At 44.7% G+C, this 144,179-nt stretch overlaps 1 protein-coding gene and 1 long non-coding RNA gene across 3 annotated transcripts in view; both read right to left on the reverse strand.

Moving 5' to 3' along the window:
* Nucleotides 1-2,456, reverse strand: part of LOC115471667 — a 12,479-nt gene extending 10,023 nt beyond the window's left edge. The window contains exon 1 of the long non-coding RNA XR_003942391.1: nucleotides 1,680-2,456. This is a non-coding gene — a long non-coding RNA (uncharacterized LOC115471667). The remainder of the gene's footprint in view (nucleotides 1-1,679) is intronic.
* An 8,518-nt stretch (nucleotides 2,457-10,974) lies between these two features.
* On the reverse strand, nucleotides 10,975-96,318 carry RNPC3 (RNA binding region (RNP1, RRM) containing 3). 2 transcript variants are annotated; one of them, XM_030205435.1, is made up of 15 exons: nucleotides 95,993-96,318; nucleotides 80,747-80,794; nucleotides 66,002-66,120; nucleotides 63,691-63,774; nucleotides 58,095-58,206; nucleotides 57,667-57,735; nucleotides 39,609-39,763; nucleotides 37,837-37,959; nucleotides 35,916-36,040; nucleotides 35,518-35,679; nucleotides 33,366-33,473; nucleotides 33,216-33,264; nucleotides 31,934-32,066; nucleotides 30,755-30,824; nucleotides 10,975-12,709 (listed from the first exon to the last, which is right to left on the reverse strand). In XM_030205435.1, the coding sequence occupies exons 1-14, from the start codon at nucleotides 96,140-96,142 to the stop codon at nucleotides 30,765-30,767; spliced, it is 1,497 nt and encodes a 498-aa protein (XP_030061295.1). In that variant the 5' UTR covers nucleotides 96,143-96,318; the 3' UTR covers nucleotides 10,975-12,709; nucleotides 30,755-30,764. The 2 variants fall into 2 exon arrangements, with proteins under 2 accessions (XP_030061295.1, XP_030061294.1); XM_030205434.1 differs by lacking the exons at nucleotides 10,975-12,709; nucleotides 30,755-30,824 and having other exon boundaries at nucleotides 31,978-32,066; nucleotides 33,216-33,273; nucleotides 33,379-33,473; nucleotides 95,993-96,317.
* Between the last annotated feature and the right edge of the window lie 47,861 nt (nucleotides 96,319-144,179).

Below are 144,179 nucleotides of genomic sequence, written 5' to 3' on the forward strand. Positions count from 1 at the left end.
CCAGCCGGCGCCACGCTCGACGGTACCGGTGGCGCAAGCACCGCCGGTACCGGAGGGGTAGGGCGCAACAGCTCTCCCAGAATCTTTGGGAGAACGGCCCGGAGGCTCTCGTTCAGAGCGGCTGCAGAGAAAGGCATGGAGGTCGATGCAGGCGTCGACGTCAGAACCTGTTCCGGGCGTGGAGGCTGTTCCGGGCTGTCCAGAGAGGAGCGCATCAACACCTCCTGAACAGAGGGTGAGCGGTCCTCTCGGTGCCGATGCCTGGTGGGTGCCGACTCCCTCGGCGACCCAGAGCTCTCGGTGCCGACCCTGGAAGGAGACCGATGACGATGCTTCTTCGATTTCTTGGAACGAAGCATGTCACCGGAGCTTCCCAGCACCGACGAGGAGGACGTAGAATCCAGTCGTCGCTTCCTCGGGGCCGAGGCCGAAGGAGGTCGGTCTCGGGGGGGCTGTACCGCAGGAGCCCTCAGGGTAGGGGGAGACCCACCCGAAGGCTCACCGCCACCAGCAGGGGAATGGACAGCCCTCACCTGCACTCCAGACGAAGCACCACCGTCCGACGACATCAGCAGACGAGGTCCCGGTACCACCGACGTCGATGCAGCTATCCGATGTCTCGGCGCCGATGCAGAGGGCCAATGCCTCGATGCACTCGATGCACTGGCGGCCGAGGATGAAGCTCTGGACGCTGAAGACGTCGATGCACTCGATACCCCCGGTGCCGATGCCGACGAAGAGCCCGAGAACAAAACGTTCCACTGGGCCAATCTCGCTACCTGAGTCCGCTTTTGCAAAAGGGAAGACAGACTACAGGCCTGCGGGCGGTGCCCAGCCCCCAAGCACTGACACGACGCGTGCCTGTCAGTGAGCGAGATGACCCGGGCGCACTGGGTGCACTTCTTGAAGCTGCTGGTAGACTTCGATGTCATGGGCGGAAAAATCACGCCGGCGAGATCAAAAGTCGAAATGGCGGAAAAGGCACCGAAAAAACAAGGGGAAGAAAAATTTCGACCCGAGGCCTAAAAGTGGCCTACCCCGACGAGGAAAGAAAACTTACCGGGGCGAAAGAATGGATTATTAATTTTTCTCTTTCGAAACACACGACGAATGCGCGAGGTCGACTTTGCGGGGCCCGACACGGCGAAAACACGACCGTACCGAGCGCGGACAAAAGAAGACTGACGAACACGAGCCGGTTCGGGCGGGAAGACGGCTGCGCATGAGCGTGCGAGGACTAGCAAAGGCCTTTGCTAGTGAAGTTTCCGATTGGAGGGGCTGCTGTGGACGTCACCCATCAGTGAGAACAAGCAGCCTGCTTGTCCTCGGAGAAATTAATATATCAAGTGTAGTGTGAAGTTTAGTTTTATTAATGCAGTTTCTAGATCACTGATTTAGTTTTATTTATATTTCTGATGTACCTGTAAGAGATTATGATGGGTAGTTTTATTTTATCATTGCAGTGCTTCCATTTTTAGGTTATTGATTTTTACTTGTATAAATGAAATATTTTCATAATAGCTGTGCTGATTATTTTTAATTGACTACTTTATGCACTGATATTTGTACACTGCTCTGATACCAGTGATAAGTAGGGGTCTACAAAAAAAATTGTATTATATACAGTGGCTTAGTAGCAGTGGTGTGCATTACAATGCAGAAGATGTGGTCCAACTCACAGGACTCATCTAACCCAGGTCAGTCAAGATTGGGGATGTTGTGGTGGTAGCATTTACAACCTTTGGGGGACTTTTTTTCCTGCCGGTGGTCAAACATAAGGTCCACCATTTTAGGGTTCCAGAAGGCATCCTGGTGCATGATCTGTAGCAAAAGACTATTGCTGCAATGATTGGGATAGGTGCATTAGACGGGGTTACAAAATGGGACAACATTCCTCTATAATTACAAATGAAGATTCATGATGTCAAATCCAAGGTGCAGTTCCAAAATGAGCTGTAAGTTCAAATGAAGAACAAAGTGCAAGCTTGTTCTACATCCCCCCCCCCACCCAAACAAACAAAAAAAAAAATCAAGACAACTATAAGCAATAAATCTGAAAACTTGAGATCATATCTAACATGACATGGCTCAATTACTTGGAAACTTTTAACCTGGGGTAAGGTTAAAGCATCCATACCTCTATGTTCTGGTGTCTCAGTATATCTATTTCCATTACTACAATGGTATAAATGAACCATTAAAAAAAAAAAAAAAAAAAAAGAACTACTGCCCTGTAAAGAGCAATTAAAATAGGAGACAATGGGAAACACAGAAAGCAAAATGAAAAAAAAATTGGCCTATTAGGTAAAGATGGTGTTTTCTACAGGCAATATTGCTTTTATTTAAAGCACTCTTAGATACTATCCCCCTCATTCTATAAAAGGTCTACTGCCATCAACGGGGGTAAAGCGAATGATACATACCTGTAGCAGGTGTTCTCCGAGGACAGCAGGCTGATTGTTCTCACGACTGGGTTGACTTCCACGGCAGCCCCCACCAACCGGAACAAAACTTTGCGGGCGGTCCCGCATGCAGGGCACGCCCACCGCGCGTGCGCGACCGTTCCCGCTCAGTTGAATGACAAGCAAAAAATGAGTAAAAACGCAACTCCAAAGGGGAGGAGGGAGGGTAGGTGAGAACAATCAGCCTGCTGTTATCGGAGAACACCTGCTACAGGTATGTATCATTCGCTTTCTCCGAGGACAAGCAGGCTGCTTGTTCTCACGACTGGGGTATCCCTAGCTCTCAGGCTCACTCAAAACAAGAACCCAGGTCAATTGAACCTCGCAACGGCGAGGGTATAACAGAAATTGACCTACGAAGAACAACTAACTGAGAGTGCAGCCTGACCAGAATAAATTCGGGTCCTGGAGGGTGGAGTTGGATTTAAACCCCAAACAGATTCTGCAGCACCGACTGCCCGAACCGACTGTCGCATCGGGTATCCTGCTGGAGGCAGTAATGTGATGTGAATGTGTGGACAGATGACCACGTCGCAGCCTTGCAAATCTCTTCAATAGTGGCTGACTTCAAGTGGGCCACCGACGCTGCCATGGCTCTGACACTATGAGCCCTGACATGACCCTCAAGAGTCAGCCCAGCCTGGGCGTAAGTGAAGGAAATGTAATCTGCTAGCCAATTGGAGATGGTGCGTTTCCCGACAGCGACCCCTTTCCTATTGGGGTCGAAAGAAACAAACAATTGGGCGGACTGTCTGTGGGGCTGTGTCCGCTCCAAATAGAAGGCCAACGCTCGCTTGCAGTCCAATGTGTGCAACTGACGTTCAGCAGGGCGGGTATGCGGTCTGGGAAAGAATGTTGGCAAGACAATTGACTGGTTAAGATGGAACTCCGACACCACCTTTGGCAGGAATTTAGTGAGTGCGGAGCACTACTCTGTTATGATGAAATTTAGTTTACGGAGCATGAGCTACCAGGGCTTGAAGCTCACTGACCCTACGAGCTGAAGTAACTGCCACCAAGAAAATGACCTTCCAGGTCAAGTACTTCAGATGGCATGAATTCAGTGGCTCAAAAGGAGGTTTCATCAGCTGGGTGAGGACGACGTTGAGATCCCATGACACTGCAGGAGGCTTGACAGGGGGCTTTGACAAAAGCAAGCCTCTCATGAAGCGAACGACTAAAGGCTCTCCAGAGATGGCTTTACCCACTACACGAAGATGGTAAGCACTAATCGCACTAAGGTGATTCCTTACTGAGTTGGTCTTGAGGCCAGACTCTGATAAGTGCAGAAGGTATTCAAGCAGGTTCTGTGCAGGACAAGAACGAGGTTCTAGGGCCTTGCTCTCACACCAAACGACAAACCTCCTCCACTTGAAAAAGTAACTCTTTTTAGTGGAATCCTTCCTAGAGGCAAGCAAGACACGGGAGACACCCTCAGACAGACCCAACAAAGCGAAGTCTACGCCCTCAACATCCAGGCCGTGAGAGCCAGAGACTGAAGGTTGGGGTGCAGAAGCGCTCTGTCGTTCTGCGAAATGAGAGTCGGAAAACACTCCAATCTCCACGGTTCTTCGGAGGACAACTCCAGAAGATGAGGGAACCAGATCTGGCGGGGCCAAAAAGGCGCTATCAGAATCATGGTGCCGTGGTCTTGCTTGAGCTTCAGCAAGGTGTTCCTCACCAAAGGTATGGGAGGATAAGCATACAGGAGGCCGGTCCCCCAATGGAGGAGAAAGGCATCCGACGCTAGTCTGCCGTGTGCCTGTAGTCTGGAACAGAACAGAGGCAGCTTGTGGTTGGTCTGCGAGGCGAAAAGGTCCACCGAGGAAGTGCCCCACTCTCGGAAGATCTTGCGTACCACTCTGGAATGGAGCGACCACTCGTGCGGTTGCATGACTGCTCAGTCTGTCGGCCAGACTGTTGTTTACACCTGCCAGGTATGTGGCTTGGAGAAGCATGCCGAACTGGCAGGCCCAACGCCACATCCCGACGGCTTCCTGACACAGGGGGCGAGATCCGGTGCCCCCCTGCTCGTTGATGTAATACATTGCAACCTGATTGTCTGTCCGAATTCGGATAATTTGACAGGACAGCCAATCTCTGAAAGCCTTCAGTGCGTTCCAGACCGCTCGGAGCTCCAGGAGGTTGATTTGAAGATCTTTTTCCTGGAGGGACCACAGTCCCTGGGTGTGAAGCCCATCGACATGAGCTCCCCACCCCAGGCGAGATGCATCCGTCGTCAGCACTTTCGTGGGCTGTGGAATTTGGAATGGGCGTCCCAGGGTCAAATTGGTCCGAATGGTCCACCAGTGCAGTGAAGTGCGGCAACTGATGGAGAGGCGGATGACATCTTCTAGATTCCCGGTGGCCTGGCACCACTGGGAAGCTAGGGTCCATTGAGCAGATCTCATGTGAAGACGAGCCATGGGAGTCACATGAACTGTGGAGGCCATATGACCTAGGAGTCTCAACATCTGCCGAGCTGTGACCTGCTGAGACGCTCTGGTCTGGGAAGCGAGGGACAGGAGGTTGTGGGCCCTCGCTTCGGGAAGAAAGGCCTGAGCCGTCTGAGAATTCAGCAGAGCTCCTATGAATTCCAGAGATTGGACTGGCTGGAGATGGGACTTTGGGTAATTTATCACAAACCCCAGCAGCTTCAGGAGGTGAATAGTGCACTGCATGGACCGGAGAGCTCCTGCCTCCGAGGTGTTCTTGACCAGCCAATCGTCGAGATATGGGAACACGTGCACTCCCAGCTTGCGTAGATACGCCGCGACCACCACGAGGCACTTCGTGAACACCCGTGGGGCAGAGGCGAGCCCAAAGGGCAGCACACAATACTGAAAGTGCCGTGTCCCCAGGCGGAATCTGAGATACTGTCTGTGAGCTGGCAGTATCGGGATGTGAGTGTATGCGTCCTTTAAATCCAGGGAACATAGCCAATCGTTTTTCTGAATCATTGGTAGAAGGGTGCCCAAGGAAAGCATCCTGAACTTCTCTTTGACCAGATATTTGTTCAGGCCTCTCAGGTCTAGGATGGGGCGCATCCCCCCTGTTTTCTTTTCCACAAGGAAGTACCTGGAATAGAATCCCTGCCCTTCCTGCCCGGGTGGCACAGGCTCGACCGCATTGGCGCTGAGAAGGGCGGAGAGTTCCTCTGCAAGTACCTGCTTGTGCTGGGAGCTGAAGGATTGGGCTCCCGGAGGACAATTTGGTGGAGGGGAGGCCAAATTCAGGGTGTATCCGCACCGCACTATTTGGAGAACCCACTGGTCGGAGGTTATTAGAGGCCACCTTTGGTGAAAAAGTTTTAACCTCCCCCCGACTGGCAGATCGTACGGCACGGACACTTTGATGGCGGCTATGTTCCCATGGATCCAGTCAAAAACCCATCCCCGGTTTTTGCTGTGGAGGCGCCGGGGGCTGCTTAGGCGCACGCTGTTGACGGGAACGAGCGCGCTGGGACTGTCCCTGTGCCTGAGGAGGCCTTCGGGCCGGCTGGGTGTACCTACGCTTGTTGTACGCGTAGGGTGCAGCCTGCCTGGCCCAGGAAAAACGTCCACCTGCTGAGGTGGATGCTGAAGGCGCCCGGTGGGAGAGCTTGTCGAGGGCGGTTTCCCGCTGATGTAGTTGGTCTACCAACTGCTCGACCTTCTCACCAAAAATATTATCCCCCCGGCAAGGGACATCGTCCAGCCGCTGCTGGGTGCGGTTGTCCAGGTCAGAGGCACACAGCCATGAGAGCCTGCGCATCACTATACCTTGGGCCGCAGCACGAGATGCCACATCACAGGTGTCATATATACCCCTGGACAGGAACTTTCTGCACGCCTTCAGCTGCCTGACCACCTCCTGAAAAGTCCTGGACTGCTCCGGGGGGAGCTTGTCGACCAGGTCCACCAGTTGCTTCACATTATTCCGCATGTGTATGCTTGTGTAGAGCTGGTAGGACTGGATGCGGGTCACGAGCATTGAAGATTGGTAGGTCTTCCTCCCAAACGAGTCCAGAGTGCGAGACTCCCGCCCTGGGGGCGCTGAGGCGGTATCCCTCGAACTCCGTGCCCTCTTGAGAGCAGAGTCCACGACCGCCGAGTCATGAGGCAATTGAGGCCGCATTAACTCTGGGTCTGAGTGGATCCTGTATTGGGACTCCGCTTTCTTGGGGATGGTGGGATTAGATAAAGGTCTCAACCAGTTCCGAAGCAGTGTCTCTTTGAGGACATTGTGCAACGGTACCGTGGAGGACTCTCTAGGTGGTGATGGATAGTCGAGGACCTCGAGCATTTCGGCCCTCGGCTCATTCACAGAGACCACGGGGAAGGGAATGCAAATAGACATGTCCCTGACAAAGGAGGCAAAAGAGAGGCTCTCAGGTGGCGAGAGCTTCCTCTCTGGTGAAGGAGTGGGGTCGGAGGGAAGGCCCACAGACTCTTCTGAGGAGAAATATCTGGGGTCCTCCTCCTCCCCCCCCGAGGCCTCTTCCTCGGTGTCGGACATGAGCTCCTGTAGCTCAGACCTCAACCGGGCCCGGCTCGACTTCGAGGCACCGAGTCCTCGGTGGCATCGTCGAGCGGTGGACTCCCGTGCCGGCGGGGATGAAGCTCCCTCCATCGACGTCGACGGGGACTCCACCTGCGTGGCGGTCGAGACCGGCACCGCAAGCGGCGTCGGTGTCGAAGGCCTCGGCACCGGGCTAGAGCACGCCGGCGCCTCCATCAACAGCGCCGAGGGCGCAAGCACCCCCGGTGCCGGCACAGTCTGGCGCATCAGCCCTTCCAGGATCCCCGGAAGGATGGCTCGGAGGCACTCGTCCAGGTCCGCTGTCGGGAAAGGCGAGGGGGCCGGTAGAGGTGTCGGTGCCGGAAGCTGTTCGAGTCCAGGAGACAGCACCGAAGTGCTGGTGCCCTGACGTAACAATACCTCTACCACCGAGGGGGAACGCTCCTCCCGGCGCTGCCGCTTCCTCGGCGTCGAATCATCTCTGGAGCCGGTAGCCACATGCGCCGTGGGCGACCGATGATGGTGCTTTTTTGTCTTTTTTCGGTGCCCGTCATCGACGCTCGGCAGTACCGAAGAGGAGGAGGTAGATCCCCCTCGGCCTCGAGGGATCGGGTCCGACAGGGTTCGGTCCCGAGGGCCCTGGGTAGAAGGAGTGACCGGGGCCGATTGCCCACGCGGCCGCTCACCCCTGCCATCTCCGGAAGACCGGCGGGCCAACGGGACCTGTGCTCCTGGGGTCGGTGCCGATTTTGTGGACATCGGTACCGGTACCGAAGATCCGGCCGTCGACACCGATGCCGTCGAAGTCGACGTCGAGGGGCCGGCGCAAGTTCCAAAAAGACGGTCCCACAGAACTTGCCTCGCCACCTGTGTCCGTTTCCGTAAACCGAGACACAAGGTGCACGTCTTGGTATTGTGCTCCGGCCCGAGGCACTGGAGGTACCAAGCGTGAGTGACGGTCTGCGAGATATGCCGGCCGCACCAACCACACTTCTTAAATCCACTCAGGACCTTCGAGGACATCGACGGAAAAATCGCGTCGGCGAAGTCAAAGTCGTCGATGGTGGCGGTAAAAATCACACCTCGAAAAATAAATCGACCGCGCGGCCACAAGGCCGCAACGAGATGCCCCCGCTAAAAGTACGAGGGGGAAACAAAGTTTTCTCTTTTTTTTTGAAACAAAATAAAACAGAGAAAACAACGAAGAAAACAACGAAGAAGAAAAAACTTGCGGCAAAAGCGCGATCCGGTTTCCGGGGCTGACAGAGAGAGACGAACAGGGCTCTCTCCAGCGCGGAAAAGAAAAAACTGAGCGGGAACGGTCGCGCACGGGCGGGAAGACGGCCGCGCATGCGCGGTGGGCGTGCCCTGCGTGCGGGACCGCCCGCAAAGTTTTGTTCCGGTTGGTGGGGGCTGCCGTGGACGTCAACCCAGTCGTGAGAACAAGCAGCCTGCTTGTCCTCGGAGAACACTTACACATATAGTACGTAACAAATGGATAAATGGCAGTAAAGCGAAGATACTTACCTGTAGCAAGTATTCTCCGAGGACAGCACGACATATTCTCACAAATGGGTAATGTGGTGCCACACTGCCTGGTCCGGAGCTTATACCAAGCTTTACAGAGCTTTGTGGAGCCTGAGACACGCTCCAACGCTCATGCGCGAGTGCCTTTCCGCCTGCCGTGAGGGCTCAGTTACTGCAGTTAAATACAGCAGCATAAAAACAATAGGAGACAACTCCTAGGGGAAGTGGAAGAGTTTTCAAGAATATAAGGCCTGCTGTCCTTGGAGAATATCTGCTACAGTACCGTCGCTTTCTCTGAGGATAAACAGGCCAATAATTCTCACAAATAGGATATTCCTAGCATCGAGGCTCACCGAAAACAACAGACATTGGTCAACTGGGCCTCACAGCAGTGAACACAACTCAGATCAACTTGAAACTATACAAACTGAGGGAGAGTGCAGCTAGGAACAGAATAAAACGGGCTAGGAGTATGGAGTTGGATTCTAGACCTCAAACAGATTCTGCAACACTGTCTGCCCGAACCGACTGTCGCGTTGGGTATCCTGCTCAAGGCAGTAATAATATGTGAATGTGTGGACCGAAGACCAAATCGCAGCCTTGCAAATTTCTTCAATGGAGGCTGACCGCAAGTGGGATACCGACGCAGCCATGGCTCTGACATTGTGAGCCTTGACATGACCGTCCAGAGTCAGCACAGCCTGGGCATAAGTGAAAGAAATGCAATCTGCCAACCAATTAGAGATTATGTGTTTCCCAATGGCGACCCCCATCCTGTTGGGATCAAAAGAAACAACAAGTTGGGCGGACTGTCTGTGGGCCTTGTCCGCTCTATGTAGTAGGCCAATCCACGCTTCCAGACCAGGGTGTGCAAAGTGCTATCATCAGGAGGGGCATGAGGTCGGGAAAAGAATGCTGGCAAAACAATTGACTGGTTCAGATGGAATGCCAACACAACCTTTGGTAGGAACATAGGGTGCATACAGAGGACTACTCTGTCATGATGAAACTTAGTATAAAGGTGCATCCACTACTAAAGCCTGAAGCTCACTGACCCTACAAGCTGAACAGCCACCAAGAAAATGACCTTCCAGGTCACATACTTCAGATGACAGGAATTCAGTGGCTCAAAACGAGCTTTCATCAGCTGGATGAGAACGACATTGAGGTCCCATTACAGAGGCAGAAGTTTGACAGGGGACTTTGACAAAAGCAAACCTCTCATGAACAGAACTACTAGAGGCTGTCCAGAGATGGGCTTACCCTCTACAAGATGAGCACTAATTGCACAGAGATGAACCCTTACGGAGTTGGTCTTGAGACCAGACTCAGAGCGGTGTAGAAGGTATTCAAGCAGGGTCTGTGTAGGGCAGGAAACAGGATCTAGGGCCTTGCCCTCACCAGATGGCAAACCTCCTCCATTTGAAAGAATAACACTGCTTAGTGGAATCTTTCCTGGAACAGGTGATCACCCTCTGAGAGACCTAAAGAAGTAAATTCTAGGCTCTCACCAGCCTGTCTGCGAGGGCCAGAGACTGAAGACTGGGAAGCAGAAGAGATACCTCATTCTGTGTAATGAGGGTCATAAAACAGTCCCAATATCCACAGTTCTTCGAAGGATAATGCCAGAAGAAGAGGGAACCAGATCTACTGTGGCCAGTAAGGTGCGATCAGGATCATGGTCCCGTGATCTTGCTTGAGTTTCAACAAAGTCTTCCCCACAAGAGGAATGGGAGGATGAGCACACAGAAGACCTGTCCTCCAATACATGAGGAAGATATCTGATGCTAGTCTTTCATGAGCCTGAAGTCTGGACCAGAACTGAGGGAATTTGTGATTCAGTTGAGTGGCAAAGGGATCTACAGAGAGGGTGCCCCACACTCAGAAGACCTTGCGGGCAACGCCCATGTTGAGGGACCACTCGTGAAGTTGCATAACCCTGCTCAGCCTGTCAGACTATTGTTTTTGCCCAACAGATAAGTGGCCTGAAGGAACATGCCGTGTTGGCGAGTCCAGCGCCACATCAAGACATCCTGCTGACACAGAAGGCGTGATCTGGTGACCCCCTTGCTTGTTGTTGCAATAATCTGGTTGTCTGTTTGAATGAGCACAATTTGGTTGGACAGCTAATCTCCGAAAGCCTTTAGAGCGCTCCAGATTGCCCAAAGCTCCAGAAGATTGATCTGAAGACCTGTTTCTTGAAGGAACCAGGCTCCCTGACTGTAAAGCCCATCTACATGAGCTCCCCAACCTAGGAGATACACATCCGTCGTCAGAACCTTTTGAGAGTGAGGAATTTGGAATGGCAGTCAAAGAGTTAAATTGGATCGAATGGTCCACCAGAGTAGAGCGTGAACAAGCTCTGAAGACACTCAGATGACATCTGCTAGATCTCCCGTAGCCTGACACCACTGGGAGGCTAGGGTCCATTGGGTGGATCTCATGTGAAGGCGGGTCATGAGTGTCACAAACTGTGGAAGCCACACTGTGACCTGCTTCAAGGCTCGAACCTGAGAAGCCAGAGCAACTAGAGTGTCCACTCTCGGTCCTGGGAGAAAAGCTCAAACCTGCTGTGTATCGAGCAGGGCTCCAATGAATTCCAATTCTTAAGCAGGATGAAGATGGGACTTGGGGTAGTTTATAAAGAACGAAAGGCTCTCTCTCTGGAGACTTTCTCCTTTCAAGTGGAGGGGAGGGTTTGGAGGGGATGCCATAGGATTCATCCAACAGCTCAGGAAGCAAGGCCCGGATATGCTCACTAAGGGCCGGCACCGGGAAAGACTGGGGTGCCCGCTCTGAGACAGGCAGCACTTAAAGTCACTGGGTACTTTAGTGGAAATGGACGGAAAAACTTCTGTAGCCAACTCAAAATATGTGATGGTGCCTGAAAAAAGGGACAAGGCACCAGAAAAAGGTCATGAGAAAGACTCAATCTGAGACTAGGCCTAAATGCGGTGCAAGTCACGGAAAATAAAGGAAACTTAAAAACTGGCAAAAAGAACTAAAAATATACGGGAAGAGAAGGGGGAAAAGTCTAAAAAAGGCACAGCAAAAAATCACAAAAAAAGAAGCCAAAAAGGCACCAAAAAAGATGCTCTTTCAGACCAGGAGCAAAGAGAAACCACAGACACAGTCTTCTCCTCACTGCGGTAGAAAAACAACTGCGGTAACTGCACCTTGCAGTGGGCGGGAAGGCATTTGCATGCACGGTGGAGCACATCTCGCGCTCCACAGAGCTCTGTAAAGCTTGTTATAAGCTCCAGAAAGGGCAATGCAGCGGTGCCGCCGTGTTCTCCACTTGTGATAATTAATGGCCCCGTCTGTCCTTGGAGAATCACCATTCTATTATAATTATGCACTAAAAACATGTAATTGTTAGAGGAGTATTCACTGGGGAAGGACATAAATGTAAGTTACATGCAGAAATGACACATTTAGGTGCTAACATATACGTGAGCCATAGAGCTATCGAACATATGTGCACTTACATTTTAGAACATTCTTGCAGCTTTACACTAGTATTCTATACAGACACTTACCTGCATAAGTACTTTTTATAGAATAGGCTCATTACATGCGATAATATAATGCCTAATTGAAGGTACCCATCATACAATTGCCTTGTATTTCCTCTCTCAGCATTATCTTCCATAACAGACCTCACTGGTAGTTCCTATTTGCCTTAATCTTATTAGCATGCTAGAAAGAACACAGTACTTTGCTTTATCCATGCAAATCTTCCACTAGAAGCAAGGCACTTGAAGCTAGTTTGCTTTATGTCACTTTCTTCAAGCAGCTCTGTAGAACACTACTGTTCAGAGGAGATTCAAAAAGATCTACCTCACTTGTGGAATATTTTGTTTACTATCCCTCTGTCTGGGGATCATTCATTTAGTTATGGGACTTGATTCAATTTATCCATCACAGTTTTCTCCTTTCCTGCCAGGTACGTGGGTCTGAGAACTACCCAATGTGAAAGGGTTCCATTTCACTATGAAATGACTACTTTTAAGTAGGAACAAATGACTTCCTTTCCCTTTATATGATGTAAACTTTGAAAATCATTACTCCAAACCAAACCTACTTGAAAACTGGGGAAAATGTAAATTGTATTTTGAAATGTTATCACCCTTACCAAAAAGCATTTTGTTAAAAGGATACAGTTAGAAAGGATACATTTTTCATGCCATATAGAAGTGCAGTACTATACAGGAAACTTTCTAAAGAAGAACAAAATGTTGTTTTATTTTGCCAGATTTCATTATAGATAGTAAACTTTGAAAACTAAAGTCTACTTCATATTAAATGATTGGCTAAATTACCGAGGAATTTTACCTTTCACCTGATAAGACTTTTTTCAGTGTGTCACACAAAATGGTGATAACAATGCTTGAATTTCCCATTTATTCTTCCAAGATAGATACAACAAATACCAGTTGTAACTGAGTAAATGTAAGGTGCAGGATTTTTTTTTTCATACGAGTTCATTTAGTCCTGGAAATCTCTCATCTTTTATTCAAGCTGTACTTATAATGGAGGAACATGGGGTAACGTATCTAAATGAAGTACTATTTGGCAACAATGGATTTTGAATTACACCGATTTCCTTTTTAAACCCATGAGTTAAATTAAAAGTGCAACAGGTACTACCCTGAACCACATGGCTTGAAGAGCCTCATTTACTAATGTGCATTAACAAGTTAACATGTTGCGCAAACAGAAATGAATAATAGAGCCCGTGCTGTTTAGCACATTAGTAAACAAGGCTATACATTTCTGAGACAATGGAGGGCAAAGTGATTTGCCTAAGATCACAAGGAGTGCCACTGAGAGGAAGGCAATGTGAATCCTGGATTCCCTGGTTCTCAATTCACAAATCTAATGATAAAACTTCTCCCTCCCTCCCTCCCTCCAATCATGTACTGGGTCTTAGTTAAAGCAGCGAATTGAATTCTCAGCCATCAAATTTTTAACATGAAAAAATAAGGTTAGTCTTACTTTTTTTTTTTCCATCTTCATGATTGTGTTTTATTCCTTAAAAATATTCGATTTGCTCATTAAAAAAATAATTTACTGCAACATCCTAAATCTAAATAAAGCCAAGTTACTTACTATTCTTCGAGGACAGCAGGATACTAAAGTCTCACCCAAGGGTGATGTCATACGACAAAGCCCATACCGAAAAAAATAAAAAAATGTAAGTAAAACCCTCTAAGCTCACAGAGCATTCTGGCAATGTGAGTTGTACATGAACAGGTCCTCCAGCGCTGGCATCGTTCCCCAAAGCCACCTCAGTTCTGTATGCAGCTATTAATAAAAGAAGTCAACTGCTAAGGAAGCTTTGTGAGAAACAATATCTCATTCTCAGAAAACACACTTTACAGGTAAACAACTTTGTTTTCTCCAAGGACAAGCAAAATATATACTCAGTGCCCACAAATTCCTACCTACAGGTTGTCTTTGTTTTTCCGTTTTCCCTTTTTGCATCATAGTGCTAATTATCAACATTTTTTTTTTTTTGGCAACAGACCATTTTGCCCTTTTATTAAACAGAAACAGTGTGGAAATAAGGGCCTTGGGGGGTGAGGTGTAGTATTCTAAATCTTAAACAAATTCTGCAGGACCAAACCTACTGTTACACTAATTCCCACCAAATAATGTGATGTGAAATGCATGCAAAGTCCATATCACAGACTTGCAGATATTTTCCATAGCAGCCGACCTCAGGAGGACCACTGATGTCAAGACTCATGATGTTAGAGCCATAGCAACATGTCCTTTCATGGTCAAGCCCACATAGGCATAAATAAGAAAGTAGCAATCCGGTACCTAAATTAGAACAGTGGTTCTTAACTCAGTCCTTGGGACACATCCAGCCAGACAGGCTTTCAGGACATCCACAACTAATAAGTATGAAACATGTATGCCTTCAATGGAGGTAGTGCTTACAGATCTATCTCATGCACATTCATTGTAGATATAATGAAAACCTGACTGGTTCAGTGTATCCCCAGGACAGGGTAGTTTCTTTATTCTCTAATTCCTGACTGGCTGTGTGCATCCCCAGGACTGGGTTGAATTAGTCCCCTTATTCTCTAACTCCTCTTACTCTATCTTATCTGTCTATATGTTCCACCTTCATGCTATCTACTAAAATGTTGTACTGTGTTGGCATTGTAAGTAGCATACAATGCCACAATATGTACTGTTATTTGAATACTTTTTGATATCGTCTATTGCCTATGTCTTGACTGATAGTGTTGTATGCCACCTAGATCATAATAAATAAGATATAATAAGGATTGCATGCATTATGACAGTCCCAGGTCAAGGTGTGCAAGGCATGCTCACTATTGCAGAAATATGGCTGGGCAAAAAGATAAAAAATAAATAAAAATTAAAAAAATAAAAAATTGCTGAAAGGGAAATGGGACTTGATATACCGCCTTTCTGAGGTTTTTACAACTACATTCAAAGCAGGTTACATATATTCAGGTACTTATTTTGTACCAGGGGCAATGGAGGGTTAAGTGACTTGCCCAGAGTCACAAGCAGCTGCAGTGGGAATCAAACTCAGTTCCCCAGGATCAAAGTCCACTGCACTAACCACTAGGCTACTCCTGATAAAAGGCAGAAATTTGACACCACCTTAAGACAAGATAGAACCATTTTTTGTTAAAAACAAAGCAAAACAACCAATTGCATGTAGGGTAGACTGACAAAAGGAGCTTTCATCAGCTGATCTGAACCATGCTGAGGTACCAACATGCTAAGACTGGGGGAGGTGTGGGGGGGAGGGGGCTTTACTACCACGAAGTCCAAGTAACACAAACTAGAAGCTGAGGAGGGATGGTCTACTTTCTACACTGTAGTGATATGTGCTTACTGCACTTAGATGAACCTTAAAGGAATTTTCAAACCAGACACTGATAGATGAAGAAGGTATTAAAGCTGTTTTAGTATAAGAACGGAAAAAAGGAACCAAATTATCTCACACCAGTTAGAAAACCTCTTCCACTTAAAACTATAAGATCTCCTATTGGTAAAACAGAGGAGAAAGCTGTTGCAAGTTCTAAAATCCCAAATACCTCATGACGCAGATGATTATTGTGATTTTGAAGGGGGGGATGGGCTAGGGCTTGATCTACTGAAGTTAAGAGTAGTGACTATTTATTAGACCCCAAAGGGGTATATTAGATAACAAGGCACTTATGTCCCAGCTTGAATTTAAAAAAATTGAGAAATATATTGAAAAAAGAAAATATTAAAAATAATTCTGATTTGTTCACCAATATATGGGCACAAGCAAAAAGATCAGTAAGAATTATTTTTAATATGCACAGCTGAGCTCTAGATTTTTAATGTTTTATTTTGGGTTCTCTAGTAGCATAAACTTTTATGGATTAACACTAAAATTTGTGCTATGCTGTATTTCCAATCACCCCTGAGGAAGCCTATAAAAAAGGTGAAATTGGCCCAGCCAGATTTTTGATGACAAGTTATGATTTTTTGCATAGCCTTTTAATTGTATGCACTGAAAATTAAAAAAAAAATTGTAAGTATTCATGTTTTAAGGACCAATGAGAGAAAGGAACCCATGTTTCAAGCAGATATATCTGCAATATATAAAGGTTGCTGAGGTCCTTTTTCCCCAATTTTTTAAAATAAGTGTCTTAAAAGTTATTAAATAGTATGAGCACACAGGATAGTAAGAGTTCTTTGGCAAGTGTTAATGAAAATGTAAGTTTATTCAAAAACATGTCCATCCCAGCCTATATAGGAATGCCGTCATCACACCTAAATGTTTTGTGAATATCATTGTGCTGAAGGGCAGAACACTGTAATGGAGGTGTTGTTTGCTCTATTACAAACTTGAGATGCATCCCTCAAAACAAGCTACAAGAAATAAATCTACTTTTTAGAATCTACCAGGTACTTCTGCCCCAGGCTGGCCATTGTTGACAGGATGTGGGTCTGGTTGGATCTTGGTTTGACTCAGCATGACCTATGTTATACAAACTCTATCAAGACTCAGGGACTATAGCCAATCTCCTTTTTTTTTTTTTTTTTAAAGAAAATGCATTTGAATACCCAGGGAAACCATCTTGAAACATTTTGTTTTCAATGAATTTGTTCATTATCCAGGTCTAAGATGGAAAGGAGTCCCCCTGCTTTCTCTGGGATATTTGGAGTTAAATCATTATTCTCTTTTCCTATTGAAACCTGTTTTACTACACTAATCTCCAAAGGGAAGGAGAGTCCCAAATACTGATAGTTTGATCATGTTAGTCTTTGTGGGCAACCTGGCAGGGTTTCAAAAAAGCACAGCCTGTATCCTTTCTATCCCGAGCTTTTACTAGATCTATGATTATGAACTTAGCATTTTGATAAACTAATTTCCCAAAGAGGTCAATGGTCCAAAGTCTTGTCTCCTTGTCAAGGGGCACTGAAGATTGAATCTATTAAAAAAAGAAAAAAATCATAAAGTGCTCCATCTTCTTGAATTTGGGAGTCTTTTGGACTCTGTATATTTGTCAGCCCTCTTATTCACTGGCTGAGTAAAGAAAAGGAGGATGCCCCTCATTGTAAACCGTTCTGTCTTGCAGTAGCAATAAGATACGGTATATAAATTGACGTAAATAAATAAATAAATAAATACAATTCTCATCTGGGCATCCTTAAGGATATTGTTAACAGGCACTGTCAGGCTTTCTTTTATGGGGTTAAAAAAACTGGATATGTTGAACTTTTTTTCTGAGCGCATCCTTTGCTAGCTTAAATAGAATTGTTTCAGCCATTTTCCTGGGGAAAAAATAAATAAGTGAAGGAGAGGCCCACTGGTAAACACTTTCTCTTTTTCAGAGGAGAAGAGAAGACTAAGGGAAGTCCAGTAAATGCTTCCTGATCAGAGAAGCCTTCTTTATCTTTAAGTGGAATCCTAAGACCACTTAGACATATTTTCAAAGCACTTAGCCTTCCAAAGTTCCATAGAAACCTATGGAACTTTGGAAGGCTAAGTGCTTTGAAAATAGGCCTCACTATGTATCACAAAAAATGTCCAGTAATATAGGTCTGAATATTTTAATGAGTATGAGTGCATGGTGGGTGTGTGTGTGTGTGTGCAGAGGAAGTGGGGCTTTGTGTTGAAGGTACAGGGATTGGAGGCGAGGTTTTTGTAATATTCCTTTTAATAATTTCTATATTTTATGTATTTTAACACTAACTACTATGATATTTCATTTAGGGAAAGACAAGATTATCAAGCATTTATAAATAAATATGCATAGCTACACTTAACCAACAAACAAGGTCACTCTGAGGACTCCATTTGTATGCCGAGATCTAGACTTTGATGCAGACCGGTACCTCAGTGAAGCTTCCTCCCTTGATGTGCTAGAAATGGACAGAGGCTGGTAATGATGCAGAAGACACTTGATGTCTCAGTAATGATTTAAATATCTTCAAGGATTTTAGGATTTGCTGAACCTTCACAAACACACTCAGCGGCAAAGCAGTAAATCATACAAGAAGGTAATTCAGCATTTCCTTGTTCCTCCTGTTAAACAATGCATCAAAGCCTTTTACATCAGTGATGAATGGATTTACAGGTAACTTCCAGGGCCTCTTAGGGCCCTTTGACCATTTTAGACTTTCGTATTCCCTTTCCCTCCACCCCCCCAAGATACTGAGGATGAGTCCTCTCTGCAAGGATGCTTGTAGAGGAACAGCAAATACTGAGTTCCTGGTATAATGTCCCAAAGAGAAACTACAAAGCACCAGTATCTTTTGCATTCTACGGCAGGACTTCAACAACCATCAGTCCTGACTGTCTCCACCGATACTCGACCTTCAGTGAGATCGATGCCTCCCAAACATAAGAACAAGATTTTCCATAATGAGTCAGATAAAGGGTCCATCTAGCCTAGTATTCTGTTTCCAATGTGGCCAGTAGCTGGCAGAGTACCAAAAGTCACAAGATTCCATGCTCTTAAACTCAGGGACAAGCAGTGGCTTTCCCCAGGTGAACATTAATAATGGTTTATAAACCTTTACTCCAGGAATTTGTCTAATCCTTTTTTAAACCCAGCTACATTAACAATGAGTTCCAGAGGTTAACTATGTTAAGTGCAAAAGTATTTATCCTATTATTTAAAAAATGTACTAGGTAACTTTACATATGTCCCCTAGTTCTGACACTTTTTGCTAAACATCGATTTGTGTATACCTGTTCCATGCTACTCAGGATTTTATAGATTCTATCAATCTCCCCTCAGCAGTCTCTTCCCTAAGCTGAAGAGCCCTTACTTCTTTAGCCTTTCCTCATGAGAGTCATTCCATCCCCTTAATCATTTTGGTCACCCTTGTTTGCATCTTTTCCAATTCCACTACATCTTGTCTGATATGTGGTGACCAGAATTAAACAAGATGCGGTCTCACCACGAAACAATACAGATGCGTTATAAGCTTTATTTTATTCATTATTCCTTTCCTAATTCCTACCATTTTGTTTGCATTTCTGGCCACTGCCGTAAATTGAGCAGATTTCAATGTATTGTCCACGATGACATCTAAATCGTTTTTCTCAGTGGTGACTCAATGTGGAAACCTAGTATCATGCAGTAATAATTTGGGTTATTCATCCCAACATGCATGTCTTTGCACTTGTCCATATTCAAGTTCATTTGAAATTTGGATGTGTTCCAGTCCCCCAAGGAAATACTGCAATTTCACATAGTCTGCATGTCATTAAACAACTTTGAATAGTTTCATGTCATCTGAAACAACTCCAGAATTCTTCAGGTTGGATACTGATAAGGCACTTGGTCTAGGCTTAATCAAACCAAAGAGCTTCTCCTCCTGCTTGAGGGCCAGAAAGAGCCAAACACATCTTCTGACAGGTGAAGTAATTAGGGATGTTGTGTTTGGGCCCAATAGAATACTAATATCAAAAATCCTTCTCTCTCTGGTACACAAAATCCAATGCAAGGCATAAGTTGTGGATACCAGGCACGGCTATTATCCTGTTACACGACCCACACTTTCTTGAAACAACTGAACATCAAGCAAAATATAACTGCAGCAAAATCAGACAACTCAATCTTTAACAAGCGTCCAATGGCACATTTCTCTTTCCTTCATTTACACATGCAGGCATGTCTATGTGAGGAGCTTGGTGTGAACTACCATAGTAAAGAATGTCTCAGCAGATGCTAGGTAGGTAGGTGGGAGATGACATAGGTCTGAACAATGAATCATGGTGCATATATCTGTGCATACATGTGTTTGTCTGTCAGTGATATTGTTGACCCAATGGCACATTTCTCTTTCCTTCAGACATGTCTACGTGAGGAACTTGGTGTGAACTACCATAGTATAGCATGTCTCAGCAGATGCTAGGTGGGTAAGTGAGAGATGAGACATAGGTCTGAACAGTGAATCATGGTGCATGTATCTGTGCATACATGTGTTTGTGTGTACCAGTGATATGGTGTGAGCAGATATCAGTTTCTCTGTAGGGAAGTATGCATACGATGTGGGGAGAGGATGTGTGCTTCTGTAGTTTTGGCCATGCACCATTCCCTATTCTTTGCACTCCCCTGCCCCTGTGACTTGCCTCCTCCGCTGCCAACATCTGTCTTCTACTCTCCCCTTCATTTCTTGCCACCTACTTGCATTCTAATCCTCTTTCGTACACTTGTCCCCCCACCCACCTTACATTCTCACCCTCCATCTTGACCTCAGCTTCCTTCCCTGCCAACCCTACCCTCCTGTCTTTTCCCTGCTCCCCTGTACCTTAAATGTCTCTGCTACTTCAGTCATGACCCTGGCAAAGCAATGGACTCCTCTATTTCAGCAGCATATCCAAATGATCTTCTTTGCATTGAGGTAGGGGATGGTATCCTTGCCATCTGCAGCTTCTCCACAGCACTCCCTTGCCAGCTCTTCTCTTGTTGGGGTGGCTGGGCCTGGCCTTCCTGTGACCGGCTCTTCATGAGTTCTTCTTGGTAGTGCTTGATCACTTAATACACATCTGTCTGTGCATGTGCAAAACAGCTGCGTAAAAGATGACAGACAAATAGAACCTCCGCAATAGGCACTATTGCTAAACAAAATGCACCTAAAAATATACTGTCCCATGCCAATTGATGCTGGAGCAGATCACAGATATAGCAAAACCAAGCAAAACACTAAAAATGATGAAAAAGAAAATCACTTTTAGTGATTTTCTAAGAGGAAAAAGAGGTAAAATCCAAATAGTTCCAATGTGGAAAAATACATTTTAGACCCAAGTAATACTCATTTGAGTCCAAGAAAAAGAGAAATTAAGGTGGTGCCCTGTAATAAGGCCAGTGTGGGAAGACCAACACATGCACAGTTCACCGTGGCAGAACATTACAACATCTTCCAGAAATTCTTTGCTGGCTGGTCTCCACTGGATGACATCACTACAAAGCAGGAATGTACAAGAGAAACTGTCTAACGAGAGATTCTTGTAGTGTTTAGAAAAGCTATGGGTTTTATGCCACACAGGCCATTTAGTTACCCTCAATTCCTATTGCATGTTTTTACCTTGGGCAGAACTAATCAACATGCATTGTAAACTGGATTCCTTACTGAAGGAGCCAATTACAAACACAATGGAGCAATATTGACCACCAGGCTTTGAATGGCATGAAAAGGCAATTGAAAATATATGTAAGCTCCACAGCAAATTCAGGGAGTTTCAAAATACATTTAACCTACCAATAACCCAAGCATACATAGACAACCCAATTAACCTCTACACGATCCCTGAACAGAGGGTGAGGTTTCTACAATTGCTAATTATTTTGGATCCCTTTAGAAGCATACTAAGCTTCCCAACAAACCAAATCTCAGGGCAAATCTGATGGATAGCATTTCAACACATTTAATACAGATTAGTTTTTCTTTGTTTCTGGTAATACTGCTAAGAGTGAAAGGAAAATGTGTCTATAACTAATTAAGAGGCAATGCAAGTCATTTGAGTTCACACTGCCAGCGATTCCTGTCACGGATTTCTAGATCAATTTTATTAGGTAATGAGCAGCAGATATAGTACATGGTTAAATGTTTCAAATTTGAATACTGATTAGAGTTAAATATTAAACCTAAGCCAAGACATTTTCTCCCTCTCTTGTGGCTGATTAGATTGTGAGTCTCATATTTCAAAGTATGTGTTTTACAGTTGTTGACTGTAGCTCTTACTGGACATCACAAATACATAAGAAGTTTTGCTGATATATATCAGCTATGTTCGCTATCTAGGTACCTGCATTACCAGTACTCTCAAAAGCCTGCAATAAACTATAGTACACATTTATAAAACACTAAAAATTTAAAACTAAAAGTTAAAACCCCCTTTCTTTCAATCTCTTCTTTCGTCTCTATTCTACTACTACTACTTGACATTTCTAAAGCACTACTAGGGTTACGCAGCACTGTACAATTTAACATAGAAGGACAAACCCTGCTCAAAGGAGCTTACAATCTAAAGGACAAATGTACAGTCAGTCAAATAGGGGCAGTCTAGATTTCCTGAAAGGTATAAAGGTTAGGTGCCGAAAGCAACATTGAAGAGGTGGGCTTTGAGCAAGGATTTGAAGATGGGTAGGGAGGGGACTTGGCGTAAGGGCTCAGGAAGTTTATTCCAAGCATAGGGTGAGGCGAGGCAGAATGAGCAGAGCCTGGAGTTGGCGGTGGTGGAGAAGGGTACTGAGAGGAGGGATTTGTCCTGTGAGCGGAGGTTACGGGCGGGAACGTAAGGGGAAATGAGGGTAGAGAGGTAATGAGGGGCTGCAGACTGAGTGCATTTGTAGGTAAGAAGGAGAAGCTTGAACTGTATGCGGTATCTGATTGGAAGCCAGTGAAGTGACCTGAGAAGAGGGGTGATATGAGTATATCGGTTCAGGCGAAATATAAGACGTGCAGCAGAGTTCTGAACAGATTGAAGGGGGGATAGATGGCTAAGTGGGAGGCCAGTAAGGAGTAGGTTGCAGTAGTCAAGGCGAGAGGTAATGACAGCGTGGACGAGAGTACGGGTGGTGTGCTCAGAGAGGAAAGGGCGAATTTTGCTGATGTTAAAGAGAAAGAAGCGACATGTCTTGGCTATCTTTTGGATATGCGCAGAGAAGGAGAGGGAGGAGTCGAAGATGACTCCGAGGTTGCGGGCAGATGAAACGGGGAGGATGAGGGTGCCATCAACTGAGATAGAGAGTGGAGGAAGAGGAGAAGTGGGTTTTGGTGGAAAGAATATAAGCTCGGTCTTGGACATGTTCAGTTTCAGGTGGCGGTTGGACATCCATGCAGCAATGTCAGATAAGCAGGCCGATACCTTGGCCTGGGTCTCCGCGGTGATGTCTGGTGTGGAGAGATATAGCTGGGTGTCATCAGCATTACCCTGTTTCCACCCTAGTTTGACTTATGTTTGTTGGTAGGGTGCATAATAGCTCCTTACTTGCTCCCTGCTTTCTCCTGATGTGACATGCTCTTTTCCATCATTTTCAGTTCCTCTTTCCTTCAGGTTATACCTCACTCCTCCTCAGCCAGCTCCCCTCCCCTGCAGGCTAGGCTTAACTATCCCTTCACTGGTCACTATCCCTCAGCAGATTGAGCTCATACCTCAATATGTAATTTTCTCTTCCCTTCAGGTACAAATCTCTTTCCTATTCTCCTTTCCCATTTATCTGCTGTCATCTACTATGTTACTATGTTATCTATTCCAGGAACCATTTCTGCCTTTCCATCTCCTGGAACACTCAGTTTATAGGACAGCAGCAGTCAATACCAAGAAAGGTCCTGTGAGGCGTTGTACCACCTGAATGCCCAGGCCTGCCCAAGTCTCCTACACCGAGCTGGAAACATCCACTTTGGAAGGCAATCTCCTGCATAAATCTAAAATTTGGGCAGAATATGGGAGACTAACAAGCTAGCCACTTAGTTTCTTCTGTCCCTGCCCCAACCTTGCAAGCCCTGACCCCACGGGCTCTGTCCTCATCTGCCGAAGCCTTGAACATTTATTGTGTGCAACTGTTGTTCATAAATCACAACTGCACTAAGCTTTAGTAAAAGGGCCCTTAAATAATCAGTCACAAGTCAGAAAATCCATTTCAACCCTGACTGAAAGCAAAATAAAAAGCTTATTAGTCTAGGTTCTAAAAATAAATAGTGGCACACTTAGGGGCCCTTTTACTAAACAGCAGTAGGGCTATCACATGGTGTGAGTGCAGCAAAACAGTACTTCCATCGGGCGCACCCAGGCGCCCAGCAGTTTTATTTCTGCTGAGCAGCTTTCCCGTGAGAGAGGGGGGCAGGAGTAGGCTTGCCGGCACGTGGAATTCCCAGTTACCACCGGGTTGGGGTGTAAGCCCTTAACATCTAGTAAATAGGAGGTGGTAAGGACTCGGGCAGTAAATGGCTTTGTGCCAATTATTACATTAGTGCATGGACATTAATGACCATCATATTAGAGAATGTCATGGGGATAAAGTTTGTCCCCATCCCTGTGGGCCCTGTTCCGAACCCCCACAGGCTCTGTCCTCATCTGCAGAAGCCTCAAACATTTATGACTTTATATTTCAACCTTTTTATTAAAGTATAAAAAGGAACAATATTCTGTGCAACCATTTATGAATGTCAAATACAAAACAACGAACAATGTATAGTCACCCTCTACCATTTCCACACCAACAATAGCTGACTTCTACTACCCCAACGAACCTTATTCCACTCTGTTAAAATGCCAAGGGGTACAAAATACAACCTGCTCTGTATGCCCTAGCGGGGGAGAAATATGCCCTATGATGCAATGTTACGATTTTTTAATCTATGGATGAATAATAAGTCATCAACAATCTCAGGATTCAGTCTAGTTCTCCTATCCTCCATAGTCCTTCCAGCACACAAAGGACCCTGTTTTCTTAGCCACGCTGTAGGCATGCAAACTTTTGAACATGTGATAACGCTAGAGGCACCCATAGGAATATAATGGGTGTGGTAAAATTAGGTCTTAGCTGTTAATTTTCTTTCCTTTAGTAGCAGCAGATGAATTCAGGAACTGGTGGGTTATATCCGCCTACCAGCAGGTGGAGATAGAGAACACTGAAAACAGTGACATTGGATGCCCAGCTCCTAATCTCTTGAGTATAGATCGTATCTCAAAGCAAAGGAAAGAGAAAACAAATAACACTCTCCTCACAACAATACAGCAACAGTAAATATAAATCTGAAACTGGAAAAAACAACACGACTCAAGAACATAAAGGAGTCAAACTGCAAAACTGGAATATATCATCTTCTGTCAAAATTCATCTTCTCAATTTACCGAATTGTCTACAACTGTCAGTCATCAAAGCGAGGTTTCTGGACATAGAGAGGGATCCTGGATTCATCTGCTGCTACTAAAAGAAAGAAAATTAACAGGTAAGACATAATTTTTCCTTCCTTAGCATCAGCAGCAAATGAATCCAGGAACTGGTTGGATGTACCAAAGCAATCCCTAAAAAGGGTGGGAAACCGCCGCTCTCCGAAAAAGCACAGCCGTGCCAAAACAAGCATCCTTCCTCGCCTCCACGTCAAACCTATGATGCTTAACAAATGAATGGCAAGAAGCCCAAGTAGCCGCCCGACAAATGTCATCCAAGGAAAGCGCTGCAGATTCCGCCTAAGAAGCCGCCTGTGCCGGAGTCAAATGGGCTCGCAAACCTTCTGGAGGAAAAGCCCAGTTCAACAGGTATGCAGAAGAAATAGCTTCTTTAAGCCAACAAGAAATTGTCGCCTTGGAAGCTGCAAAACCACTTCTGGGACCAGAATAAAGAACAAACAGGTGATCCGAACACCTGAAGTCATTAGTCACCTGCAGATACTGAAGCAGTGCCCACCGAACATCTAAGAGATGCAATTGATCAAAATTATCTGGAAATTCAGTCCTACGAAAGGAGGGAAGAAAAAGAGGCTGATTTAAATGGAAGGCCGACACCACTTTAGGCAAAAAAGATGAGACCGTCCTCAAAGTAACACCAGACTCCCAGAACTGCAGGAAGGGTTCCCGACAAGACAGGGCCTGCAATTTCTAAACCCTACGCGCTGAGGAAATGGCCACCAAAAAGACCATCTTCAAGGTGAGATCCTTATGAGAAGCGGAATGCAAAGGCTCAAAAGGAAGCCCCTGCAACACACTAAGGACCAAATTCAACTTCCTAGATGGACACAGACGCCGAAGAGGAGGGCGGAGGTGAAGAGAACCTCTCAAAAACCGGACGACATCCGAATGAACTGCAAACAAAACACCAGCTAAACGGCCACGGAAACAGGCCAAGGCTGTGACTTGCACCTGCAGGGAGTTATAAGACAGGACCTTTTGGAGACCATCCTGCAAGAAGGCCAAAATCTGGGAAACAGATGCCTTAAAAGGGGACCAAGCCCAGTCGGAACACCACGACTCAAACATGTGCCACACTCAAGCTTAAGCCGTAGTCGTGGACCGTTTCCGAGCACGAAGCAAAGTGGCAATCACAGAATCCTCATAACCTTTCTTTCTCAATTTCGCCCTCTCAAGAGCCAAGCTGTAAGACCAAAGCAGGAGACGTCCTCCATCTGAACTGGGCCCTAATGAAGAAGCCAAGGAAAAACCAGCACCCGCAGCGGAGACTCGACGAGCAGCTGAGCCCTGTTGTGGGCTCACGCCAATCTCCTGTCATTCCGAAAGGAAGACTGCTGTTGGAACTTGGGACGCTGAAAGGCAGAATTACGACCAGGTCGATAACGGCGAACCTCACGAAAGCGAGGTCCAGCTGAACCAGACCTAGGGGCAGGCCTAGGCCTGTCCTCCAGAAGATGCTGAGACTTAGAATCTCCCAAATTCTTAACAATCTTCTCCAGATCTTCACCGAAAACCAACTTTCCATGGAAGGGAAACTTCGTAAGACGCTGTTTAGAAGCCATATCAGCCGCCCAATGTTGCAACCAAAGCAAATGCCATGCAGAAACCGCCAAAGCCATCCACTTAGCTGAAGCCCTGACCAGATCATAGAGAGCACCTGCTACATAGGCGAGAGCCGACTCCATCGCAGAACTAGTCACAGCCCCCGAAGCTGACTCTTGATCTTGCTCTAAACTTTGCTGAAACCAGGTAAGGCAAGCTCTGGCCGCATAAGAAGTACAAATAGAAGCCTGCAAGGACAAAGCGGCCACCTCGAAGGAACGCTTAAGAGAAGTTTCAAGATGCCTGTTTTGCATGTCTTTAAGGGCGACCCCCCCCCTTCAACCGGGAGGGTGGTCTTCTTAGTGACCGCCGTCACCAAAGCATCCATCTTAGGCAAAGAAAACACCTCCAAGGTAGCCGAAGCCACCGGATAGAGCCGCGTCATGGCCCTCGCCACTTTCAAGAAACTCTCAGGGTCAGCCCACTGAGCTGAAATAAGTTTCTGAATAGACTTATGCATGGGGAAAGCTCTAGAAGTTTCCTTGTGCTCGCCATCTTCGGATTAACAGACACCGCGGAAAGGTCCTCAGGATCCGCAATATTAAACGCAGCTAACGTCTGGGAGATGAGGGAAGACAACGCCTCCCGAAGACAGATCTGAACAGCAATCAGATCATCCTTCTCTCCCAGTAGAGGCTCTCCCTCCTCCAATTCTTCTAGCTGAGAGGGTCTAACAGACTCTCCGGACCCCAGGAACACTGAAGGAGGGGAAGAAATAGTCCCAATAGACCCCCACCCCAGGCAAAAAAAGAGGCATGTCTGCGCTTTGCAGCTAAATCTTCTGTGCCCAAGTTAAGCGCACAATCCCCCAAAGAAGGAAGGGTCTCCCTGGGTTCCGCTTAGGCAAGAGGAAAGGAAGAAGGCTCCGCAGGCATCCCTTTCTTCAATAAAAAGGCCTTGTGCAGCAAAAGAATAAAATCAGGAGAGAAATCCGTCTCCATCCCAGAAGGACGAACTGCACTATAAGAAGGACCAGCAGCCGCCCCAGCACTGTTACTCCCCGTGCCCACTAAACCGGAAAGGCGGGGAGAAGCAGGAGAAGAAAAAAAAAGAGAGGGTTCCAATGATGCGTCTGCCGCCGCTACAGGCCCGTGAACCGCATGGTCCAAAGCACGAGAAGATTCTCCTAGCACCTCTAGCGATTCCGCTGCTACCTCTGAGCAGCGCACCACACAAACCCCTGCTGCGGAGCGACGAGCGCTGCAGCGGGAACATCTTTTCACTGCCTCTACAGCCATTGCGACCAACGTCGCGTTCTCCAGCCCTGCTGCCCCGACCCCAGAAACAAGCGCGCAAAATACTCACCGGCGTTGGAAGGCAGGCAGACAAGCAGCGTGCACTCTCCCAGGGAGCCCAAAAGGCACTCCAGTCCTCCCCACAGACAGGAAACGAAGAGTAAACAAAACTGAGCTGGCTAAAAAAAAATAAATCTTGTGTTTCACACTTTGTTGGCAGCTGCAAAAGTTGTGAGGAGAGAACAATTTTTTTTTTCAGAACAGTAAAGAGAGGGAGGAAACAGAGAGTAAAGGGGAATCGGGGTAGGACAGGGACCTGCAACACAAGTATGTCCTCAAGACCGGCACCATCAGCCAGACACCCCCACACTCAACTGGCCAAAAGGCCCAGGAGAACCCCCAGAATCCAGGAGCTGGGAAGAATCCGCCCACCACCTGCTGGAGATAGAGATATACTGAGGAGATTAGGAGCTGGGTGTCCAATGTCACTGTTTTCAGTATCTTCACCTGCTGGTAGGCGGATACAACCCACCAGTTCCTGGATTCATCTGCTGCTGCATGCATCTAGCTTCGCCTACCTTTGCACACAATTATGGAATAAACCACCGAATACTATAAAAACTACACACGACTTGACAACCTTCCGGAAGTTACTGATGACATACCTGTTCAAAGAGACTTACAAAAAGAATCCTCCTTAATGACTTGTTTCCTAATCTATACCAGAACCAACCAATATTGATCCCTTCTGATTTGATTATTTTATCATATTATCATTATTGAACATTACATTTTTTCCTACTCTCACTTGTATGTTATATATTATCATTTTATTTACCCTACCTACCTGTTATTCTTGTACATTAATTGTAACAATATGCTGAACCTCTTACTCTGTTAAAGGTGATGCCATTGCTATATAATGTAAGCCACATTGAGGCTGCAAATAGGTGGGAAAATGTGGGATACAAATGCAGCAAATAAATAAACTATTGTTAGCACGCGCTTTTTAGCATGCTAAAATGTTTGTGCACCTAAAGCGTGGCTTAGTAAATAGGGCCCAAGATGTCTTCTCAGAAGATGTGCTGATAGCAGGAATGCACAGGATTTCCTGTGCCAATTTTGCCAGTTGTGGCCAGCACTTCTGCTTGTTTTTCCAAAACATGAAAACGTCATCTGCCTCACTTGAACATAAATAACTGTCCAATTAACAGCCTTCAAAAATAGAGAATGACACAGGGACAAAGTTTATCCCTGCCAGCTCTGTCTCCACCCCGTCCCTGTGGGTCCCCATGTCATTCTCTACTCCATATTAAAAACAGTTTTTTCTCCCATTGTGGTAAAAAATAGCCTGGCATGCGGAAATTCCAAGCGCCCACACTATTGCAGGCTACTTTTTACCATAGCTTGGGAGAAGGGCCCCTTAATTTTTTTCCTGTAACCATAAAATGAAAACATACCTTAATAAAATGGACCCAATATTAATACGCTAAATTTAATTGACAATTTTAAATGCTTCACAGTCCAGAGTCAGGTTTACCTGGTGTGAACTTGGGTGAAGGTTGTTTCTGCCCTATGGAATCCAGTAGACAAATCCAGGGAGATAATTTCAAACACAAATAAGCACAACGCAGAACACCCACCAAGGTGGAGAACAAGATCCGCTACGAAAAGGATAATGTGGAGGCAGAGAAGTAGCGTGATCAACAGAACTCTTCCAAAAACCAAGGAGACGTAATGACGTAGTGTCTTTATTCAGTATTAAAAATGGACTTGACACAGCAAAGAATCTGCATCAAGAGTATGTATGTTGAGTTGGAAGAAAGTGAAAATATGTAAATAAAAACTGAACAGGATCAAGTTTTTAAAAAGACTATACCAGTAAATAAATATAAGTACCGTTGCCAAAAAAGCAGAAACTCAGGAGGATGGAGTTGTCCAAAGACTCGATGCTGTGTAGTTTTTATTTACATATTTTCACTGTTTTCCAACACAACATACAGACTCCTGATGCAAGCACTTTGCTGAAACACGGTGCCGTGTCGAGTCCATTTTTAATATTAAATAAAGACACTACTTCATTACGTCTCCTTGGTTTTTGGAAGAGTCCTGTTGATCACGCTACTTCTCTGCCTCCATAAATAAGCAGTAGACTGAGAACCGTATGCCAGTAATTTATAACTAGTACCACTGAGATTAATTTATCTTATAATACAGATTGTGTATATACATTTTTTTTAAAACTTAGCCCAAATGATTTATTGGTTTTCTTCTACATAAAAGAAAATCTTAGATTTGTGTGTCATTTACACGATAGGTAGCCAGAAAATAAGTGTTTCATTTCATTTCCTATGTCATTTACTGGAATTTTTAGTTTTAAGTCGTTTTTTCTGGCCATTTTGTCAGTTTCTGATAATTTAGTGCACACTCTGAAAACAGTACACACTATTTGGAAAGAGTGCACACTATTTTCCTAAGTTTCTGCATACATGGTAGTTCCACTATCAACAAATAGTGTGAATTATTTCTGAAATAGTACCAGTTTCAAAACGTGTGCACTATTGGCAAATGAAAAAAACATGTCATGTTTTTCTCCCTCTCATTTTCATTTTGATAATATGCAACAACATAGAATATGTCATTGCAACAGCCCATCCCTAATATATATATTCATGTGTGTTATCTGCATGAATGTATAAGGCAGCAATTTCAGAACAGTGCTGCTTATACATATATATGCAGCAGCAAGCAGATATTTAAAGGAGGCATGGTCAAGACAGTCCTTCAACATATACATTTATTCTACATTTTAAAATGGCAATACATGCATATCTCTAAAAACCTTTCAGTCATGCCTAGTTCTTGCTAAATGACTCATTTAGATCTGGGGTTTGAAGGTAAGTTTAAACTGAAGTAGTGATCACCTGACACTCAAAATCATCTCCAACTGCAAAATAATGTACTTTTGTGTAACGCTTATAATGTTTCTAACAGATATTTTACTTCAGGCTAAATTCAGAGAGACCTACCTGAATTCTTCTATTTTTTTCTATGACCTTCCTTGGAATCTTCTTTTGGTCTGGCAGATCGAGCAAACTGCTAGTATTTTGTTAAGAAATATTTACAAATATGAATGTTTAACTTTTTATTGTCCCGTTTCTGTGTCTGTATTGTGTATATGTGTTATACATATGTGTATGTGTTGGGCTGTGTAGACTGTTTAGGGCAGTGCTGCAGTTCTGAGGGAGGTAGTTTTAGGGGAAGGGTAGCGGACATTTGGAAGAATAGGAATTCCACTTCTTAAACTGCCTTGCCCCATTCTCTTATACACTACACCGATTGTTGCAGTTGTCCAGGTCTTGCCTCATCTGAGTAACTAGAACTAATCTCTCAGACATTGTGCTGTGGCTTTCTTCAAGGTGTGCTGTGGCTTTCTTCAAGGTATGCTGTGACATCTACAATTTATATAGTAGGTTCTCAAACCTGCTGGGGTTTGAGGTGGGTGTTTCCTCAGGAAGACGAGAAATTCCTGAGGAAAGTCAATTGGTCACAATTTTAAATTCTGGAAGGAAATGAGGTAGGAAATTCTGACTCAAGGGGAGACAGAATTTCTGTAGATCATATTCTAAAAATCTGGAAGGGGGAAAAAGGTTGCCCTTGGCATCAAATTCAAACTTGTGACCCATGGACTCTCCCATCAAAATCTCCTACCTTTCTGAAGAAAATACCCACCTCAAACTCAAACCAACCAGGTCTGAGTACACACTATATAAAGACAAACTGCAGACCTCACAGTATACCCTGAAGAAAGACACAGCATGATGGTTGAAACTCAAGACCTGGACAACTGCAATAATCATGATGCAAGCCCCAGAAGCCTAAGAGAACATTACAACCTATGTTTACAGAAGCTGCAGCTCTTTTTTCTATAGAAATGCACTGGACTATCTCTATCTTTTTTTTTTTTTTTTTTTTGGGGGGGGGGGGAGGAGGAGGTTATTTCTCTGGAAACCCTTATCTGATTGATCTCATTTTTAAGCTCATTGTGTCTTTCTACTCATTCATCCCACATGCAAGTTCATCCCATTCTATTACATTTTCTGAGTTATTTTGTCCCCAAACAGTCTATGGAGAAAGAGAGAGATTCTTGACCGCTTTCGTATAATTCTTTCCAACTTCTGTTGTGCTGGAAACAATAAAAAGGATACAACTACCATGGGCTTGTCAAACAGAAAATACCCATTTGTTTCCTTCAAAGCTTTAGCTGCTGCTTTTTCATTAGGGAGCCCAATAAAAGCTTGTCCTTTCATTCGACCTTCTTTCATCAAGCGAATATCAAACCTGTAAGGAAGAAATTGGCGATAGAAAACAAAAAACGTTTCTTATTTTATTAGTAAAAGTCATGGATTTGATATACTGCCTTTCTGCAGTACAACCAAAGCGGTTACATATATTATATGCAGGTACTTTCTCTGTCCCCAGTGGGCTGACAATCTAAGTCTACATGGCAATATGAGAATCAAACAATAAAATCACAAACATGAATGAGAATCATACCTTCAAAATTCTAAGGAAAGTTATCAATGTGGGATACAGTTAAGTCAGGTTAGTTTATCAAAAGTTAGGTTATTTTACCACAGGGCCTCATTGTCTAAAAAGGAATCCTGTGCTAAAATAATCCAACTTGTGGTAAAATAACTCAACTGAACGGTAGTCCACTTGGATAACTTCCCCTCTAAATGCTAACATTTTAAAATATAGAAAGGATGTGCCATTTCTATACAATATATTATAGATATGTAAGCAAAAAGATTATTTCAATTCCCATGTTATTTGCAGGCTTTTTCATCTGTTGTGTTTTTAGATTTTTTTTTTTTTTGGGGGGGGGGAGGGTGGCACAACTGGAGAATACTAAAGCAACAGGAAACGAGCCCAGAGGTGGAACAGAAATGCCGAGCCCTGAGCTGTTTCCTGCTAGGCTTATCAGGAGATAAGAAGTAAAATCACCAGAAACCTATATCTAGGCGTGGGCTGGCTATATTAGATTCTCAAGAGGGAGAATACTTCCTCTTGGAAGAGGACTGCCTTCCAACATGAAGATCATAGTAGCTATCAACAGTTGAAAAAAAAATATCCTGACATTTAATGGCAATGTCATTTTGGGGTTTTTTTCCCCCTGTCCTTTTGGGTTAGTCAAATTTAGCTGAGAATTTATCGCTTTCTTTTTCTTTTTTTATTTAGGTGACTGAGAAAATAGAAAAGCCCAGAAGTGGAGCAGAAACACTCCCTGTATTGAGCAACAACCAGGCTCCCAAGAACCAGAATTCCACTGGAATGAAATCAAGTTTAAAAAAAAAAATAGAAGTGAAAGGAAAGAATTGGGGGAAAACCAGCTTATGGGCAACTTATCGATACTATTTCATTAGAAATGCTTCAATTATTACTGTAAACAAAATTCACTTTGTCTTAATTTTGACTCCTACTACTCACATTATCTTTTCTGTTTCAGATGAAAAGTCGACATATCTTCCAAAATAAACTTAAGATCCTGTAATGAAAAAATGCATGTCAGGGAAAAAAAGCATGAAATTAGAAGGCGAAATTAACAGTTAAAAATGAAATGCCTATATACTATTTTACATTTCTTGCTTACCTTTTCCTGAACTTGTTTTCCTAAGTTCTTCACATAAATTCTACAGTTTGGATCTCCAGGATGATAATGTTTAAAAGCAGAAAATTTTTCCATTTCTTTAAATGACAAAAAAAAACAAACAAACAAAAAAAAAACATACATTCATTAGCAACTTAGTTGTCTTTGTATAAAACATTTTAAATGTATTTATATTCTTCTAACTGCAAATGAATTTGATTCTCAAAAAAAAAGTAATTTGTATAAAATGTTATAAATGATGTATTTATATTCTTCTAAATGCAAATGAATTTGATTCTTTAAAAATATATACATATATTCTGCCACTTTCCCTAAAATGCAACCTGCAATTTAAAAAAGTATTTTATTTATACTGATAATGGTAATAGGCTACAACCATAAAAAACAAAAACAAAAAGCTCGACTCTATATATAAAAAAAAGCACCTTCACCTATTTGTTAACTTTACCACATTCCCTTTTACTCTCATCACTAGTGACCCCAATATATATAGTATGGGCCTGATATTCAAAATGATTTAACCAAGCAGAAAAGACTCCTGTCTAGTTAAATCGTGTTAAGAAGGTCAAGAAGGGATATTCAGCAGCACTTAGCCAGGCAGTGCTGCTGAATACCCTTCTCCAACTACCATAACACTCTCCAGTCAGTTCTCAAAGTTATGCAGGCACCAGCAATATTCAGTACTGGTGCCTGCATAGCTAACAGAGCAAGTATCACCGATTAAACAGCAGTCCTAACTTTGCCCAGTTAGCTACGCAGGTACAACACTGAAATCAACTGTACCTGCATAACTACTGAACCAGATAGTCAATGCCGGTGCCCAGACATAGCCCAGCACCTGGATCTAACTTAGCTGGTGTCAGTGTTTAAGAACACCCACCACAACTGGCTCAATACTGACTCGTTTTTTTTTTTCACTATACACCTGAATTGCCATACCCCAAAACTTCTGAAAGATCTTCACTATAAATCAAGATCTTAAATGATTGCTCATCTAAACTGAATTATCTAAAAGATATCTTGCGTAATATTCATGGAGGGGCATTTTCAATAGGATGCCTAAATCCGATTTTGGACATTTTGCTGAAAACGTCCAAAAAATCTAGTAGACAACAGCCATTTTCAAACCAGAAAAAACATCTTTTTGTTTTGAAAATGGCCATTTGCTAGATGTTTTTGTGCTCAGTATGTCTATCTTTTTGGACTATTTTCAAAAGAAAAAAAAATACCCAAAGGAAAAATGCACAAAAACAAGCCACTGGAATTTATTTAGATTTTGCTCACATACATCCCAGCAAGGCGGTGGGGCACCCTAGGAGGGCACTGTAGTGGACTTCACATAAGTCCCTGGTGCACATCTCACTATTACCCCCTTATACCTTGTGAGCCCTCCAAAATCCACCAAAAACCTACTGTACACCACTACAATAGATGTTACATGTGCAGGTGTCACCTATATATGGGTACAGTAGATTTTTGGTGGGTTTTGGAGGGCTCACACGTTCCACCCCACCACAAGTGCAACAAGTAGAGTGGGATATACGCCCAAGTCCCCTTCTCTACAGTCCACTACATCAACCACTATGCTATTCCAGGGACCTGCTTGTTGCTGTAACAGGACTAGCCATAACATCTGAAGCTGTCATAGAAGCTATGTACTGTTTCAATAACATCTCTGGTGGGGTGGGGTGGGGTGGGGGGGGGGGGGGGGTCATGTCTTAATCCCTCCAGTCGTCATTTAGGGCACCTTTTAGGGACTAAGTCATGATTGAAATGGGTCTACACCAAAACATCTAACCTTAATGTCCCGGATGTTTTTGCTTTGTTCCTTTATGGCAGAAAATTGTCTAAGTTTTGGGAATGCCCAAATCCCACCCCCAACATGCCTCCTTGTGATTTGGGCACACTGCATACGAACTGCATAGAAAAGCATCTTAAAAATGAGTTTTGAAAATAGCAATTTGGACGTTTTGGCAAAAAGAACGTTCATCTGCTGCTTTTTGGAAGTTTTTGTTTTGAAAATGAGCCCCTTAATACATCACCCATACTTAGTTTTTCAAAGCTTAAACAGAAGTGTTGTTACAATTATATTTAAATTATATTCTAGTCTCATAATGACACCTTCTTTAGAAATGCGGCCTTTCTCCAGTTCTTTTCTGGAGATGAATTCTGAAGGGATTTCGTCGTCATCATCTTCACTCTCTTCTTTTTCAGTAGAAACAAGACTTGGGTAGATTTTTCCAAACCCTTCATTGTTTATTTCCTCATTAGCAGCACACAAGCCTAAAAATGTAGTAGTAAAATTTTTAAAACACATCTCAATGTGCAAGTTTATTTTTAAAATAGAAAGGCTTATGATACTGTTTTCATGGTGATCTAGCATGATGAAATAGCAACACCTACAAGAATCATAGCTAAGCACAGGCTTGTGAAGGAATCACACCTCTAGGCATGAAGAATGCAAGAAACCCTAATACACTGCAGCTTCTAAAAAAACATACCTTAAACATACATCTTACCATTGTTTTGCTCTTTCTCCAGTGCTGTTGGCATGTCTGTAGGAATATGAAACTCAATTTTCTTTGAACCTAGCTGCTGTGATTGCTCAAACACATCTGATGGCAACAGTGCAGGGTGAGCATTGCTGTTTAAAAATAAGATATTGATCACTATAAACTCTGAGAAATGATACAATTAAACATTTAAATCCCAGCCAACTAAACTTCTTCACAGAAAGAGTGCCGGATGCATCAAATTGCTTCCTGAAGGAAGTGGAGGAGCTAAGAGTGAGGCTGGAATACAGAACAGAGTGGAATAGAATGGATCCTTAAAGTACAAGAGGATGGAACCCAGGAAGGTAGCACTTCAACTTAAAAACTGTTGTACTTATCTTAAGAAACGATGGGGAACATAACCTGCTTTATGCGATAGGTACAACCCTCTCCCCCACCCCTAAAATAAAACAGATACAGGAAAAGTAACCTGCACTGAACGTACTGCCCTGGCAAATCTACTTGGCAACCTGGTGGACCATACTGGTCTTTACCTGACATTATCCACTATGTTAACGTATATTACTATATAAGGAGGCATACAAATCAAGAAAAGGGTACCTTAGCAACCACACCTTGATTTACTGTGACACTGTTGTACAAAAAGCTACAATTTGGTTCTGCATACCTGAAGAACTTTTAGCATTGTCTTATATCTTTTGACATATGGCATCTCAATATTCAGAATGCAATATCCACTAGTCTTGTTTATAGATTACGTATTCTAATGTACAAAGATGAACTTCATCTAAATAATGTTAACTGTGTTCTTTTCATCACCGGTTAGTTTTGGTTAAAAAATGTCTACCTTATAATACACTACCTTAGTTTCAGACAGATAGAAGTATGAATTTAGTATCCTTTTAACAGATCATCTAATACAAAACTGTAAACTTCTCAGTTCATTTCTCACCATACAAAGTCTGTCAAAAGTAGGCTTTGCAAAGCAATAGTAAATAAATAAGTGTGTATGCCAAGAAAACATCCTCGTGTTTGGAAGTGCCATTTCTTTACACTACTCTCTGCACTTCTTCTGACATCTTCTAGTGTCTATTGTTCTTCCACTTTGGTGGCTGACCTCACAGTATACTCAACAATAGAAAGACATTTGGATTCATCTAAGGACTGGATATATAGTAGAAACAAAATTCCTCTGTAATAATTTGCTCATCCAACAAAGCGAACCCTAATGGTTACTGCAATGAGCTGAGAACTCAAGAAACTGGGTTCAATTCCCACTGTGGCTCCTTGTGACCCTGAGCAAGTCCATTTAACCCTCCATTGCCCTAGGTACAAAACAGACTGTGAGCCCACTAGGGACAGAGAAAGTGTCTGAATGCAATACGTAAACCATTTTGATTGTACTACAGAAAGATGGTATATAAAAATCTAATAGTTCAGTAATTTGAATTTATTATTATCTTACTAAATCTATTCTTTTCTACTTCTTTGTCTGATGACTCAGTACCCCTGTGAGGGATTGATGAATGACTTCCACTTTGTTATAAAAATAGCTAAATGGCATCCAGTGTTGGGAGGATAACAAGAATTTAACCTCTGTCAAAATGTAGTATGAGGAAGAGCCAAAAAAATCATATACACCAAATGAATTTGATAATTTGGTGATTTCTCTTAATTTCTATTCCCATTTCAGTCAGGATTGGGATTAGGCCAATAGAGGCACTAAGTTTTGCATTAACTAGCAACCTGATTATGAATTTGTTATAAGACAGAAACATTGCTCACTATGCTGAAGTATCAACAAATAAATTCTTTTACTGTACAGTGATGACTGTTCCTCTGACTGTAATCTTTACTCAGAAAGAAAGAATAAATCATGTTTTAAGACATGACACATACATAAAGGAATAAACCACAGAGATATTACCTATGAGCAGCTGATGGTATAATTAATAAATCCTGTATTTTCTGTCGTTTTCTCACTCGGGGTTGCTTTGTAGCTTGTGCTCTTTTTGGTTGAACAGTTGCTAATTTCATAAGTCTAGTCATTCTATATTACAAAAACACAACCAGACACACACATTTACCGGTTAAACAATCATGATTTGCAACAACAGGGGCTGATATTCAGTGCTGTTGTTTTAAAGTTTCCCTAGTTATCTAACTAAAAAATAAATCCAATTTGTCTGATAGGACATACCTTTGGTAAAACCATGCTGCATACAATATGAGCTGTAGATTGTTCACCATCCTTTCCTTCAGTAGGGTCCCAATTAAGTCCCCTGGTACCTAGGCAATAATAACTGGCCTTTGTTTTCCAAATTCCTCTCTATTATCTTTTACGAAAAGGGGCCACGTCTGTCCTCCAATTCCACAGGACCACTCCCTTCTCTAAAGATCTAATGAACAGTTTATTATTCTGAGACCCCTTTTTCTGAGCTTCCTTAGTATTCTAGGATGCGCCCAATTTAACCACATGACTTTGTCCATTTTCAGCTTTCTTAGCTCCACATACACGCTATTCCATAAATTCATCTGCTCTACTCCTAAATGTTCTCTTGCCAGTCATAGGCCATCCTGTTCCAAACCTTTTTTCACTAAATACTGAATAGAAGTCTCTGATTAGCATTTCTTTTTCCAGGTCTCTCTATATATTGTTTCTTATTTGGTATCAATCTTACAGTACCATGCCTGGTCTCCCTTGTTTCACTGATATATCTGAAGCAGCAGCATCTCGCTCCCTTTTATTAATTTTGTCATCTTCTTCCACAGGTACTTTTAGATGTTCTGGTTTCTTTCCTCAGGTCTCTCATATTTACTTTTATTTTTTAATCCTTTGAAGTTCCTGAATGCTAATCCTTTTGTCTTTTCATTCACCTCCTTGAAAAATGTATTATGAATGTGCAATTTATAAGTGAAAAACTCTATTGGTGCATACACAAGCCTGGCTCCTAGATCCAAAGAAATTCTGTCTAGCCCTGCACTAGGGAACATCTCCAAAGAGAGGTAACACTTCTGTTTACAGTAGTGTGGTCTACAAAGATCCAAATATGTATAATCCCAGAGGAAAGGAGGGAAAGTGGAAAGATGATAAAGACATTAAAATACCTCCAAGAGATGTAATGGCTAGTTAAAGTGTTTCTTTAGTTTTATCTTCTTTTTCCTAATTTTGTCTCTCTTTCACTTTATAAACTTATAAGTTGTATTCCTTAATGTTTTTTTGCTTCTTATATTTACTCAGTTTTGAAATTGGAGAGGAATATTACTCTTTCTTAGTTTGTACAGAAGTTTTGTGTCTCTTTGAAAACTGAGTTTTACCTTCTTAAAAGTTAATAAAATTAAAAAACAAAACTTCTCTACAAAATAAATACACAGGAAGAAGGCCTCTTTCAATGGAAATGAAAGAAGACTCTAAAATGAGAGGTCGTTGGAGGACATTGAAAGTGGGTAGACTAAGAAATAACCTAAAGAATTTCCTTACCGACAGGGTGGTGGGATAAATAGTACAGCTTCTCACTGGAGAAGGCAAGGAGAGAAACAGAATTCAAGAATGCAATAGACAAGCACACAGGATTTCTGAGGGACTGAAAGACATCACAGAACTAAACAGGTGGTGTGGATGAACAGACTAGATGGACCATATAATCTTTACCTAAGCTTATACTCTGTTTCTGTTATTGCTTATAGAATTCATAGTACCTCTCTTTTTCTTCATCATCCCCACTCTCATATTCTGATTCTTCTCTACTAGACACTTCCATATCATAGTCATCATCTTCCGGCAAAGGAGGATCTTCTGGAGGAAAAGGGGGTATAGGAGGTGGCAACGCAGGCACTGGCAAATACTCTTCATACTAATACAGGGTAATGGGATAGAAAAAAAAAAAAAGACACACAAGCTATTATGTCACAAATCTTCCACTAAATGAACCAAATTTAGTCTAGCACCTTAGCGATCATAAATTCTTAAGCAAAAGGCATACCATCAGAAAATAAGTTTCACACTGTATTTTTCTAGAAAACAGCAGGTTTTTTTTCTGCAACAGGAGTTCTCTGTAGAGCAGTGTTTTCCAAGTCTGGTCTTGGAGTACCCCTTGCCAGTCAGTTTTTCGGGATATCCACAATGAATATGAATGAACATGATTAGCATACACTGCCTCCATTATATGCAAATCTTTCATGCATATTCACTGTGGATACCCTGAAAATCTGACTGGCAAGGGGTACTCAAGGACTGGACTTGGGAAACACTGCTGTAGAGAATAGAATTAATCAATCATACAAGTAGGTGATATCTGACAGTGCTTGGTTCAACCAGTTGTCTCAGAACTCAGTAGTAGTATGAAATTTTGAGCCTGCACAGTCTTTCCAGCATGCAGCTTGGTCTCCTTTGTTAGTTTAAAGTTCACGATTAACTCTTGGAGAGTTGGCTGGGTCATATGCCTGATTAATCCTGCTTTCTATGAAGAATACTATTATAGGTACACAACTTTGTTTTCTTTCTCAAAAAACAAATACAAATAAAAAATTGAGTTAGGCACATACACAAATAAACAAATCCTAAACTCAGGATTGCTCCAGACTCCTAGATAAATATCCCACTGCTGAAGAGCAATGTAGTTCCCTCCTGATGCAAGAGCTGAACAGGTCACAAAGGTGGGTTGTTCAGCATTACTTGACCAAATACATTGTATTAGATGGAAGACTGGTCCAAGCAATAGTGTGGAAATAAAGGTATGAAGCGAGGACCAAGAAGCTGCTTTGTTACAACAGTGGCTCTAATTTGATTAGGCTTAACAGTATTGGTTAAGGGAATATCAGTCTGATCTTAACAAAAAGGAACACACAGAAACTAGCATTGAAACACCAAGGCCATTGGGGGTCTAAGACAACAAAAAGCTGCATAGATTCTCTGATGAACGCTGTCCTTTTTAAGAGACTAAGCAAGAGTTTGTTCACAATCCACAGTATAGAGGGTCTTCTCCCATTGGTGCAAATGAGACTTAGGATTGAAGGCAGGCAGTACTATTTCCTCATTAATTTGAAACCACATAACCAACATGAGCACAACCTTAAGTTAATCCTACAAACTCATCCTATTATAAATGAAATTGTGTATAAGGCTTATGTGACTAAGGCACAAAATGTCACTAACACTTCTAGCCAAAGTAACTACTGCTAGAAAATACTTCCATTTTAGGTTCATCAATGAGGATTCCACTGGCTCAAATAGCTATTCAATGAGAGCATAATAGGGTAAACTATTTAACGGACACCAAGTGAGGTCCTGGCAAGAAGATGGAAAACCTCGTCATCTGGGAGCATATGAACATTTTCCAGAAGGTTTTGTTTGTGACACCAAAATATAATGAGCTGGAGGTTGCAGTCCCAAGAACAAACTACACAACTTCAATTCCATTGAAGCCAGGGATTTGAGGATGGATTGCAAAAGGATATGCCAGACTTGTTTTAAGGCTGTAAAGATTTGAGCCTGCATGGAAGCAGAATTGAGAATCTTGAGAAGAAACAACAGTTCTGTTGAATCTAGGATGGCACTATGAGAATTCTCTCTGTCCTCTGTTGGAATTTGTGCATTGTTTTAGGTATCATGGGGACAGGTGGATAAGCACAGAAGGGTCAAGTCCAGCCTATGGCTTGAGCATACTGTACAAAACAAGTTGAAGACAGGTTCACTGAACTGTAAAGATAGCTTTGTATTCTCATTGTTGACACACAAGTTACCGTATTTTTCGGACTATAAGACGCACTTTTTCCTCCAAAATTTGGGAGGAAAATGGGGGGTGCGTCTTATAGTCCCGAAGGTAGCGAGTTTTGGATCGCCGTCCCCTACTTACGCGATGCCATGTTCCCTGGTGGTCTAGTGACGTCGGGGCAGGAAAGAGCCCCCTCTTTCCTGCCCATCGCGCTGCTCTCCGTGCTCCTGACTGCTTCCTGACGGTCTCGGCGATATTCAAAATGGCCGCCGAGATTCTCGGCGGCCATTTTGAATCTCGCCGAGACCGTCAGAAAGCAGTCAGGAGCACGGAGAGCAGCGCGATGGGCAGGAAAGAGGGGGCTCTTTCCTGCCCCGACGTCACTAGACCACCAGGGAACATGGCATCGCGTAAGTAGGGGACGGCGATCCAAAACTCGGACAAGACGCACCGGAGCACCTAGGTTTTAGAGGAGGGAAAAAGGAAAAAAAATTTTTTCCTATTTCCCTCCTCTAAAACCTAGGTGCATCTTATGGTCCGGTGCGTCTTATAGTCCGAAAAATACGGTAACTTGAATGCCCCAGCTATGAAATACATGTTAGTGTGAGGATCCAATAATCAATATTGAGGCTTAAAGTCATCAGCTAAGTTTGACTGCTAGATGGTTTTGGCTTCTCAGGACATAGGTAGTTGGATGGCTATATGATTATTACATAAACATTAGGGCTGTACATTTAACATGTTAATATAACTTGAATTAAAAAATTTAATGTGATTAACTGCTGCTTTTCTCGCATCTCTCTCTCCCCCATTTTCTCCCCCTCCCACAGTATGGCATCTGATTTATACTCAAAGATAAGAAGTTGTCCAAGGTGGAACTCAGACTATTATATAAGACAGGCGAGGGGGTACCCTGCGGCATCCCACATTGTATCTTCCAGGAATCAGAAATGTCCCTATTCATCTTCACCATATATGTTCTGTGGGTAACAAATACCTCCAACTAACGTCAAACACTACCTGCTATCCCAAAGTCCCTTAGTAATTGTAACAGTATTTGATGTTTCACAAGGTCAAATGTAGATGATAGATCAAAACTGAAGTAAAAGAACACTGGAGTGCTTGTAGCTACATGGGATCTAATTTCTGCTAATATGGTTCCTAACAGAGACTCTGTACTGAAGCCTCTATAAAGGCCAGACTGGGTAGCTTGCAGAATTACATGACATTTCAAATAATCTGAGAGTTGCCCAGCTACTGGTCCCTCTGTCAACTTAGCGAAGAGAGGAATGTTAGCTATTGATGCGACGGTTAGACAGTTCTATCCTTGAAACTGATGAATTTTTAGGTATTAGGGTCAACAATATAGTACCTAAAGAAAAATATTCCTTGGAATAAAATTCACCACTAAAGCAAAAAGCTAGATTAAAACTGCACCATCTGGTCCCTTTAAAAGGTAAGTTGAACAGACATCTAAACCACAATGGGTCTGTACATTTGTGAGAGAAATTTAAGCCATTGTTTTCTTTGAGTAATATATCCTTTAGAGGGTTTACAAGTGAATAGCCAGTCTCCTGTGATTTGTTGGTATATTTTTGAAGTGATATTAAAAAAGTCTGATGTATATTTTAGCCCTTGAGTAATTGCGCTCTCCTATTATTTTTATGCAAAATTAGGAGCTCACTAGATGGACTTTAACTGAAGCTAGATACATTGTTCTATAAGCTCACACCAGAAATTATAAGAATACTTGCTTGTAGTAGATCTGTTTTGAGTTAACGTTTTTACATTATTTCTATTTTTATGACATGACAGTGTTTGATCATCTGTTTGGAAGATATGCATTTTCCTCTATGTTTGTGTTTATTACAATACTTTGAACAATGCCCTTCAAAGGGTATCAGACCAGTTTACAACAAATTAGCAACTCAAAAGAACAAAGAATGAGGAAAAAGGAAAAGAAAAATCTCAGGCCACAGAAGAAGCATCTTCACACACAGTCAATCCCTATAAGTAAGTGGAATATAATAGGCCTTAAGGTGCGATTTAAACTTAGGTAATAAAGACTCAATGTGAAGATACTTAGGCACCAAGTTCCATAACAAAAAGGGCAAAAATGTAAAAAGCAGAATTTTGAGTTGATTTGTGCTGAGACCTTGAAGGAGTGGAGAGGGGAATGATCAAAAGATTATCAGCTTGTGAACACAGGGAAAACTTGGGAGAACAGGGAATCAATGTATTAATGCAGAGGGTAACCCAGTTTTAAATATTTTCAATGTAATAAGAAGTACGGTAAAATTATGTATCATACCTGATAATTTTCTTTCCATTAATCATAGCTGATCAATCCATAGACTGGTGGGTTGTGTCCATCTACCAGCAGGTGGAGATAGAGAGCAATCCTTTTGCCTCCCTATATGTGGTCATGTGCTGCCGGAAACTCCTCAGTATGTCGATATCCAAGCTCCATCCGCAGGACTCAGCACTTAGAGAATTACACCCACAAAGGGACACTCTGCCCAGCTCACCACCGCCGAAACGGGGGAGGGGAATTAACCCAGCTCATCCCCACACAAGTGGGGGAGGGGAATCCGTCCAGCTCATCCCCGCGGAGCGGGGGAGGGACACCACACCCGCCGATGCGGGGGGATCTGGCTTATCCTGCAACCGCAACCGCGGGAGGAGCTGACTGACCCTAACACCGCCGAAGCGGGAGGGGTACAAAGCTGCCCTACAGCCGCACGAAGCGGGAGGGAGCGCCGGCAGAATTTAAGTCTCAATCCAGCCCCGTAAAACGGAGGGGAGAGGAATGCAGCAGCTCACTGTAACACAAATTCGTCTCAACTCTTGAAGAATCCATTGAAAAACTTGAACACGAAGTCCTCCTGAACAGGAACTGAAGACTAAACTTGAACCTGAAATGCAACCAGAATATAAACAATACAGATATCTGGGAGGGGCTATGGATTGATCAGCTATGATTAATGGAAAGAAAATTATCAGGTATGATACATAATTTTACCTTCCATATCATCATGCTGATCAATCCATAGACTGGTGGGATGTACCGAAGCAGTACTCACCCAGGGCGGGACATAGAAATCCCTGACCGCAACACTGAAGCTCCAAACCGGGCCTCCGCCCGAGCAGCCACAGTCAAGCGGTAATGCCTGGAGAAGGTATGGGCCGATGCCCAAGTTGCCGCCTTGCAAATCTCTTCCAAGGAGACGGACCCGGCCTCTGCCATCGAGGCCGCCTGAGCTCTAGTGGAGTGAGCCTTCAGCTGGATAGGCGGCACCTTCCCCGCGGCCACATAAGCCACTGCAATGGCTTCCTTGACCCATCTTGCCACTGTAGGCTTAGCAGCCTGCAGACCCTTACGAGGACCTGCAAACAGGACAAACAGATGATCCGACTTCCGGAAATCATTGGTCACTTCCAAGTATCTGATGATGACTCGTCTCACATCCAGATATTTGAGAGCAGAGTATTCCTCTGGGTAGTCCTCCCTACGAAAGGAAGGGAGACAGAGCTGCTGATTCACATGGAAGCGAGAAACAATCTTGGGCAGGAAGGAAGGCACTGTGCGAATAGACACTCCTGCCTCAGTGAACTGCAGAAAGGGCTCTCGACATGAGAGTGCCTGGAGCTCGGAAACTCTTCTGGCTGAAGTGATAGCCACCAAAAAGACTGCTTTCAACGTCAGGTCTTTCAGAGATGCCCTTGACAAGGATTCAAAAGGCGGCTTCTGCAAGGCTCTTAGCACCAGGTTGAGATTCCACGCAGGCACCACTGAGTGCAGAGGAGGGCGCAGGTGATTAACTCCCTTGAGAAAGCGCACCACATCTGGCTGCGAAGCCAGGGAAGCACCCTTGAGGCGGCCCCTGAAGCAAGCCAGAGCCGCTACCTGGACTTTAAGGGAACTGAGCGACAGGCCTTTCTCCAGACCTTCTTGCAGGAACGCCAACACTGAAGAAATTGGAGCAGTGAAGGGAGAAAGTGAGCCTGCTTCACACCATGCTGCAAAGGTACGCCAAACCCTGGCGTAAGCAGTAGAAGTAGAGCGCTTCCTCGCTCTTAGCATAGTGGCGATGACCTTGTCTGAGAAGCCCTTCTTTCTCAGACGCTGCCGCTCAATAGCCAGGCCGTAAGACCAAAGGGGGAGGGATCCTCCATCACCACGGGACCCTGATGCAACAGGCCCTGCTCCACTGGCAGCCGCAGAGGATCGTCTACTGAGAGCCTGATCAAGTCCGCATACCAGGGACGTCTGGGCCAGTCCGGACCCAACAGGATTATCCGGTCCGGATGCTTTGCCACCCGGTCTAGCACCCTGCCCAACATGGGCCAGGGCGGGAACACATAGAGAAGCTCCTGTGTCGGCCACTGTTGGAGAAGAGCATCTACTCCCAGGGATCGAGGGTCCCGTCCTCTGCTGAAAAAGCGCGGCACTTGGCAATTGGCCGATGATGCCATCAGATCTAGGGTCGGCTGGCCCCAGCGCTTCGTGATGTCCAAGAACGCCTGAGCAGATAGCTGCCACTCTCCGGGATCCAAGGTATGGCGACTGAGAAAGTCCGCCTTGACATTCATGACTCCGGCAATGTGGGCCGCTGACAGCTGTTCCAGGTTCGCTTCCGCCCACTGGCATAGATTCATGGCTTCCTTGGCTAGAGGGGCGCTCTTGGTACCTCCCTGGCGGTTGACATAGGCCACAGCCGTGGCATTGTCCGACAGGACCCGTACTGGCTTCAACGCCAGTACCGGGAGGAACTCCAAAAGCGCCAACCGAATGGCTCTGAGTTCCAGGAGGTTGATAAGACCACTTTGCCTCTGCAGGAGACCAGAGCCCCTGCGCTGTCCTTCCCAAGCAGTGGGCTCCCCAGCCCGTCAAAGAGGCGTCCGTCGTGACGACAATCCACTCCGGGGTCACAAGAGGCATCCCTGCAGACAACTTGTCTGTCTGCAGCCACCAGCTCAGCGCCTTGCGCACTGCTGGGTCCAAGGGAAGGCGCACAGCATAATCCTCCGACACCGGAGTCCAGCGCTGCAGCAGAGAGTGTTGTAGTGGTCTCATATGAGCCCTGGCCCAGGGCACTACTTCCATCGTGGCCGTCATAGAGCCCAACAGCTGCACATAGTCCCAAGCCCGGAGCGGAGAGGCTACTAGGAACTGGTCCACCTGAGCCTGAAGTTTGACAATCCGATTGTCCGGCAGGAACACTCTGCCTACTTGGGTGTCGAATCGAACTCCCAGATACTCCAGGGACTGAGTCGGGCGCAGCTGGCTTTTCTCCCAGTTGATGATCCACCCCAGGGAGCTCAAAAGAGCAATCACCCGGTCCACAGCTTTGCCGCACTCTGCATAAGAGGGGGCTCGGATCAACCAGTCGTCCAGATAAGGATGGACTTGTACTCCTTCCTTTCTCAGGAAGGCCGCGATGACCACCATTACTTTGGAGAAGGTCCGCGGAGCAGTAGCCAACCCGAACGGGAGAGCTCTGAACTGGAAGTGTCGGCCCAGGACTGCAAAACGCAGAAAGCGTTGATGAGGAGGCCAGATGGGAATATGCAAGTACGCTTCCTTGATGTCCAAGGATGCCAGGAACTCCCCTGCCTTGACTGCCGCTATAACAGAGCAGAGAGTCTCCATGCGAAAGTGCCGAACTTTCAAGGCCCGATTGACCCCTTTGAGGTCGAGCATAGGCCGTACAGAACCTCCTTTCTTTGGTACCACAAAGTAAATGGAGTAACGTCCCTTGCCAAGCTGATTTTCTGGCACCGGAACGACCGCACCCAGGCGGATCAGATTGTCCAAGGTCTGCTGCACTGCCACAGCTTTGACCGGAGACTTGCAGGGAGAGAGTACAAACCCGTCTCTTAAGGGTCGGCAGAACTCTAGCTTGTAGCCGTCTCTGATGACTTCTAGCACCCAAGCGTCTGAAGTTACTCTGGTCCACTCGCCCAGAAACGAAGACAGGCGTCCTCCAATCTGCACTGGGCCATGGACCAAGACAACGTCATTGGGTACGAGACCCTGGGGGAGGACCGAAGGGCGTACTACCGGGACGGCGATCTCTGCGAAAGGAATGCTGCTTGGGGGAGAAGTTCCTTTTGAAGGAAGAGGGGACAGAGGAGCCCGACTTGCCCGGGCGGTACCGACGGGCTTCCTGAAACCGTCCTCTGGAGATACCGGGGCGAGCACTGGCCCGAACCCTGACCTCTGGTAACCTCTTGCCCTTAGACGTGCCGAGATCGGTCACAATTTTGTCCAACTCGACCCCAAAGAGCAGCTTGCCTTTAAAAGGCAACTTAGGCAGGCGGGACTTAGAGGCGTGGTCCGCAGACCAATGTTTCAGCCAAAGCCAGCACCGCGCAGAGACTGTCTGAGTCATACCTTTAGCCGAGGCTCTCAAGACATCATACAGTAAGTCTGCCAAATAAGCCAAGCCCGATTCCAGGGCCGGCCAGTCAGACCTCAAGGAAGGATCCGAGGGGGAAGCCCGCTGCACCATCGTCAGGCACGCTCTGGCCACATAGGAGCCGCAAACTGAGGCCTGCAAACTTAAGGCAGCCGCCTCGAAGGACGACCTTAAAGCCGCTTCCAATCTTCTGTCTTGGGCGTCCTTTAGGGCCGTGCCACCTTCCACCAGCAACGCCGTTTTCTTAGTCACCGCAGTGATTAAAGAATCCACGGTAGGCCAAATAAAGGCCTCACGTTCACTTTCAGGCAAAGGATAGAGGCGGGACATAGCCCTAGCCACTTTGAGGCTCGCTTCCGGGACATCCCATTGAGCCGAAATTAAGGTGTGCATGGCATCATGCACGTGGAAGGTTCTAGGCGGGCGCTTCGTCCCCAGCATAATGGCAGAGCCAACAGGGGCTGAGGGAGAGACGTCCTCTGGCGAGGAAATCTTCAAAATGCTCATGGCCTGCAGTAACAGGTTGGGCAAATCCTCTGAGCGAAAGATCCGCGCTGCAGAGGGATCATCCGCTCCATCCGAGCGGGAATCCGTCTCCTCCAAGGAATCCCCAAAGGACCGTTGGGAGAACTCAGATACGCTGCCCTCATCTACATCAGAGGAAACAGCGTCCTCTAAGGCCTGGGAATCCACCCGAGGGCGTTTACTTCCGGGGGCCTCAACCCCGTTATCGGACAAGGGAGAAGGGGCAGCGTTTTGCATAAGGAAGGCCTGATGCAGCAGCAAAATAAACTCGGGGGAGAAACCCCCCAGACTGTGTATTTCAGCAGCCTGGGCCACAGCCCTAGACGCACCCTCAACCGGCGCTCGCAAGAGCGGGGGAGCAACATGCTGCGCATCCAAGATGGCGTCCGGCGCGACACTCCGCGAAGGAGCCGCGCGGGAAGAACGGCGCTTAACTTTAGCCGCTTTTTTGCCGTCGCCCAAATCAAGGGCGGCCATGGCATGAACGTCTCCCAGCTCAAGGGCGGCCCAAGAAGAAGCCGTCCGAGCAGAGTGGCCGGCCAAGATGGCGGAGGGGAGCAGCGGGGGATGGGCGTTTATGGCGGGAAAAACCGCCGCGCCGGAGGAAGACCCGGGACACTGACCGGCCTCCAAACTGACACCAAACAAGGACGAATCAGACTTTAAAACCCCCGCATCCCCGCTAGAAGCGCACACGCGGTCCGGGGAGCGATTCTTTGCGCCCTCGCCCTCCGACGCCATAGGCCACGTGGAGATCAATCGGGGAACCCCCTGCCCGCTATAAAAAGGTAAAAATTACCTGCTTCTCGCTCCGAGCTGTAACGACCTGGTGTCCCAGTGAGTAGCTGCAATAAACGTTTAAATAAACGTCAAAATAAACGCCTTTAAGGACGTCCAAAATTTTTTTTTTTTTTTTTAACGGAGCCAGCGGGAGGGGGGAGAAAAGGAGGGACCTGGCACCACCAGGTTTGCACTTGCTCAAGAAGAGCCCTCAACCCCAGGCACTCAACAAAACCTAAAAATTAGGCTTGGAGGCCTAGCCAGAGCTGCTGCTGTGTGTGACCACCACCTGCTGAGATAGAGAACATACTGGGGAGTTTCCGGCAGCACATGACCACATATAGGGAGGCAAAAGGATTGCTCTCTATCTCCACCTGCTGGTAGATGGACACAACCCACCAGTCTATGGATTGATCAGCATGATGATATGGAATTTCTGTTTAAGAAAAGACACTGGCAGGCAATGTGATTCTTTAAGATAATGTGATATACGGTCAGATGGTTTAAGATTATAAATAAAGAAAAGAAATTGATGTATTCTGTACAAACTAATAAGGTAGTTTTAGTTTATTTATTTTTTAACAAAATAATTGATGAACTCAATGTCCATTAGGAGTAAATCTCTTAGTTTTTGTTTAACAGGTTTACCCAAAGATTTTTTGATTGTTCATGTTTCATCCAAAGATATAGCACAATTTTATTTTTATGGAGACTGAATAGTTATTTATATACTAGTAAAAAGGGCCCGTTTCTGACACAAATGAAACGGGTGCTAGCAAGGTTTTCCTCAGAGTGTGTATGAGAATGTGAGAGAGAGAGTGAATGTGCGAGTGTGTGTGTGTGTGTGACAGAGAGAGAGAGACTGTGTGCAAGTGTGTCTGTGAGAGAGAGAGAGTGTGTGAGCATGAGAGTGTGTGCCAGGGCCCCCCCCCCTCCCAGTTCCAGGGTCCCCCTCCCTCCCTCCGAGTTCCAGGGTCCCCTCCCTCCCCTGCATTTTGCTCTCTCCCCTGCATTCATCCATATGCAGGCAACGTCCTCTGTGCCCTGCCCCCTCCATCCCATCCATGTGCAGCATCTCTCCCCTGCCCCCTCCACCTCCCTCCGAGTTCCAGGCCCCCTCCCTCTGTCCCTCCCTCCCAGTTCCAGGGTCCCATGGAACAGGGAGGGAGGGGGGACGGAGAACATTGGAGGAGTGACGTCAGCAGGTGGTTACAATCCCAGTGACACACATGGTAAAATTATGTATAATCATACCTGATAATTTTCTTTCCATTAATCATAGCTGATCAATCCATAGACTGGTGGGTTGTGTCCATCTACCAGCAGGTGGAGATAGAGAGCAAACTTTTGCCTCCCTATATGTGGTCATGTGCTGCCGGAAACTCCTCAGTATGTCGATATCAAAGCTCCATCCGCAGGACTCAGCACTTAGAGAATTACACCCACGAAGGGACACTCTGCCCAGCTCACCACCGCCGAAACGGGGGAGGGGAATTAACCCAGCTCATCCCCGCACAAGTGGGGGAGGGGAATCCGTCCAGCTCATCCCCGCGGAGCGGGGGAGGGACACCACACCCGCCGATGCGGGGGGATCTGGCTTATCCTGCAACCGCAACCGCGGGAGGAGCTGACTGACCCTAACACCGCCGAAGCGGGAGGGGTACAAAGCTGCCCTACAGCCGCACGAAGCGGGAGGGAGTGCCGGCAGAATTTATGTCTCAATCCAGCCCCGTAAAACGGAGGGGAGAGGAATGCAGCAGCTCACTGTAACACAAACTCGTCTCAACTCTTGAAGAATCCAAGTGAAAGAAGAACTTGAACACGAAGTCCTCCTGAAGTAACTGAAGGCTAAACTTGAACCTAAAATTCAACCAGAATATAAACAGTACAGATATCTGGGAGGGGCTATGGATTGATCAGCTATGATTAATGGAAAGAAAATTATCAGGTATGATTATACATAATTTTACCTTCCATATCATCAAGCTGATCAATCCATAGACTGGTGGGATGTACCGAAGCAGTACTCACCCAGGGCGGGACATAGAAATCCCTGACCTCAACACTGAAGCTCCAAACCGGGCCTCCGCCCGTGCAGCCACAGTCTGAGATAGAGAACATACTGGGGAGTTTCCGGCAGCACATGACCACATATAGGGAGGCAAAAGTTTGCTCTCTATCTCCACCTGCTGGTAGATGGACACAACCCACCAGTCTATGGATTGATCAGCTTGATGATATGGAATGGAACGTTGGAGGAGCAAATTATTATATTAGATTCTAATATATTATTATTGAAGCAGACTAATTTGGCATTACTTTGTTTTCTATTTTATAGATTATATATGCATTTTTTTTTAATTCTACCCGAGTTAGGCATCAGCCAAAAAGCGGCCATGTCAACTTTTGTCATCAAAGTTAATTAGCACGGTCATATTCTTTTGTTTGACTGTTTATAATCAATTATAATTTATCCTTTGGTTCCTTCTTTGGTTTATTCTTTTTTCCCTCTGCTACACTGGAGAGAGAGATGGAGGGGCATTTTCAATATGATGTCTAAATCCAACTTTGTAAAGAAAACAGCAGGCAGGGCCAGGAGGGGCTAGAGATGCCAGACCACATGGGGGAGGGGAAAGAAAGAGGGAGAGATGCCTGAGGGAGAGAAGGATGGAGGAAGAAGAGAAGAAGGGAGAGATGTTGGACTCAGAGGGCGAGCGGGAGAGAATAAAGAGAGCAATAATGGCTCTGAGGTAGCGGGGGAAGGAAGGAGATTTGAACCTGGGGGGCAGAAGAAGATATTAGGCCTTTAATAAGTGGTGTAGCCACAGAGGGGCCTTGAGGACCTTCCCGCCTCCCCCCCAACAGAATTAGGCCCTCTTCAAAGTTGCAGTAACTGTTCAATGGCTGGAGGGGTAGCCTAAGCCCCACCAGTTGAAGAAATCCACTGCCTGAGTTACCCCCTTCTTCCTTGTGCATGAACTAAGCATGCTTGAGTGCCAACATCGGTGGCTGGAGGTACGCCGCCAACTTCCTTGTTCTTAAGTCAGTACAAGCAGGAAGGCGGTGGCTTTGGCAACCGATTTTTTCAAATGACAGAGCTTCAGCATGCCCAGCAGCAAAGGTATGATAGCAAAGTGAGAGTGAAGGGAGAGGAAATGAATGGCACCCTAGTCCACCTCTGGGACCCCCATATGGATTGCTGGATATGCCATCTTTATTCAGTTAAAAAAAAAAAAAAGGAAAGCACACATCAGTAAAGAAACAAAACAAAGTATTTCTAATTAAATGCTGTTGCTGAAAAGTACAACAGAACTAACACATTAAAAGTTACACCTAAAAGATGGTTCTTGATTTTTTTCTTAAGGATTGAAAGGATTGCTCAAGCTCACAAATCTAGGGACAAATTATTCCAGAGGCAAGGGGACAGGAAGAAAGACAGAGGATCTCGTGGATTCCCAATGAGCATGCAATGGAGAAGGAAGAACCAATCTATGATCATTGAGAGATCACAACAGTTGCAAAGGGGAATAAGGAATTGTAAAACAAGATAAGTAATCTGGAATACCATCAAATAAGGCCTTGAACATTAGAGATAGAATCTTGAACAGAATGTGGGCCTGAACGGAAAGTCAATGCAATTTCAAGAAAAGTGGAGTGATGAGTCCTGGAGCCTTGCTCTGCACAAAAAAAAGCAAGCAGCTGTGTTCTGCAAGGATTGCAGCCGCTTTAGACTAGATTTAATATACGATTGTATACTGTTTACCAGCTAGATTACTGTACTGAGACTCTACATCCAAATGATGATGAACAGAAGAAAGTTGATGCAGGCTACAAAACCCTAAACGGAGGACTGATGAGATCTGATGGGCAAATGTTAAATGAGAGTCTAAAATGACCCCAAGATATGGGAATGAGTCTACTGGCATGACCGAAGCACCTGAAAAAATTAAGAGAATTGGAAGGTACCGGAGCGTGACAGGTAATACAACAAGATGTGGATTTGACCATGTTCAAAATTAAATGGTTATCTTTCAGCCAAGTTGCTACCTCACTGAGGCAGACTTGTAGAGGGAAGAGATCAATGGACAGAGGACTAGTAACTGAAAGGAAGATATTGAATAAAAGAGGAGACAGGATAGAACCCTGAGGGACACCACATGATAAAGGAAACCGAGGAGAGGTATTACCTGACACAGACACCAAAAAGAATGACCTCAAAAGAGGAGAACCACTCAGACTTGACCTGATATTCCCAAAGCTGATAACCTTCTTATAAGGAGAGAATGATTCACCAAGTCAAAAGCAGAAAACAGATCCAATAGAACCCATAACCAAGTGAGAACGTAGTTCACCGAGAAGAGATGCAATGATGGTTTCCAGGCTATGGCTAATACGAAAACAAGACTGACTAGGGAGTAAAACAAAAACTGACTAGGAATAAGTAAGGAGTTAGTCAAAGAGAACTTTTTTGGTTAGCTGGACCGGATGGTATTCATCCCAGAGTACTGATAGAATTGAAAAATGAACTGACGGAACTATTGTTATTAATATGTAAATTATACTTAAAATCGAGCGTGGTACCGGAAGATTGGAGGGTAGCCCATGTAATGCCAATATTTAAAAAAGGTTCCAGAGGGGAACCGGGAAATTATAGACCTGTGAGCCTGACATCAGTGCCTGGCAAAATGGTAGAGACTATTATAAAGAACAAAATTACAGATCATACTCAAAAGCATAGATTAATGAGACAAAGCCAGCATGGAGTTAGTGAAGGGAAATCTTGCCTCACCAATCTATTACATTTCTTTGAAGGGATGAACAAACATGCGGATAAAGGCAAGCCAGTTGATATTGTGTACCTGGATTTTCAAAATGTGTTTGACAAAGTACCTCATGAAAGACTCCAGAGGAAATTGGAGAGTCATGGGATAGGAGGTAGTGTCCTACTGTGGATTAAAAACTGGTTAAAGGATAGAAAACAGAGCATAAGGTTAAATAGTCAGTATTCTCAATGCAGAAGAGAAGATAGTGGGGTTCCTCAGGGGTCTGTGCTGTGACCGCTGCTTTTTAACATATTTATAAATGATTTACAGATGGGAGTAACTAGTGAGGTAATTAAATTTGCTGATGACACAAAGTTATTCAAAGTTGTTAAATTGCGAGAGGATTGTGAAAAATTACAAGAGGACCTTACGAAACAGGGAGACTGGGCGTCTAAATGGCAGATGATGTTTAATGTGGGAAAGAGGAACCCGAATTATAGCTACATAATGCAAGGTTCCATGTTAGGAGTCACCGACCAAGAAAGGGATCTCGGCATTGTTGTTGTTGATATGTTGAAATTCTCTATTCAGTGTGCTGTGGCAGCTAAGAAAGCAAATAGAACATTAAGTATTATTCGGAAAGGAATGGAAAACAAAAGTGAGGATGTTATGATGCCTTTGTATCGGTCCATGGTGTAACCGCACCTCGAATATTGTGTTCAATTCTGGTCACCGCATCTCATAAAAGATATAGTGGAATTAGAAAAGGTACAGAGAAGGGTGACTAAAATGATAAAGGAGATGGGACAAATTCCCTATGAGGAAAGGCTGAAGCATCTAGGGCTCTTCAGCTTGGAGAGGAGACGGCTGAGGGGAGATATGATAGAGGTCTATAAAATAATGACTGGAGCGGAACGGGTAGACGTGAATCGTTTGTTTACTCTTTTCAAAAATACTATGACAAGGGGGCATGTGATGAATCTACAAAGTAGTAAATTTAATATGAATCTAAGCAAGTTTTTCTTCACTCAACGTGTAATTAAACTCTGGAATTTGTTGCCAGAGAATGTGGAAAAGGCGGTTAGCTTGGAGGTTTAAAAAGGGTATGGATGGCTTCCTAAAGGAAAAGTCCAGAGACCTTTATTAAATTGACTTGGGGAAATCTACTGCTTATTTCTGGGATAAACATCATAAAATGTATTGAGTTTTTCTGGGATCTTGCCAGGTATCTGTGACCTGGATTGGCCACTGTTGGAAACAGGATACTGGGCTTGATGGACGTTTGGTCTGTCCCAGTGTGGCAATACTTATGTACTTAAATGTTAAGAGTCAAAACTGGGGGGCAGCTAGATGGTACAAACTGCATCTAGAGCAGGCTTCTTCAACAATGAACTGCAGCAACTTCCTAATCATATAGGAATGGATTCAGTAAATAGCACACAAAATTGGGCCCTGAAAAAAAATCGGCACGAAGTGCTATTCTATAAAGGGCATACGCCCTTTATAGAATATTACTTAGGCGCAGATATTATGCCTTATGGCACCAGAGTTATGCCTGCTAAACCCAAGTTAGGTGCGCTGGGGCCGTATTCTATAATTACACGCATACTTTTCAGAAAGCCTCTGATGCACCCTAGCCATGCCCCCTTTTGAGATACGTGTGTTGAAGTGCCATGCCTTACAGTACAGCCAGATGTGAGTGCAAATGTTATTGAGTGCCAATTATCAATAATTGGTTCTTAGTCAATTATTGTTAAGCTTATTAATCAATTAAGTTGCATCCATATCTTGGGTACATGTCTAAATTTAGGTGTGCAAATCAAGACGCCATATATAGAATCTGGGAATAATGTTATGGACACAACATCTGAGTAGCATCTGAGCCACACTGAACTTGCAATGTACAGATCAATAACTGTTTTAAGATGATTTACATATGTAACATGCCTTTATGACTGAAATAGCATTACAGAATTATTGTGCAGGAAAGAGAAAGGGGATGGGATCTGATATACCGCTTTTCTGTGGTTACAATCAAAGCAGTTTACATATTTATATACAGGTACTTATTTTGTTCCTGGGCCAATGGGAGGGTTAAGGGTCTTGCTCAGAGTCAGAAGGAGCTGCAGTGGGAATAGAACTCAGTTCCCCTGGTTCTAACGCTGCACTAACCATCAGGCTACTGCTACAAAAAGTTGCAGTAGGACTTGAACCAGAAGCCTTTGAATCTCTGCAGGAGGCTGCTCTAATCACTAAGAAATTACATCTTGCCCATCTTCTCTTTCCTCGAATCTCTCCAGACCACTCCCGACAAGTGAATATATGTTTGCCTACTGGCAGATGGCAGACTGAGGACTACTGGATGTGTGACATCAACCATGAAGGGTCCTGTGAACCCTGAATCAGCCAGTATTTCTATTGACCAATCAAGATGGTAGAAATCGAGTCAGGAGAGAAAGCAAATAACCAAGAAGATCTGGGAACGGAGTTTCTGAATCTGTGTTTCCAGGAGGAAGACTTTGCCCTTGCAAGTATCGATGCAGACTCCCAAATACTCTAACTCTTGAAATGGAATCAACAAGCCTTTGGCCAAGTTCACCATCCACTGCATGTGCTGCAATGGCTCAACCACCTGGGTGGTGGAACTCCTGCTTTCCTTTAATGATTTTGCCCAAACCAATTAATCGCTCAGGTGAGGATGAACGAGCACACACTCTTGGTGGCCTACTACAACCACCATGACCTTGACAAAGGGACTGGGAGCCATAGCCAATCTGAATTGGTAATGCTGATCCAGAATTGCAAAGTGTAGTCCAATAGTCTGGGTGGATAGGAAAGTGAAGATATGCTACTGAAAGATCCAAAGGAGTGAGGAACTTCAGAATCTCCATGAAAGTTGGTTACTTGCAAGGCCCTGTTGACCTTTTTGAGATACAAGATGGGATGAAAGGTAAACTCCTTTTTGGGCACTATACAATAGACAATCTGCCAGAACCTTTTTCTTCTCAAGGTAATGGTACAATCACCTCTAATTCCAGCAACCTGTCCAAAACAGTTTATGTGACTGTGAGAATAGGAGCCAACTTTTCAAAATTATTGGGGGTGCTAAGCCCAATGGAAATAACCCTTCCCTGGACCCATAAAAGGAAGTTTCTCAATACTGGGGGTGCTCAAGCACCCACAGCACCCAGAGTCGGCTCCTATGACTGTGAGCGCCTTTTGTAGTGACTGACAGGGAGACTCTAGGAAGGCATTTGCGAATGGAGGACAAAATTCAAGGGCATAGTTCTCAGTCTCTATCTGCTGGTAGGAAACCATATACTCACTTGTTTAGGACTGGTCTGGAGACAGAGAGAAGAAAACAGATTTTAAAAATGGAAATTAAATGCATGCTAACGATACTGAAATTCCATATTGCACATAACCTATTCCAGAATTTTGCACACCACAGTAGTGTGTGTTTCTTTACCTGTTATCTGCAGGTAACCTCTGGAAACAGCAGAACAACTACATTTAACTGTAAATTTAATATACATTTTCAAAACTATCTTACTGTGGGAGGTCGAGCAGTCATGGGTCCAAAGGGTGTGGGTAGATTCATTTTATTCATAAGATGTAGAACCTAAAAGATGTTGATAAAAATAACTTAAAGAATGTTTTTGAATTTTGTATTTATTATACAATTCACATGGGTTTTTAGAATACAATTATGAGCCATAATACAACAGTAGATGGCACTGTCACATCACAGCAAAGTACACATTGCTGTAATTAAATATACCCCTTTCAATACATTAAAGCTGATATTCAGTATCAGTAAAAATTTAAGATTAGAAAACTGATCTTTTGTTAGCATAGCTCAGACCTAAACTGGAGAAAATGATATCCTTTATAAGTTACACTGATATTTATAATACTGTACTAGCACATAAAACATTTGTAAATTTCTATTTACGGAAAACAAAAATAATCTGAAGTTACCTGAACATAGAACTTTGGCACACTTGCCAATGTATTAGCTATATTTGTCAGAACTGTACTTGAAGGTGGAGGATACAGATATTTCAATAAAGAATTCATAGAAAATGTCAATCTGAAAAAAAGAATACGATAAATATAAACATACAGATACACTAAAATAGGCAAAAAGCCTTAATATTAGTTTTAGTACCTGCTTTGAATAATTATATAGATTGTGAGGGGAATTTTATAACAATTCTCTTAATTTCTGCTGCCAATATGAGAATGTTATAATAATTTTGAAAGAAAAATTTTCCCTTTTGAAAATTAACCTACATGACCTTATTTACATCTACTATTTAGTACAAACTTCAGAAAGTTTACATGCACATTTGAGAAAATCCAAAAGTATGAATGTAAGAGAAAACCCACTTCACCCCCAGAAACGCCTCTGCTCTCTATAAGAAGTATGGGTCAAATGGCATTACATTCATCTCTCTACTTGCACAAAATCCAAGCAATTTGATGACGTCATTTCCATGGTCAAAACAGTTTATGTGAAAAAGTGGCTTTCAATATCAATCCCTTACAGACCTAAGGTACATTAACATCAGTTATTACTGCACATTAATTAGCTTGCATTACCAAGAGTGCATGGGCAAGTTAGAAGCAACTAGAAAAGCCAGGTTTGTACAAGCCATAATCCTCTGGATCATCCTGCCAACGAGAGATCAAGGAACAAAGATAAACATTTTAGTGGCCAAGGTTGGGCGAGAGTATCTATCCCCATTGTTCCTAGTCCTTTTCGCCAGCTGTGAGGAACTAAGGCCAGTGCCAGGAAGACTTCTATACAACAAGATGGATCAGGAAAGGCTGTATTGATGGCAACTCCAATAGTTGGGTCGTAAGGACAGCGCTGTGACCCAAAAATAGCAGAGAGACATATCAGGATCAAATATACATATTTTATACCACATTCATTGACTCAGCAGTAAGGTATCACGTAGTAACTGTGCGGTAATCGTCTACATGTGTAGAATGATGATTACCGCCCGGTTTCTGCCACGAACTAGAAAACAAAAATTATTTTCCGGCACGCGTAAAAAACGAAATTACCACCCAGGCCACGAAGTAGCTCATTGACGCATGCTGGGTGCGTGTAGGTGCCTAAGTGGCTTAGTAAAAGAGCCCCTCAAAGAGTACCTGCTCAAATCATTTGCTTTGGAAACTCTCTTGAGGGTCTGTACATTCCTGATAAAATAATTTCCTTAATTCTCAGGCTTTCCTTCCAGTTGTATATCAGAAATTACAAGAAAACAGACTGTGCAATTAATGAAGGGAAGGGAGTGAGAATGATCCCCCACTTCTGAGGTTTTTAGACCCAGCTTCGTATTCTCTCTACCCTACTCCCCAGGGTTCCATCCAGAGATCTGCTATGCAGATTCATTACTGTGGAATTCTTTACCTGAAGAATTCAATAGTATTTCGTGTTACTCTATTCACAAGGTGTTGAAAACTTGGTTGTTTAAAAAAGCTGTTTAAAAAAAAAGCTTTGGATTGAGCACTTGTTGATATTATGACGACGTATATTATGCTCAACAATGTGTCAGTTTATTTTTTTTTAGATGTTTTATTGTATTAGCTGATTATATATATACTTTTATTGCAAACTGCCTTAAAACTGGTTCCATTAAGCAATATATTAAATTAATAAATCAAATCATAGACTCCTGTGACCCTTCAGGAGAGGTATTCTTCACCAATCTCAGCATCCTGATGGCAGGACCTTGCCCACTAAGGAGAGACATACCCAAAGAAGAGAAGGAAGCTGGGAAGACTGCTGTAAAGAACAAACAACCTGGTGAAGAGTGAACATAAAATCCACAGGTGTAACACACAATGCAGGACTTTTGTTACTGTTGACTTAGCAGGTCCTGATTCTCAACACAGTTTGAAAGGCGGGGTGGGGGGGGAGAGGAAGCTTGGCAGCATGTGGCAGCTCAGCAAGCCTGCAAACACAAAATAGAGGACTTTCTCTCTGATGCATTTAATCCAGTGGTATCATTCTGCCTTGCTGATTCATAGGTGAAACTGTGCTTTTTCCTGGGAAGTCTCTCTGTACTTGCTGTGACAAGATCTCCCGTGGAAAAGAACAGCTCAGGAAGCAAGGACCGGATGTGCTCATAGATGTCAGACAACAGGAAAAGCCGAGGTTGCAGATCCGCTGGGGTCGATACGGGAGCAGGATCTCGGCTGCTCGCAGAAAGGTTAATTAGCACCTCCTGTATGGAACGAGAGATGTCTTCTCAGCACAGACGCTTCTCGGGTGCCGAATGCCTTGATGTCCAGGAGCTCCAACATGTGTCAAGGGTGACCAAAGACGATAATTCTTGGCTTTCACCTGAAGCACATCACCGAGACTCCTCGGTGCAGACATCAAATCGTCACATCGCCTCGGGGTCGGATCCAGCAACGGATGGTCCCGGGGGGCCTGCACATGAGGCCTCGAGACAGGTGGAGACCCACTCGACACCTCACTGCTCCCAGTGTCTAAGAGTCTCGAAGCAGCCATGCTTACAGACGCTCCCAATGACGATGTGATGCTCCACGTTGATGCTGATGAAGACATCGAGGAACCGGACTTGGCTCCAAAACTCTTCTCTTGTTGAGCCTCTCAGGAAACCTGGGCACTCTTCTTCATGTGAAGATAGACAACACAGTTACAAGGGCTATGGTCGGGCCTAAGACACTGCAGACACCACGAATGGGTATCCTTTCCAGACTGTTCAATTGCACCGAGTACAAAGCTTGAAGCCACTGTGAGTCTTCGTGGACATGGACAGGAAAACCTCGTTGGACAACTTAAACGACTCGATGGTGCCTAAAAAGGGGCAAGGCACAGAAAAAGGCGTACTAAAAAGAATGTTGTACTATGAATATAGGCAATTCCACTATAGCAAAAAATGAGGGCAGTTGTTGATTTGCATGACTAAACCATGGCTAGTTTCTACAATTATGGAAGCAATTCAAGGAAGGTATAAGTGTATGTTGGGTTGTGGGGGGGGGGGGGGGGGGGGGGGGAAGACCATAGTGAGCCAACTAATCCTTATTATCTATTCCCTCCTTTCAAGGACAACAGAACATCCTTCTGGCCTCTCCCCTCAAGCTCTCTACTTGCCGATGCTGTGTTGAGAAAAATATTGGTGTTGCAACGGCCTTGTGGCCCACCCTATTCCTCCATTTGATATTTGGGAGTATGAAGAGATGCGATAAAAGGAGAACCAGTGAATTAATTGTCTAGGGAATGAAAAGGGGGTCAGCCCACTGCTGCAAGGCAGAGATGATTTACTTTGGGAGGTGAGCCAATTCCAGGCTGCATCACCAGTAGGCCAAAGAAGCCCAGACATTTTATTTATTTGGTTCACTTGTATCCCACATTTTCCTAGATTATGCGGGCTCAATGTGGCTAACAAAGTTACTAGAAAATTACATAATACAACAGGATAAAATTGTTCCAGAAAAAAGTGTCAAAGTACAGAAGCAGCTTAAATAAGAGAATACGGATGGGAATACAGGAGCAACAAAGGGAAGCAGAAAGAAGGTAAAAAGCGGGAAAACAAACAAAACGGACTTATAGCTTTTGATGACTTAAGTTGCAGTGTAACCCATTGTGCTAAACAGTTGCACAGATAACTCACTTTCAGTGGAGAATGTTTAAGGCTGGTGTCGTGATCATTGGTAGCCCTAGTAAACTCAGTCTTGTATTATCACACCTGCCACTTTCCCAGGGCTTTCGTGAATGACGATTAGTGTGAGAAGTGGAAGCCTTCTACTAAAACTGGCATGCTCGAATCAATGCATTGGACAGACCTATGTATCAGCTATTTTTTCTTTCAGCTCTTATGACAGATTTGTAACTCATGTTCCAGAGGGCTTAGGGAGTGAGAAGGAGGGGTACACTGATACTCTAGGAGAAGTCAGCCTTTGAATTTGTTCTGAAAGTGTACCATACCTCCTGCTCTTCTCTTTTAAGAGATTCATACTCTGCTGGTCATCCTGGAACTGATGTTGGACCCCCATGAGTAGAGATAGAGATTAAATCAAAACGCAGTATCTGGAGCATATCTCTAGGAGATTTGAGAGATCTGGCACAAATACCTTGTGTACTGGTACCCCCAGCTATACTTCTGATAGCCAAATACTGTATATATCATATTATATACTATTAGTGTCACATCTTGCTAGCAGTCTAGTTCACCCCCTCTCAAAAGGGGTGGCTAAATGAGGTCACCAAACATAAAAATACCTCCACATTAAAACATCCATATTTCAAAAAATTCAAACTTCAACTATTTTTTTTAGAACTTTATACTTCAAACTATCTTGACTCAATGAATTTCCATACGGAAGAGTACAATTTAGGTGTACTTTATAGAATAAGACTAAATTTCCACACGGGTTACAGAATATGCGAGCACCCATATCCTCAACTAAATTACGTCAAGTAAAACACTGTGTAAATGCCAATGCATAAATTAGGCGCAGACCAGGTGTATTCTACAAACGCACATAGATTTATATAGTACATAAGTACAGAAGCACTGCCACGCTGGGAAAAGACCAAAGGTCCATCAAGCCCAGCACTCCGTCTCCGACAGCGGCCAATCCAGGCCCCAAGAACCTGGCAAAACCCCAAAATTTAATAACGATCAATGGACTTTAGAAACTCACAACCCGCCCATGGCCTCCTTTCCACTTATGCAACTGAGAATTTACATGCAGCACGTTATAGAATACGCCTAGACAGTTCTATGCCTAAATTCTAATTAATGCACATTAGTGTTAATTGTTTGTTAATTGGCAATTATCAGTGATGACTGGCTTAACCAAGTAGCTTACGTGCACTGTTATGGAATACACTTCGATTTCCTCTTGGAAATCTATGCACAATACACAGAATCAAGTAGATAGCCTGTGCACTAAAAAAAAAAAAAAAAAAAATTACAGATGCACTTTTCACAAGAGTTTAAAATGAAAATGTAAAATAGGTATAGAAACTCATATAAAAGGTCTTTCAAATATGTCTCAGTTTTATCAAGTGGCTTTTATTAATAAATCATACAGCGAACATAAATGAATACTGAATTGACTGGAAAGTTCTGCTTACAAACATCCTTATCCTTGTAAACCTTTTTTTTAAACTAAGGCTGCATTTTGATAAAAATGTAAATCGCAAATAATTGCACTGAATCGCATGATTAAAGGTATGTTAATTTCCCCTCCCCTAATGCAGTTTATTTAACCCTGTAGCCCTAATTAACCCTTTAGTGTCCAATATGGGAACAGAATGATGGGGACATTGGACACTATTAAAGAATAAAAAATAATGGAAAGATAAGAAATACAAATTGACAAACTGCAAATTAAAAAAAAATCTAAAAACAGCACACAGAACAGCTATAAACAGTTTTCACAGTCTATTTCAGAAATGCAGCCCTATTAAAAACCTGATCTGTATGAACACTTTTATTCTGTAAAGTGTTTATCCAAGTGTTTAGGTTCAGAGAGAACCTAAATGGCTAAAACAAATCAGGAAAAAATTCCATTATAGACTAACCCATGACTTGGAGCAATTCCACACTCTATTGTTGGATGCTGTGGTTCTTTAATTTCTTTCTCTTCTTCATCTGGTTCATCAGAACTAGGCACAAACACAGAGTTGTAAGTTTAAAAACAAATTCACGTTAAATGTGAAAGACAAAAATATCAAGTGAAATGTTCACATAGAAACAAATATGCTTTGAATCTTTGCAGCTCGCAATTCATTTCCAGTGAAATTGTACGATAATTCTTGAATTGTCAACCTCTAAAAGAAACATATGTTCAAATAATTCATCTGAAAATAAAACACTAAAACCACAGACAATGGCACACATCTGCAGTTCCACAGGCTGCTTTATGCATTAGACTGCTCCTGAACTTACTAGAGTATGACAAAGCTATGGTGCTTATTTTAGAAGCTCTATTCAAGTTTTGGAGGCCATAAATCAGCACTTAGCTATCTATGCATGACAGACAAGTCTATAAAGCTGAGATATAGATGTCTAAAACTGCAGTGTGTCCAAACGGCAATGGAGTGGGGTGGGGGCAGGTTTTGGACAGGACTAGGGCAGCCCCCCCAAAATAGGTATATATTCCCCATTTCAGAAGGGAGAATAAACACCTATGTTCAAAAAGATGGGCATCAGAAGTTAGACCTACTACCCAGGACATCTATGGTTTAGAAAGGTGCTCCACTAGTAGAGAGATTGAGGAAGGTCACATCAATCCCCCAATGGTTGGTACCCCACCCACTCCTAAGCATTACTGGCAAGGGATAACGGTGTCTGGTCCACGTCTGCGTTCCTGCTGCCCTACCAAGCTTCTGCTCCCTCTCAGCTTTGTTTTATTTGTTTTTTAAACAAATTTTAGTCTCCCTAGTTAAAACATAGGGAATAAAGAGAGCCAAACATGCTATTTTTATTTTTTTTATTTCTATGTTGTGCTGTGGAAGCCAGGGGGAGTGGAGAAAACTTACACCTCGTCCTCCTCGCAGAGGTCCCGCAGGGACCGCTGCCAGCATGCCAGACTGAGTTAAAACCCATGGGTTAAGGCATACAGCAACTCCATTGAGGTAGGGTCTGTGACTGAACCTCAGGTGCTAAGGCCCCTGACTCTTTACCTCAAGAAGCACATGCCTATCTCCTTTATCTTACTGTGCCAGCCTAACTTATCTGTTAGAGGTAAAGAAATAGTGAAGTATTCCAGCCTGACACTGGAATAGATCAGTATCACTACCGCCATCTGCTGGTACGACGATACAACGCAATGGTTTGAACTGACTTAAGCTACTCCTCCACTCTATTGCAGAAACAATATAAAAAGAGACCTTACTACAGCTTGAAATACTGAACGATTATGTACAATGTAGTTTGGCCTATGTTCTAAGGAACAATAATTTTTTTAAAATAAATCCTTCCAGAAAAAGACTTACCCTGGTTAAAGGATGCGGGTTAAACATTCTTTAAGACACTGTTATCCCACTATCACTTCTGCCTTTAAGCTTCAAAGTAACGTCTCATATTTACTTTTATACAGTTCACTACATTCTCTGCCTGAGACCATTAGTTATCTGGTAACAGCCAGTAGGGTATACATGTGTATATCCCATCAACTTTCATCTTCCTATCAGTCATCCTCCTTACAAAATAAGCCACATTAAAATAAGTGACTCAGAAGCAGTACTGTACTCTAGGCAATATGGGGTTTATTTTAGGTAAAAAAAAAAAAATAGTGAAGGCTTCCAGTAATGCCATGTAAAAAGAATATTTCCAAGGGAGAACTTTTAAATAACCTATGGGGGGGCATAGTGCCTCTACAAACTTTGAGGTTCCAAGTTGCTCATTTTTCCATTAACTCTGGACACATAATATATGAAAACTATTCAAGAACCAAATAACTCTTAATTTCTACAATATATATATATTCCTCTTTAATCTTTTAAGAGCCAGTATTCATTTCCATTACTATAGAGTTTGTCTTTAACTACATGTATTCATCAACCGTAAAATGCATGGCATCCATTAGAATTTATAATAACTTGCTTAATAATAAATTTAAAGCAAAGAAACTTAATATTTTATGCAATCTGCCAACAAACCTGCTTCTTTACTTTGAAACCCTGAAGGATATAATCTCAAAAATGGTTTAATATATTTAATTATGTAGCTAGCAGGTAAGTAAAATTTGCCTACTTTCTGCAACACCACTTCACTCATACTATTTCAGTCCTACAGTATATTTTAAGAATTAAATCAAGCCAAATCACTTAAAATCAAATATAAAACTTTGTTCACTACTATTCAAAATAAATTTAAAAAACGACATACCTTTTCTTTTTCTCAGAATATGTAGGTTGATCTTGTAATTGAACATGATCTTGTCCCTTTGCAAACTCAACAACTAAGGTGTGACCTAAGAGTTTCAATTGATGTAATCTGGACAAAGCCTTAAATTAAAAAGAGAGAGAACAATTAAATAAGAACACTAAAACCAATCAGAAATCTATACATATCTTAAAAGCAACAGTGCTTCCTAGCTTTGTTTTTTATTGTTGGCAGAAATACTATCATATCTAAATCTGATATAACAAAAGAAGGTGAAATATAAACGTACTTGCCTCAGATTAGTCCAGACAACTGGGCTATGTCCCCCTGCCAGTAGATGAAGACAAACAAAAAAAAAAGCTCTGAGCTGAAATCACACCCTTTAAAGGGGGTGGTGCTGCCTTCAGCTCCTCAGTACTATATAACAAAATCCAAAACAGCCAAAGGCAATCATTTTGCTTTGGGTTTCTAGTTTACCTCCAAAGGAAAACTTGATGCAGTCAATTTTTTCACTTCATGGACACTAGCCTGGGAATATGAATAAGAACTATGACTAAGAACTGGGACAGACTCATGTAGGTCTCAGCCTAAATTATTACATAAAGATCTACTATCCTGGAGATTATGAGCTGCAGAAAGGGACCATTCTCAGGACGAATTTGGAAATGGAAAATTTGGATACCAGGAATGAAGTCTTAAGTCCCTGGCATCTAAAGCTACAAAACAACGGTGGTTCTTAAGAGACAAAAGAGACTTCCCTGTGATTCAGAAGCTGAGAAAGATTAATTTGTTTTGCAGGATAGTCATCCGTCAAAGGCAGTGCTCACCATCTTTCTGTAGTTGTGACCCCATTTTGCATGGCCATAGAAAGCATAGTACTCCATAATGTCCTATAGAGCACCTGCCCATGCTGAGACCCAAAATCCCAAAATGCAGGTTTCAGCACCTCATTTGGAACCATGACCCACAATGTGTGAAGCTCTGGCAGAAGGGTATCATACATGTAGAATCCTGACTGCAGCTGACCTTTCCTATTTATTGCATTTGTACCCCACATTTTCCCACCTATTTGCAGGCTCAATGTGGCTTACAGAGTATTATTATGACATAGCCATGAGAGGATCTTAGATATATTCGGTGGTAGGACGAAGATATTTGAAGAAAGAGAAGGGGGTGTTAAATAGGGTGATGTAGGAGGTGTAATTAGCTGTGTGGGTAGGTTGTGTGGTGATTTGTGTCTTTAAGGGTTCTTTTTGTAGGCTCTATTGAAGAGATGTGTCTTCAAAGATTTGCGAAAGTTGCTTAGATTGTCCATAGTTTTTAGGGCTGGGGGTAACGCATTCCATAGCTGTGTACTTCTGTAAGAGAAGATAGTGGCGTATGCTTGCTTATATTTAAGTCCTTTACAACTGGGGAAGTTCAGATTGAGGAATTTGCGGGCTGATCTCTTGGCGTTTCTGGGCGGTAGGTCCACTAGGTTAAACATGTAAAGTGGGGCATCTGCGTGAATGATCTTGTGTACGATCGTGCAGATCTTGAATTCGATGCGTTCCTTGAGTGGTAGCCAGTGAAGTTTCTCTCTTAAGGGTTTTGCACTTTCGTATTTGGTTTTTCCAAATACGAGTCTGGCTGCGGTATTTATGGCTGTTTGGAGTTTCTTAATAGTCTGTTCTTTGCAGCCAGCGTACAGAGCGTTACAGTAGTCCAGGTTACTTATTACCATAGACTGTACCAGGGTACGGAAAATGTTTCTCGGGAAGAAAGGCTTAACTCTTTTGAGTTTCCACATCGAGTTGAACATCTTTTTGGTCATGTTCTTCACGTGGGTATCGAGAGTGAGGTTTCGGTCGATGGTAACTCCGAGAATCTTCAGGTTTTCTGAGATAGGAAGGGTGCAGTATGGTGTGGTAATAGTGGAGTAGTTGTTTGTGTTGTATTGAGAAGTGAGTACTAGGCATTGAGTTTTTTCTGCGTTGAGTTTTACCTGGAATGAATCTGCCCAGGTGTGCAAGGTTCTGAAGCCTTGGTTGATCTCGTTGGTGATTTCGTTTAGATTATGTTTGAACGGGATGTAGATTGTGACATCGTCTGCGTATATGTAAGGGTTAAGGTTTGGCTAGTGGTATCATCATTAGGTTGAAGATGGTAGGTGAGAGGGGGGATCCTTGAGGAACTCCGCATTCCGGTGTCCATGGAGGTGATCTTTCGGCATCTGTTATTACTTGGTAGGATCTGGTAGTGAGAAATCTCTCGAACCACTTGAGGCCTGGGCCTCCGACTCTGAAGTATTCTAGTATATGAAGTAATATTCCATGATCAACCATGTCGAAGGCGCTTGACATGTCAAATTGTAGTACGAGTATGTTCTTACCAGTTGCAATTGTTTTTTTGAATGAGTTCATTGCTGCCACTAGTAAAGTTTTGGTGCTGTGATTTGATCGAAATCCTGATTGTGACTCATGTAGAATTGAGTGTTTAGTTAGATATTCAGTGAGTTGTTTCGTACCTATGCCCTCCATTATTTTGGTTATGAGCGGAATAGATGCAACTGGTCGATAATTAGTTAGGTCCATTGTGCTTTTCTTAGCATCTTTTGGCAAAGGAGTGAGTAGGATGTTTCCTTTATTCGTGAGGAATAGACCATTTTGGAGTCTGTGGTTTACTTGGTCCGTAAGGTCTTTCTTGAATTGTTTTGAGGCGGCTCTTATTAGGCTAACAGGGCAAATGTCTAGTTTGCATTGAGATTTGCCATATTTTTTAAGCCATTGTGAGAGTTCATCTACTGAGATTTTGTTGAAGTTGGTCCATGAACGATCAGCTGGGTATTCCCCAGGTTTTGGATCTAGGCAATCAAGGATGCTTGTATGATCAGTGGTATTAGTAGGTATCATGCGTCTGAGTTTTATAATTTTTTCGTTAAAATATTTCGCTATGTTGGTAGCGGATGGGGTGTCTGTGTTGTTAGAGGTAACCGGTGTAGTGTTTAGGAGTTTGTTCACGAGTGAGAAGAGCTTATGTGTATCCTTGTAGTTTGGTCCTATTATGGTTTTGTAGTACATTCTTTTAGTTTGTCTGATTTTGTATTTGTATTTTCTTTGCAACTGTTTCCAGTCGTTAAGAGTGAATTCATCTTTTTTCTTGCTCCATATTCTTTCCAGTCTTCTGACCTGTGTTTTTAGGTCTTTCAATTTTTCATTAAACCATGGTATGGAGTTTTTTCTTTTAGAGGATTTACTTTGGAGCGGTGCTATACTGTCTAGTATTGCTGTGCATCTGTTGTCCCATTCTTGTAGAAATTGGGGTGAGTCTGTAGGAGTTGCTCATTCGTCAGTATAAAGTTCTTGCCAGAATGTTAGTGGGTCTATTTTGCCTCTTGTGGTATAGGTTCTTTTTTCTTGTTTTCGTTGTGACCCTTTTGTTTTCCAGGAGAGGGAGGTATTTGCTTTGTAATGGTCTGACCATTGTGTAACTGTCCATTTTGTGTCTGTGATAGTGAGGATGGGCTCTGATGAAAATTTGTAAGTTATAATGTCTAGTGTGTGTGTCCTTTTTTGTAGGTGGGTTGCCTATTAGGCCAGTGGAGCTCCCATAGTTGGATGAATTCCTTGCATTCGTTTACGTTATTTATGTTAGTGTCTTCAAGGTGTAGGTTAATGTCCCCTGCTATGAGGAGGTTCTGGGAGGACACACAAGTGTTTGATATGAAGTTCATAAAGTGTGTTTGTGAATCTTGCCAGTTGCCCAGGGGGCCTGTAGAAAATGATTAGGTTTAGTTGATCAAGTAGATCGGGGTGGTTGATTCTAACTGAGGCTATTTCAAGTTGGGGTAGGATGGATTCTGCTGTTGTAGTAACTGTGAATTGTGATTTATAGATTATTGCTATGCCTCCTCCTCTTTTTCCTTCTCTTGTCCAATGGGTAATTTTGTATCCTGGTGGACATAGTTCTAAGATTATTGGGTCTTTGGAATCATGGATCCATGTTTCGCTAATGATTAGGAAATCAAGGTGGTCTTCCGTGATCCAGTCGGTCAATGTTGTGGTTTTCTTGTCTACTGATCTGGCATTAGTGTAACCTATTTGCATTCGTTGGTATTGTTCTTTTGTATTCAGGTTTGTGGTAATATTTATTAGTCTTCTTTCTCCTTGATGTGATGGTTTGGAACGTTCTCGCTTTCCTATTCTTTGATGGGGTTCCTGGATGCTAGGTTTTTCATGGTCTTCTTTGTCTTTTTGGGTGTGCATGTTGTGTTCGTGATTTGTTTGTGGATTATGAGGCTGTGATTGTCTGTGTCTGGGGTTGTAGGTGCCTGTTGTAGTAGGGTGAGGCAGTAAATGGTTAGGAGTATTTTACTGGTGTTCATATCAGTGTTAGTATGTACGTTAGTTTGTGTGTTTAGAATGTTAGGGGTTTGGCAGTCATGTGAGTCAAGATCTAGGTCAGTGTAAACATTATATTTGGGACAAAGCGAGCAAAGTTTAAATCATTGCAAACAGTACACTTAGATCGAAGTAGGCAGAGGCATTAGAGGTCTTACAGTCTTTTACATCGCATATAAAGCGTTTAAACATCTAATAAGCTGCCTAGCATATAAACAGTGTTTGAGCATCTACTAAGCTGCCAAGCATATAAACAGTGTTTACAGCATAACGTTTTACAGCATTTAAATGAAGTTGTTGAGCATTTAAAGAGAGAATTCCCCCCCCCAATTTGCTACAGTGTTATAAGTAAGCACAGCATTTAAATCAAACTGCTACAATATTATTAAGCAAGCGCAGCATTTAAATCAGATTGCTACAGTGTTGTTAAGCATGCACAGCATTTAAATCAGATTGCTACAGTGTTATTAAGCTAACACAGCATTTAGATTATTTAAAGGAGCGTTCTGTGTGCTATAGTATTGGTAGGCAGCACAGTTTTCAAATAATTTACAGGAGCATTTAAAGGTAAGCTTTTACATTGTTACTGAGCAAGTGCAGCATTTAGATCTTGTAGAGGCATTTAAGGAAGACTTTAACAGTGTTGCTGAGCAAGTAAGGCAGCCTTTGAATTGTTTAGGAGCATTTGAGGGAAGTCTATCGTTATGTTACAGTGTTGTTAATCGTGTACAGCATTTAGATCATTAGGAGCGTTTACAAGAAGTCTTTTGCATGCTGTAGTGTTGATAGGTAATGCTTTTAATTCATTCAAAGGCAATATTTACCGGAGGCAGCACAGATGTCTTTTTCGCATGTTGAAGCATTATCGAGTAAGTAGAGTGTTTCATTCGTTCCGAGGGAGCATCTATCGGTAGGCCTTGGTGGTCGGTGGGTAGGATGTGGTCAGCAGCTCTGATTTTGCTGTCGGGTTTGGTATCAGGACTTGTCGGTGGGACACGCTGCTGGAGTTCAGCGGCGGTTAGGCAGCTGGGTCGTTTAGCTGCGGTTGTGGGTTCCATTCGGCTGCGCGGGCTACTTTGTCGGAAGTTAGCGGAGGATCTGGTCGGTCACCCGATTCGGCCCTACCTCGTGGCAGGTCCGATGGGTTTGGCGAATTCCTCGCCTATAGCCGCACTGTCTTTACCGTCTCGTTTTATTGTCATGATGCTGGGCTACTTCCGCACGCTTCTCAGTTGTAGCTGTATGGTCCTTCTCCGTCCGCCAAGCGACCGCGTGGTTGGGTTCACTGCTGTCTCGCGACTTGGTCAGGCGGGTCGTTCTCGCCGCTAAGGTGGTTGCTCGGAGCTGCGGATTGCAATTTCAGCTTGTCTCTGTTATCTTCGCGCCGTGAGTTGTTCGGGGCGGTCCTCAGGTCGCAGTCCGTGGAACTGGTTTTGTTTCTCAGTGGCCTGTTGGTAATTGGGCCGGGGTCTCCAGCGGTCCGTAGGTCCACGTGGGTTGCAGATTCGCTTTCCGATCTCTCCCCGTTGTGTATGGATCTCTGGGGATTTTTCGGATCAGTTTCAGTCCGTTTCGGTTTGTCTCCGGTCCGTTCCAGAGCATTTAGTTCCGTTCGAGGATGGTCCAGGTAGGTCAATTTGTTCGAGACCTCAGGAGCTCGTTAACAGAACTCACTACCTGTCTTGGCCCTGAATAATCAAACATCTGAATTTAGTATCCTTTAACCAACATGTTATTGAAGTCATGGTTATAGCACAAGGAGAGAGCCTGAAGCTGCCAGTGAGTTGAGAAATACCTGGTAGTAACTCAGAGGGAATAAGAAAAACTATCCCTGTGGGGAACCACCTGAAAACAGGTCCATCATTCTGCATGAGAAACCCCAAGAACAAGCAGACAGCTTTGAGTGTGCATATTGAGGGGGGGGGGGAGGACACCTTAAATACTGCTTTTTATTTGCTGTCCTCTTTTCAAAGGAGAGACGATGCCTGAAAACTGCATGAAGAGTGACAGGCTCAGTAGTGTCCAATTACCCAATGAAAATAATCTAAATGTTATCATGAAGGATCACAGTAAGAACACACTTCACAGCAAGGATGGGTCTGAAACAGGACCACCCAGGATTTTTATTATTAGGCTGTAACAATCTTCATGGATCACATAACTAATCTGGCCTTAAAATACCACACGTATAGAGGGGAATATTGATGGTTCTGCAGATTGTTCCTCTAATTGGGGGAAGGGGGGGAGAACAGTAGCAACATTCCTGCTGAAATATTAACTCGGTTTAAAACTGGAGCTGCACAGGCCTTGCTGTGCCTAAGAGTATTCCCCACTCATTTATCAGAATTTTATAAAGGAAGACAGAGAGCCTAGCATGCTAGACTTCTTTTTGGCACAGCACTTCAGTAAATGGGCTGCTGATCTCACCAAAATGGGAGTGCAGACCTCAGGTCAAACAGGACAATGACGTCCTATGAACATCCCACCCAAGTTGCAACCCCAAACAAGGCTTCATGACCCAAAGGGAGCTCTGAATTAAACAAAACCCTATGTACTAAGAAGGAAATATATCACAGGAGTTATATCAGCCATAAAGAAAGTCCCGATCAAGTGAAACAGCATTATGAGACCCAGGCTAATGGCAGAGACCCCAGTAATGGCAACAATTGTATATCAGTTTCAATAGAAAACATTTCTTACAGTAAAAATAAATGTGTAGGTGATGACTTTCCATCCGAACAAATTCCCTTCAAAAACTTTGTTGATCATGCTCTCAGTGGCGCTATTAAAAAGAGTAGAAACAAGTCCTACAGATCAAACTCAACACTGGTGTGCAAAGTTTAAATAGCTCAATCCCTGTTTTGAAGCTTCAGCGTGCAATTTTTCACATAACTGTAGATATGGTGGAACATCATACATTTTGGGGTTTATTTTCAAAGCACAGACTTACAAAGTTCTATACATTAGTTTATAACTTTGTAAGTATAAGTGTTTTGTAAATATGCTTCTGTTTCAGCGTTCAAGCCTTTCAAATGCAACTAATTTTGTACACTGGATATGCATTAATATTGTCCACTGCTTAGCTAACTGTAAAAGCTAAGATGAATCGGATCCTTCAGCAAAAGTGGATCTAACTTCATCCAATCACACTTCCATAATTCTTACTGCAAGCTTACCTCAACTCAGCTACTCGGGCAATGGTATAGTTTAAGTCTGACAAGAGTACAGTGGCAGTTTCTTCATCTACTGTGGATAGAAGATGCCTAAAATGTGGATTGAGGGGATTTGAAGCAAGAAGAAGCTGTTGTTGACAAACAGAAAGTGGAATTACTCAAAATGGACTTGCAAGATGTGGGAAAAGGCACTTTTCTGTGGCAAAGGCACTTTCCGCCTCTTTGGAAACCAGATCTGCATATACCAAAGTGATTTCCACATGAAGAATGCAAGCAAGAGTGTATGAATGTGTCTGTTAAACATCTGTTGAAGATTATGGCTTGGGGTTGAATGATAGCAATACATTGCAGAAGTGCACAATTCTATTATCAGAGAAACTCATTCCAGGTGACTAAGTATTCCAGGATAATAACGTCCCACACCACTAAGCAAAAAAGTTGTTCACTGGAAGAAATCTAAGATGCTCTCTATCCTTGATTGACCAACCCAGTCAACAGACTTAAATCCAAATGAGAACTGGGGAGAAGATTTCACAGTATTGTCTACAATGACATCTAAATTTTTTTCTTAGGTGCTAACTCCCAAGGTAGACACTAGCATTAGGTAACTATGATTTGCATTATTCTTCCCAATGTGCATCACTTTGCATTTGTCCACATTAAATTTCATTTGCCATTTGGATGCCCAGTCTTCCAGTTTTCTAAGGTCTTTCCGCAATTTTTCACAGTCCGCATGATTTAACAACATTGAGCAGTGTTGTGTCATCTGCAAATTTAATCTCACTTTTCGTTCAGATCATGTATAAATAGCACCGGTCTCAGCACAGATACCTGTGGCACTCCACTATTTACCCTCCTCCACTGAGAAAAATGGCCATTTAACCTTAACCACTGTTTTCTGTCCAATAACCAATTCCAAATCCACAACAGAACATTTCCTCATGAGAGACTCCTGAGAAAAGTAGAAAGTCGTAAGACAGGAGACACTTTGTCAAAAGATTTCTGAAAATCCTGTGGTAAAATTATGTATAATCATACCTGATAATTTTCTTTCCATTAATCATAGCTGATCAATCCATAGACTGGTGGGTTGTGTCCATCTACCAGCAGGTGGAGATAGAGAGCAAACTTTTGCCTCCCTATATGTGGTCATGTGCTGCCGGAAACTCCTCAGTATGTCGATATCAAAGCTCCATCCGCAGGACTCAGCACTTAGAGAATTACACCCACGAAGGGACACTCTGCCCAGCTCACCACCGCCGAAACGGGGGAGGGGAATTAACCCAGCTCATCCCCACACAAGTGGGGGAGGGGAATCCGTCCAGCTCATCCCCGCGGAGCGGGGGAGGGACACCACACCCGCCGATGCGGGGGGATCTGGCTTATCCTGCAACCGCAACCGCGGGAGGAGCTGACTGACCCTAACACCGCCGAAGCGGGAGGGGTACAAAGCTGCCCTACAGCCGCACGAAGCGGGAGGGAGTGCCGGCAGAATTTTAAGTCTCAATCCAGCCCCGTAAAACGGAGGGGAGAGGAATGCAGCAGCTCACTGTAACACAAACTCGTCTTAACTCTTGAAGAATCCAAGTGAAAAAAACTTGAACACGAAGTCTTCCTGAAGTAACTGAAGACTAAACTTGAACCTGAAATGCAACCAGAATAAAAACAGTACAGATATCTGGGAGGGGCTATGGATTGATCAGCTATGATTAATGGAAAGAAAATTATCAGGTATGATTATACATAATTTTACCTTCCATATCATCAAGCTGATCAATCCATAGACTGGTGGGATGTACCGAAGCAGTACTCACCCAGGGCGGGACATTGAAATCCCTGACCTTAATACTGAAGCTCCAAACCGGGCCTCCGCCCGTGCAGCCACAGTCAAACGGTAATGCTTGGAGAATGTATGAGCCGAAGCCCAAGTTGCCGCCTTGCATATCTCTTCCAAGGAGACGGATCCGGCCTCTGCCATCGAAGCCGCCTGAGCTCTCGTGGAGTGAGCCTTCAGCTGGAGAGGCGGCACCTTCCCTGCGGTCACATAAGCCGCTGCAATGGCTTCCTTGACCCATCTTGCCACTGTAGGCTTAGCAGCCTGCAGACCCCTACGAGGACCTGCAAACAGGACAAACAGATGATCCGATTTCCGGAAATCATTGGTCACTTCCAAGTATCTGATGATGACTCGTCTCACATCCAGATATTTAAGAGCAGAGTACTCCTCTGGGTAGTCCTCCCTACGAAAGGAAGGGAGACAGAGCTGCTGATTCACATGGAAGCGAGAAACAATCTTGGGCAGAAAGGAAGGCACTGTGCGAATAGTCACTCCTGCCTCAGTGAACTGCAGAAAAGGCTCTCGACATGAGAGCGCCTGGAGCTCGGAAACTCTACTGGCTGAAGTGATAGCCACCAAAAAGACTGCTTTCAACGTCAGGTCTTTCAGAGATGCCCTCGACAAGGGTTCAAACGGCGGCTTCTGCAATGCTCTTAGCACCAGGTTGAGATTCCACGCAGGCACCACTGAGTGCAGAGGAGGGCGCAGGTGATTAACTCCCTTGAGAAAGCGCACCACATCTGGCTGCGAAGCCAGGGAAGCACCCTTCAGGCGGCCCCTGAAGCAAGCCAGAGCCGCTACCTGGACTTTAAGGGAACTGAGCGACAGGCCTTTCTCCAGACCTTCTTGCAGGAACGCCAACACTGAAGAAATTGAAGCAGTGAAGGGAGAAAGTGAGCCTGCTTCACACCACGCTGCAAAGATACGCCAAACCCTGGCGTAAGCAGTAGAAGTAGAGCGCTTCCTCGCTCTCAGCATAGTGGCGATGACCTTGTCTGAGAAGCCCTTCTTCCTCAGACGCTGCCGCTCAATAGCCAGGCCGTAAGACCAAAGGGGGAGGGATCCTCCATCACCACGGGACCCTGATGTAACAGGCCGTGCTCCACTGGCAGCCGCAGAGGATCGTCGACTGAGAGCCTGATCAAGTCCGCATACCAGGGACGTCTGGGCCAATCCGGACCCACCAGGATTACCCTGCCGGGATGCTTTGCCACCCGGTCTAGCACCCTGCCCAACATGGGCCAGGGCGGGAACACATAGAGGAGCTCTTGTGTCGGCCACTGTTGGAGAAGAGCATCTACTCCCAGGGATCGAGGGTCCCGTCCTCTGCTGAAAAAGCGCGGCACTTGGCAATTGGCCGATGACGCCATCAGATCTAGGCTCGGCTGGCCCCAGCCCTTCGTGATGTCCAAGAACGCCTGAGCAGATAGCTGCCACTCTCCGGGCTCCAAGGTATGGCGACTGAGAAAGTCCGCCTTGACATTCATGACTCCGGCAATGTGGGCCGCTGAAAGCTGCTCCAGGTTCGCTTCCGCCCACTGGCAAAGATTCATAGCCTCCTTGGCTAGAGGGGCGCTCTTGGTACCTCCCTGGCGGTTGACATAGGCCACAGCCGTGGCATTGTCCGACAGGACCCGTACAGGCTTCAACACCAGTACCGGGATGAACTCCAAAAGCGCCAACCGAATGGCTCTGAGTTCCAGGAGGTTGATAGACCACTTTGCCTCTGCAGGCGACCAGAGCACCTGCGCTGTCCTTCCCAAGCAGTGGGCTCCCCAGCCCGACAACGAGGCGTCCGTCGTGACGACAATCCACTCTGGGGTCACCAGAGGCATTCCCGCAGACAACTTGTCTGTCTGCATCCACCAGCTCAGCGCCTTGCGCACTGCTGGATCCAAGGGAAGGCGCACAGCATAATCCTCCGACATCGGAGTCCAGCGCTGCAGCAGGGAGTGTTGTAGTGGTCTCATATGAGCCCTGGCCCAGGGCACTACTTCCATCGTGGCCGTCATAGAGCCCAACAGCTGCACATAGTCCCAAGCCCGAAGAGGAGAGGCTACTAGGAACTGGTCCACCTGAGCCTGATGTTTGACAATCCGATTGTCTGGCAGGAACACTCTGCCCACTTGGGTGTCGAATCGAACTCCCAGATACTCCAGGGACTGAGTCGGGCGCAGCTGGCTCTTCTCCCAGTTGATGATCCATCCCAGGGAGCTCAAAAGAGCAACTACCCGGTCCACAGCTTTGCCGCACTCTGCATAAGAGGGGGCTCGGATCAACCAGTCGTCCAGATAAGGATGGACTTGGACTCCTTCCTTTCGCAGGAAGGCCGCTATGACCACCATTACTTTGGAAAAGGTCCGCGGAGCAGTAGCCAACCCGAACGGGAGGGCTCTGAACTGGAAGTGTCGGCCCAGGACTGCAAAACGCAGAAAGCGTTGATGAGGAGGCCAGATGGGAATATGCAAGTATGCTTCCTTGATGTCCAAGGATGCCAGGTACTCCCCTGCCTTCACTGCCGCTATAACAGAGCGGAGAGTCTCCATGCGAAAGTGCCGCACTTTCAAGGCCCGATTGACCCCTTTGAGGTCGAGGATAGGCCGGACAGAACCTCCTTTCTTTGGTACCACAAAGTAAATGGAGTAACGCCCCTTGCCAAGCTGATTTTCTGGCACCGGGACGACCGCACCCAGGCGGATCAGATTGTCCAAAGTCTGCTGCACTGCCACAGCTTTGACCGGAGACTTGCAGGGAGAGAGTACAAACCCGTCTCTTAAGGGTCGGCAGAACTCTAGCTTGTAGCCATCTCTGATGACTTCCAGCACCCAAGCGTCTGAAGTTATTGTGGTCCACTCGCCCAGAAACGAGGACAGCCGTCCTCCAATCTGCAGTGGGGCGTGGACCAAGACCTCGTCATTGGGTACGAGACCCTGGGGGAGGACCAGAGGGAGCACCTCCGGGACGGCGGTCTCTGCGAAAGGAATGCTGCTTGGGGGAGAAATTCCTCTTAAAGGAAGAGGGGGCAGAAGAACCCGACCTGCCCGGGCGGTACCGACGGGCTTCCTGAAACCGTCCTCTGGAGGTACCGGGACGAGCACTAGCCCGAGCCCTGACCTCTGGTAACTTCTTGCCCTTAGACGTGCCGAGATCGGTCACGATTTTGTCCAGCTCGACCCCAAAGAGCAGCTTGCCTTTAAAAGGCAATCTAGCCAGGCGGGATTTAGAGGCGTGGTCAGCAGACCAATGTTTCAGCCAAAGCCACCGCCGCGCAGAGACTGTCTGAGCCATGCCTTTAGCTGAGGCTCTCAAGACATCATACAGCAAGTCTGCCAAATAGGCTAAGCCCGATTCCAGGGCCGGCCAATCAGCCCTCAAGGAATGATCCGAGGGGGAAGCCCGCTGCACCATAGTCAGGCACGCCCTGGCCACATAGGAGCCGCAAACTGAGGCCTGCAAACTTAAAGCAGCCGCCTCAAAGGACGACCTTAAGGCCGCCTCCAATCTTCTGTCTTGGGCGTCCTTTAGGGCCGTGCCACCTTCCACCGGCAATGCCGTTTTCTTAGTCACCGCAGTGATTAAAGAATCCACGGTAGGCCACAGATAGGCCTCACGTTCACTCACAGCCAAAGGATAGAGGCGGGCCATAGCCCTAGCCACTTTAAGGCTCGCTTCCGGGACATCCCATTGAGCCGAAATTAAGGTGTGCATGGCATCATGCACGTGGAAGGTTCTAGGCGGGCGCTTCGTCCCCAGCATAATGGCAGAGCCAACAGGGGCTGAGGGAGAGACGTCCTCCGGAGAGGAAATCTTCAAAGTGTCCATGGCCTGTAACAACAGGTTGGGCAAATCCTCTGGGCGAAAAAGCCGCGCTGCAGAGGGGTCATCCGCTACATCCGAGCGGGGATCCGTCTCCTCCAAGGAATCCGCAAAGGACCGTTGGGAGACCTCAGACACGCTGCCCTCATCTACATCGGAGGAGACAAATTCCTCCAAGGCCTGGGAATCAACCCGAGGGCGTTTACCTCTGGGAACCTCAACCTCTTTACCAGACGAGGGAGCAGGGGCAGCGTTATGCATGAGGAAGGCCTGATGCAGCAGCAAAACAAACTCGGGGGAGAACCCCCCAGACTGTGCACTTCCGCAGCCTGGGCAACAGCCCTAGGCGCACCCTCAACCGGCGCTCGCAATAGCGGGGGAGAGACATGCTGCGCATCCAAAATGGCGTCCGGCGCGAAACTCCGCGAAGGAGCCGCGCGGGAAGAACGGCTCTTAACTTTAGCCGCTTCTGTGCCGTCGCCCAAATTAAGGGCGTTCATGGCATTAATGTCTCCAACCTCAAGGGCGGCCCAAGAAGAAGCCGTCCGAGCCGCGTGGCCGGCCAAGATGGCGGAGGCGAGGAGCGGGGGATGGGCGTTTATGGCGGGAAAAACCGCCACGCCGGAGGAAGGACCGGGACATTCATCGGTCACGAAACTGTCACCCAACAAGGGCGAATCAGGCTTTAAGACCCCCGCATCCCCTCTAGAAGCGCTCAAGCGACCCGGGGAGCGACCCTTTGCGCCCTCGCCCTCCGACGCCATATGCCACGAGGAGAAGAATCGGGGAACCCCCTGCCCGCTATAAAAAGGTAAAAATTACCTGCTGTCCGCTCCGAGTTGTAACGACCTGGTGTTCCAGTGAGTAGCTGCAATAGACGCTTAAATAAACGTCGAAATAAACGCCTTTAAGGACGTTCAAAAATTTTTTTTTTTTTTTTGTAAACGGAGCCAGCGGGAGGGGGGAGAAAAGGAGGGACCTGGCACCACCAGGTTTGCACTTGCTCAAAAGAGCCCTCAACCCCAGGCACTCAACAAAACCTAAAAATTAGGCTTGGAGGCCTAGCCAGAGCTGCTGCTGTGTGTGACCACCACCTGCTGAGATAGAGAACATACTGAGGAGTTTCCGGCAGCACATGACCACATATAGGGAGGCAAAAGTTTGCTCTCTATCTCCACCTGCTGGTAGATGGACACAACCCACCAGTCTATGGATTGATCAGCTTGATGATATGGAAGTGATTATTTGTTAAAATATCTAAAGTAAAATACCCTCAACAGCAATTGTCCCGTGTGATTCAGTGCAATACTTCCTAGCCACAGTGATGAAAACTCAACAGTGATTTTTTTGTTTCTGTCTGATAAAACTTTGCAAAGTCTTTCTCCTATCTGATATGCCAAAACATCTTTCTTCATCATTTGTAAAAATATTTAAAGTAAAATTACTCTCAACAGCAATTGCTCTGTGTGATTCAGTACGATACTTCCTAGCCAGTTGTACCATCCATGTTAAAGTTCTGAAAGTATAAAGAAATTGTACTAACCTTTACAGCCAAGCTTTCACTGGAAAAGGTTGCAAATGCAGTATGTTTCTGAAAAAGAAATAGGATCTATTACTTAAAGTAGCAAAGTAAGGGCTCTGTTTACTAAGTTACGGTAGTGTTTTTTAGCATGTGCTATGTAGGCGCCTATAGGAATATTGTGAGTGCCTACACAGTTAGCGTGCACTAATGGTTAGTGCGTGCTAAAAGCACCAACGCGCCTCTAGCACGGCTTAGTAAATGGGGCCCTAAATCTTGAAAGCACATCCTCTCAACACTATGATTAGAGGTTTCTTAGCATGTGTACAACAAACCATCAAATAAATACGTCTAGCATAAAATACCAAAATGATGCTAGCAACTAGGTTTCATAGTAAAATTCACAATTAAAAAAAAAATACACACCAGCAAGGATAGGTGTGTGGCAGGAGTAAGAAGGGGAGAAGGGAAAAGGAGAAGCATTCCTCATAGAATTATTTCTAATCCATCTACACGCATTTTTGTGACTATCTGAATTTGTTATGTGCATATTTGTGACCAGAACAGAGAGGAAAAATAAAAAAATGAAAGCAGAGAGGCAGCCTTGACTGCAGGAGAGACACACACACAAGAGGGAGTGTGGAACAGAAAGGGGTAAATGGGATGGGGCTGAAAGTAACTCAGAGGGAAGGCATATGAAGATAACATGTAACTTGCAGCCTTTGAAGGGTAGTACATGCTCAAGGAGGGATCTGCTGGATGGAAAAATTAATTCTTACCTGATAATTTTTTTTCCATTAGTCCCAACAGATCAATCCAGAGACTTGTGTGGGCTGTGTCCCTCTACCAGCAGGTGGCGAGAGAACCTCCGAGGTTTGCTATATGTGGACCCTTGCAGCCAAGTAAACCTCAGTATGAATGATACCAAAGCAGTAGAATGGAAACAATAGAAAACTCTCCTGCCATTGTCAGACCAAATGCCCAACATACTTCCACCACTAACAAATTTATTTGTTTTTATTAATCAAATGAAGGAACATTCAGAACGAAACCCGAAAAAACTAACCAACCGGAACAAAACCGCAGACAGTAAATCCAGGGGGGCCCTCTGGATTGATCTGTTGGGACTAATGGAAAGAAAATTATCAGGTAAGAATTAATTTTTCCTTCCATAGTGTCCCACAGATCAATCCAGAGACTTGTGGGATGTACCCAAGCAGTCCTCAAGTAGGGTGGGACACCACCAACCTGGCAGAAATCACCGACGAGCCAAACACTGCATCCTGCCGAGCTGCCACATCCACCCGATAATGACGAGTCAACGCATGGACCGAAGCCCATGTAGCGGCTCTGCAGATATCTTTCAGAGAAACCAAACGGGACTCTGCATAGGAGGAAGCCTGAGCTTGCGTAGAATGAGCCCAAATTTGCACAGGGGCTTACTTGCTCAATGCCACGTAGGCCGAAGTGATGGCCTCCTGCACCCAACGGGCTATGGTGGCCTTGGAAGCCATATGACCTTTCTTACTGCCTCCAAAAAGGACAAAGAAATGGTCAGAAAGACGAAATTCATTCGTCACCTCCAAATACCTGAGAAGAGCCCGTCTCACGTCGAGGCAGCAAAGAGCCCGAAATTGCTCGGGGTAATCTTCCCGGCAAAAAGTCGGCAAATGCAGACACTGCCCTAAATGGAAACGAGAAACCACCTTGAGCAAAAACAAAGGAACTGTCCTAATTGATACCCCCACCTCCTTAAAACGCAGGAAGGGGTCTCTGCAAGAAACAGCCTGCAACTCTGAAATTCTCCGTGCCGAAGTAATGGTTACTAGGAAAATTGCCTTCAATGTAAGATCCTTAACCGTAATCCCCGATAAGGGTTTGAAAGGAGGACGCTGAAGCACTTTAAGAACTAGATTAAGGTTCCAGGATGGCAGAACTGGCACATGTGGAGGACGCAACCGATTTACGCCCCTCAAAAAACCAACCACAGCTGCGTGGGAGGCGATCGACGTCCCCTGAAACCGGCCCTAAAGCATGCCAGAGCTGCCACCTGCACCCTAAGAGAACTCAACGAGAGTGACTGCTGTACACCCTCCTGAAGAAACGAGAGGATAACCGATACCGAAGCCGCTGACAATCCCAAACTCCCACACCACAAATTGAAGGTACGCCGCACCCTAAAATAAGCTATCGAGGTGGATCTCTTCTGAGCCTGAAGCATCGTAGCGATAACCGCGTCTGGATACCCTTTCCTTCTCAACTTCGCCCTTTCAAGGGCCAGGCCGTAAGACCAAAGGGGGAGGGATCCTCCACCATGACTGCTCCCTGCAGCAAGAGACTGTCCTGCGCCTGGAGCCGGAGAGGACAATTGAACAGGAGCCTGAGCATATCTGCGTACCAGGGACGTCTGGGTCAATTCGGGGCCACCAGGATCACTCGACTGGGATGACTGGCAATGCGAGTCAGTAACCTGCCCACCATAGGCCACAAGGAAAAGGCATAGAGCAGACCCCTGGGCCAAGGTTGTAGAAGAGCATCAATGCCTTCCGAACCCAGCTCTCTTCCCCTGCTGAAGAAACAGGGAACCTTCGCATTGAATGCGGTGGCCATTAAGTCCATCACCGGCATCCCCCAATGGGCAGCTATCTGATCGAAGGCCAGAGGGGAGAGTGTCCACTCCCCCGGCTCCAACTGGTGGCGACTGAGAAAGTTCGCTTGCACATTCTGTGACCCCGCTATATGAGCTGCCGTCAAGAGAGAGAGATGAGTCTCTGCCCCACGGCAGATCAGGGCCGCCTCACACACTAGTGGTGCACTCCTGGTGCTCCCCTGATGGTTCACGTAGGCGACCGTCGTCGCATTGTCCGAGAGAATTCGAACTGGGCAACAACGGAGACGAGACAAACTCCCGAAGGGCCAGGCAAATCGCTCGCATCTCTGAGCGGTTGATGGACCAAGACACCTCCGTCGAGTTCCAAATGCCCTGGGCCGTCTGTTGCGAGGCAATGATCCCCCCCCCCCCCCCCCCAACCAGTCAGCGACGCATCCGTGGTCACGATCTTCCATTCTGGGGTTTGAAGAAGAATGCCCGACACCAGATTCTTTTGAATGAACTACCAGTGCATGATTGTGTGCAGACAGGTCGAACATGGCACCCGAACTTCACAATCCTCCAAGAGACCAACGGATCAGAAGGTGCCACTGCAGGGGGCGCATGTGAGCTCTGGCCCACTTTACAACGTCCAAGGTGGAGGCCATGGAACCCAGAACTTGCACATAGTCCCAAGCCCGCGCGTTTGGAGTTTGGAACAGAGCTCGCAACTGACCCTGAAACCGCTGTGCTGGAGGTGAAGAAAGAGAAACTCTCTCTGTTCGGGTATTGAAGCATACTCTCAAGTATTCCAGCGTCTGGGAGGGCGTAAGGCTGCACTTTGGGAAGCTGATCACCCAACTAAGCGATTGAAGCAACCCGACCACTCTGTCGGTTGCCCATTGACTCTCATCGAAAGAAGACGTCCGCACAAGCCAGTCATCTAGATAAGGATGGACTTGAATCCCTTCATTTCTGAGATAGGCCGCCACTACGACAAGGACCTTGGAAAAAGTCCAAGGTGCTGTGACTAGGCCGAAAGGCATCGCTTTGAATTGAAAATGACGACCGAGCACTGCAAAGTGAAGAAAACGCCTGTGGGGAGGCCAAATTGGAATGTGTAAAATAGGCCTCTTTGAGATCGAGAGACGCCAAAAACTCCCCTAGCTGTACCGCTGTGATCACTGGAGGGTTTCCATGTGGAAATGCCGAACCCATAAGGACCTGTTGACGCACTTGAGATCTAGGACGGGTCGCAAAGAACCACCCTTTTTTGGCACCACAAAATAAATGGAGTACATAAGTAATGCCACACTGGGAAAAGACTAAGGGTCCATCGAGCCCAGCATCCTGTCCACGACAGCGGCCAATCCAGGCCAAGGCACCTGGCAAGCTTCCCAAACGTTCAAACATTCTATACATGTTATTCCAGGAATTGTGGATTTTTCCCAAGTCCATTTAGTAGTGGTTTATGGACTTGTTCTTTAGGAAACCGTCTAATCCCTTTTTAAACTCTGTTCAGCTAACCTCCTTCACCACATTCTCCGATAACGAATTCCAGAGTTTAATTATGCGTTGGTGAAGAAAAATTTCTCTGATTTGTTTTAAATTTACTACACTGTAGTTTCATCGCATGCCCCCTAGTCCTAGTATTTTTGGAAAGCATGAACAGACGCTTCACATCCACCTGTTCCACTCCACTCATTATTTTATATACCTCTATCATGTCTCCCCTCAGCCGTCTCTTCTCCCATGGAGTATCGACCGTACCCTCTTTCTCCTGGGGGTACAGGCTGGACGGCTCCCAGTCGTTGTAAGTTGAGGAGGGTATGATGAACTGCCACACCTTGGCGGGAGATTTGCAATGAGATTCCAGAAACGAGTCTACTATCGGACGAGCCAATTTCAACTTGTAGCCGTCTCTGATAACATCCAAGACCCATCCGTCGGATGTTACCCTGGTCCACTCCACCAGGAATAGGGACAGCCTGCCCCCAATAACCGGCTGGAGATGGACAGGGCCCCATCACTGGGCGGACCTGGCTGCGGGATGGTTTCTGCTACCGGAAAAGAAGGCCCATTTGTCACCTCGAAAGGGCTGAGGTCTCTGAGAAGATCTTGCTCTCTGAAAAGAAGCCCCACGACCTGGGCGGTAACGACATGTATCCCTAAACTTAGGTCTGGGTCCCGCCAGTCGCACAAATTTGGACCTGTCCTCCGGAGGCGCTAGCCCTTAGAGTCACCAAGGTCCTTCACAATCTGTTCTAGGTGTGTCCCAAACAAAAGCTTTCCCCTAAAAGGAAGCCTTACCAGCCGTGATTTAGAGGCCACGTCTGCAGCCCAATGTCGCAGCCACAGTCAGCGAAGCGTGGTGACCGCAAGGAGAACCTCCTTCGCCGAAGCCCTCAAGAGATCATAAAGAAGATCCACAAGGAAGGCTAAACCAGACTCTAAGGCCGGCAAAACAGCCACGAGGTCCTCCGGAGAGGAGGCTTTCTGTACCCATGATAAGCTTGACCACGCCGCATAGGAGCCACAAACTGAAGCTTGCAGGGAAAGGGCCACTACTTCAAAGGACAGCTTCAAGCAAGTCTCCAACTTATGATCCTGAGGGTGCTTGAGCACCGTGCCACCCTCCACAGGGAGAGTGGTTTTCTTAGTGACCGCTGTGATTAATGAATCCACCATAGGAACCTTCAGCAAGTCTAAGTCAGCAGCAGGTAGCACGTAAAGACATAACATAGCTCTAGCAACCCTAAGCCCACTGTCCGGCGTATCCCACTGCGCCAAAAATAAGGATTTTCATGGCCTCATGCATATGAAAGGAATGAGGTGGGCATTTGGTGCCAGACATGATAGAGGGCACCGGACCTGTTCCCCCTGACGATTCAGGGGGTAAAATGACCAAAATCTCAAAAGCCCTAATAATCAGGAAGGGAAGCTCTTCCCTGCGAAAAAGGCGGGCAGTCGTCGGGTCATCCCCCTCCTCAGAAGGCAGGGTGACCTCATCTGCAAAATCCAATGATTCTGAGGGACAGCCCGGAAACAAAACCAGGCCATCTGTGTCAGATAGCTCCTCGGGATCCAAAATCTCCACCCAAGGACGTTTTGGCAGGAAAGACTGAGAGGCTGCAGCAACCAAAGTTTGCTGAGGAAGTGATGGGGCTGCCTGAAGAGAAGCTCCTGACTTCTTCAGAAGAAAGGCATTGTACATTAATAAAACAAAATTCATGGAAAAAGGAACTGAAAGGGACTCCCTGCTCCCTCTAAATTGCTTTCCTCCATCGGAGCCTGTGCCACAGAAGCGCGCTGTGCCTCCTCTCCTGTCTGTCAACCACCACGTTGCGAGCTGGTCGCGCCCGAGAGGAAAAAATGGCACCCGCCGACGCGCGCTGTACTAACTGCCCCGAGGAAACCGCCAAAACTATCCCCTGCGCTTCCGACTCACCAGACGCCTGAGGGGAACCCCCATCGCCCTGAACACCCGCTGTGGGCTGACGGCGGAACGACTCACACTCCCCCAATGCTGCTCTCCGGCCCCACACTGGGAGCAGCGCTTAGCCACCTCAGAAGGCACTGACATGCTCCACAAACGCCTGCCCCTCAAACAGACTCGGCAGTCCATCTAGTTCCTCCGTATGATTAAACAAAAACAAAAGTCTCTTTAAGAGACGCTTACCTTTTTTTTTTTTTTTTTTTACTCAGGAGAGGAAGGCAACACCCGATCAGGCCCACAGCCCCAGGCGACGGAGGAAAGGTAGGGGGAGACCAGGAGGGACCTGGCACCACCAGGTGTACACCAAAAGCTACAAACAGCCACTCAACCCCTGAGTGTGCTAAACTAGGCCCAAAGGACACCAGTAGCCAGATCAAACCAGAGCTGCACAGAGGTGTCCCTCCACCTGCTAGATAGAGAGAATACTGAGTTTTACTTGACTGCACAGGTCCACATATAGCAAACCTCGGAGGGTCTCTCTATCTCCACCTGCTGGTAGAGGGACACAACCCACACAAATCTCTGGATTGATCTGTGGGACGCTATGGAAGGTCCTTTTACAGTGGCAAACGGGAGTAAAAGAGGTATGTGGACAAATGATGGCAAATACTGCACGTGGGCAGACTGCACTCTCTAATAATGTGAATAAAACGTGCTGAATTACCTAAGGAAGGAGGGAGTTGACATTGTCCGATACTCAACTTGTGATTTAAGCAAGGAGAGGCTCCTGCCCTCTTAAACCGCCAATATTCTGGTGGTGGAGATGAAACTATATCTGAATTCAAGAAAGCTTGGGACAAGTACATAGGATTTCTATGGGAGTGAAAGGGAGAGTAGATGGCATGGATGGGCAGACTGGATAGGAATATGGTCTGCCTTCATTTCTTTGTGTTTCTCTGTAACTTAACCAAGAAGTGCGTCTAAATATGGGCTTGACTATCTAAAAAAAAATAAATAAATAAAAGGGGGCATAGCAATTTTCTGAAGGCAGCCACAAGGGGCAGGAGTGAGTGGGCTTTGCTTCTGCCCCCATCGCCCCCACTGGAGTGCCAGGAATATAAGAAGGCCCAGGAGGGGTGCTTATTGACATGGGATGGGAGGAGGGGGGACTCGATGGGGGTTAAAAGAGTTATGCTGGTCCAACTGAATACTGACCGGAACCCACATAAGCTCTGGTGGCCAGTGAAGCATCATTTAGCCCCAGATATTCTGCACATAGCCTAGCACTGAATATTTGGGGATAATTTTGCCGGCCATTGACTGCCACCAGCTGAAAATCTACTCATGTGTGGGTTTTTTTGTTTTTTTTTAACAGGAAACCCACCTGGCTTGCAGTGAGCACAAAGTTAAAACAGAAGCTGGGTAGGACAGCTAGCATTCTTAGCATTTAACAGCAAAGGAGAAGGACCATAGTAATAAGCAAGCACATGCTGTATGAGACACAAAGAATACTACAAGACCCTGAAGGAAGTATAATGCTGACAGTCCTGCATGGAACTAGGACATTGCTGTGCAATGTTTATGTCGCAAGCATCTATAACAGAAAGGAATTCTCATTAGATCAGAGCCAATGCCACCATGATAATTCTTTTGAAGTCTACACCACTGGAAAAAAATCTGCGAAGCTGCTCCAGGATTCTCACACAACACTTGGCTATGTGAAAACTTAAGCCATCCCAAGTAAGCCTTATGAACCCATCACATCAGAACAACCATACTGTTCAGTTCAGCCTTATGTCCAGAGTCCTCAACCCCCCCCCCCCACCCATAACTACTCGTCCTTCTCCACCACTAGCTTTTTTGCAACCCAAATTAACTTGCTGATTATGCTTTCTGTAATACAACTCAACTTTATGATTAACATTGTTTACTTGGCCACCTTTAAATCTAGACTGAAAGCCCACCTCTTTAACATTGCTTTAGACTCGTAACCACTTGTAACCACTCGCCTCCACTTACCCTCCTCTCTTCCTTCCCGTTCACATTAATTGATTTGATTACTTTATTTTTTTTTTGTCTATTAGATTGTAAGCTCTTTGAGCAGGGACTGTCTTTCTTCTATGTTTGTGCAGCGCTGCGTACGCCTTGTAGCCCTATAGAAATGCTAAATAGTAGTAGTAGGTACTGAAATGTGGGAAGTATCATCTTTTGACTAATGCTGTTCAGCCAAAGAGGGAGTTCTCTTCATTTCTCATAAAGCAGTCCTTTTACCAAGTCACGCTAAAAAGTGACTGGCACTGTTGTCAGCATGTGGGTTTTCTGCAAGCTGCAGCCACTTTTAGCACGGCGGTAAAATGGTCACATGCCATATATATATTTTTAATGGCCACGTGCTAATTTCCCCATTAGCGCGGGAACCTTTACTGCCACATATTTAGGAGGTGGTAAGGGTTCCCCCGCTAATCTGGTAGTCCGCAGTAATATGCCCACGCTACCCAATTAGAACAAGCACACCTACTCTCCGCTTATGGGCACGCCTCCTGTGCTGGAAAATAAAAAATATTTTCCAATGTGGGATTAGCAGGCACTAAGTGGAAAACTATCACGGGATGCCTTAATTTACTATAACTTTTCTATTACATTTTTCTAATATACAATTCAAAAGCTGCAACAGAGGTGGATCCTCCTAGTGTGAAATCTCTGTCCATCCACCAGTTTCCCTTTTCCCAATCTCAATGGGCATAAGATATAAGGTCCTTATCCACTCCAGAAATCTTAATGTACTAGGGCCAGTCCTAGTGCTATTATTTTTATGTCTTCATTTAATAGGGATGGGCAAGATCACTTTGTGAACTGTTTTGACAATCTCTTGCGTCTCCATTTCTGCCTCTCCCATGCTTTGAAGTGATCTTACCACCAGGTCTCCTGTTTAAAAAGAATTTTCAAATGTACCTTCAAATTTTCAAATGCACACACAACCAAAGTACTTTAGAAACCCTTTTTGGCAGTAAATCTGAAAGACAGCAGCTATAAATTTGAGAGATCAAGATCATAGTCTATATACCTTGCTCTTAGGAGTAAGAGGTTCATTATTGTCATGCTATGCACAAAACTAATCTATCTGACACTGCCCCAAGAGAGTCTGGAGTGAATGGGAGCATGAAAATGCATGTACACACATAACAGATTGGGAAAGTCCTGGAAAGAAGTTTAGAGACATTGTAGAGAAAAGGACCAACACTGATGGCGGCTGAATGAGATGCATAGAAAGCAGTCCCGGTTGTTGCAGTTCAGCTACTTACATTTTTCCTGTTTAAACAATGCCCAAACGAAGAGGCAAACAGAGAACTGGACCCGTAACTCCTGTTCTGCCGAGGACTGCAACAATTGATCGCTTTCTCTTATCGGGTATGAGTTCGGGACTATCCTCGCTGCCAGATGGAGCGGAGGGAGGTCTCCCGCTCCCCCGGCTTGAGGCGGAGACAACTCTCAGTCCCGAAGTGAGAATTCCTCCTCCGATGCCGGCGCCAACGTCAACTACGGCTCAGAGTAAGCCGTCTGAGCAAGTCTCGACGGGGTCTCCTGACATGGGCGCCGCAGTGATGTTAGAGACGCCGACAAGCCCCGCATCGATGGAAGCGGGAGCGAGCGGAGGAGTTGAAGAGATTGGGGAAGAACGCGGAGAAATAGGAGGATACTCGGAACTTTCCTCTTTTCCTGACTTGGGATCTCCAAGTAAGTCTTTTTTACCTCCTAAGCCTCAAACGATTACTTTGGAAAACATTTGGGAGGCACTTGTGGGTCTGGAAGCCTCTTTTACCCAGAAACTAATACAATTTACCCAGAAGTGTAATTCAGATATTGGAAAGATATCTGAAATAGAGACTAAATTAATTTCTTTGGGTAAGGATATGGAAAACAACTTTACAGCTACACAAAATTCTCAACAAATTCAGATGAATCTGATTAAAGAAAATATTTACCTGCAAAATAGGATTGAGATATTAGAAAATTACCAACGATCAAATATTTTGAGACTAACAAATTTTCCTAAGCAGTTTGCTATCTCACCATTGTTAACCTTCAAACAATACTTAACTGAGAACTTAAAGATCCCGGAAAAATCTCATCCACCGATATCTAAGATCTACTACATAGAACCTTATCGAAAAAAAAACTACTAACACAGGAGGATAAGGAGGTTCCTTTACCAGAGTCTTTAGATCTGAATTTGGATTTAACACAAAATTGAAGGCGAGAATGTTGGTGTAACAACTGCAACTCTTAAAGTATTTTTCATATTACAGCCGGACAGAGATTGGATACTCAAACAATATTTCCTAAATAAAAATCAAGATTTCTTAGGCACTCGAATTAGAATGTATCCTGATATCTCCAGGGCGACCCAAAGAAAAAGGCAAGAATTTCTTAAATTAAGGCCGAAGGCATTACAACTTGGAGCACTCTTTTGGCTAAACTTTCCGTGCAAGTGTGTAATAAAATTTAAATCAGTAAAATATGTATTCTTTGAGGCAAAACAACTGAATGCCTTCATAGAGGCTAGACTGAGAGATTCCTTGCCTCCAGCTCCAATAACTGTAACAACTTCAACTCCATGAAGATTTAAAATACCCGACTGCTATCATCAACCGTATAATTTCTAATTAGGAATTGGATTTCTGATTTATTAAGTTTTCCTTAAGTTTAGTATGGGCTCCCCATGTATTGTGGACTGAAGATGAATATTTAGTTTTAAAGAATTTGCCTACTTTTTTTTTTTTCTTTTTCTTGTAATTGTAGAAACTAATACATCATCTTTGCTGTATTCAAGATTTATGCTTGATGTAATAATTAAAATGTATAAATAAAAATCAAAAAAAAAAAAAAAAAAAGAAAAGGACCAACACTGGAGCAGAAAAGTGAACATAAAGTCTGTGGAAGAACTCTTGTTGGGGTTATGGATAAGAAGTGTTTGTATTAAGGCTGGGAGAAGACCTCGTGTTTTGAATGTAATAAAAAGAATAGTTCCCAGAAAATAATCTGTTTGCTAGTAGCATAGCAAGACAGAATGGTTTGAATGGCCTACAGGCAAAACTGAGCTCCACCACCTCTACTCACCAATCTGGCCACTGTCTTGACCTCATCCTCTCCTCTACCTGCTCACCCTCCAATTTCTGCGCCTCAGCTCTTCCTCTCTCTGACCATCACCTGATCACCTTCACACTACATCACCCTCCCAACACTAACCACTACTTCCAGAAATCTCCAGGCTGTCGACCCTCCCACCTTATCCTCTAGTATCTCTAATCTCCTCCCTTCCATCATGTCCTCCGAGACTGTCAAGAAGGCTGTCTCCACCTACAATGCTACTCTCTCCTCTGCTCTGGACACCCTGGCACCATCCATCTCCCATCCCACTAGGCATACTAATCCCCAGCCCTGGCTGACCCCTTGCACCCGATACCTTCGCTCCTGCGCCCGATCGGCTGAACGCCTCTGGAGGAAATCTCGCACCCATACTGATTTCAATCATTACAAATTCATGATATCCTCCTTCCAGGCCTCCCTATTCCTCGCCAAACAGGACTATTACACCCAATTGACTACTTCCCTCAGCTCCAACCCTCGCCGTCTCTTCGCCACCCTTAACTCCCTCCTCAAAGTGCCCTCCGCTCCCACCCCTCCCTCACTCTCTCCTCAATCACTGGCTGACTACTTCTGCGACAAGGTGCAGAAGATCAACCTCGAATTCACCACCAAACCATCTCCTCCTCTTCACCCTATAACCCACTCCCGCAACCAACCAACCCAGGCCTCCTTCTCCTCTTTTCCTGATATCACCGGAGGAAACCGCCCATCTTATTTCCTCCTCGAAATGCACCACCTGTTCCTCTGACCCCATCCCCACCAACTTACTTTACACCATCTCTCCTACTATCAACCCCCCCCCCCCCATCTGTCATATCCTCAACCTCTCTCTCTCTCTCCACTGCAACTGTCCCCGACACCTTCAAGCATGCTGTAGTCACACCACTCCTCCAAAAAACATCACTTGACCCTACCTGTCCCTCCAACTACCGCCCCATTTCCCTCCTACCCTTCCTGTCCAAGTTACTTGAACACAGCCGTTGCCTTGATTTTCTCTCCTCTCATGCCATCCTCTATCCGCTTCAATCCGGTTTTCTCCCCTTACACTCGACAAACAGCACTATCTAAAGTCTGCAATGACCTGTTCCTTGCCAAATCCAAAGGTCACTACTCCATCTTCATCCTCCTCGACCTATCCACTGCTTTTGACACTGTCAATCACAATTTACTTCTTGCCACACTGCCCTCATTTGGGTTCCAGGGCTCTGTCCTCTCCTGGTTCTCCTCTTATCTCTCCCACCGTACCTTCAGAGTACATTCTCATGGTTCTTCCTCCACCCCCATCCCGCTCTCTGTTGGAGTTACTTAGGGATCCGTCCTTGGACCCCTTCTTTTTTCATTCTACACCTCTTCCCTGGGCTCACTGATCTCATCTCATGGTTTCCAATACCATCTTTATGCTGACGACACCCAGCTTTATCTCGCCACACCAGACATCACTGCGGAAACCCAGGCCAAAGTATCGGCCTGCTTATCCGACATTGCTGCCTGGATGTCCAACCGCCACCCGAAACTGAACATGGCCAAGACCGAGCTTATTGCCTTCCCACCCAAACCCACTTCTCCTCTCCCCCCACTCTCTATCTCAGTTGATTACACCTACATCATCCCCGTCTCATCTGCCCGCAACCTCGGAGTCATCTTCGGCTCCTCCCTCTCCTTCTCTGTGCATATCCAGCAAATAACCAAGACCTGTCGCTTCTTCCTCTACAACATTAGCAAAATTCGCCCTTTCCTCTCTGAGCACACCACCCGAACTCTCATCCACTCTCTCATTACCTCTCGCCTTGACTACTGCAACCTACTCCTTACTGGCCTCCCACTTAGCCATCTATCCCCCCTTCAGTCCGTTCAGAACTCTGCTGCACGTATTATCTTCCGCCTGGACCGATATACTCATATCACCCCTCTACTCAAGTCACTTCATGGCTTCCGATCAGGTACCGCATACAGTTCAAGCTTCTCCTACTAACCTTCAAATGCACTCGATCTGCAGCCCCTCCCTACCTCTCCACCCTCATCTCCCCTTACGTTCCTACCCACAACCTCTGCTCTCAAGACAAATCCCTCCTTTCAGTACCCTTCTCCACCACCGCCAACTCCAGGCTCCGCCCTTTCTGCCTTGCCTCACCCCATGCTTGGAATAAACTCCCTGAGCCCATAGCCAGGCCCCCTCCCTGCCCATTTTCAAATCCTTGCTCAAAGCCCACCTCTTCAATGTTGCCTTCGTCACCTAACCACTATACCTCTACTCAGGAAATCTAAACTGCCCAACTTGACATTTCGTCCTTTAGATTGTAAGCTCCTTGAGCAGGGACTGTCCTTCTTTGTTAAACTGTACAGCGCTGCGTAACCCTAATAGCGCTCTAGAAATGTTAAGTAGTAGTAGTAAAACTGATGAGCACAAAATGTCCTCTCCCCATCCCAACTTAAAATATAAATACTTGAGCTGGCAGGGATCCTCAAGCTCCACCCGATAAAGACCTCCTCTGAAGGTGTCCAGAACTCTATGCTGCCAAGTTTAGAAGTCAGCGGAAGCCTTTTGGGCTGCCCACACATGCTCGCTTTTCGCACATGCAGGAGGCACCACTGTTGGCAGCTCATAACACTGCCAGCAACTGAATGGAGTTCTGGGCACCTTTTTAACGAGGTCTTCAGCTGGCAGGGCTTGGATATTCCTACCAGCTACAGCAAGGGTGCACAGTTGTTGATGGGCCTTGAGCACAAAATGGGTGGGCCCCTAGTGTCAATGTTTGCTGGTAGAACAAATAACAGGATCAGCACATTCTATCTGTTAAAGCAGACTACAAAGTTAGAAAAGATCCTGCTTTTCTTGCTTATTTTTACAACCTGCTTTTCCAAAAGTAACTTCACTTAGAGAATAATCAACCCCCCCCCCCCCCCAATAAAATGACACTTGAGGAGAATCCCCAACTATAACAAGCCCAAACATATAAGACTAACAAGGAACAAGGGAATTGCGACAGGCTTTCTGAGTACCTAAATCAGGACCAGATTACAGAATTGCTACTTTTACTCTGATATATTTGCTCACATTTCTTTAAACTACTACTTGACCTTTTTTTTTCTATCAGCCATGGCCTAGCCAATTTGGTTCCTTAACTGTAGGCCAAGACTCCAAATGATGGTCAAAGAAACCAACTTGACTTCCCTCTCTTACTGATCCTCAACTGTGATTTATGTTGAGTAGTTGCTCCTTATGATCCTGGCCAGCCACTTAACCCTCCATTGCTTCAGGTACAAAATTAGATTGTGAGCCCTCTGGGGACAGAGAAATACCCAGTGTACCTGAATGTAACTCACCTTGAGCTACTACTGAATAAGGTGTAAGCAAATTCAAAACAAATAAAAATAAGTCAGTATGGAGCCTAGTGAGTTATAGTCACAGATCATGCCCCTTACTCCTGTGTTGGCTTCCCATGGGGCAGAGCACTATGATACATAACTGCACAGTGCCTTCTATTGACCTGCTATCATGGCCTTGTATAGGCCAAATCGTCCTGATTGGGGGGAGGGGGAAGTCTTGTATTTTGTTTTCATCACGATCTTGGTTCATAATAACTTTCAAATGTTACAGTGGGGCACAGAAAATAATACTTTGGGGTGAATTTTATTAGTTATCTTGGTAAAGTCCACCAGTACAGTACAGTCTATCATCTGTTTGCTCATCCCCGTCTGTCCTTCCCCTGCCCTGTCATATAATAGAGTTTTTTTCATTTCCCCTATTAGTACTGTACACTGCTTCGTTGTGTTGTGCATAATGGCGGTATAGCAAGTACCGAATAAACATAGTTAAACGTGAAAAGCATATCACTCCCCCAGATCAAAAACTAACAGGCGTATTGCTAAAAAGAAACACTACAACCAATTTGAAGTTTACAACGGGATCCCTAACACACCATTAAATAAACACAATATTACTATCCAGTTTCGGTTGGGTAAAGCATGCCCTTAAATTCAGCGAGCCCATGATTTGTCCATAGCGCCCTATCCCACCCGACTTCTCCCCGGAAGACTGCACCTCCACTCTTTCTCTGGTCCCTAGCTGCACACCATCCCCTTTCCCACCACTCACCAGTCTTCCCTTGTCGGAAAAGACTCGAACAGCCGAGGCCCCGAAGTATTTGAGCAGCTCCTCTTTCTCCTCGTAGCTCAGCTCAGAGGGGAGATGCCTCACCAGGAGGGTCCTGGACTTCGGCACCAGACACACGCCCTGCTCTGCCATCACGTCACGAAAATAAACCGAGAGCACCCAGCAAACACAAGCTCACACAGCCACAGCTGCATCCCCCAACGCGACGCTCCTCCAAGCAGAAGCACCTGTAATGCACACCGTCACGAGCTTCCGCTTCGCAAGCATCGCGAGATCTGGAGCTTGAACGGTCACGACAGCCGCCGAGGAAACAAGAGGGCTAGAGTTCCTAGTTCCATGATTAGATCCGGGCTCGGAGTACTAGCGCCCCTCAGCAATTGACCGCCACGTGGGCGGGCTGCGTCTGGTCGCACGCAACATGTCTTCTCAGTCCTTCCAGTTCCCACCCCTTCTTTCCTGTTCTAGCTAGCAATGCATTCAGACTTCTCTGTTTCCCGGTCGGTGTGACTGTCATGTCAAAGCTTCCTGACAGTTTGGATGACTGTTCCCATGGTGCTTGGGATGAAGGTGCGCATTCATGCTGAAAAATCAAATGAATTAGAGCTATCTCTGTGTACTATGAGAACCAGAGAAGTGTACTGTAGAGCAGTGTTGTTCAAAGTACTTAAATAAAAGAAATAAGGAGTGTATATTATACTTAGGTAAAAGTACAGTGAAGAACACATTAACAAATTTACGTAAGTGAAAGTAAAAAAGTTATTGCCTAATATACTTTTAGAGTAAAAAGTACCACAACTACAACGAATGTAACTGTTATTAACGTTTTAAGCCCAACAACTTTACTGCTCTACAACTCAATCCACTTTGCTTTTAGTAGAACTACATTTTTGAAAATGACAGTCACTGATGCAAATGTGCTTTTGAGTCATTAATCCATTACAACTAAAACAGGTGTTCAACACTAGCAGAAAGTGGATTGTTGAGTCTGATTTAAAAACTAAAGTTCTCTCAAGTCAGGCCAGGTTGCAGTATTACTGATGTCTTAATCTGATTGGGTATGTAGGTTTTGATCAAGGGAATCTCTAAACCACTTGGCTTCCATATAGCGAAGAATACTTGACGTCATTATTATTATTACCAACTGCATTAGAAGTGGTACTATCTAATTCATCACTTGCATCTTCATCTTTTATCTTCATTATCATCATCATGGTATCCAATTACAAATAAGGCTTTCACAAAGTTGGAATCATTGCCTGTTGTTGTGCTAACAGTTTTTTTGTCTGCTGGCAAATTCTGTTTGAATATCTTCAAGAGTGTCAAATGTGTGAGAATCCTTTCGTCTTAAGGCCAGACAAGCAGACTCCCTTTCTAAAGACTCTATCAATACAGTGGACAGTCAGCCCAATGTAAAATTTTTCATGGGATAACAAGCAATCTGTTCACCAAGAATTTGCTACCAGATTCAGTTTCATCACTGCTTTAAAGTGACCAAACTCATCATTGTTCTGTTTGGCTGGAGACCAGGAACCAGGTCAACACAGGCAACTCTGTTGATGTTGTAGGCTACATTCACTGAACAGCAAAGTTCAAGATGAAATGATACACTGATTGTGTGATGAGGTTTGTAATAGCAAAATCCTGTCCTTTGTTATGCTGTTTCATTTTGGTTTACCGAGGAACCGCTTTTACTTTTAATTACAAGCATCCGATGTAACTGAGTAAAAGTAGTAAAAATTGACAAAATTATTACATCATTAAAACTAAAAGTAACAAATGTTATCCTGTACTTCTTTACATGTAAAAGTGGTGAAATGTTTACTTAAGTACAGTAATTAGTTATATTTACTTAGGGGCCTCTTTTATCAAACCCTGGTGTGGCAATGCTGACGATAGGCTTTATCAGCATTGCCATACCAGGGACCGTTAGCACGGTTTGATAAAAGAGATCCTTAGTTACTGTACAACATTGCTGTAGAGCTGTCAAGGTCCTGGATCTTAAGATAATGCAATCCAGTGTATTAGGTTTCGTCCTGCAGTCTTTTGCCAGGCTTATTTCAAGGAATAGAATCAGGTACTACAAATATATTTATTTAAATTTAGCTCACACCTTTTTCATTAGTAACCCAAGGTGAGTTATATTCAGGTAAACTAGGCATTTCCCTGTTCCCAAAGGGTTTACAATCTAAGGAACCCTTTTACTAAGTTGCAGTAGGTGCTAATGTGTGTCTAATGCAGCAAAAAATCTGAAATCCGCATGCTAAAAATGTTTTCACATTTTATGAGGGTGTGTGAGGAGCAGAGTGGGTATTCCTGTGCTAACCAGTTAGTGCATCTATATTACTGCATGCTACTACTACTACTACTATTTAGCATTTCTATAGTGCTACAAGGCGTACGCAGCGCTGCACAAACATAGAAGAAAGACAGTCCCTGCTCAAAGAGCTTACAATCTAATAGACAAAAAATAAATAAAGTAAGCAAATCAAATCAATTAATGTGAACGGGAAGGAAGAGAGGAGGGTAGGTGGAGGCGAGTGGTTACGAGTCAAAAGCAATGTTAAAGAGGTGGGCTTTCAGTCTAGATTTAAAGGTGGCCAAGGATGGGGCAAGACGAAGGGGCTCAGGAAGTTTATTCCAGGCATAGGTGCAGCGAGACAGAAGGCGCGAAGTCTGGAGTTTGCAGTAGTGGAGAAGGGAACAGATAAGAAGGATTTATCCATGGAGCGGAGTGCACGGGAAGGGGTGATGGTTAGTGCACAGATACGCATACAAAATGAGTGGCAGTGGGTGCTCACACAGTAATTTAAAAAAATAGGTGCGTAGTTATGTCAACTTTAGCGCATGGACAATAATGCAAAAAAAATAAATAAATAGAAAATCGGGGTTCTTATGGCCGTGGTATAAATGGCTTTAGCATGTAGAAAAAAAGCTGTGCTTTCTTGGGCAACTTAGGACCTCTAAGGGCTCCTTTTACAAAGCTGCACTATTGGTTAGCCTGTGCTGAATGTGAGGAAGCCCATGGACATTGAATGGGCTTCTTTGCATTCAGCATGCTGCTAGTTGGTAGTTCTGCTTTGTAAAAGGAGCCCTAAGTTTGTACCTGAGGCAGTATTAGGTTTTGGGGCCCTGTGTGCTGGAAAGACACACAGTGAGGCTGTTATGGTACCCATCTTGCCACTTGGCTCCCCTTTGATGGCTATATTGAGAGGATTTCATTACATTAAACTGTAAATATCTTCACTGTACTTGTATATTTATTTATAACATTTATATCCCACATTATCCCGAAAACAAGCTCATTCAATGTGGTTTACAGTTTAGATTAAAAATACAGAGTTTGAATTTCAACAATAATGAAGTAGTATGATGAAATGGCTGAGAGTAACAGAATAGTGAATAAACTACAAAGAGTGTACATATTGATAGATTCACAATACAGAAAAAAGACGAGATTATCAACTGGTTATTGTTATATTAACTGGTATGAGTTGGTGAAGAAATGAGTTTTTAGCAATTTTTGGAATTGTAAGTAGTTAGGATGAAATCTAATAGATTTGGGGAGAGAGTTTCAACATTTGGGGCCCTGTTTACTAAACTGTGTTATAGGTGCGTTAGTGTCCTTAATGTGCATCAACCATGTACGCACATTAACCGTGTACGTGCCTACAATATCCCTATAGGTGCCTACATGGTTAGTGTCCGTGCTAATTGTAGACGCATTAAAAATGCCTAGTGGTTAGTGCAGTGGACTTTGATCCTGGGGAACTGAGTTCGATTCCCACTGCAGCTCCTTGTGACTCTGGGCAAGTCACTTAACCCTCCATTGCCCCTGGTACAAAATAAGTACCTGAATATATGTAAACCGCTTTGAATGTAGTTGCAAAAACCTCAGAAAGGCGGTATATCAAGTCCCATTTCCCTTCCAATATGGGTGAAATCAGCAGAAAGTACTGATTTACATACCATGGATGAAGTATGAGAGGGTTCCTGGCTCCAAGGAAGGATTTATGTGACAATATTTCTGTTAAATGGTTCATATAATCTGGAGCCAACCCCAACAACACAATCACAGGGAAGATAGCCTGTACTGCACAGCAGGTACATCCTCAACAACCTTATTGGGAACGCTCGATGGGCTATGTTAATCTTTCTCTGTCATCATTTACTATGTTACTACGGGGCTCATTTTTTAAAAAGAAAAACGTCTAAAAAGTAGCATAAAGCAGCATTTGGACATTTTTCACACCAAAACATTCAAATTGGTATTTTTGAAACCCATTTTCCAGACATTTTTCTATGCTGTTCAACTATAGTGCACCCAAATCTTAAGAGAGCATGTTGGGGGCATGCTAAGGAAATGGCCGCATGGCAAGTTTGTGCTAACTGCACAGACATTTCCTTTAAAAAACCAAAAAAACGCTGTGGTAAAAAGAGCCTTGGCACATGGCAAATCCACGTGCCGACACTACTGCAGGGTCCCTTTTAATTCAGCTTTGTAAAAGAGGCCTTATATGCAGTCCAACTTGCCCAGTTAACATTCTGGACACTGGCACCTCAGCGCTAACCAGACAGTGCCACAGTGATCTGCACTAAAATTCACCAACAATATCCAGTTAAGTGCTGCTGAATATTAGTAGGTGGGCTGGCCATCGCGATTTAACTGGGCATGAGCCCCCCACAAGTGTAACAGGTAGGGGGGCGATGGGCCTGGGTCCACCTGCCTGAAGTGCACTGCAATACCCACTAAAACTGCTCCATGGAACTGCATACTGCTGTCATGGAGCTGGATATGATATTTGAGGCTGGCATAGAGGCTGGAAAAAATATTTTAACATTTTTTTAGGGTGGGAGGGGGTTAGTGACCACTGGGGGAGTAGGGGGAGGTCATCCCTGATTCCCTCCGGTGGTCATCTGGTCATTTAAGGCACATTTTTGTGGCTTGGTCGTAAATAAAAAAGGACCTAGTAAAGTCGGCCAAGTGTTTGTCAGGGACGCCCTTCTTTTTTCCAATATCGGCTGCGGACGCCCATGTGTTAAGCACGCCCCAGTCCCGCCTTCGCTATGCTTCCAACACGCCCCCGTGAACTTTGGTTGTCCCTGCGATGGAAAGCAGTTGAGGGCGCCCAAAATCGGCTTTCAATTATGCCAATTTGGGCGACCCTGGGAGAAGGACGTCCATCTCCCAATTTATGTCGAAAGATGGACGCCCTTCTCTTTCGAAAATGAGCCCAAATGTGTATGGCCCTATTTGAAAGTAGGATCAGCCGCTCTGGGGCAAGGGCTGCCTTTGGAGGCCCTTGTCACCCAAAATAAAAATCCTCAGGATTAGTGATCTTCACATCCTGTAGAATTACCACATAAACAAAAGCCCATCTGATTTAAACAAAGTGTCTAGCAGTGGAAGGAGTATGTGTGCTGTTCCTGAGGTGATGGTCACAATTTGAATATTTTTACGTTATAGTTTAGAAGACAGGTTGCCTGTTCTGGCCAGTCCGGCAACATCTTCTGCATCCTGCCTCCTGATGTTTTCTTGTAGGCAGGATGCAACAGAGACAGCCTGTATTAATCATTGCCTGCCACAGCCACTGCACCTGAGTGACAGCACAGGCATTGCTGTCTAGCTGACACCAACTGGCGCCTGTCTTATAAAAGTCTTCTCCCCCTGACGTCAAAACCTGGCTACGCCTCTGACTGTACTTGCTTAGTTTCTTCCATAGAACATTTGCCTTGGTATTGTTCCAGCTTAATTGAGAATTGGAATGAGTGATTGGGTAGGTTTGTGTACCAGTGTGGTAATAATTATAATGTGAGAAAATGTATATGATTAATTCTGAATTCACCCTGTTTTCTGTTGTAAGATAGATTATTGGATTGTAATTATGTATGTATATATCTTATTTTTTTTCTTTTTCTAATATAATTCCACTTTGGATAGGTTATTTTTGTGTATTTTAGAACAGGTATTTCTTTGTAAAGATGTTTTCTTGTACTCATCAATTGAAAATAACTTGGAAAGAACATTTTTATAGACCACTAGATGATGCTAGAGTTCCACTTTTGTTCAAAGTTTCACACTGTCCAAAACCGAGAGGTCTTAGAATTTGTACTATAAGAATATCATTCAATAAAGCCACAGAATAGGAAAAAGTCCTTTCTGAATAAGGGCGCAAGTCTCTTTCATGAATCTTCTCTATATTTAATATATATTTGTATTTGTGACCTGACACATGGGGTCAGTGTTTAGCAGTGGGTCAACAACTGTCCACATAACTTTATATGTTACATATAGTTATTCATATATTCAGTGGTCATATACACTTAAGTGCTGCCATGGATAATCTTAACTGTATAAACCAGGGGTTCTCAACACAGTGCTCGGGAGAAACCAAGGGCTACTTTTACAAAGCCACACTAGCGATTCTGGTGTGTCATGTGCGACGGAGCCCATTCAATTCCTATGGGCTTTATCACTTTTGCCATGCCAAAATCACTAGTACGGCTTTGTAAAAGGAGCCTTTAGTCAGTCAGGTTTTCAGGATATTCACAATGAATACATTGCAGTACAGAGAGCTTTTCAGCAGCTTGGGGAGGGTTTAAAATCTTTGGTACAAACAATAGCTTTTTCTGAAGTACTACCTACATTTTGAAAGTTAGAGAAAAGATTGTGAAGTACTGAAAATTTCAGTAATTGGCTCCAAGCCTGGTGTCACCAAGAAAGATTTAGGTACATAGGAGGATGGGGGAAATACATGGAAAAACAAAAGACTATATTGTAATGATGGACTGCATCTCACTGTGACAGGAAAAATAAACCTTGGGGAGAAATGTAGATAATATATTTCTAGGCATTTAAACTAGAAGGCGGGGGTGGCATATGGAGGCAGGTCACTTCAAGTGCTCACCCCCAGTTAAAGCTAAAGACAAGATTTGACAGTAGGAAAGAAAGCAAAGAAAACAACAATCTTAGCAAATCACTTCTTAACAACACAGCAGGCAGTGAGACTAAACAAAAAAACAGAACAAAAGATAAAAATGCCACTGAAATGTAGATGGAAAGGATGACCACAAATGTTCGCAGTCTAAGCAATAAAGTTCATGACCTGCAAGCCCTGATGTTAGAGGCAGACTTAGATGTTGTTGCAATCACGGAGACATGGCTGAATGATTCCCATGAATGGGATGCAAATGTACCAGGCTATAATCTATTTAGGAAGGATAGAGATGGTCGTAAGGGTGGAGAAGTAGCTCTGTATGTGAGAAATGATATCGCAGTGACTGAAATGACAGGGGCCTGGGGCAAGGAAGAAGCAATATGGATCACCTTAAAAAGAGATGTTAGAAACTTTGTCCACATGGGTGTTGTCTACAGACCTCCAACACAATTGGAGGAACTAGATAAAGATCTGATTACAGATATCCAAAAGTTGGAAAAGAAAAGAGAGGTGCTGTTGCTGGGATATTTCAATCTACAGGATGTAGATTGGAAAGTTCCATCTGCAGAATCAAAAAGAAGAAGAGAGATCATGGATGCTTTTCAAAGTGCTCTGCTCAGACAAATGCTGACAGAAGCCACGAAGGAGGGAGTGACGCTGGATCTGGTGCTCACAAATGGGAATAGTGTGTCAAGTGTCCAAGTGGGTGCCCACCTAGGCAGCGGTTACCATCAAACAGGTTGGTTTGATGCAGGGGTGTGCTGGTAAATTTTTAACAACAGGCTCTTTCTCCGGACGTAGCCAGCTCTGCAGTTGGAAGGGTCAAGGGTGGCCGGGGAGGGGGGGGGGAGGGGGAGCAACACTTGCCTCTCTCTCCTCCCTCCCTTCGTGCGGGCACACTAGGCATACCTTTGCTGGCAGCCAATAAATGGACTGCCACCACTCCCAACGTCTTGCTCTGAGCAGCATGCTGAAACTTCTCACACATGCTAGAGAAGTCCCAGCCTGCTGCTCAGAGCTGGAAACAAGGAGCTGGGAGCAGCAGCAGTCTATTTACTTGGCTGGCAGGGCTCAGCATACCCACCAGCAAAGTAAAAGAGAATTCAGCAGGGGGCCCAAGCCCACATTTTGGGAGCCAGTTGTTAAAGTAGCCATGGAGGGCCCTACTTTAACAACCGGCTCCCAAAATTCTTAAAAACTTAACAACCGGCTCTTGCGAGCCTGTGAGAGCCTGCTCCAGCACACCACTGGTTTGATGTAACAGCTGAAGTTGGGGGCAGCCACTCAAAACTCAAGAGTCCTGGATTTCAAGCATGCTGATTTTAGTAAAATGGGGGAATACCTGAGGAGGGAACTGATGGGCTGGGAGGACATTAGAGAAGCAGAAGGGCAGTGGTCCAGGCTGAAAGAAGCTATAAATATGGCCACAAACCTTTATGTAAGGAGAGTAAATAAAATCAAGAAAAAAAGGAAACCGATATGGTTCTCCAAGCAAGTGGCTGAGAAAATGAAGGCTAAAGAGTTGACGTTCATGAAATACAGAAAAACTCAAGAGAAACACAGAGAGGAATACCGGATGAAACTGAAAGAAACCAAGAGAGAGAGATACGTCTGGCGAAAGCGCAAGCGGAAGAACAAATGGGTAGAAATGTAAGGAGGGGCAACAAATTTTTTTTAGATATGTTAGTGAAAGTAGGAAGACTAAAAATGGAATTGTGAGACTGAAAGATGCTGCAAACCGCTATGTGGATAATGATGAAGAAAAAGCAAATTTGATAAACAAATACTTTTGTTCTGTTTCACTGAAGAAAATCCTGGAGAAGGACCATGATTGAATGACAATAGTACATATGAGAATGGAGTGGATATAGCACCGTTCACAGAAGAGAGTGTGTATGAACAACTTGAAAATCTAAAGGTGGACAAAGCCATGGGACCGGGATCCACCCCAGGATATTGGGGGAGCTCAGATAGTTTCTGGCGGGTCTCTGCTGCTCCCCAGTATCTCTCCACACTCGTCCTTCCCTACACCCCTTCCCGTGCACTCTGCTCCATGGATAAATCCTTCTTATCTGTTCCCTTCTCCACTACTGCCAACTCCAGACTTCGCGCCTTCTGTCTCGCTGCACCCTACGCCTGGAATAAACTTCCTGAGCCCCTACGTCTTGCCCCTTCCTTGGCCACCTTTAAATCTAGACTGAAAGCCCACCTCTTTAACATTGCTTTTGACTCGTAACCACTTGTAACCACCTGCCTCCACCTACCCTCCTCCTTCCTGTACACAATAATTGATTTGATTTGCTTACTTTATTTTTTGTCTATTAGATTGTAAGCTCTTTGAGCAGGGACTGTCTTTCTTCTATGTTTGTGCAGCGCTGCGTATGCCTTGTAGCGCTATAGAAATGCTAAATAGTAGTAGTAGTAATTAAAATTCAATGCAAAGTGATGTACTTAGGGAGTAGAAATCCACGGGAGACGTATGTGTTAGGTGATGAGAGTCTGACATGTACAGACAGGGAGAGGGATCTCGGGGTGATAGTATCTGAGAATCTGAAGGCGACGAAACAGTGTGAGAAGGGAGTGGCCATAGCCAGAAGGTTGCTAGGCTGTATAGAGAGAGGTGTGACCAGCAGAAGAAAGGAGGTGTTGATGCCCCTGTACAAGTCGTTGGTTAGGCCCCACTTGGAGTATTGTGTTCAGTTTTGGAGGCCGTATCTTGCTAAGGATGTAAAAAGAATTGAAGTGGTGCAAAGAAAAGCTAAAAATGTGTTATGGGATTTGTGTTACAAGACGTATGAGAAGAGACTTTCTGACCTGAACATGTATACCGTGGAGGAAAGGAAAAACGGGTGATGTGATACAGATGTTCAGATATTTGAAAGATATTAATCCGCAAACAAACCTTTTCCGGAGACAGGAAGGCGGTAGAACTAGAGGACATGAAATGAGGTTGAAGGGGGGCAGACTCAAGAAAAATGTCAAGAAGTATTTTTTCACGGAGAGAGTGGTGGATACTTGGAATACCCTCCCGCGGGAGGTAGTGGAGATGAAAACAGTAACGGAATTCAAAAATATGTGGGATAAACATAAAGGAATCCTGTTCAGAAGGAATGGATCCTCAGAAGCTTAGAAGAAATTGGGTGGCAGCACCAGTGATTGTGAGGCGGGGCTAGTGCTGGGCAGACTGCTACGGTTTGTGCCCTGAAAATGGCAGGGACAAATTAAGCAAAAAAACCAAGGAGGAGGAAAAAACCACACGAAAACGTGAGACGTAAGAAAGAAAGAAACAGTGAGGAAAATCCAAGGAGGATAACAAAGAAGTCTTTATTGAGATACTGAAAAACCGACCCATTGGGTCGTTTTTTCAGTATCTCAATAAAGACTTCTTTGTATCCTCCTTGGATTTTCCTCACTGTTTTTTTCTTAAGGGACAAATTAAGGTCAGGTATACATATACAGTAGCACATATGAGTTTATCTTATTGGGCAGACTGGATGGACCGTACAGGTCTTTCTCTGCCGGCATCTACTATGTTACTATGAGATAAATTTGCATTTACTGTGTCATGCATATTCATTGTGGTATGCTGAAAATATGACTAGCTAGTATATCCTAAGGACTGGGTTAAGAACTATTGGTATGAAGTAATACTTGCTATTTGTGTTTGAGTTTAAGCTATATGGAGAACAACGGAATTTTGCTGCCCTCCATATATTTTTTTCCTTTGCCTCTGGCTTGCCTTGGATCTGATGCATAAATTCTGACCATTCAGCGATTCGAGTGGTCATAGTTTGTGTTCCCTCTAGGTCAGAATTTTAATAAAAGGACTTATGCAATTAACAGTGGATACCGATTGCATAAGTGTTTTTCAATATCAGCCCAAATATGTCTTGGATAATCATTTATGCAACACTATTGTACTAAAAAATTATAATCCTTCACCCTTCACCCTGCATTGCCTGAAATACATACGTAGGTGCTGATTAAATCTAGCCTTAAGATTGTAAGCTCTTTGTGGACAGGGAAATGCCCATTCTGCCTCAGTGTTTTGCCCTGCCCCCTGTTCTCCGCCCCATCCTGCTCTCTGAACCCTCCCCCACTGTGACCTCCAGATACCTGAGCTGGCAGGGATCCTCCAAACCTCACCAGTGGAGCAGGTCCTCCACCAGCAGCCTGGCAGTTGTCAGCATTTTTCATGAAGCACTTTCACATCAGCACCCCTCCCCCAGCACATGCTCAGTTTCATGCATGCGCAAAACCCAAGCATACAGGGAGGATGGCGGGGCAGCAGAGCGGCAGCCCATGGAAAGTGCTGACAGCTGCTAGGCTGCCATTGGAGAACCTGTTCATTGGTGGAGCTTGGGGAACCCCACCAGACATAGCAGTAGAGGGTGCTGCAGTTTTTTTTTTGGGGGGGGGGCTGATCCCAAAGTGTGGAAACCCAGGCCTCTCCCCTCCTTGGCTACATCACTGTTATGAACAGGGTTAGTGCAAGCATATTAGGCACCCTTGGTAAACCTTCAGCCTTGCTGCCCCTCCCCTCCACCCCTCAACAATCATGATCATCACAACACCAGCCTAGAATAATCAGAGTAAATGGGCTATTTGAAAACTACCCCACCCTTCCTGTTGGTAAACGTCCTCCTGTTATTTCTTTGAGTTCGTGTGATTGTCAGGAACTATTGTTTTGCTTGGACTGCAGGTTCTCTTTGACACCCCCAGAAACTGTTGCCATTGACGACTGCTTAGTCCTGCTATATGGTTGTGCCGGTTCTGCCCATGAAAAATTAAGAGTTAAGGGGATTATATTAGAAGTATTTCCATATGTAAATAGCACAGATTTATAATGGCAAGTTTAGAAAGCCTCTAGATATGATATGCAGTGTCTTGTTTATGCAGATATTCAGTTTTTCATTTCTTTTGACTATACAGTCTCTGATGCATTGATGAAGGTAGTCACTTGTCTTTCTACCATTTCAGAGTAGATGAACATTAACTTTTTTTAAAAAAATTTATTTTTATACATTTACAAAGTATTTCAAGGAATTACACTTGAAGTGTTCTATAGAAAGTGTTAAACTAGTAATTAAACATACAGGAAAAATTTAGAAAAGAAAAATTATTACACTTTTTCAACACTCAAGTCCACATTACAAAGGGAAGATATCCATTGCACTGGAGGTAAGAGAGGAAAAAAATAAAAATATCTAAGAATTCAGCATCTAGGAGAGTATGGGCATAATTAACATTAATTAGTTCCTTATGTTCTTTTAGACGTTACAAAAGTTGTTAAATGAGATGGATCCATGAAAACTTTTGTGTATTGTAAACTACAATACACTTGCAGGGAAATCTGAGATAAAATGTGCCTCCCAGCCGCAGAACCTCTGATTTCAATGTCAAAAATAGTTTGCGTTTCTTTTGTGTGTCCTTTGAAACATCCGGGAATACCGATATCTTAAGACCCAATAATAGTTTATCCTTACTTTTGAAGAACATTCTAAGCAGCCATTGTTTATCTGGCAATAAAGCCATCACGGCCACCAAAGTTGCCGTGGTGGCTTGTTCTGTATTTGATGTTTCAAGGAAATTTGTTACATCTAAAGATATTTCTTGTTGTGGTAATGGATCACATTGTTTCTGAGGAACATAATAACTTGAGTAAAGGGTGGTAAGTTAGTCTCTGGAATCTCAAGAACTTCTTTAAGGTACCGTTTCAACATTTCCACCGGACTTATCATCTTTACTCTTGGAAAATTTATAAATCTAAGGTTATATCGCCTCATATGATTTTCATACATTTCCATTTTGTTCCTTAAGTTTGATATATCCTTTAACATATTAGTTTGAATATTGCCAAAATTTGTAGTTCTTCCTTTCACCATTTCAATCCTTTCGGAACATGTTTTTATATCAGCTTCATTTTTTCCCACCTTACTTTCAATTTCGTTAACTTTTTGAGTTAATATATTTGTTTGTTTTAATAAATGCTGTGCCATTTGAGCCACCAAGTCCCACAGATTGTCTAAAGTTACCTTTGACGGCTTCTCCAGAGTCCAGGGAGGCAAATTTAAAGCATCTGTTTCCTCCTCAGTTTCTGTTCCTCGTTGTCCTGCAGTCGATTCTTTTGGCGTGCTCACCTCAGGGAGTGTTAATTGACCTCCTGACTCCCTTTTGAGTTGTTTAGATTGAACTTCACTCGAGTCTAGTTCAGGCCCAATCTGCAGAGCTGAACTGCTCGTTCCTTCAGAGGGGGTGCTCATCCTGTCGCGTCCCTCGCTAACTTAGCCTGCTCCCCTATGGACGCGAGCCCCGAAGAGGAACCCTCGCGGGATTGGCCAGCTGTAATTCCGCCGCTGGGCGGCTTACTTGGTTCCTGCCCCGATGGCCGGCCATCATGGTCCCGGGATGGGCTTGGCCGGGATCTGTCGGGGAGCTGGCCGGCCGTTCTGGGATCGGGGCCCAGGGCCGGCTTTCACGACCCCTTGCTCCCCATCGCCGGCTCTGGAGTTCCCGCGCAGCCCAGCGGGGAAGATGGCGCCGGGATCCCGGGCCGGCGTCTGTTCCGCGTCTTGGGCGCGGGAACCAAGATCCCGTCCTGGAGAACCCTGATTGGACGGAAGGAACAGAGGTCCCGCCTGAAGACCGATGCAGAGCCACTCCAAGAGGTTTCCGCAAGGGAAGTCATCAGAAGTCTCCGCCCCTGTCAGCTGAGGCGGGCTGACAGTATTTAAGGAGCAGGTTCTCCGCAGATCTTTGCTTCGGCTTCTGACTCCAGAGGTTCTAGCCTACGTGTGTGTTCTGTGGATTTGCTGCTTTTCCCGACAGCTTCCTTTGACCTTCTGCTTGTCCCTGGACTACTCTGCTCGCCGCCTGCTTTGACCTTCTGCCTGTTCCTGGACTACTCTTGGCTGCCTGCCGGACCTATCCCTGGCTGTTGTTCGTGGGTTCAGTTCCCCAGTGTCCGGTCAGTCCGTCCACCCCCACGGTTCCGGAAGCCCCGCTGGCCACCTGCAGCTGGGGGCTCAACCCCTGGTGAATGGTGGTCGCCGCGGGTGAAGATTCGGGGTGCTCGGCTGTCTTTTGGGGAAACAACTGGGACTCCCCATGTATTCCTGAGGGACCCAAGGGCTCACAAGTCGTCAGACAAGACACATCCATGTCAGTTGCGGAGGCGGAACTCTTGTGTCGGGGCTCAGAATCACATCTAGTCCTGGGAACGCCGAGCTCTCCTCCATTATGCCAACGTTCCCTAAGGAGCCGCTCCCGACCAATCTATCGTGCCCTGGTGTCCTAAAAAAAAACAGTCTATTGGACCTGCAGGTACTGGGGCCGGCGTTGGGGAAGCTCGGACCGCTGCCTTGCCCCTTCTCTTCGGCATTTCTCTTAGTGGAAAAACGAGGTCAGCAGCTCATCTAGTGCGTGCAGCCATCTTGGAATCTCCCCAGAGAGCTCAGGAACAATAACTGGCTAATTTTAAATGTGAAAAGTCTGAAATGTTGTTTTTGAGTTAAATATTATCTCAGCTAGGGTAGGAGTGGATAAACACTATTTGGAAAGAGTGCACACTTCTTTTCCAGATTGGGCATCATCTGCAAACAATAATACACGAATGCATTATCCAGAAAAGAATGCACTCTCTTTGCAAATAGTGTGCGCTCTCATGATATAACTCTCGAAAATAAACATTCCCAGAAATTACATGGAGAACAAACATTTTCTGGCTTTCCCATTCCTACTGGCTTCATGAACATTCATTTACAACTACCCCTTTTTTTTTATATCCCTTCCTAGATTGCTCAGTCATTGCAGTAACAGGCCTCATCCAGGATTCATATATTAGAGCTTTTTCCAGAACCCTGCAATCATGGCGCTTATTCTAATCAATAGATGTTATCATTGTGTGATGACTATGGCTCTCTCTCTCTCCAGTGGTTCTGTACACTGTATTTGCAGCATCCCAACTCTGGATAAGCCAGGGAGTAGTAGACTTGAACAGTTCAGTAAATACCTACTATTACTAATACTACTACTACTACTATTTGACATTTCTAAAGCACTACTAGGGTTACGCAACGCTGTACAATATAACATAGAAGGACAGTCCCTGCTCTGAGAGCTTACAATCTAATGGACAAATGTACAGACAATCAAGTAGTGGCAGTCAAATTGGGGCAGTCTAGGTTCCTTGAGAGGTATCAGGTTAGGTGCCGAAGGCAACATTGAAGAGGTGGGCTTTGAGCAAGGATTTGAAGATGGGTAGGGAGGGGGCTTGGCGTAGGGCCTCAGGAAGTTGATTCCACGCATAGGGTGAGGCGAGGCAGAATGGGCGGCGCCTGGAGTTGGCGGTGGTGGAGAAGGGTACTCAGAGGAGGGATTTGTCATGTGAGCGGAGGTTTCGGGCGGGAACGTAAGGGGAGATGAGGGTGGAGAGGTAATGAGGGGCTGCATACTGAGTGCATTTGTAGGTGAAAAGGAGAAGCTTGAACTGTATGCGGTATCTGATCGGAAGCCAGTGAAGCAACCTGAGGAGAGGGGTGATATGAGTATATCGGTTCAGGCAGAATATAAGACGTGCAGCAGACTTCTGAATGGATTGAAGGGGGGATAGATGGCTAAGTGGGAGGCCAGTGAGGAGAAGGTTGCAGTAGTCAAGGCAAGAGGTAATGAGGGCGTGGATGAGAATTCAGGTGGTGTGCTCAGAGAGGAAAGGGCGAATTTTGCTGATGTTAAAGAGGAAGAAGCGACAGGTCTTGGCTGTCCGCTGGATATGCGCTGAGAATGAGAGGGAGGAGTCGAAGATGACTCCGAGGTTGCGGGCAGATGAGACGGGGAGGATGAGGGTGTTATCAATGAGATCAAGAGAGGAGGAAGGGGAGAGGTGGGCTTTGGTGGAAAGACGATAAGCTCGGTCTTGGACATGTTCAGTTTCAGGTGGCGGTTGGACATCCATGCAGCAATGTCGGACAAGCAGGCCGATACCTTGATCTGGGTCTCCACTGTGATATCTGGTGTGGAGAGATACAACTAGGTGTCATCAGCATAAAGATGATAGTGGAAACCATGAGATGAGATCAGTGAGCCCAGGGAAGAGGTGTAGATTGAAAAAAGAAGGGGTCCAAGGACAGATCCCTGGGGAGCTCCTACAGAGAGCGGGATGGGGGTGGAGGAAGAACCATGAGAGTGTACTCTGAAGGTGCGGTGAGAGAGATAGGAGGAGAACCAGGAGAGGACAGAGCCCTGGAACCCAAATGAGGACAGTGTGGCAAGAAGTAAATCATGATTGACAGTGTCAAATGCGGTGGATAGATCAAGGAGGATAAGGATGGAGTAGTGGCCTTTCGATTTGGCAAGGAACAGGTCATTACAGACTTTAGAGAGTGCTGTTTCTGTCGAGTGTAGAGGGCGAAAACCAGATTGAAGTGGATCGAGGATGGCCTGAGAGGAGAGGAAATCAAGGCAGCGGCTGTGAACGGCGCACTCAAGTAGTTTGGAGAGGAAGGGTAGGAGAGAGATGGGGCGGTAGTTGGAGGGACAGGTAGGGTCAAGTGATGGTTTTTTTGAGGAGAGGTGTGACTACGGCGTGCTTGAAGGTGTCAGGGACAGTTGCAGTGGAGAGAGAGAGGTTGAGGATATGACAAATGGAGGGGTGACAGTATGAGAGATGGTGTTAAGTAAGTTGGTGGGGATGGGATCAGAGGAAAGAAGGCGGGCAGTTTCCTCCTCGGAGATATCAGGAAAGGAGGAGAAATAGTTGGTTGGTTGGTTGATGGAGAGGATTGAAGAGAGAAGAGGAGGAGGTGGCTTGGTAGTGAGTTCAATGTTGATCTTTTGCACCTTGTCGCGGAAGTAGTCAGCCAGTGATTGAGGAGAGAGTGAGGGGGGGTGGGAGCGGAGGGTACTTTGAGGAGGGAGTTAAGGGTGGCGAAGAGACGATGAGGGTTGGAGCTGAGAGAATTGGTCAATTGGGTGTAGTTGTCCTGTTTGGCAAGGAATAGGGAGGTCTGGAAGGAGGATAGTATGAATTTGTAATGAAGGAAATCTGAATAGGTGCGAGATTTCCTCCAGAGGCGTTCAGCAGATCTAATCTATTCTAGCTCTCTGATAAGAGCACATATCCTTGTCTGTCCCTTGTATTTATATTTTAAAGTGGCCTAGCCACCTGCCTAAACTATGCTTTAGATAGTTGGACAAGAGGGGTGCAAGCTATTATTTATTGGATTTCCCTGGGAGGCTGAACAAGCTCTGCATCAGACTTCACACTTTATACAATAATGGAGATCACACCAGTGCATTTGCTGAAACCAGAACCCTTACTATCCTTCAGTTGATGAGGGTACAGCTTCTAATATTTCAAAACAGATGGTCAACTATATGCAGTAAATATTGTTCTTCTCCCCTCAGTAATACACAAAATGTATAAAGATACTCCTTATTTTCCTTGGTACTCGAGCCCACTCGCTGGATATGTGAGGGACATAGCATTGCATATTTTTTTATGAGTGCTGTTCTTGGTAAGAAAATGTTAGCTGCTTTCAAAGTTAATATATAGATATTAAACACTCACAGGCTTCCTGGGATCTAGATGATAGATATGGTGGCTCTGCAGTGAAGATGTTATCAGATGTTAAAACAGTTCTTTTCTCCTCCTGCCTGCTATGGTTAGAATTTTTCAGGACACCTGGAGGTCATAGCAACTACTCTAAATAAATCCGCTCTATGTTCCCTGTAACTCCCACTAAAACAAGCCAACAACTGGGTTTCAGTTGTCCCATGGTCCTTCAATCCTTACTCCTTTAGCAAGTGCCTTTCAGTGCAAACTAGTGGGAATATTGCAGGCTGATTCTGCATTCGAGATTTCTCCATCAGGCTGGACAGAATGGTATTCCCTATTAGCATGAGTCAAAGGTGGGAGATGGAACACAAGACAAATTTGGCGGGCAAGCAAAAGGCTTATAGTGCTACTGCCAGGTCCTTCTCTCTATTACCATAAATTCTCCTACTGTTCCATCAGCTTCCAGAGGCTTCTCCACTATTCCCTTAGTTCTCTGTCTCTCTGGAAACTTCTAGTGCCAGAACATGTGACTTCCTGGCAGGTGAAGGAAACAACAAGTTCACAGAAAGGCCGAGAAGAACTGTCTCCAAGGTGTCTATCTGTTCAGTGATATGGGCCTTGAGAAATTTGCTGTTGTAGGTAGCCTCTTCCTATTGGCCAGCTAGGCTTCATAAACTAGAATGGCAACATTAACATTGAATGAACTGTGCACGGAAAGTTCAGATAGTACAAACTGCATGGAAAGTTCAGATAGTACAAACTGCTACCAAAATTCTCCTGATGTTATTTATTATTGTTTTATTGGAAAGTCAGGATTTGGGATTTAGCTCATGTCTTTTTCAGCTGTAGCTCTAACTGAGTTACATTCAGGTACTGTAGGTATTTCCTTAACCATGAAAGGCGTACAATCTAAGGGGCCCTTTTACTAATGCTTAGCACATGCTAAGAAGCCCATTTTATACCTATGGGCTTCTTAACATTTAACACATACTAAGCTTTAGTAAAATGGCCACTAAGTTTGTACCGGAGGAAGTAGAGGGTTAAGTGTTTTGACCAAGATCACAAGGAACCACAGTTGGATTTGAACCAGACTTCGCTGGTTCTCAGCTCACTGCTGTAACCAGTAAGCTACTCCTCCACTCCAATAGGAGTAGCCTAGTGGCTTATTCTGTTTTCATAGCCAACTACAATGTAGGTTTGCAAGAGAAAGAATAGAAAATGGAGAGCATGAGGAGATTGGATTTCTCAGATCTGGATTTCTCAGAGATCTGGGGTCTTAAGAGAGAACAAGGTTTGAGAGAGCTTGAAATGATAATGTAGGAGATAGATTTTGTCTTGGAAAGAAAGGAGAGATGACAAATGTCTAAGATAGGGGAGGTAGACTGAACAGTAGGGAAATTGGAAGAGCAAAGGCTGTAACCTGCTCAGATGTTCATTCAGTCCTTTGTCTGTTGCCTGTCCAAAGGGGTCAATTACTATAACAAGCTAAAATATGATTGCTTATAGCCCTTTTTTTAAAGAAGGATTTGACATAAACATTCTAAAAGCCAATAAAACTGCATACTTCTGGGGAATTTGTACTGTGTGTTTCAGCAAATAAGAGTGCTCTCAATTTAACTGAACGTTTTGCTTCTAACTGGAGTTAAAATGGCTTTTGAACAAAAATGCTTTGCAAGGTGACCTCTGAGCCCCTTGCTAAATCTTGTCAAAGGTTATAGGCAAACAGATAAAGCCCAGCAGGATTGGAAAAAAAAAACATAATGGAGGAAACAATTTGTTGTTGGCATATATTGCGTTAACAGAATACTCGGAACCAACTTTCTAATCAAATGGTGTGTTAACAACTGAAGGAATATATAGCATTTCACCATAGGTGAATTACTGATTCACTTAGACTGCCATGTTGCTTTAGCCTAACTGCTTGAGTGTGGAGTCTATGATCACTCCTATTTTCCAGTTTTGTTCTGTGAAAAAGTATATCATGGATATACAGTGGCGTACCAAGGGGGGGCGGTGGAGGCGGTCCGCCCCGGGTGCACGCCATTGGGGGGGTGCCGCGCACCTGTCGGCTCTTCGTTTTCATGCTCCCTTTGCCCCGTAACAGGTTACTTCCTGTTCCGGGGCAGAGGGAGCATGAAAACGAAGAGCCGGTAGGAGCGCGGCACACCCCCCCCCCCCAGCGGCGTACACCCGGGGGGGTTCTTTTGCCCGGGGGGGCTGCACCCGGTGGGGGGCGGGGCGCATCGGCGATCCGCCCCGGGTATCAGTCCCCCTAGGAACGCCACTGTGGATATAAGTATTTTCTGTTGCCTCTGTGTCCCATTCATTTCCCTCACCCATCCCTGGGCAATCAAGGTCACCAACTGCTGGGCCTAGTGGACTATCCTCAGCACCTATGCATCCTCCAACCCTGCCTCACGGTAGAGGCAGTTGCCAGATCACCCATAGCTGAAGCTGGGGAAGGGGGAAGCGGTCATGGGGTTACTTGGGCCCTACCTCTCTCACCAGAACCTTGTGGAACATGTTACTGCTGGGTCTGTTGCTTTCTGTACTAGAATTCCAGGTTTTACCATGCATGTCCCTCACTTTTTCATTCATGTAATCCTCTACATCAAGATTGGATATCGGCTATTGAGGTGCTAGCAGATGTGATGCCAGATACCAGTTTAGGGATTGGGCCTGACCAAAGATGCTGCAGTCTCATACAGGACATTGTAGTCCGTGGGGGAGGGGGAAGGGGTAGGAGGGAAACCTGGGCCGTGTATTGTTTTGTTATCACTGTACTACACAAACATAGAGGTACATTTATATTATACAATTTGCTTTGGACTGCTTCAGGTGAAGCATCTAATAATTATGGGCAAATAAATAAATAGTGTAGGCATCAGGTGGCAGCAGGATGAGGAGACCAGGCAACCTCAGTGAATTTTTCCTGATGTTAGTCAGTAATTTATATACTTGTGCTCAAGGATTTAAACAACCTTGACTCACACAAACCATTTCTCTTTCAGAATCCAATAACAGTTTTCATACTCATCCTTATAATACTGTTATGTACAGTGATAAACAAGTTTGGTTTTGCTATACAAGTGTTTTCAGCCTCTGGCATCTGAGAATACATTTTCTATTTCAGTTTATTAAAAATGTACTGTACTTGTTCAAAAATGCTCAGATTACATATGAAGATAAGCAGTGAAGAGAGTATTGTTTTAAACTTGAAACTTATTAGCATTAGATAATGAGACTCGGTTATTGCACATGTATTCCAAATCCATTCAGTACTATAAAAACTCTCATATTAATTGAGAGGAATCGTAGACATTGAATAGTTTTCCTATTATTGTACCTTCTCCAATTTGATTTTCAATGTAGGAAAATCTTTCTACATTTCTTATTTTATACATGATCCATCTCACTAGCTATCTGTCACTGATCTAAAGGGCAGATGACTGTGCTTGTCAGTCTACCTGGACATGCTTAAATAATTGCATCAAAATCTAAGGTCAATCAACATATCTGATTTTTCTTCCAAGTATATGCCATGATCAAAGTTGATTTATTCTACACTCCATTACCTCTAGATTTGCCACTGCTGTTACCAATACTTGTTTTTGCTGTGCTACAAGACACATACAGAGCTGGCTAGGTAAACACATCACTGTCACTGCCTTGCTATCATTGCTGTTATGCTTGTCTTAATAACAAAGCAGAATCAGTTTCAAGTGCTGCACTTTTCTATAGACAGCAGGACTTAGAAAGTAGGCAGGTGTGCTCTCCTAGAGCTCAGAACTTCATAAAAAGTTCTTGCTTGCAAGGTCCTTCCTATATATAGAGAAGGGGTTCCCACACCTGTCCTGGGAGAACCCCCAAACCAAATTGACAGTGAAATGGCTCTCAGATGAAAGAACAACAGAAGGCAAGGATAATAGAAGCCAAAATTTTATTTGATGACCCAACACGGCCCGTGTTTCGGCGTTCTTGCCTGCATTAGGGGTCTAGATCCATAAAAACAGAATTTAAAATCTCAAAAATCAAACATATAAATGGCAAGAGGCGTACTCACTCGCAAATGCGCAGTACAGACCCTCTCTGTCCCACCCCTGCGTCAATACGTGATGACGGGGGCGTGACAGAGAGGGAACCTGCGCACCTGCGAGTGAGGGAACCACCGTTGTCACCGCTCCCCCCCCCCAGGGTTGCTGCTACCGCTCCCCCCACCCACCCGGAGTCGCTGCCGCCACCACACACCCACCCGGGCCCGGGTACCTGGCTTCACTATTCAAAGCGCCGGAATGCAGCACACAGCTCATCTGAGCTGCCGTTGGCCTTCCTTACCTGCCTGTGTCCCGCCCTCGCCGACGTTACGTCACACGAGGGCGGAACACACGCAGAGAAGAAGGAAGGCCGACGGCTCAGATGAGCTGTGTGCTGCGTTCCGGCGCTTTGAATAGTGAAGCCAGGTACCCGGCCAGGGTGGGGGAGGGGCGGTGGCGACCTATCCGGGGGAAGGGGCTTTCAATCCCCCCCTTCCTTTACTAGCCCGTTTTTACGGGCTCAACAGCTAGTACATTATATATACAGAACAATAAAATACATTTTTAGATACCAATAAAAATTTCACAAGAAAGGTTTCCAATGATCACAGTTTATTTTATTAAAATTTGATGTATTTCTTAGCCAGAAGGATCTCAGGAGAGTACAATTTAAAAAATACCCAAAAAGAAAGAGCTACACAATTACATAGACAAGATGAGACATTCATTATAACACACCTCTACATTCATTCAAATAATTGGCATCCAATTATTGATGGTTAAGAGCTCATTAGCCAATTAATTTGCGTGCACATTTTGACAGTACACCCAAATTTTGGGCACCATCTATGGAATCGTAGCAGTAAATATACAGTGGTGGAAATAAGTATTTGATCCCTTGCTGATTTTGTAAGTTTGCCCACTGACAAAGACATGAGCAGCCCATAATTGAAGGGTAGGTTATTGGTAACAGTGAGAGATAGCACATCACAAATTAAATCCGGAAAATCACATTGTGGAAAGTATATGAATTTATTTGCATTCTGCAGAGGGAAATAAGTATTTAATCCCTCTGGCAAACAAGACCTAATACTTGGTGGCAAAACCCTTGTTGGCAAGCACAGCGGTCAGACGTCTTCTGTAGTTGATGATGAGGTTTGCACACATGTCAGGAGGAATTTTGGTCCACTCCTCTTTGCAGATCATCTCTAAATCATTAAGAGTTCTGGGCTGTCGCTTGGCAACTCGCAGCTTCAGCTCCCTCCATAAGTTTTCAATGGGATTAAGGTCTGGTGACTGGCTAGGCCACTCCATGACCCTAATGTGCTTCTTCCTGAGCCACTCCTTTGTTGCCTTGGCTGTATGTTTTGGGTCATTGTCGTGCTGGAAGACCCAGCCACGACCCATTTTTAAGGCCCTGGCGGAGGGAAGGAGGTTGTCACTCAGAATTGTACGGTACATGGCCCCATCCATTCTCCCATTGATGCGGTGAAGTAGTCCTGTGCCCTTAGCAGAGAAACACCCCCAAAACATAACATTTCCACCTCCATGCTTGACAGTGGGGACGGTGTTCTTTGGGTCATAGGCAGCATTTCTCTTCCTCCAAACACGGCGAGTTGAGTTCATGCCAAAGAGCTCAATTTTTGTCTCATCTGACCACAGCACCTTCTCCCAATCACTCTCGGCATCATCCAGGTGTTCACTGGCAAACTTCAGACGGGCCGTCACATGTGCCTTCCGGAGCAGGGGGACCTTGCGGGCACTGCAGGATTGCAATCCGTTATGTCGTAATGTGTTACCAATGGTTTTCGTGGTGACAGTGGTCCCAGCTGCCTTGAGATCATTGACAAGTTCCCCCCTTGTAGTTGTAGGCTGATTTCTAACCTTCCTCATGATCAAGGATACCCCACGAGGTGAGATTTTGCGTGGAGCCCCAGATCTTTGTCGATTGACAGTCATTTTGTACTTCTTCCATTTTCTTACTATGGCACCAACAGTTGTCTCCTTCTCGCCCAGCGTCTTACTGATGGTTTTGTAGCCCATTCCAGCCTTGTGCAGGTGTATGATCTTGTCCCTGACATCCTTAGACAGCTCCTTGCTCTTGGCCATTTTGTAGAGGTTAGAGTCTGACTGATTCACTGAGTCTGTGGACAGGTGTCTTTCATACAGGTGAGCATTGCCGACAGCTGTCTGTCATGCAGGTAACGAGTTGATTTGGAGCATCTACCTGGTCTGTAGGGGCCAGATCTCTTACTGGTTGGTGGGGGATCAAATACTTATTTCCCTCTGCAGAATGCAAATAAATTCATATACTTTCCACAATGTGATTTTCCGGATTTAATTTGTGATGTGCTATCTCTCACTGTTACCAATAACCTACCCTTCAATTATGGGCTGCTCATGTCTTTGTCAGCGGGGAAACTTACAAAATCAGCAAGGGATCAAATACTTATTTCCACCACTGTATTAATATTTTCTGCTAGTTGTGCTAGTATTTTCTAAAGATAAGTAGGTGCCTACTATATCCCTCAACCCACTCCTTAGGACATACTAAGCCAGTCTTGTTTTTATGATGTCCACAATGAACACAGGAGGAGGGAACAGAGGAGGGGTGGGGAAGATAGGCTCTATCCAAACAATGGGGAGGCGAATAATTTAATTAAACAATGATATCATTTTTTAATTAAATTATACGTCTCCCCCATTGTTTGGATAGAGCCTATCTTCCCCACCCCTCCTCTGTTCCCTCCTACTTGTTTCGTGGGGATCATGTGCACCTCCACACTCTGTGTGGTTTTTCTCTGGTCAACAATGAATATCCATGAGATACATTTGAACACAGTGTTTCCACTGTGTACAAATCATCTACCCCCAACCACCCCATATACAAAACTACCCCTACAACCCTCTAACTACATTTACCTCCCTAGGTATACTGAATAACTGCCCTTTACCCCCATAAAGCACCCCTTATGCCCTTTCATCTCCATAGCCCTCCCCTCCCCGTAAGTACTTTCTCCCCACTAGTGCTACTAGGTATACACAGAGCTGTATGCATTATATGAATGTACTTTCTCTGTCCCTAGTGGGCTCACAATCTAAGTTTGTGTGCCTGGGGCAATGGAGGGTTCAGTGACTTGCCCAGGGTCACAAGAAGCTGCAGTGGAATTTGAACCCAGTTTCCCATGATCTCACTCCATTACCTTAACCATTAGGCTCCTCCTCCTCTCCTCCCCTACTCCCTCACTTACACTTCCATGAAGAAAGCAAACCCCTCCTCTTTCTTCTCTAAATCAAAGGCTTGCTTGCAGATAGACATCACATACACACATACACGAGTTGGAAAGAATTCCATGAGACATGCTGTGCATGCTATCCTCATGACTGACCGTTCAACCAACATTGAAACAAGAGGATACTCCATTTAACTAACAACCAGCTGACTGAAAATGAATTGAAAGTATTAAGAGGTAAATATGGGGCTCATTTTGAAAAGAGAAAAACATCCAAAAAGTGGCATAAATCTGCATTTGGATGTTTTTCTTGGTATTTTCAAAATCAGTTTTTAGATGTTTTTCTATGAAGTCCGTCAAAAGTGCATTCAAATCACAAGGGGCGTGTCAGGGGCATGTTAAGGGCGTGATCTGCGCATTCCTAACACTTGGACATTTTTCTGCCATAATGGAACAAAACAAAAACATCCAGGGCTAAAAGTTGGGTGTTTCAGTCTAGACCTATTTTATTAAGTAGCCTAAATGACCATGAGGGGCATAATCGAAAGGGGCGCCCAAGTTTTCCTGAGGATGTCCTCGCAGGATGTCCCGGTGAAGGGGCGGGGAAACCCGTATTATCGAAACAAGATGGGCGTCCATCTTTTGTTTTGATAATACGGTCGGGGATGCCCAAATTGCAAAATTTAGGTCGTCATTAGAAATGGTCATCCCCGATTTTCAGCGATAATGGAAACCGAGGACGCCCATCTCAGAATCGACCAAATCTAAGCCATTTGGTCGTTGGAGGAGCCAGCATTCATAGTGCACTGGTCTCCCTGACATGCCAAGACACCAACCGGGCACCCTAGGGGGCACTGCAGTGGACTTTAGAAATTGCTCCCAGGTGCATAGCTCCCTTACCTTGTGTGCTGAGCCCCCCACCCCCCCCCCCAAAAAAAAACCACTCCTGACAACTGTACACCACTACCATAACCCTAAGAGGTAAAGGGGGGCACCTAAATGTGGGTACAGTGGGTTTGTGGTGGGTTTTGAAGGGCTCACATTTATCACCGCAAGTGTAACAGGTAGGGGGGATGGGCCTGGGTCCGCCTGCCTGAAGTGCACTGCACCCACTAAAACTGCTCCGGAGACCTGCATATTGCTGTCATGGAGCTGGGTATGATATTTGAGGCTGGCATAAAAGCTGGCAAAAAATACTTTAAAAAGTTTTTTTTTAGGCTGGGAGGGGGTTGGTGACCACTGGGGGAGTAAGGGGAGGTTATCCCTGATTCCCTCCGGTGGTCATCTGGTCAGTTCGGGTACCTTTTTGATGCTTGGTCGTAACAAAAAAATGGACCAAATCGCCCAAGTGCTCATCTGGGACGCCCTTCTTTTTTCCATTATCGGTCGAGGACGCCCATGTGTTAGGCACGCCCCAGTCCCGCCTTCGCTACGCTTCTGACATGCCCCAGTGAACGTTGGTTGTCCTCACGATGGAAAGCAGTTGAGGACACCCAAAATCGGCTTTCGATTATGCCGATTTGGGCAACCCTGGGAGAAGTTACCCCATCTCCCGATTTGTGTCGAAAGATGGGTGCCCTTCTCTTTCGAAAATAAGCCTGCGTATGACCACTGTAGGAATAAAGGCATGACACCCCCTTAATCCTTTAGTGGTCACTGACCTCCTCCCACCCCGTAAAGATGTAAATGAAACAGTGCATACCATCCTCTATGACAGCTTCTGATGTTATGACCAGTCCTATTAGAGCAGCAAACAGGTTCTTTGAATAGCATAGTGTTGGGTGCAGTGCACTGTCCAGAAGGCCCACCATCCACTCTATTACACTTGTGGTGGAAACTGTCAGCCCCCCCCCCCCAAAGCCTACTGTACCCACATGTAGGTGACACCTGTAGCTATAAGGGGTATTGTAGTGGTGTATAGTTGGTTACAGTAGGTTTTTCATGGGTTTTGAAGGGCTCACCATACAATATATGGGGGTAATGGTGAGATGTGTTCCTAGGACCTTTTTATGTGAAGTCCATTGCAGTGCCCCCTAGGGTACCCTACTGCTCTGCTGGGATTCCTGTGTGGCCAGTCTACTAGGAAAGCTGTCTCCTCCTATATACTACTACTACTTATCACTTCTATAGCACTACAAGGCATATGCAGTGCTGTACATCATACATGAAAAGACAGTCCCTGCTCAAAGAGCTCACAATCTAAATAGGACAAACAGACAGAACAACTAAGAGGTAAGGGAATTAAATAGGTGGGGATAATAGGGTACAGGGCAAGTGAGTAGTGGTTAGGAGTCAAAAGCAGCGTTAAAGAGGTGGGCTTTTAGCCTGGATTTGAAAACGGCCAAAGACGGGGCTAGACGTACAAGCTCGGGAAGTCTATTCCAGGCATGAGGTGCAGCGATATAAAAGGAACGGAGTCTGGAATTAGCAGTAGAGGAGAAGGGGACAGACGAGAGATTTAGCCACAGAATGGAGTACCTGAAGGGGGGGCGTAGGGAGAGACGAAAGGAGAGGTACTGGGGAGTGGTAGAGTGAATGCACTTATAGGTCAGTAAGAGAAGTTTGAATTGAATGCGGAAACGGAGAGGGAGCCAGTGAAGTGACTTGAGGAGAGGGCTAATGTGAACATAGCGACTCTGGCGGAAAATGAGTCGCGCAGCAGGGTTTTAGACTGAAGAGGAGAGAGATGGCTAAGTGGGAGGCCGGTAAGAAGCAGGTTGCAATAATCTAGGCGAGAGGTGATAAGAGTGTGGATAAGGGTTTTGGTAGAGTGCTCAGATAGGAAGGGACGGATTTTGCTGATGTTATAGAGAAAGAAACGAGAGGAGCCAAAGATGACCCCAAGGTTACGAGCTGATGAGACAGGGAGAATGAGAGTGCCATCCACAGAAATAGAGAAAGGGGGGAGAGGAGAGGTGGGTTTAGGAGGAAAGATGAGACGCTCGGTTTTGGCCATGTTAAGTTTCAGATGACGTTGAGACATCCAGGCAGCGATATCAGATAGGCAGGCTGATACATTGGTCCTATATCCCAATGGCTTGACTTTGTGCATTTTTCACTTGGACTTTTTTTGAAAATGGTCCATAAAGATAGATGTACTAAGCACTAGGAAATGGTAATTTTCAAAGAAAAAAGATAGACATGTTTTTGGTTTGAAAATGGTAATTTTACTACTTGATTTTGGATTTAGATGTATCGAAAATGCCCCTCCATGTAGTTAAGGCAGTTAACTTAGCAGGGTTCAAAAGACTTTGATCAAATTCCTGGAGGAAAAGTCCACAAAATGCATTAGCCAGGACAGGTACACTTGCTAAACCCATTGCTTATCGCTGGAAATGAACAATGAGAAACTGGTCTACTTCTTGGGAGCTGCAGAGTACTTCTGACCCAGGCTGGCCACTATAAAATACAGGATCTCAATGCACCTTACTTAGACCCAATAGGGCTTATCTTACATTCTTATATTCCTCTAAGTTTATATTTATTCACTACAACTTACAGATGCTCTAGATTTGACCTTGTGATGACATTGATACTGAATTATAAAAGTTCCTCACGCTTTTACTGAATCTCGAATAGTTTTAGAACGTTTAGGATATAATAGAATACATTTTTCACCAAATGCACTGTATGAATCTGAATCAGTAAAAGCATGAGGGCTTTTCTAACTCGTTATCAATGCCATCACCAGGTCAAAATCTAGACCATTAATGAATGGATTCCGTAAGTCCTAATAACTCCATAGTCACTAATTTATCTAATTTTCTTTGAAACCAGTCTTTAAGTCAAATTAAATCCAACTAGTGCTATTGAAGATAAAATAATTATGACAATGGCATGACTTATTCCAACTTCTCCTGTCTTTTGACAAGTAAAATGCTTGCTATTAGACAATTACATCCTCTCTGTACTTTCTATGACATCTGAACTCTAGAGGGCACTCTAAACAGAGAAAAGAAGGCCTTGTCTTTTTATTGCAGCTCCAAGATTTGTAGCTGTGAATAGTAGCTCAGCAATTCTCTCAACAAATGGACAATTCAGTGCCACAGCTGGAATGAATCCGAGTTTACAGCTTTCCTTCTTTCTCCATTGCCCGTTAATAGTTGTGTAGAGCAGGCAATGTGTGCTTTCTGCATCGTGTAATATGTTTAAATTTGTTGTTTCAAACTAAGTATATTCTATCTTAAAGTATGCAATGCATTTGGTGGGAAATGCTGCGATATTCTCCAGCAGCTTTTTGATTTGATTCACTAGAGGACCATCTTCACTAATATTGTTAATAAACTCTTTTGAAAGAGAGCAAATCTCTGAAGACGTATTTCTTCAACAAAGCTTACAAAGAGAACCTACAGACCTACTAATCCACTTCACCAACCCACCCAGATATGAAAGTTCACCTTCTACACTTACCCCTTTAATACTTCCTTCTTTCTTCCCTTACTTAACCTCTGCACATTATTAATTGTATCTGACATCCTAGAATGACAATGCCATAGCAAAACTATGTAAGCCACTTTGAGCCTGCAAATAGGTGGGAAAATGTGGGATACAAATGCAATAAATAAATAAAATAAAATAAAAAGTTTGTGTAAATTCGCTTTTGCTTTTATAAACACAGCCGCAATCAATTACAGACCTGACTGTGAAGGAGTCATTGTATACAGTTTCATTCAGACATTGCTGAGTTGTCTTCTAGACTGCCTGTGGGGAAACACTGAGTAAGGTGATGGGAAAGTTCAAAGTGTCTAACTTTTGAATGTGAATTTTGTTACTGCACTGTTTTCTTTTCTCATTTATTTTACTTCCTTTAAAAATTATAGACTTCTTATTCTGCTAACTATGGAGATGTGCCAAAAACTGAAGTATACCCCCCATATTTGCTCATGTGTGTGGCTCAGGAATTTTACAGAAATAAGTTAGTATCAACCAGTATAAGAACTGAGTGGAAATTGTAGGGATGTGTAAAATGTATCATCGAAAGGGGCGCCCAAGTTTTCTTGAGGACATCCTCGCAGGATGTCCCGGCGAAGGGGCAGGGAAACCTGTATTATTGAAAGAAGATGGGCATCCATCTTTCGTTTCAATAATACAGTTGGGGATGCCCAAATCACAAAATTTAGGCCGGCCTTAGAGATGGTCGTCCCTGATTTTCGGCAATAATGGAAATTGAGGACGCCCATCTCAGAAACGACCAAATCCAAGCCCTTTGGTCATGGGAGGAGCCAGCATTCGTAGTGCACTGGTCCCCCTGACATGCCAAGACACCAACTGGGCACCCTAGGGGGCACTGCAGTGGACTTCAGAAATTGCTCCCAGGTGCATAGCTCCCTTACCTTGTGTGCTGAGCCCCCCCAAAACCCACTCCCCATAACTGTACACCACTACCATAGCCCTTATGGGTGAAGGGAGACACCTACATGTGGGTATAGTGGGTTTGTGGTGGGTTTTGAAGGGCTCACATTTACCACCACAAGTGTAACAGGTAAGGGGGGATGAGCCTGGGTCCGCCTGCCTGAAGTGCACTGCACCCACTAAAATTGCTCCAGGGACCTGCATACTGCTGTCATGGAGCTGGGTATGATATTTGAGGCTGGCATAAAGGCTGGAAAAATATTTTTAAACATTTTTTTGAGGGTGGGAGAGGATTAGTGACCACTGGAGGAGTAAGGGGAGGTCATCCCTGATTCCCTCTGTTGGTCATCTGGTCATTTAGGGCACATTTTTGTGGCTTGGTCATAAGAAAAAAAGGACCAGGTAAAGTCATCCAAGTGTTCGTCAGGGACGCCCTTCTTTTTTCCATTATCGGTCGAGGACACCCATGTGTTAGGCACGCCCCAGTCCTGCTTTCGCTATGCCTCCGACATGCCCCCAGTGAACTTTGGTTGTCCCCGCGATGGAAAGCAGTTGAGGACGTCCAAAATCGGCTTTCGATTATGCCGATTTGGGCGACCCTATGAGAAGGACACCCATCTTGCGATTTGTGTCGAAAGATGGGCGCCCTTCTCTTTCGAAAATAAGCCTGATAGTCTCCTTGTTGTCTGCCTTGGTTTTAAGCATGCAATGAAGTAATAAGTTTTCTTTGAATTGCTGAATTTTATAAGCTTTTCAGTATTGTAAGAGAAAGGTGACTTACATACAGAATAAATAAGATTCTGACTGGATTTCTGCTTTGGATAGATTTGACACTCTGATATTCAGAAACTGGGGAAAGCATGCATGAAATTTTTTTCATCCCTTTTGTGGGCATATGTATTTGTATGTTTATGGTGTATGGTTTATTTGCACTTGATATACCGCCATACCTAACTGGTAGATTGCAGCGGTTTACAAAAATAAAAAGAGATAATCAGAAAGGAATTACAGATCGTGACACAGTCATATCATACATACCTGAGAGTAAATGTGGGTAAAGGGCAAGCCAGAGTAAGGAAAGGAATGTGGGGAGCGGTACCCAAACAATTCCTTAGTTTGGAACAAATAATAAAATGAAACTAAGTATACAAAAATATAAAATCATTAGATGCCATTTTCAACAGATTTCAAAGAATGCATTTTACAGTTTAACCACAGGCTGCCACTATCTTGGCAATAAGTATTGTCATGCTTCTCCATCACTAGTTGGCAGCGGCAGGGCACTTAGCAACCAGTAGCAAACTGCACAGTTCAGTCATTAGCTCAAACCTTGCATAACAGCCAGTAAGAAAGCTGAATGGTTCAGTCACTAGGTTTCACAGTAGAATTTATAACAAAAACAAGTGGGGAATGCCAGAACTGCATTAACACTATATTATACCCTAGCAAACGTACCTCTGTGGGCACCCTACTATGGACCCCATTTTTTTTGTTACATTTGTACCCCGCGCTTTTCCCACTCATGGCGGGCTCAATGCGGCTTACATGGGGCAATGGAGGGTTAAGTGACTTGCCCAGAGTCACAAGGAGCTGCCTGTGCCTGTAGTGGGAATCGAACTCAGTTCTTCTTTCCTCCCCCTCCCCCCAAATCACATTCACTTTCCCCGCCCCCTCTCCAGATCTTTATTCATAGTTTTCCCCCACATTTCAGCTCTCCAAACGTAGCTGAGAAAAGTGAAGAGCCTAGCTGTAGATGTGGGGCATTTTCGAAAGGAACGTCCAAGTTGCGATTTGGACATCCTTGCAAAACGTCCAAATCCATGGGCGGGGAAACCCGTAGTTTCAAAAAAAAGATCCACATTCATCTTTTGATTTGAAAATACCATCAGAGACGTCCCTAGGCATGGACGTTTCTGACTTTCGAAACCAAAGACGTCCATGTCAAAAACGTCCAAATGCAAGCAGTTTGGACATGGGAGGAGCCAGCATTTCTAGTGCACTGGTCCCCCTGACATGCCAGGACAGCAATCGGGCACCCTAGGGTGCACTGCAGTGGACTTCATAAAATGCTCCCAGGAACATAGCTCCCTTACCTTGTGTGCTGAGCCCCCCAACCCCCCCAAACCCCACTACCCACAACTGTACCCCACTACCCACAACTGTACACCACTACCATAGCCCTTAGGGGTGAAGGGGCACCTAGATGTGGGTACAGTGGCTTTGTGGTGGGTTTTGGAGAGCTCGCTGTTTTCTCCACAAATGTAACAGGTAGGGGGTATGGGCCTGGGTCCGCCTGTCTGAAGTGCACTGCAGTACCCACTAAAACTCCAGGGACCTGCATGCGCTGTCATGGACCTGAGTATGACATCTGAGACTGGCACGAAATATTTTGAAAGACATTTTTTGAGGGTGGGAGGGGGTTAGTGACCACTGGGAGAGCAATGGGAGGTCATCCCTGATTCTCTCCGTTGGTCTTCAGGTCATTTTGGGCACCTTTTTGGGTTCGATTCCCACTGCAGCTCCTTTTTGGGTTCGATTCCCACTGCAGCTCCTTGTGACTCTGGGCAAGTCACGTAACCCTCCATTGCCCCTGGTACAAAATAAGGCCCTGAATTTTATGTAAACCGCTTTGAACGTAGTTGCAAAAACCTCAGAAAGGCGGTATATCAAGTCCCATTTCCCTTTCCCCCTTATTCGTAATAAAAACACGTCTGGATGAAAGTGTCCAAGTGTTCGTCAGGGACGTCCTTGTTTTTTTCGATTATGGGTCAAAGACTTACAAGTGTTAGGCACGCCCAAGTCCCACCTTCGCTATGCCTACGACACGCCCCCTTGAAATTCGGATGTCCTTGTGACGGACTGCAGTTGGAGACGTCCAAAATCGGATTTCGATTATACCGATTTGGACGTCTCTGGGAGAAGGGCGTCCATCTTCCGTTTTATGTCGAAAGATGGACGTCCTTCTCTTTCGAAAATTAGCCCGATAGTGGCAGTAATAGTTTGTTGGTGAGCATGGGGACTAGGTAAGAATCGTCTTCAAATGGAGTGGATTAAAGGTTATAGATAGTCCTGTCCTATCTTGGTGCTTTGTGGTACCTGCATTGTTGATTTCAATGGGTAGAATCAGGACCTCCAAATTGCACACTGAATTGGAATAGAAGTTCAAATGCAAGTTGGCCAAAACGTCTCCCTTCTGGAACCAGGTAACTTGGCAGATCTGGAAGAGAGGATTAAGAACCAGGGAAACTAGGCAAGTCATTTTTTTACTGTCCATTGCCTCTGGTACAAGCTAGAGATGCCATGGATGGACTGCATTAAAGAGTGAGATTTATGGGTGATGTATTTTAGATATAAATTTATGAACTTTTATATTGAAAAAGGCATCAAAAATGGAAGAAGCATAAGTAAATGATATGTCGTTTTCTTTGATGCTTCTGAAAGTATATAGATAGAGTAGAGGCAATATTAGGCTAGATTTGAAATCCAGACACTTTAGCCATCCATCTTGCTTTAAAACAGTTGGGACTAAATTCTATATATCAAGCCTAAAAAATCAGCACCAAAACAAAATACGCCTAGGCGTACTTTGCAGAATAAGCCTAAATTTCCATGCAGTTTATAGAATGAAGAGGTGGAAAGGACCGTGAGCAACTAGTTAAAGAAAAAAGATGTACAATTCTTTCACGATGGCTTTAAAAACCTGCCCAATGTTGGCAGAAATGTGTGGCGACTAGTGGCGACTATGTAGAAAAGTAAATACATGTAATAAAAGAGCAAATTTCAAGCATTATTTTCATTTTTTGTTCATTACAATATTTTCTTTTATGCAAAAATTATGGAGGTGGTGGCATTACTTTTCATTTAATCCTCCTATGTTTAGTTTAGGTCTGCTAAATAACAGGCTTAATACTAAATGGATGGTGCTGATGCAATGACGTCACTGCATGTATATTCCATGTCATTACCACATATAATGGGAGGGTACTACTTCTTGCATTCAACACAGGTCATTACCACATGGTAACTGCTAATGTGACAGATAACATGGGGTGCTGTTCTTTTATGTCTGTATGATTTGTTTCATGTTTGCTACTGTTTATTAAGGTATTTTATTTTTATGAACTTACCCCTGTATTCTATATAAGGTGCCACGAGTTGCGCACATTAAATTGGGTGCATGACTAATTTATACATGCACCTAAACTAGCTAATGAGCAAATCAGCGATGATAATTGGTCGATAACAACCAATTACCAACACTAATTGGCAATAATTGGGATTTATGCATGCATTTTTTAGGTGTATTCTAAAAAAAGGCGCATGTAGCTGAAAACGGGGATCAGCTATGGAAGGAGTGTTCCATGGCTGATCCCCGTTTTCAGCTACATGCGCCTTTTTTTAGAAAAATTTACTCGCATGGCTATAGAATTTGTGGGAATGTGCCTACATTTAGGTATGGGTATTGTCACCAGATTTTCAGTGGTGTAAATGGCTGCATCTAAATGTAAATATGTTCCACAACCCTATGTGTTATTCTATAAACCATGCCTAAATTTAGGCGTGGTTTATAGACTAGCACTAAGTGCTGTTTTGCACAAGCCTATTTTGTAGATGCCGTTTATAGAATCTGGCCCTAATTCTATATTTGTGGAAAATATGACCAAACAAATTTGGTTAGGCTTCATTTTAAACAAAATTTTAGTGATTTTAATTTTTCCCATATTTTTCCCATATTTGGGATTTTTGTGCACATTGTATGCATGCAAGAACTTATATATGCACAAATCAGTTGTATTCATATTAATTTGTAGGTATATGCAAGTACAAGCAATTTGTATACACTTTAAATTTTTAGATGCCCATTTGAACCAAAAGTGTGCTTATGAATTCACATCCCTATTATGTATATTATTGAAGAGACACTACATGCCACATGCTACCCAGATAACGCAGGAACGCCCACTCTCTGCCCATGACATGCACCTCTAAAAATATATTTTAAAAAATAATGATAAAATCTTAATAAAAGCATTTTTTAAATAGTTAATACTTGCTTAGTTTGCAAAAACAGGCAAAATACTGAAAAACACTTTAGTCTGTTCTACTCCACTAAAGCCACATTAAGGGTTTAACACCCTTTAGTAATAGGATACCTTAGATAGTGCTGATTAGGAAATATATAAATACAATATATAACTAGGTAAAGCATCAGGGTATAGCCACACCATTAGCATACAATAGCATTCAATGCCACATGTTAGCTGCATTGTTGCCTTCTCCAAAATGCTACAAACCTCCTCAACAGTTATCACAGAGGTTTTGAAGCTAGTGTAAGTTAAGTTAGTTGCAAAACAATGTAATTTAGTAAAAAAAAAAAAAAAAGCCTTTTAAGAAGTAATTTACTAACAGTGGGAATGAATGCAAGGAACATGCATTATTTTCCCCAGTTCCCATTTTCTGTTCTATCAGAGTTTTATATACCACCAATTTCCCGAAGGATTCATAGTGGTGGTCAAATTTAAGAAAACTCAATAGAGTAGAATGACAAAAACATAAAATCAATTATGTTTATAATTATTAAAGACAAAGGGCCCTGTTTACATGTTAGTGTTTTTAACGCTCCTATAATTAGCGAGCGTGCTAACCGTGTAGGCGCCTACACTGTTAACATGCGTACTTGGTTAATGTGCTTTAAAAATGCTAACGCCCCTATAACGTGACTTAGTAAACAGGGCCCAAAGACTTGCTAAACCACATATTCCAAGTAAGTGAATGTATACGGTTTATAATCATGCTAGAAATTAACAGGTGAAAAGTATGCCAATATATAAAACAACTGATAAACAGTCAATCAAGGACAGTCATTCAAAGCTAACGGCAGTGTCCCAGGCCAACTCCACCACCCCCCCACCACCCCCGGCTGAAGACTCAGCTAAAGGCTAGTTTGAAAAAACAATAAATAAATAATGTGTTTTGAAGGGCCTGATGACGATCTGGAAGGACCATGCAATTGACATCAAGAGAGCAAAGAGAACAGGATGGCATATATGCAATAGTTAATGTTGAGAGATACGTGGAGGGGCATAATCGAAAGGGGCGCCCAAGTTTTCCTGAGGACGTCCTCCAGGACATCCCGGCGAAGGGGCAGGGAAACTCGTATTATTGAAACAAGATGGGCGTCCATCTTTCGTTTCAATAACACGGTCGGGGACGCCAAAATCTTGATTTTAAGGTCGCCCCTAGAGATGGTCGTCCTTAGACTTGGTTGTTTCTGATTTTCGGAAATAATGGAAACTAAGGACGCCCATCTCACTACCCACAACTGTACACCACTACCATAGCCCTTACAGGTGAAGGGGGCACCTACATGTGGGTAGTAGGTACAGTAGGTTTGTGTTGGGTTTTGGAGGGCTCATATTTACCACCACAAGTGTAACAGGTGGGGGGGATGGGCCTGGGTCCGCCTGCCTGAAGTGCACTGCACTAACTAAAACTGCTCCAGGGACCTGCATACTGCCGCGATGGACCTGAGTATGACATTTGAGGTTGGCACAAAATAGTTTTAAGCTATTTTTTTGAGGGTGGGAGGGGGTTAGTGACCACGGGGGGGAGTAAGGGGAGGTCATCCCCGATTCTCTCCGGTGGTCGTCTGGTCAGTTTGGGCACCTTTTCATGGCTTGGTCGTAACAAAAAAAAGGACCAAGTAAAGTCATCCAAGTGCGCGTAAGGGACGCCCTTTTTTTATTATGGGTCGAGGACGCCCATGTGTTAGGCACGCCTAAGTCCCACCTTCATTACACCTCCGACACGCCCCCAGGAACTTTGATCGTCCCTGTGATGGAAAGCAGTTGGGGACGCCCAAAATCGGCTTTCGATTATACCGATTTGGGTGACCCTGGGAGAAGAACACCCATCTTCCGATTTGTGTCGAAAGATGGGCGTCCTTCTTTTTCGAAAATAAGCCTGAAAGTGGCACTAGAATGGTTTGAGTATGATGTAGGATCATAAATGAAACCCAAAACTAAACAGGAAGCCAATATAGTCAAATAAGATGAGGAGTAGCATGGTCAAATCTTCCAGCCTTGCAGAGAAAACAACAGCATAATTCTGAAGGGTTTGAAAATGTTTCATTTGTGACAGAGGAAGACCTGCATAAATGGTGTTACAATATTCTAGTCTTGATATGAGAACAGAGTATAATGCAGTATGTAACAAGTTGAAATCAAGAAAATTGTGCAAAAAGTGCAACATCCGAAGAATCAAAAATATGGATTTAATGATTCCAGATATGTGTTTTACAATAGACAATCATGAATGAATGCAAATGTCTAGGTAATAAAAGGATAAAACTGGAGTGATGAGAAAATCAAAAAGAATTGGAGTATTTGATAGCTGAGATAATGATCCCCAAACCCAGCAGGCTGTTGTCTTTTCCTGGCTCAATTTCAATTTATTGGAGGTAAACCAGGATGCTACTACACAGAGACAATTTTGGAGGGGTTGCAAATCAATGTTGGAGATGCAAGAAACAAAAGCAAAATGTCAATGGCATAAATAAAAAAATCTAATTTTAAAGGATTGAATTAAGATAGCTAAAGGACTAATGAATAAGTTAAAAAGTTAAGGGGACAAAATAGAGCCCTGAGGCACACTACACTTAAGAGGGTAGGAGGAAGAAACGATAGAACCATAGCAAACTGAAAAAGAATGATCAGATAAGAAAGAGGAAAAACAGCTATGAACTGTCCTCAAAATACCTAACTGAGCGAGCCTACAAAGAAGAGAATGATCCATGAGATTAAAGGCTGCAGAAAGGTCTAAAAATACTGTTAGAGTAATATCTCCATCTAAAGGCTTGTGGAGCTCACTGAGGACTGAGGTGATGACTGTCTCCATACTGTCTTTGGCGGAAACCAGATTGATAAGGATGGAGGACCCAGGTCTTTTCAACAAAATCAGTCACACAAGTGGAGGAGTAGCTGAATGATTAGTGCAGTGGGCTGAGAGCCAGGGGAGCTGGGTTCAATTCCCACTGCAGCTCCTTGTGACTCTGACTTAACCACCATTGCCCCAGGTATAGAAACATAGATTGTGAACCCACTAGGGGCATAGAAAATACAGAAAGGTGGTATATCAAATCCCACTGCCCATGTTTCTGAATATTGGCCTCAATATTTTCATTTTGTGCCTGAATAATTATTCACCTTAACTGCCTTTCAAGTCTCGAAATGGTTCAGTAGACTCTGTAACTATTTTTATCGTATAATAGAGATTACAACTGGGGCTTCTGATTTCAGGTTATAACTAGAAAAACACAATAAAATACTTGCAATGGAAAATTTGGGGTAATAACCAGAAAACCCTAAAAATCATCCTTCCTTAGCAGTTCCAAGGATGACATTTAGCAGCTGATGTCATTGCAATGGGTTGCTGTAGCATCGTCACTTTGGGATTGTCTGCCTTTCAGCGTTACAAGCTCCCATGAATGTGCGAAGTAGAAGGACGTTGGATCTAGGATAAGGGGAAACTGATGCTGGGGCTGGGAGAAGGGGACTATTTCATTTTTCACATTTCAGCTTTATTTCATACACTGCAAATAGAACATATCTATGTGATTTACAATATAAATTAGAAATAAAGGGAGAAGACTAAACACATAAGGAGGCCTATATTAAAATCAAAGGACTCCTTTTACTCAGGGGCGTAGCCAGACTTCGGCGGGTCCAGAGCCCGAGGTGAGGGGGGACATTTTAGATCCCCCTCAGCCATTATTGACCTCCCCCCACCACTGCTGACTCCCCCTGCTGCCAACTTTGACGACCCCTGCCGACGACCCTCTCGACCCCCCTCCCTTCGCCAACCCTCCCCCGCCGTCACCTACCTTTGCTGGTGGGGGACCCCAATCCCGGCCAGCCGAAGAGGTCCTCTTCTTCCCGTGAAGGCTTCGTTCTGTTTCTGACTCCTGCATGTTGTAAGTGCAGGATGTCAGACTCACAGAAACAGAACGAAGCCTGGCTGATCTGCAAGGACATCAGAAACAGAACGAAGCCTTCGCGGGAGGAATAGGACCTCCTCGGCTGGCGGGGATTGGGGTCCCTCACCAGCAAAGATAGAGCACTGCGATAGCGGGGGAGGGTTCGTGGTGGGGGGGTCAAGAGGGTCGTCGGCAGGGGGGTCCAGGGCAAAATCTACAGGGGCCCAGGCCCCCAGCCCCAAGTAGCTACGCCACTGCTTTTACTAAGCAGCAGTAAGCCCAAAGCAGGCTTATCACTCGCTATACAGGAAGTACTGCCGGGCTATCACAGCAGCCCGGCGGTACTTCCCACCCCTAGTGCACCATTATTTTTGTGGCGCCACAGTGTAGCTGGTGGTAATCAGGCAGTACTATGCACTGCCTGGTTACCACCAGATTAACGCAGGAGCCCTTACCGCCAACTCAATGGGTGGCAGTAAGAGCTCCCCCCCCCCCCCCAAATGGCCACACAGCAATTGCTTTACTTGCCACATGGCCATTTTCTGCAGGAAGGCAAGTCTTCCCTTTTACCAGCTGTGGTAAAAAGGGGGCCTCGATGTGCCTGCAAAACACTCGCCAACCAGCCCCTTTTGCCATAGCTTTGTAAAAGGGGCCCAAAGTGAATAATGTTAAATAAAATAGATTGGTGTAGTACTCTTTCCATAAGTCACAAAAGGATAGAAGAGCATGCAAAGTGCACAGGACTGTGAAAAGGAGGTGAATTGCTGCAAAAGGATCCTGAGTATCTGCTAGGAAAATTAAACTAACGTACCACAGAGGGAAAGCCTGCGAATATAATGGCTGCCCAATACTCAAAACTATGTAACCAGGCAGGAGAGCTTGCTGCTTGGTTAAGGAGCCCTTTTACTAAGCCATGGCAAAAAGTGGCCTGCAGCAGTGCGAGTGCATCTTTTGGGTGCTTGCCGGGCCAGTTTTTGCTGAGTCCTGAAAAAAGGGACTTTTTAAGGGGCCAGAAAATGGATGTGCAGCAAAATAAAAACCAGCACGCGTCTATTTTTGGCCTGAGACCTTACCACCACCCATTGACTTAGTGGTAAAGTCTCATGTGCTACGTGGGCAGTAGGCAGTGGTGTGCTGGTAAATTTTTAACAACAGGCTCTCTCCCCGGTCCACCTCTGGGCCCCCCCCCCCCCCGTCCACCTCTGCGCCCCCCCCCCCCCCAAATTGCAGAGCTGGCTATAGCCGGGGGGGGGGGGGGGCAATGCATTACTCTCCCCAGGAAAAAACTATTAAATGATCCCAGGTTCCAATCTAATTCATGTTTAAGGTGGGATAAAATGCCATAAATAAGTAAATAAATATAAACTTTTAATGTTGAGCACCTGATTCTCAAGGTGAACTATAATGAAAATAAAATGAGTTTTTTTCTACCTTTGTTGTCTGGTGACTGTTTTTCTGCTCATGCTGGCCCAGTATCCGATTCTGCTGCTATCTGTCCTCTTAACTCCGTTTCCAGGGCTTCCTTTCCATTTATTTCTTTCCTCCTTTCTTCTTCATTTCTGGTCCTCAGCTTCTGCCTATTTTCTCCATCCATTTGCAGTTATTCTCCTCTCTTCCTTTTTCCTCTTCTCATCTCATTCCTCACTCTTCCCTCCCCTCCACCCATATCCAGCATTTCGTCTTTCTCCCTTCCCTCTCCTCCACCCATGTCCAGCAACCCTCCTTTCCCCTGCCCTCCATTCTCCCACCCATGTCCAGCAGCCCTGCTCTCCCCTGCCCTCCATCCACCCACCCATGTCCAGCAACCCTCCTCTCCCCTGCCCTCCATGCACCCATGTCCAGCAACCCATCTCTCCCCTCCATACACCCATGTCCAGCAACCCTCCTCTCCCCTCCATCCACCAATGTCCAGTGACCCTCCTCTCCCCCCTGCCCTGCCCTCCATCCACCCATGTCCAGCAGCCCTGCTCTCCCCTGCCCTCCATCCACCCACCCATGTCCAGCAATCCTCCTCTCCCCTGCCCTCCACCCACCCATGTCCAGCAACCCTCCTCTCCCCTCCATCCACCCATGTCCAGCAACCCTCCTCTCCCCTCATCCACCAATGTCCAGCGACCCTCCTCTCCCCCCTGCCCTGCCCTCCATCCACCCATGTCCAGCAACCCTCCTCTCCTCTCCCCTCCATGCACCCATGTCCATCAACTCTCCTCTCCCCTCCATCCACCCATGTCCAGCGACCCTCCTCTCCCCCTGCCCTCCATCCACCAATGTCCAGCGACCCTCCTCTCCCCCCTGCCCTCCATCCACCCATGTCCAGCAACCCTCCTCTTCCCTGCCCTCCATCCACCCACCCATGTCCAGCAACCATCCTCTCCCCTCCATCCACCCATGTCCAGCAACCCTCCTCTCCCCCCTGCCCTCCTCTCCATCCACCCACCCACCCATGTCCAGCAACCCTCCTCTCCCCTGCCCTCCATCCACCCACCCATTTCCAGCAATCCTCATCTCCCCCCTGCCCTCCTCTCTGCCATCTTCCAGCCCTCTCCGCTCCCCTGGTCGTCCATCTTCCATCTGCCCTCTGCTCCCCGATAGTAGCCCTGCTGGTTTCCTTTCTGCGCTGCCGCCGCCGCCCTGCCTTTAAAAAATTTATTTTCCCTCGAGGCGGCCAGCGTTGAAGTGAAGGCAGCAGGCTCAGCTCGGTTCCTGCCTTCGTTCCGTTCCTTCACATCATGGCTCCGCCCTTGCGCAAACAGGAAATACGTCAGGCAAGGGCGAAGCCATGATGTGAAGGAACAGAACGAAGGCAGGAACCGAGCTGAGCCTGCTGCCTTCACTTCAACGCTGGCCGCCTCGAGGGAAAATAAATTTTTTAAAGGCAGGGCGGCGGCGGCAGCGCAGAAAGGAAACCAGCAGGGCTACTATCGGGGAGCAGAGGGCAGACGGAAGATGGATTAGCGGGGCGGGGGAGCGGAGGCGAGCTGGCTCGCACGGGCCAACAACCGGCTCGCAAGATGCTAGTAAATTTAACAAACGGCTCTTGCGAGCCGGCTCCAGCACACCACTGGCAATAGGCATGCAGCGCTTGGCCACTGCTGTTTACCGCCGGGAAACGCCATGCAGTAAAAAATAGAAAATATTTTCTACCGCATGTTTTCGACGCATGGTAGCCAGGCGGTAATGCTGATTCAGTGCACGATGAACACGCTTAGGGCCTTACATGCCTTTGTAAAAGGGCCCCTAAATCGCTTGTGGGCACCTAACCACGGACAGTGCCACTGAATATCATCACAAACTGTGCCTGCACTGTCCATTTAGTACAGGGGTGGGTGCAGCTTGGGCAGAACTTGGGAGGATCCGGTACTTAACCAGTTAACGGCGATGTTCAGACCACTAACTGATTAAGTAGCTAAAGTTAGGACAGCAAACAAGCTGTCCTAACTTTAGCTGCCAAGTTAACCAAGCACAGGTCAGAATATTGGCCAGGGCCCAATTAACCTCTGGGTAGCAGCCAGGGGCGTAGCTACGGGTGGGCCTGGGTGGGCCCAGGCCCACCCAATTCCAGCCCAGGCCCGCCCAGCGCCAGTGCCAGCGCCAGCTCCCATTGCCGGCCACTGCTGCTTTTCCTGATGAGCAGCAGGGCCGGCGCGCGGCGCTACAAAAAGAAGAAGCGCTCAGCTGACTGAGCTGAGCGCCAACGCGTCGCTAAGGACAAGAAAAAATGTTTTTAAAAAAATGCGGCACCGCAGGCAGCCTCGAAGCATTGGCTGCTGGCTCTGTGCAGGCTCCTCCCGTCTCTTACATCACTGCCCTGTAGCGAAGCAGGGGCAGTGACGTAAGAGACGGAAGGAGCCTGCAGAGGCAGCAGCCAATGCTTCGAGGCTGCCTGCAGTGCCGCGTTTTTTTAAAACATTTTTTCTCGTCGGGTTAGCGACGCGTTGGCGCTCAGCTCAGTCAGCTGAGCGCTTCTTCTTTTTGTAGCGCCGGCCCTGCTGCTCATCAGGAAAAGCAGCAGTGGCCGGCAATGGGAGCTGGGGCTGGTGGGCCTGAATGGGAGAGGGAAAATGGATGGCAGGATGGGGAGAAAGAGGAAAAATGGAAGGATGGGGAGAGAAAGAGGGAAAACAGATGGGAGGATGGCAGAGAAAGAGGGAAAATGGAAGGATGGGGAGAGAAAGAGGGAAAACAGATGGCAGTATGGGGAGAAAGAGGGAAAATGGAAGGATGTGGAGAGAAAGAGGGAAAACAGATGGTAGGATGGCAGAGAAAGAGGGGAGATGGATGAAAGGATGCAGAGAAAAAGGGGAGAGTGGAAGGATGTGGAGAGAGAAGGGACACTGAACAGAAAAGGGTAGAGAGATAGACACTGGTTAGAAGGAGGGAGAGAGACATTAGATGGAAGGATCAGGAGAGAGGGTAGATGGGTGGAAGGATGGGGAGAGAAAGAGGGAAGACGCTGGATGGAAGGGTAGGGAGAAAGGTGACACTGGATGGAAGGATGCAGAAAGAAAGAGGGGAGACTATTGGAAGGATGGGGAGAGAGAGGGGAGACACTGGAAGGATGGGGAGAGAAAGAGGAGAGGTACTGCATGGAAAGGGGGAGTAGTGAAAGATTGGAGAATAAGAGGAAGGGGCATGGGGAGAACAAGGGTGAGAAAAAGATGAAAAGCCATAAGTAGATGAAGGAAATTAAAGAATGGATAGCAAGAATGAATTAAATCTGGACACAGAGAGAGGCAGAAAAATATTGAAGAAAGCAAAGAAAAAGGAGAGAAAAATGACAAATGGCCAGAAAACCCTGGCAGAAGAGTCAAGCGAAAACGAAGGAAAGCAGAATCTAGAGACTGGGAGCAACACAATGAGAAAAAGTAAATGGCCATACAACAAAGGTAAAGAAAATAATTTTATTTTTAATTTAGGATAAAGTAATATGGTGTTAATAAAGTTTCAGAGACCAATACTTCCTTCCTTAGGTTAGGAGAGGATACCGTAACAGCATTATACTGACCTGAGGCAGGAGGTTTTGGCCTCTGAAAGCTCACTGAAAAGGGTGTTAAGGCTATTAAATAAATTGTCTGAAATCTGATGCACTGAAAAGCAGCACTTTACCCTGTGTGACAAATGCATCTGAGTGTGACTACATTTTGCTGGGGGGGGGGGGGGGGGTAGAGAGAAAATTTTGTGCCCACCCACTTTGGGTTCAGGCCCACCCAAAATTGGCAGTCTGGCTACGCCACTGGTAGCAGCATCAGGGCTTCTGCCCCCCCCCCCCCCTCAAACCTGTAGGCCTCCCTGGGCCTACCTGGAATATCTCTAGTGGTTGGAAGGGGTCATATGGGCAGGAGGAGGTAAGGGTGGGGGCTTGGCCAGGGCTTGATTTTTTTTGGGGGGGGGGAGGGGGAGAACAAAGGGATGGGGAATTGGAACACCTACTTGTCCTTATGTGGTCCTGGCAGATATTCAGCTGGGGCCCGCATAAGACCTGGCAACTAGCACGTTTTGAATTAGCCCAGGATAGTCAGTGCCCCTGCAGGCTGAACATTGACCAGTTGGTTTTTAAAGCAGTTTTGAATTTTACAAAGAATGTCTCAAAGCAAAGATTTTTAAGACGAGCATTCCAACTGGAGTCCAGCCATATATGCAAGTGGGAAGGGATGACTAAAAGGTTCTGTTGTGATGATCTCGGGAAACAAATAGGAGCATAATGAATAAGTGAACTTGAAGAGAAGATGAAACACCCATGGGGCTAAATTTGGTAAATGGCGCTCAAAATTCCCCACCCAAAAAAATCGTTGGAACCCAGGCTAAGGAACTATTTTTATCAGTTTTGATGGAACCTGACACCTTACACCAGCTGGTATTTCTTGCCCCTGATTCAGCCGTCTGGTGAAATATGGCCATGTCAGGCAACGCTGTTTGATAGCTGGGAGTTTTAAAGAGTTAATAAAGACTATTTTTCTAAATAGGTCTGCTTCTCTTTTGTTTTCCATCTTGGATATCATGGACCATTGTCTTGTTTTCTGAGCCATTTATAGATTCAATCCTAGCATTGATTCCATGCCGATCTTTTAGGTGCCGGACTTACACCTATTAAAACCAGGAGTAAATGCCAACACCCAACATAGGTGAGCATAGGCCTAATTTTATAATTCCATGCGCAACTTTTAGGAATGCCTCAGACACACCCCTGGCCATACCCTTTTTCAGTTATGCACTAGAAAAGTTGGATGCTGTTCTTTATAGAATAGTGCACAGCAAGATGTGCATGCAACCTTCAATCAAAAACTAACTAACTGTAATAATTGGTTGTGAGCGCCCAATTAATGCTAATTAAGGGATTGTTATTCAATTAAATTACATGTGCATCTTGGATCCGTGCCCAAATTTTGATCAATTTTAGCCACAATATATAGAATTTGGGGGCTGTTGTCTGCAAATAGGATCTTAAAAGATATCCTAAAAGACATGGGAAGCCAATGTTCTTCTATGCGCAATGGCTATGGATGGAGCTGGGAGAAGGGTGATGATGCAGCTTGTTGGAGACTAGAACACTGGTGCTAGGAGTTGAGAGAAGAGGCTAATCTGGGAGATGCTGAGAGTGGAATTGGGAGAAGGTGGCTGTGAGCATAAAACTACTTGATAATTGTGTTTCAAACATTACTTTTTTGTGAAGAGAATGCACTGATAAACCCCTATTTTTCAGACCCTGGGAAAGCTGCTAACTGCCTATAAAATTCCAAATGATAAACCCCTACTTATAACTTACGCAGAATTTATATGAAAATTAGCAGAATTGTGCTTTGATTATTTCATTCTATCTTTGTGAGAAACAGAGAAAAAGCAAAAGGATATTGAACAAAATATAACAGTGCATTAAAAAGCATTCACAGATCAGTTTTGAGGGTGAATGAATACTTGCACTTCAACCTAACAAAAATTTACCTTTTAAACAGCAATGAACATAATTATTCTACCTTCAGCTACTGTATATTGTGCTTCCTTTGGTACATTTTGACTGATCAGGAGGAAAATAAGGGTAACATTTTAAAAGAAGCAAGACAGCATGCTAAACCTTCTATGCTACTCTGGCAGACAAATATACAGTAAAACCTTTTTTCTTTGAGCAACAGCATTCAGAAGTTAGAATAAGAGTCTTAGAAAGTACTGTACCCTACATACTGCTGATGAGTCAGGGTACCTTAACGAAGTCCATTCATTGCATTCTGTCTACTGGGAGTTACACATTCAAGCTGCCAATTTCTTGCTGGTAACGTGGACCCTACTTTAGAGAATTGGCTAAGACTGCCAGGATTCATTTCTGGAACTTAGGAGCCACAAAAGAGCATTTTTCTGTCGTCTGTAATTGATTCAAAACCAGATCCCAAAAGGACAAGCTTCCTTTTGTGTGCAATCTAAACTTGGGTCTAAAGACAGATAATGGTACTTCATTAATGTTATAGTCACGAAAAATCTTTGTGAATAGAAGGTCAGAAAACACCATGAATTATTATACTATGTTTCGGTGGATATACTGTTCAATTTATTTATTTTGTATTCTGGTCCTTGCAGAAGGTGTAGAAAGAGTCAATTTATTGCTAATGTATTTTGCATTTTGACCAAATAAAACCCAAATTCTCACTAGAAGCTGACATAACTAGACTGAAATGATCATATTTTGGCCAGTTATGCTAGGAAAGGTTAAGGAGCCCTTTTACTAAAGGCTTGCGGTGCACCAATCTGGAACTACTGCTGGACTACCGCAGGAGCCCGGTGGTAGTTCCCACACCCAGTGCATGCCATTTCTGGCGCTACAAAAAAGTTTCTATTTTTGTAGCACTGGTGCCAAAGCTACCAAGTTACTCATTCCAGGAAGGAGACTTTTTGGCCAGTGCTGGATTTCTGCCTGCCTCAACCTGGTGCAATATTGGTCCTGCTGCACTGATTTCAATGGATAGCATCATTGCCTCAGGTACAAAAACTTAGATTGTGAGCCCTCTAGGGACAGAGAAAGTACCTGCATATAGTGTGTACAGCGCTACGTACATCTAGTAGCGCTGTAGAAATGATTAGTAGTAGTAGTAGTAGTAGGACTACAAATACTACACTGCTTTGGGATGTAAGTTTAAAACCTGAACTGGCCAAAAAGTCTCCCTTCTGGAATGGGTAACTTGGCAGCTCATGTTGACCATGTGAACAAATATGTTCAGCAACACTGTAACAGAAATCTTGTGGTTTAATAGCAATCATAAAATTATTTTCCATTTTTTTATAGGTTGTCAAATGGCTACCAGGCTTCAGATCTGCTGGCCTTTAGTTGATTGTTCAGTTAAGAAACATGTTTGGAATATGTTTTATCTGTATTAGCTGTACCTAATGCTTGGAGGAGCAGCCTGAGAACCAGGGAAAACCAGGATTCAAATCCCACTGCCACTCCTTGAGATGTTGGTCAAGTCAGTTAGGGCCCCTTTTACCAAGCTGCGGCAAAAGGGGGCCGGCGCTGGCATCGGTGCGTGTTTTACATGCGCACCGAGGCCCCTTTTTATCGCAGCTGGTATAAGGGTAGTCTTGCTCTCCGACAGGAAATTATTTTATAGACCTCTATCATATCTCCCCTCAGCCGCCTTTTCTCCAAGCTGAAGAGCCCTAGCTGCTTTAGCCTTTCCTCATAGGGAAGTCGTCCCATCCCCTTATCATTTTTGTTGCCCTTCTCTGCACCCTTTCTAATTCCACTATATCTTTTTTGAGATACGGCGACCAGAATTGAACACAATATTTGAGGTGTGGTCGCACCATGGAGCGATACAAGGCATTATAACATCCTCAATTTTGTTACGTATCATCAACGACGACACCTAGATCCCTTTCTTGGTCCGTGACTCCTAACGTGGAACCTTGCATGACGTAGCTATAATTTGGGTTCCTCTTTCCCACATGCATCACTTTGCACTTGCTCACATTAAACATCATCAGCCATTTAGATGCCCAGTCTCCCAGTCTCGTAAGGTCCTCTTGTAATTTTTCACAATCCTCCCGCGATTTAACGACTTTGAATAACTTTGTTTCATCAGCAAATTTAATTACCTCACTAG

The sequence above is a fragment of the Microcaecilia unicolor genome, chromosome 6, assembly GCF_901765095.1.
Source record: "Microcaecilia unicolor chromosome 6, aMicUni1.1, whole genome shotgun sequence".
NCBI classification, from domain to species: domain Eukaryota; kingdom Metazoa; phylum Chordata; class Amphibia; order Gymnophiona; family Siphonopidae; genus Microcaecilia; species Microcaecilia unicolor.

What these genes read in the sequence shown, in the direction of transcription:
- RNPC3 (XM_030205435.1), bottom strand. Translation starts at nt 96,142, where the DNA reads ATGGCAGAGCAGGGCGTGTGTCTGGTGCCGAAGTCCAGGACCCTCCTG. An exon ending in TGCCAAAGTTCTATGTTCAG is followed by an intron (nt 57,736 to 58,094) that starts GTAACTTCAGAT and finishes AACATCTTTTAG; the next exon opens with GTTCTACATCTTATGAATAA. An exon ending in GGAGAAAGAGCAAAACAATG is followed by an intron (nt 35,680 to 35,915) that starts GTAAGATGTATG and finishes CTACATTTTTAG; the next exon opens with GCTTGTGTGCTGCTAATGAG.